General features: G+C 43.1%; 5 protein-coding genes across 8 annotated transcripts in view; 2 read left to right on the forward strand and 3 right to left on the reverse strand.

Annotated features, from left to right (window-relative positions):
• Window positions 1–1715, forward strand: part of cd5 (CD5 molecule) — an 11689-nt gene extending 9974 nt beyond the window's left edge. Inside the window, exons 5-6 of the mRNA XM_079279435.1 lie at window positions 865–930; window positions 1072–1715. Coding sequence (XP_079135561.1) covers window positions 865–930; window positions 1072–1142 — 137 coding nt within the window. The 3' untranslated portion in view covers window positions 1143–1715. The remainder of the gene's footprint in view (window positions 1–864; window positions 931–1071) is intronic.
• Window positions 1716–11914: 10199 nt separating this feature from the next.
• On the forward strand, window positions 11915–22589 carry tmem132a (transmembrane protein 132A; the record flags this gene model as incomplete). The annotated part of the gene is made up of 13 exons (XM_079278624.1): window positions 11915–11984; window positions 13881–14107; window positions 14227–14439; window positions 14551–14753; window positions 15841–15981; window positions 16101–16355; window positions 16483–16635; window positions 17146–17341; window positions 17472–17615; window positions 18820–19022; window positions 20242–20461; window positions 20547–20738; window positions 21690–22589. 13 exons carry the CDS (start codon window positions 11915–11917, stop codon window positions 22587–22589), a joined length of 3117 nt encoding a protein of 1038 aa, XP_079134750.1.
• Window positions 22590–31075: 8486 nt separating this feature from the next.
• On the reverse strand, window positions 31076–71502 carry LOC306784635 (ras and Rab interactor 2-like). Of its 4 annotated transcripts, none has more exons than XM_079278680.1 (14): window positions 71362–71502; window positions 66605–66700; window positions 55229–55324; window positions 47726–47820; window positions 47293–47491; window positions 47096–47210; window positions 45577–45649; window positions 45280–45371; window positions 39778–41199; window positions 36256–36338; window positions 35785–36010; window positions 35300–35431; window positions 32656–32819; window positions 31076–32323 (listed from the first exon to the last, which is right to left on the reverse strand). In XM_079278680.1, the coding sequence occupies exons 3-14, from the start codon at window positions 55286–55288 to the stop codon at window positions 31997–31999; spliced, it is 2988 nt and encodes a 995-aa protein (XP_079134806.1). In that variant the 5' UTR covers window positions 55289–55324; window positions 66605–66700; window positions 71362–71502; the 3' UTR covers window positions 31076–31996. The 4 variants fall into 4 exon arrangements, with proteins under 4 accessions (XP_079134806.1, XP_079134807.1, XP_079134809.1 ...); XM_079278682.1 differs by having other exon boundaries at window positions 32184–32323; window positions 32616–32819; XM_079278681.1 differs by lacking the exons at window positions 66605–66700; window positions 71362–71502 and adding an exon at window positions 60207–60328.
• An 18713-nt stretch (window positions 71503–90215) lies between these two features.
• slc24a3 (solute carrier family 24 member 3) lies at window positions 90216–126705 on the reverse strand. The gene is made up of 17 exons (XM_079278684.1): window positions 126286–126705; window positions 121733–121861; window positions 105539–105615; window positions 101609–101683; window positions 100677–100761; window positions 99316–99419; window positions 98057–98131; window positions 97364–97389; window positions 97188–97241; window positions 96951–97084; window positions 95138–95298; window positions 93421–93691; window positions 93153–93319; window positions 92084–92198; window positions 91814–91926; window positions 91495–91560; window positions 90216–90497 (listed from the first exon to the last, which is right to left on the reverse strand). Exons 1-17 carry the CDS (start codon window positions 126479–126481, stop codon window positions 90345–90347), a joined length of 2001 nt encoding a protein of 666 aa, XP_079134810.1. The 5' UTR covers window positions 126482–126705; the 3' UTR covers window positions 90216–90344.
• A 4863-nt stretch (window positions 126706–131568) lies between these two features.
• The window catches only part of dtd1 (D-aminoacyl-tRNA deacylase 1), a 16248-nt gene continuing 3637 nt past the window's right edge, over window positions 131569–144179 (reverse strand). The window contains exons 5-6 of the mRNA XM_079278686.1: window positions 135890–136045; window positions 131569–132303 (exon numbers count right to left, since the gene is read on the reverse strand). Coding sequence (XP_079134812.1) covers window positions 135890–136045 — 156 coding nt within the window. The 3' untranslated portion in view covers window positions 131569–132303. The remainder of the gene's footprint in view (window positions 132304–135889; window positions 136046–144179) is intronic.

Below are 144179 nucleotides of genomic sequence, written 5' to 3' on the forward strand. Positions count from 1 at the left end.
GCCTCGTGGATGGCAAGCATTTTCAGTGTTGTTCTCAACATTAGACCACGTGTTACCCATCTTTTCCTGTGTCCTTTCCCATCTGTTGAATTTGGTCAAAGTGATTCAAGGTAGCAGCGTTCTCCAGCCTCCGTCTCACATTGTCCCCTCGTTTTCAATCTATCACTAATAGATGAAGATTTTTTACTCAATTCAGCCATTGCTTCTTGAGTAAAAAGAAGAAGCCGTCAGAGTGGCAACAGGTTAAATTCAGCAAAATTATTAAATTAACAAAAGTAAAAAGACTTGGTTGAGCTCATTCAATCCGTGTTGCCATCTTGCCCAGCCAATCACGTGACTCTTCCATTTTCAAATGTTCTTACGATCAACATTGTATTGTGTGTGTTTATCTATTATTCCTCTGTGCCATAGAGACAACACATCAACAGGAACATATCACCCGGTTGCACTGGCTGACATGTTCCTTCATTACTATGAACACACACACCGTTCATTTTTACTCATCCAACATACACCGTCCTGCTGCCACAAATACTCACTAGAGCACCAAATGTGGATAAATCTGCTGATAAAAATAGTCCACAATGCACAAAGCACTATTTCCTCATGTTTGTTTAGTAAAAACTAGTGACCAGCTCTTAGGAAATGACGTGGAGTCTTTTTTTTTTGTGAAAGATTAACATCTTCAGTCAGAACCAATTGGGATTGGGGCTGAGATCCACAGACAGGAACTATTAAGAGAAGGAGTAACAGATTGTTGGTTTGGGTCTGCGCAAGATATTTGTTGACAATAAGAACAATATAGAACAACACCAAATGTATACTTTTAAAGTTAGTCTCTCATCTCTTTATGTCTCTGTTTAGTGTCTTATCATCGAGGAAAAACTGCAGTTAAAATCAATGACGAAGAGAAGAGACTGTCCTACCCTGGTAACACACACACACACACACACACACACGCACACACACACACACATTAGAATGTGAAACCAACAAAGTGAGCTCACTCTCCTCCAGTAGTAATTACATTGGTTTAAATCTGACTACTTTTCCTGTGTATTGTCAAATCAGCTCTGGAGCGACTCGCAGTCAGTGACAGCAGAGAGCCGTCATCCAACAGGAACAGTGATTATAACTTCTGACACGTATCCTCTTCTTGCATCATCATCATCATCATCATCATTTGTGGACTAAAAATACGTTTTTGCATTTGACTACCGGTATTTCTGGATTTGTTTGTAATTGGAATTGCTGAGTATTCAAGATCATGTAAAGTTGATCATTCACCTCTTGATATACCTGCATTGGCTGCCCCACATACTAAAACTTCAGTTCTAACAAGTTTTTACAACCATCCATGTATAGTATCGTATCTAAACTCAATTTAGCAGCCTTTTTTAATGAATGACACCTGAACAAGTTCAATCATCCCCACCGAAGTTATATTCAGATGAGAAAATTGAATGGAATCGTTTTGGGGTTATTAGAAGGTGTATTTTTTACTTTTAGCGCGGCTAGTTGTTTCCTCATTCTTCCAGTCTTTGTGCTGAGCTAATCTACACACAACCTGGACCGAGTTTCCAATTACATTAAATAAACTCTCTGAGTATATTGATTCAAGAAAACCTGATTCACTGACATTGTAACATAAGTTTTGTTTGTGATTTTTGACAATGATTGTGAACTTTTTCTTTTCAGTAAAATTATCAAAGTTGTGTTTCACCTGATTTGTTGTCTTAGAAGTAGGTGAATGGAAAATGTTGTAGACTTTGGGCTGAAACACAGAGAGGAGGAGGAGGAGAGAGTGAGAGACGAAGGTGGTTACTAAGTGCAGAAATGTGGTTTCCTCTGCCGTTGATACAGCTTCCTGTTTGTGTTATTTCTGTCGTTCCAAATCTCTTTTCTTCCTTCACTCGTTCTCTTTCTTGTTGTCTCCTCGTGTTTCTTTTAATGCCACCTCATTCTTTTCATTTGTTTCCTGTCTTCTCTTTTGTCTTCATCATTTTTGTGTCCTGTGTGATGAAGTCAGGGTTGAGGTTGTTTGTTCATTCATAATCATCCTCAAACATCTCAGCTATCATTGAGTGGATTTCAACAAAACTTGAAAATGGTCAATTTTTTTATGTAGAAGAAGTGAGATTCTCACTCATGCTGAACATAGTCTGGCTGGTTTGTTTGGCCACATTGTTCATTTTGTCTGTCTATCAGCTGTCAGACAGTACTAGTGGTCACTGCCTGCATGTCTGTTTAGAGTCAGTTGAAATGAGGATTGCAATTTGTGACATTAACTTTACATTAACTTACAATCAGGGACACTACCTGCTCAGCAGCAGACACGTTAAGAGACTAGCTGGTGAACACCCAGTATGGAGCATTTATTTTCCTCAGTACCAAACCAGGGTCCACATCTATCAAGTGTCTCAGAGTAGGAAATCACTCCAAGTTGACTAAAAAGTCTGATGACTTGAAAGTTTAGTTTTTTCTGACAATATTGCCGAAAGGAAGCCTATACAAGCAATAGACACCATGGGAGGAAGCCAATACATCTTACATAACGTTGCCTTTAAGGACACCTACTCACAAGTCACCACCCACCAATGAGAGATAAAAGATGTCAAGTGTCATTTGGGATACAATGCGCAGTTAAATCGGGTCTGCACTTGACGAAATGGTCACTAGCTGGTGCACGATTATGGTGACTAAGTCTAACATACTAGTTGTGTGCACACCAAAAGCAAATAAAAATCTACACCCTGGCTTTGACAACAATTAAAGGTATAGCTAAAGGCGAGTTTTTAAAACACACAATCAACAGCACACAAACAATACATATTCAGCACAACCTCAATTTTCAAGGATAATAAACTGGTATGGCTAATTTGCTAAATTTTGTGCATCTCTGTTGGAAAGAACTTCCATTTGCTGGTGAGGAAGTTCAACTGCAAAAAATAAAAGACTGCTTATAGCATATACAGATCACACAAATAACAGACACAGCTTGCACAGCTAAAGAGACTTCATTTGAGTGTAACAATAATGTATTACTCATGCATGATGAAATGAATAGTGAAGAGTCTTTGGCAATTGGACTCTGTGAGGAAGCCTGACCGGAGTGACTTGGAAAGTGATGGGAGGCAGGTACGAGAAACTTTGTTCAGGAAACAAGAGGTGTTTATTTACAAGAGTGTAACGTGTAACCAAACATACAAACAATATAAACAAACAAAAAAAACAACCACACAGTTAACTCAGCTTAACTGAATAAAACTCAACTCATCATAAAGGTAACGAACATAACATCACGTGCACACAGCTACACACTGATGTTCATCCCCCCGTAACAGCCAAAGGCATCTGCATAAATAGAGCCTTCCATCAGCAGGATCTAGTTTGTACAATGGCAACACTAATTACTTCCTCCACCAGGTAAGAAATAAAAGCTATACGTTACTGCAAACCTTCAGGTAGCAAACACTTTTAGATAGTTTACCATATGCTATACAATTTCAACCATGCATAACAGATCACAACTACCCTAAAGACATACCTTTACATGATCTACTCCCCCCCATACTTGGTATAACCCCATGACATCACTGCTGACGTCATCCAGTGTATCCTCCTGTAGACTCTGAAACATATGGTTGGTATGGTAAGTAACAAAGAGCGATAATGATTAACTAATAAAATGCAGAACTGAATCTAGAAACAATGACTAAACTTAACAATACCTGTTCATGTTCTATTTTAACCACCAATGTTGATATTATATGAACTATAATTAAATAAAATACAAAGCACAAGCATTCGGGATAGTAAGGGTCTTAAGTTACAGATCATCATAGAACTATGGCTAAACAAACAATGAACAAGCATGGTTAGATTTATCAAAATATGACAGTGAAATATGCGGACAAATGATGTGTTTTGTGAATCCACTGCAATGCACGATGGTCAGACTCTAGAACAAACTCTTTGCCAATCAGGTATTTCAAGTTGTCTAATGACCATTTAATAGCTAAAGCTTCCCTTTCCACTGTTGAGTACCCCATTTCCCTTGGGAAGAGTTTTCAGCTGTTGCACAGGCAACTGGTTTCAATCCTGTCCTTGCAATAACACTGCGCCGAGACCTACTCCAGAAGCATCTGTCTGGACAGTAAAGGGTAGAGTGAAATCTGGACACTGCAAAACAGTTTTTTAAGTCCTTGAAAGCATTCTCACATTCTTGAGTCCATTTAACCTTTATTGGGCTGGATCCTAGCCTCCTCTTGGTGTTAGGTAGTGATGAAGCTGCAATCGCCTCTACCTTTCCTGCATGAGGACGGATGCATCCACCTCCAATCACATAGCCAAGGTACTGGACCTCTGGCTTGCCAATGTGACACTTCTTGGCATTGATGAGCAGCACTGTGGATGCGTTGAAAGACATTAGCAAGATGTTGCACATGCTCCTCCCAGGTCCGGCTGAAGATAACGATGTCATCAACACTGCTGCGTAGTCTTTCGTAGTCCTCCGCTCCTCTCAAAACTCCATCAACCAATCTCTGAAATTAAGTCCTTCGAAGATTCAGTTAAGGGCACTTGCCAGTACCCTTTACACAGGTCAAGGGTCGTGTGGAAGTTGGCATTTCCCAAGCGCTCAATCAGTTTATCAACCCTTGGCATTGGATAGGGATCAAAGGCATTTAACTTTGAAAAGTGAACACATAATCTCAGTTTAGGGTCATCCTTCTTCAGAACCAACACCACAGGCCTACACCACTCACTGCTCACAGACGGCTCGATGATTCCTGTAGCCACCATCTCCTCCATGTCTTGCTTCAGTCCTGGAACAAGTCTGCCTGGAATGATGCAGGTGGTGTCCCTGATTGGCAGCTGTTCTGCTGAATGCAGATGGATTTGATGTTCAATGAGGTTTGTAGAACCTGGCTTTAGACTGAAGAGTTCTTTTTGCATGTGGGCCTGTAGTTCCCGGCGTTTTTCTGTCGTAAGATGACTGGAAACACTGGAGTCTCAGTCGAATAGGGAAAATATTGCTCCTGAAGTTCTTCCTCGTTAACAACTCTGCGTGCCCACACTGTTGAAGAATGCTCTGGTTGGTCTACCAATTCTTACAGAAGGTTTCCATTAAGCTGGTATAGGCTTAGACTACTGGGGGACTTCCTAGGATACACTGAGCTCCTCTCTCCTCTTCTTCATCTCCTTCTGTCTGAATTGATGTCCCATTAATGCTCATTACTAACTTTGCTTCTACCCCGGAATCTTTGTGGTTTGTCGCCTCACAGGTTTCCATGGATCGTAGATGTAAGAAGTTGTTCTTGTATGTGGTCTGAAAAAATATTTGGTATGGGTGCATCCCTAGTTTATATGCATCTGTTTTCTATTCCAAAAAGTTACCAGTATCATGTTCAATTAATCCCGATCATAACAAACAGAAAACCGGTTCAGAATTATGCAGGTTGCTGTGGATTTGGTAAAGAAGCCTAAATCCACCAATACACATTGTAATTGGATATTGTGGGAATTGACCGATCCAATATGGCAGAAACATGGACGCACGTCAAATCACTATCGCAGGATCTACATTTCTGGTGGAGTGACCAAATTGCAAATAAATGCACAGACAATATCTTTCCATAGGTGGCTAGAAAAACCACCAATTCACCCTAAACGCAACAATGACACCACTGCGCTCTGAAATTATTTCCAAAGACTTGCGCAGTGCCATGACGGCCTTTTGCTGCATTGAACAAAGCATGGGCACAGCTCAGCATGCTGCTCTCCAAGCGCTGCCATGTGACATTCAACGTAGGAAAACAAAACTGTCACATGAAGAACAGCAGTGGTTATCGTTTGTTAACTTATAGGCAGCTAGCTGACATGCATTCCCAAACACCCAAATGAGTACGGTGTGTGTGTGTGTGTGTGTGTGTGTGTGTGTGTGTGTGTGTGTGTGTGTGTGTGTGTGTGTGTGTGTGTCCATCTGTGTATGAGTGGGAGTATTTTACCTCGTCCTCTTCTGGTTAGGTCACGGTACGAGATGTTAATCTGGCCTCATTGCAAATGCCCCATCCAGAAACAATGACAGATGACAGCAGATTACAGCAACAGATTATCCAGCAGGGGATGAATGTGGGAGGACAGAAATGATGGGAGAGGGGGAGAAGAGAAGAGGGCGAAAGATAGAAGAGTATGTGACATATACACACAGATAAGTCAAGTTATTGTGGAAAGATTAAACGAAACACAATCAGAAAAGAGAGTTGTTTGGGCATGATACAGATCAATTGGAGGACATTTTAAAACAATGATATGTTATATTTCTGCAGTCTCTACCACTACCCAAAAAGTATTCAACAGTGGTCCCACATAGTGCTAATGCTGAAACATGTATGGGTAAATGCCAACCATCAAAAGGTGAGCAGTACTGGTCAAATTTAAATTTAAAGGTTATCTCCAGGCAGTGCTGAACAGCAAGTTAGAAAAGAAAAAGATAGAAAGCAAAAACATCAACAATGAAATGCATGAGAAGCCATGAGCCACCCAGCCCAGTGAATCCAAACATCCAAACAATTCAACACCAAGGTCAGAAATCACCAGTCCCGTACCAGCCTGCTCTCACTCAAAAGTAGTCAAATACAACAGCTTGCTCAGTAGCCTTAAGCTTCAAACTATGGTTTGTGTATCTATGTGGACGTAGTTATGGCAGGACTGACAAACACACTTTCACTCAAGGGGCCGGTGATTGTGTCCCATTTGATTATTTAAAGTTTAAAGTAACATTACGTAACTACATAACAAACAAACTCATTTTAACTCAAAGCATGATCTTTTCCTAAACTTAAACAAGTTGTTTTAATGCCTAAACCTATTAAAAGAAAAGCAAATGTAAATAATTTAATTCCCGATCTCCCCCCACCCAAACCTGCTGCTGCTGTGTGTGTGTGTGTGTGTGTGTGTGTGTGTGCGTGTGTGCGTGTTCGTGTGTGCGTGTTCGTGTGTGAACGATAGATTTGTGAACCGCAATGTACCTCAGCAATTTGGTACTGATGCATTTAAACAGTTTTGCCGGAGAACTAACGTTACCGGTACATGCGAGCAAGCTTATTAGCGTAGGGTAACAGCATTGCATTGATATAATAACAAATCAAAATATAGTTAAGGACAAGAAAGCTGATCAAATAAAGGTAAAGAAAAGACAGAACTGTTATAAAAGAAGTGGAAAAATAGGTGTACATGACTGACAGTGACCAACAATGTAATACAAATGAAAGGTCAAGAGTTCTGTAAATTGTAAACATTACAAATGGTGCAAGGAAATAAATACAGAAAGAATATTCATAGACTGGGTGATTATGTACAGTACGTACGTGTTAAGATCTCTCTATACTGTTCATACAGCGTGTAGGATCTATATTTACAGTGACAGATGTGCATGTTAAAAAAATTGTGGATTAAAAACTGAAATTATAATCTCTAGTGGCAGCAGTGGATATTTTGGTGTTAGAGGGTTATTGACAGTGAGAGTGACACCCTGCAGGAAGATCAGGTTCAGAGCAGTTCCGTTTTATTGGCCATTTTCCTTTTCCTTTTTATTCGTCGTATGTAGCTTAGCATAGGGTCAATGGTACAATAGAATTTGTTGAACAAGAAAACAGGCCAGCTCAGCAATAAAACAGCAAGTCATAAAGCTGATATATAGGAAAACATAAAGAAAGACGATAAAGTGACTATTCATAATGCTTTGATTGTTACAATAATCTTAACACATTTAAAATACATTTCAATTTAAACAGCGCCTTTCATGATCTCAAGGACACTGTAAAAAGTAAAGTAAAAAAAGGACTATAAACTTTTCTGTCTCGCAAAGGCTCTAACATTACGTTGTTAGATGGAAGATCGAGGCATCTCCTAAAACTAAAGAGTCTGCGTATTCCATAGATATTTCTTACAGGTCCATGGTAAATACTAATTGTACTAACATCTGTCCATCCTGGGAGAGGGATCCCTCCTCTGTTGCTCTCCCGAAGGTTTCTTCCTCTTTTCTCCCCGTTAAAGGTTTTTAGGATGTCGCAAAGCACTGAATGGTTTAGGGCCAAAATACACCAAAATATCATATGACAATAGTGGACGAATGGAAACAGTGTTATGTTGTTATTGTGTCACTTGGCACTTTTAACTTTCATGTAGATGCCATAAACATAACCTGAAATAATATGTCACTATGGCTGGGTCCTTCCCATTTAGGTCCCATTCCTCCAGTGCGGTTTTCAGTAACTTGTGCATTGTCCATGTCTGTAAAACACATAAAACTAGTCCCCACTCATCAGAGATGGGATGAGACATAATCATAACATACGACTGGGTGGGTCTAGACGTCCACACATTGCACGTCAAGGCTAGTCTCTCTGCAGGCGTGAGCGGTGTTTCTTCAACTCTTTGTCAATCCTTCAAACACGGATTTTCAACCATACTCTCCAGCCTCATATCTTTGCAACTGACCTGCACAACCGACTCTTTTATCTCCTTAGCAGCTGAGGTAGATCTGAGCTTGTTAGGGTACTATCTGCCTCCACAGGTTTCAGCGGAGGTTGCAGCGCCACTATTTTCACTTGCGTGGTGTCTTGTCAAGTGACTCCGCAATATTTTCCACCATGCCGGCTTCTACTTTGTTGTGAGATGCCATGTACTGGCCGGATCATGTCACAGGCCGGGAGGTCACTGGCCTTAGCTTAGTCCGCACTATAGCGACATTTACAGGAGGAGGTTGTGTGACACACACAGGGATTTGAGTATTTGTATTTCATATTTTTCTCTTTCCTCTGTGACGCTCCTCTCTTTATCGGATCCATTGTCCTCTAAGCCCCTTCTGCTGCTCCATTACCACTCTCACCGTGCAGACACACACACATATATACATATGGATATGTATATGTGTAGATGTATAAATGTGTATGTATGTATGTATGTATGTATGTATATGTATATGTATAATGGCAATTTCAATGAAAAGGAGAAACGTCCAGCTGGAATATTTATTTACGACATTTCAGCCTGCTTGACCTTCAAATATTTTATATTAAATATTTCGAAAATGTTCCTTGACCACTTCTTTATGAGGTCTTGACACGTTATGTAATGTCATGTAACTTTGGATCTTGCTCCAGACAACAGAAAAAAACACAAACAGAGGTCATTGCATTTGAACAAACTTCCAGTAATGTCCTTTTTGTCTTACCATAACATATGTGTAATCATTCTTCATATCACTGTGCACTGTGTTTTTCTAAATATGATGCTTCCAGACAATGAAGCTGCATCGTTAATTACGTTTCGAGGGAAACATATTTTCTTCTTGATTAGGTTTGTTTTTGAGGTATCACAAATAAATGTATTTTCAAACTTGGTGGAAGTCTATGTTAAGTTGAGGATAGATGCATGAGTGAGTCAAACTAATTTAACTTTCACCCAGGAGGCAGGGCTCATGTCCCGCATGAAACAAACAGTCCAAGTTGACTTATTTTAACGTCACGTTTAATGACCTATGTGACTAGTTATGCAATAAACAAACTTATTTTAAGAATCATGATCACCAACCGAAATCATGATCTTTTACGAAATATAACGAAGTAGTTTTATTGTATTTTGTATTTGTGTGTTTAAAACAGCTCCCATAATTCGAGATGATGTGTTTCCCTCAAAACGTAATTGAGAAGGCAGTTGGTTGGCAAGATAATGTTTTGCTAGAACATTATCTCTTAATTAAAACGATAGAAATATGGCCACCTTTCCTACAACGCTGCCATCACATACATACCATGTGACAAACAGTGACATAAAGCATTAATGTGGAGCCGTCACGCTCGTCACAGTCCTGCTGACAGTGATGGGATTTGTAGTGTTTGTCGAGTGTTTAGGTCGGACTGCTCTGGCAGGCACTTGGCTTTAACCACTAAGCTTAGAATTTTACATTATAATGTAAATGCACAGCCAATACAATGTATGAGTGTTAAAGAGACAGTTTGTCTGTAATTACAGCACACGCAACATACACATTTAATGATTCTGTGGGATTATAGTCGTCATGTGATGGTGAAAGCCACATTCTTCAGACGCACACACCTACACACATATACACGCACACACACACACACACAGTGAAGTGTTAGGAAAAGCATTTCATTTCGGGTGAGGAAGCAAGATAGCAAGCAAAAGCTAAAAGAAAAAAAAACGAGATACGTGAAGAAGGGGAGGGGGAAAGGACATAACTGAGAGGGAGAGGATTACTTACCGTTTTAAACAAATAAATCTGTATTGTGTGAATCTGGCACAGGGAGGGAGGGTGGGCAGAGAGAGAGAGAGAGAGAGAGAGAGAGGGGGGGAGAGAGAGAGGGGTTTATCATCAGCAGACCAGCAAAGATCAGCAGGAGAGACGAAAATGACATATAACTGTTTAGTTGAAGTAATTTCCTTTTTTGAATAGATAAGTAATATTTGTGGTGAATATTTTTTTAAATTCCTGTTAGTAGCAATGATGCGACTCTGAGCAAGGACAAAGGGAGCCACCTGCTGCACAAATGCCTCGAGGAAAAGATGTAATCTGGAGCTAAAATAGACAGATACAAGTGGGTAAAAAGAGTGTGTGTGTGTGTGTGTGTGTGTGTGTGTGTGTGTGTGTGTGTGTGTGTGTGTGTGTGTGTGTGTAAGGCAGAGAGACTTCACTTGTGTGTGTTATGTAGAACAGTATAGTATCATCTGACCTGTCAACAGTGATTGTTGTCTACTGGGAACATAACACACACACACATGTGATATATTTAGCTGTATGTTCTGCTGTTTGGTCTTTGATCTTGTGCAGAACATACAGTGTCTGAATTTAAGTTCCATCCAGCTGATGTGTATTAGAGTGTGTATGGATGTTCACAGGAGACGCAGACTTGTAAAATGTTGTTTGTCAATAAGTGGCCATGTGTCTATGATGTTACAAGTGGAGGCGCTGATTGGTTTCGTGAAAAATTCTCTTCCCTGTAGGTGTTATGTAACAGAGCTAAAATTAGCCTTTCCATGAGTCCAAAGCAAATTTTCACAATTTAACAAAATGAATTGTTTTGGTTATTAGCTCTGACATAGAGAACAACATACCCACCTGGGTATGTTGGGATGTCTGCTCTATGTAGGGACAATCAGTCAATAAACCAAATAGAGCTCTTGTTGTGCTCTAAGTTGGGACATATCTTTTTGCACTTCAAGTTCCCTTGTCTCAAAGTTAATGGGGTTTTCAATGTTTTTTTGGTTAGATGCCTGAAATGAGATCTGTTGTTAACCGCAGCTCAAAATGTTTCAACGTTTAGTTAAACGATATGAAATACGTCAATAGATACACCTCTTTTTTTAAGCTTTTAAGTGTCTTAAAAAGACGGTTGCTAACAAGTGGCTTGCCTTCAAAGCCTTGTTGTGTATACTCAAACTCATGTGACAGTGGTATAGCTAACTTTATTAGTGCGACTGTGGCTAAATGGAGAGCAGGGTCGTCCTTCAATCAGAGGATCGGTGGTTCGATCCCCGGCTCCAGCAAGTCACATGTCTATGTGTCCTTGAGACACTTAACCCCAAAATTGCTCCTGTAGCTAAATGTGTAAATAAACTTACTTTTGCCACAATGCTTATTCCATCCATCCATTTACTCGTTGCTTATCTGGGGCCGGGTTGTTGAGGCACCAGGCTTAGGAAGTTATTCCTGATGTTCCTATATCTGGCAACGCTTTCCAAATCTGCCTGGAAAACCCCAAGGATTTCCCTACATACAAGACATACAAGCCCTCCAGCATGTTCTGGGTCTAACCATGGGCCTCTTATCAGTCGAACATGCCCAGAAAACCTCTAAAAGGAGGCATCCAGGAGGTATCCTGATCAGATGCCCGAACCCCCTCAGCTGGCTCCTTTCGACTACCATAAGGAAGCTTACCCAAAGGGCATTACCATAGGTGAGGGTCGGAACGTAGATGGACTGGTGAATCAAGAGCTTTGTCTTCCCCTTCACCACAACGATCCCGTACAGCACCCGCATCAATGCTGACACAGAGTTACAATTCTGGGGGTCTCCAAACCGCACTCTCTTCTCCCCCGGCTCCGCCTTGAAATTCTGTCGATGACAATAACAAACCGATTCTGTGAAAAAGGACAACCCTGGTGGAGTTGACTTTGTGTCAGGTATAAGGACACAGCTCTTTGCCATGGCGGGAAACCCTACCCTGAGCTATTATCCCAAACAATTTAGCTCCCAGGGACAGTGAGGCACAGAAAACCCTCCACCAGGTTAGGGTAAAACAAATCCCATTGGCTTTTAAACAAGGAACCAGTGCAATGCTCACTTCCGAGGTTGGGGTTCATTTTACAAACACATCTTTGAGGACTTTAGGAAGCACACAAAGTCATGAAACGTTGCACCCTTGTACAAATGAGTCATCAATTCGAATTAGGTGTCGTAATTTGGCTTGAGCTTGGCATGGCTCCATTGTGCACCCTAATCACTTTTAGCATGTGAATGCATTTTTAACATCCTTTGTTTAATCAAAAACTCAGGAACCTTTGGGAATATACAGTGATTGAGTTTGTGTTTGTTTAGTGGGCTCCATACCGCCCCCTAATGTGTGGAAGGTATTAGTTGGGACATGGTTTTAATGTTAGGTCGGATCTGACCGTTGCATAGTCACATGGATGCATTTCATTAAAGTGTCCACCACAAAAAAGGATACTTGACTTTCCATTGCCATTGTTTTCGTGCTGAGCGTTATAAAATAATGGACTATAAGTGTCCCTATACAAGAAACCAATACATTACTGGGCTATTCCAGAACACCCAGACTTTATCCAACCATAACTGTTAGCTAGCTAACCATAACCATAGTGTTCATCATCCATCATTGTATGTTTAACGTGTTGACTCATCTTGAGCAAGTTAGCATGATTAACTAGAAGCTACAATTTAACATTAATGTAGCATTTACGTGCTGGTTCTGGAGCTTTTGACCATATCAAATGTTTTTTATCAGCAACTGAAATTTTCTCAACTGTTTGTCTCAACAGTAGATGTTCTAATGTTCATTATTCTGGGGACTTTAAGAACTTCCCTTCCATATTGGCTTAAAAGTTGAGCTTCACAACTGACCTGCAGATGAAGATCTGTGTTTCGGTTGGAAGCTACAGAAGAAGCTAGTACCGTAAATGGATACGTTCTAAAGTACAACTAGGGTTAAGGAAATACACTTGAATAATTAAAATGTCAAACATTTACTGCATGCTTATTAAATGTTTCTATTGGATGATAATATTTAATGCACAATAGTTTAATATTTTTGCATCAGGTCTGTAGTGATGGCAGATTTCAGCTTGGCCGGCGTGTGCTGGGGCAGAAGAGGAGTTAGCATTCTGCTGCTCTTTTGGATTTTAGGTGAGTCTTTTCTATGATAGTTTGATTTTTGTTTGTCTGTGGTACTCATAGAGAGAGTGTATCTGTTTATGGAAATATTTATTGTTCATTCCAGCTTTAGTGCCATTCGCTCCTTGATGTTTTTGTCCCGCTCTTTTCAGCCATCAATTCTGTCACATAACTTTTCTATTTCCACCTTTTTCTTAAGGATGCAGTCCAGATTTTACATGCTTTCTCTCTGTCACTCCCTCCAGCAACATTCTAACGAACCCAAACCTATTTGCATTCTCTACTCGTCCACCAATTTCCCTTGAACTTATTCCCCTGTCTCAATCACCTCACTCCCACATCGAGCCATGTGTTGTTTTGTTGTTGTTTTAAGACATCTGCTGTATATAATGATTACTGATGAATACTAATGAATACTATCATTTCCTTTTTATTCCCTCAGTCCCTCCATCCTTCATGCAGCCTCCTCTCCCTCTCTCCCTGCCGGTCCACATGTCGGTTGTCCCTCCAGCCTGGCAGTTCCTCCCTCTGTCTCAGGTGGAGCTGGGCCCTCTTTTCTCCAACTCAACCCCCTTCGCCTTCTCTCAAAGCCTGTTCATGTTGCGCTCGCCTGGCAAGGCCCCAAGACCAGGTCTCCAGGCTTCATTTGGCCCTTACTCAGTTACACAGGTATTTGACAAATGACCAGACAGAGATTTGTTGGGAAGTTGACTGATGATGTGAATGTTTACTAATTCTACTGAAACTGCTCAAGCTAACTAGTAACATACCTCTTTCTTTTTCCACAGCTGATATCAGAGCCTCTCCTCCCTCTCTCTACCCTTCTGTCCGCCTCTCTCCTCTCAGAGCATGTGGAGAAAGAGAGAGATAAGGGCAGGCAGAAGAGGTTCAGGGTGAGGACGCTGTTCCACAAGCGGGGTGACAACAGCACTCGAGGGACCTGCATCACCCTGCATGCCTTCAAGGAGACTAAGGAGCACAAAGCCTCCTGTATCACACAGGTGAGGACCAGATTATATCTCTACCTAGTGGTTTCGCTCTTTTCTTCTCATTTATTCATTACACCACTTCCCTTTCTTAACTCTCATCCATCTATCTGTCCTCTTTACCAGCCTCCTCTAGGGCTTTGCGTGGTAACTCTGACACTGCCTAATGATTGGTTTGAGGATCAACACACCAACCAATCACATCAGGATTTGGAGAAGTGGCACGGTAACCCCCACCACCGTCGCTGGATGCAGAAGCGAGACCGGCAACGGAAAGGACATCATCACGGCAACCTTGTCAACCACCAGCATACTTCTCCTTCACTGAGGTGATGTTTTAACCACATTATGCAAATTTTAAAGTTCATACTTTTGGGTTTCTACTTGGAGATGTTTATATTGGCTAGCCTATCTTAATCGTTTCTGAAACGTTTGGTGCAATGATTTCATTATAGCCTCTGTCAAAGAAGAGCAGGGACAAATCTGTTTGATTCTCTGATGTTCTAAAGTTTTTATCCCAATGAATGAAGGGTAACCAAATGTTAGAAGATTTTATGTTGGAGCCACAAATGTAGTATTTGATTTTTTGTAATTTCACAAAGGAGAAGGCATCTTTTATCCAGTGGGTATGAGAGAGGGACAAGGACTCTTCCAGAGCATCAGAATTGCATGCCTCACTAGCAATGTGAGAACAACAACAACAACATCTCTCCCTATCTGAACACACTTTCCAAATGGATCTTGGGGCGGTTCAAAAAGGTCGAAGGGGCGACGGAATAAGACCTCTGACAGTCAGCTAGATTTTTGTACATTCATGCTGTTGTTGAACATGCCCCTTCACCTCCCCTGTCACTGCTCAATCTTCACGTATTTATCAGTCATCATTTCATCAGAATCATCAACAGCCACCGCCTTGGTCTAAACTCCATGGGGGATTTATCTTGCTGCTGCTAAGGGCAGAAGCCCCTTGACTACAATTGTTCCTGAGTCTAAACTCCGAAGACTCTGTCAAGACTTTGTCACATATCTCATAAAATAAACAATATTTTTATCACTTATAGGGTGAGTAATCAGAACTGAAGAATAATGAACAGTTAAGTTAGTTAACTTGCTTACGGAAGTGGGTTTGATTACAAAAGTCGTAAAGAAAGCACGGGCAGGACATATTGTCTTGGAGGGTGGAAGTGAATGAACCCGGTTAAAGAGTAACCGCCCCTCAGGGATGAGGGTATGAAAAGGTTGGTGCATGAAGCCCATTCTGTTTAGGCATGAGGAAGAGGTCCATTTATAGCAGGACAATTGTGCATGGACAGAGGTCTCTGAAGCAGTTTCCATGGATCCTTGTTTTCCCTTTATGTTTTGTAGATGATGATGATCAGTTGCCTGTGTGACAAATAAATGTACGCTTTCATTCAGATACCCTCAAGGTGTTGATGAGGACACCCAGGGGCATGTTCCATGGGCCCTCAGATACCAACGGGTTCCCATCAGAAACCAAATACAGCTTTACTACTCCTCCTCTGACACCGTGGCTGACTTAAATCTGACACCACCAGGGTATGTGAATGAATAGGAACATGTAGAGAGATTTCTTTTTTTTGCTGCCCGAGAATTAATGTCTTTCTGCCATTTTCCAAAATCGATCCATCTTTTCTACCAATTGACTGTCAATCCAGATGTGTGGAGGACATAGCAGCTCAGTCCCAGAGGCAGCTCTTCCATATCAAAGCAGTGACACTGAAGGAGGAAGAGAGAGAGCAGAGCAGGACCAAAGAAGAAGAAACATGTTTGAACGGGCAGGAAGAGGAGGAGCTTAGCTTGGACCCCCATGTCATGATTCGCTATCACAGGGGCCCGGTCCTGATAGGACAGCCAATCAGAGTGTCTTTGAATGTGAGAGCTAACTTCAGCGGTGAGCTTGTCGTCATAAGGTAAACACACAATGACATCACTACAACACTACTTTCACGTTCTTAAAATGCTGTTTTGTATTACAGTCCGTATCACTAGCTACCAACCACTCTGATAGTTTTACATTCAAAACCTGTGTGTCTTCAGGCTGAAGGTGAAGAAGGGCTTGGTGTCCATGGTGGCTCAGAAAACTCTGACCTCTGATCTGTGGGCAGTGACCCTGGAGAGAAGCCAAGGCTCCAAACACGACGTGGTGTCTATCCTGTGCCACAAACACAGCACACACAAGCACACACACAAGTAGGTCAAGAGTTCAATCACAGTTGCCAGCAAACACACTAAATGCCCCCCTTATATAGTAACGTGCACACAGCCTCATGAAGCTAACTTGATCAACAAAGAAAGTTGATAACCACCATCAGGATACCCATTATCACTGATTGGGCATTTAGGTTTTGTTGAGCCAGCTAACGCAAAGAAAGCTTGGCTCTGTTGAACCTGCTTCTTAGTACACCCCTTTGTCCATTGCATAAATGTCTCTGGATCCCAAGGTTAAGTGAGTGGAGTTGAGGCTAGCTGCAAGCAGGCTGGAGTGAAGACTGGCTGCTAGCAGGCCAGAGGCTAGCTAAAGAGGAAGCAGGGTGGGAGCTAGCAGACTGGGAATCAGGGTTGTTGTCCGATGTGCCAATCTAAGAGCTGCCTCTTTGTACTCACAATCAAAGATTGTACTTTCACCATGTCAGGAAAGTTTGGACCATGACGGATCTATAGATACTAGAAGCTCAGTCTCTGATCTCTGTTGCCCTGCAGTCCCACTTTACTACAGCAGGTGGTGTGTCTATCAGTCCACGGGCTGAGGCAGAGCTTCGGTGTTGCCATGACGGTGTCTGCTAACTGGTGGGTGGAGTATTCTGGGCATATGAAACCCCTATCGCCACATGGAGCAGCAGTGAGCATCTTCTCATTTGCTGATCGACACATCTTTAGCATCGCTCCCATCACAGAGGTACTTCATCTATTCAGTCATTCATTTAATCCCAATCCAGGGATCATCATTTTTATAATCTTTCACATTTTTTAAAGATTCATACAATCTGATCTGTTGATACATATTTTTTCTAATCCTCTATCCTCAGAGTAACACAATCATCAACACAGCGATACTGACCAACCAGCCAGTGTCACTTCCTGTCATTGTGCTGGCCATAAACCATAATGGGAAGGTGTCAGATGTCACCTCTGCAGTCACGTGCCACTCTACCAATGAGAACATTGTCAAGGTGCAACACACTCAAATACAAACAAATCTGTCAAAAGATCAGTCTGATATTTTACAAAGTACAGGTTTGCTCGTTGTGTTACCCAGATTCAGAAGAATACCATCATCTTTGTCCAGGACACATTAAGCCAAAACATAAACTGTGTCCCAATCCAGCGGTTGCATCCTTCGGAGGACGCAGCATTTGCGGTCTACATCGACCGCGTCCTTTGAAGACCGCGAAGGCTTTGTGTAGTTAATCTCAACGTTTGTAACGTTATTGGACTTTGTGAAAGTGATATTTCAGGTTTACAACCAGGTTTACAATCCTGTTGGTCCGTTTATGGACATAATAGGAAGTATAAATTATTGGTAATATCGTCACAATCTCAGTAAGGTATTAGTCAGCCTCTGAAGTTTGAAAGTGAAGGCATTATAAGTTACTTTCCAAGGCTAAATAACTTTGGTTGGATGCAGGCAGACGAGCTGCCGTAGATAGAGCAGCTGCTCCCGGTAACGACAGCTTGTTAGTTACTAACGTCATGTAGCTTAACCAATCATTTTAACACAATCATGTGATGTTATAAAGTCTCTTTTTTTGTTTTAACATTTGTATTTGTGATATTCGAGTGAGTTGAAACCCAATACTCACATTTAAAAGTGAATACTGCCGCTTCTCCCACTGCTGGTTCACTCGTCGCCATGTTTATTAAAATAAAATCGGCACACAATGCATCTTGGGATATGTTGGGCCGCAAAGGATCCATCAGTTGTGTCCTCCGAATCTGGGAAAAGAAGGCTGCATTCGTCGGCTGCAATTGAAAGAGTCTTCGAAATGGGACAGCCTCGTCGCAGCTGCTGTGACGCAGCCGGTCTACAAATGCAGCCTCCAAAGGATGCAGCCGCTGGATTGGGACACAGCTATAGCTCACTCATCAGACGCTTTAAAAAAACGCTGTAGAGGCGAGGGGAACTACAGAGTTGGTGATAGTTCTCTCTGGGTTCGTTGCTACAAGCAACATCTTTCACATTACACATTTAACTAATTGATGATACAATTATATTGATTACTGGACTTTAAATAAGTAATATCGTTACATTTTAACATTCAATTAGAACACAACAAAAGGTATACTGAATGTACATACTGTACTATTGTCCTTTAATTGCCAGTTTAATGGGAGTCTTCTCCACTTGTCTTCTGTATGTGTCCTTCATAACCACAGGTGTCCAGTGATTGCTCAACCCTCTTTGTGGATGGCAGTGAATCAGGGTTGGGTAGCACCTGTGCAGTGGTGGAGTTTCTACTGGGTGCACTTCGTGGCTCTGTGTGTGTGGAGGTGTGGGCTCCTTCAGTGCCCCTGCGAGTGTCCTTGGCAGACCCTGTTCTCAACGCCATCGATGGCTGGAACCACTTCACAAAGACAGGGTAGGAGACAGCCCCATTGTGTCTTTACTGTGGTTTATTTAGCCTCTTATGCAACAGAGCAATCACTCATTTTTGCAACTCTTCTCCAAAGAGGGTTTAAAAGAAAGGCCATCACAAATAGATATAAAGGAACAGCCATGACACTGAGCCTTCTACACTACAGTGTTAACTGTGTATGAATTTGTGATGTCTCACCTTAATCTCTTTGTGGTCATGTGGTGAGTGTTCTGAATCAATTCTCCTGTTGTCACCGTTGTGATTTCTTAGAGACCAAGACTTCCAATACAGTTTAGTTGGTGGTTATGTAAATAGACACAATAATCTACATTAAAACATATGTTGGATGTCTTGGTACAAATAATGTCATTACAATGTTGAAGTGACAATAGTGAAACATGTTTCTTGTATTTGTTACACTTGTATTTACAGCAGATTTCAGGAAGAAGTGTGGCCTAACCACATTTCTTCATTGAATAACAGTTATTCAAACTAGCCAACTAAACTAGAACTAAAACACATTCACATTTGAAAGGCACATTCTTTTTTGACAATCATAACTGATTATTAACAAAGTTTAAATGTCCTGACCATTTTGGGTCAACATATTTAGGAGAAGAGAAGCCTAAACTATTTGTCAATCTACATCAAATCCACCTCTGAGGTGGGATTCAAATGATCCTGAAGTTTGGCATGAAATTGATCCAGATCTCTGGTTCAAATTTTGAAATACCCAAATGTAGAATTTTGTCCAGATTAAATTAAATTAAATTAAATTAAAATCTTCAGGATCAGGATTCCTTGGACCTGCTTTGAAATACCCAGTTTTCAAATCAGATCAGAGTTTAATCCAATCCAAGCAATATAATCTTGTGGTATCATTTTGAAATACTGACCCCTGTCGGATCAATTGCATAGTGTGAAAGCATTTACAGGAAAGTGTATCTTATCACCCATGTTTATCTGTGTGGGAAAGTCCACCCTTTTGTGCATGTGCAACAAAGTCAAGACCCACTTGTAGGAAAAATGCTCCATAGCGCTACTAGAGGTCAGAAACGTCACAGGAAACCTGACTCTGAGATCCAAGTTTAATATGTTTGACTTGTGATTTATTTTCTGATGGATTGTGACACAAGCATGATCCTATGCATCTGTGTATTATCTCACAGACACCCAGATAACTTAAGGCATTTAGCTCTTCATGTGTGTCCTGTCTCTTCAGGTGTGTACCAGTTTATCAACGCTCCTCCATTCAGGTTCTGACTCAGTTTACAGCTCAGGATTCTTATAGCAGAACCACACACCTCCTGGGCTCATCTGATTGGTTCGTGGATGTTACAGAGCTGGTCCGTAACTGGCTGAGAGTCGAGGACCCTCGAGTGGCTTCCCTTGGCGGCCAGAACAACCTGATTGGTTTACAACCAGGAAAGACATCACTCCATGTAGGTGATAGTTGTACATCAATTTCCTTTGAACATCTTCACTTACTGAGCATCATCATCTTTATCCACTGTCTCTTTCTCTCAGGTCATCTCTGAGCAGTGGGATGGCGTGCTGGGCAGATGTGACATCACTGTGACCTCTGACCCCGTTACTCCTGGGGACCTGTCTGTGCAAGTTGTCAGCAGTCTTGGCATGTCAGTCACAGCTAACCCAACCCACCCTTCCATTGTAACAGCAACAGTAACTGCCTACAACATCCTGTACAACCATCACCAGGTGACTGAAAGGCAATTTATGATAATTGATTTGGGCGACTGTGGCTCAGAGGTAGAGGGTCCTCTGTCAATCAGACCTTGGGAGCCCCTGTCATCAGTGTGTGAATGACATGTAGTGTATTGAGTGGTTGGAAGACTAAAAAAGACACCATACCATCCATTTACCTTGGGAAGGCACATTGAATTCTCAATCAAAGCAAGCGTTCAGATAATAGCATTGTGGTGTACACGAGCCATAGTGCTAAGAAAGTGGTGTTCAAATGACCTTCCATATAATGGCTCACATGGTCAATTTAAAACCCAGTCAAAAGGAAGTTAGCGCAGCTTTAGAGTCTGTACAATGATTCTTTTTTGATGATTGAGTCGTAGCTCCAATTTAATATACATGTAAAAAAAAAAATTAAATAAAAAAAATAATAAAACAGTAAAGACCTTATGTTTCAAAATAATCAGGCACTACATACCCACTCAGGCAGCTTAGTTATTTAACTTTTTCATATTGCGTGACAGTATGAGTTCAAGCATCATCATCTTCAGTCAAACATCTTACGTCCTCATACAATCAGACATGGAAAAGAATGGACAATAAGCCTGTCGGGTGGCATCACTGTCACATGATAAAAGACAGCTTTGCTCATCTTCGTTTTCTCAAATTACTTTTCAAATGTAATAGTCTAGCCCCACAGCCTCTTTCCAGGTATATCCAATGATGAGACAGTAACAGAGGAAGTGGGAACATGGTGAATGGTCACTGTAAAATACATCGTAGAACTAAATTTGGACAATTAGCTTTCTCCATGAAGGACTGTCAACTGAAACAATTTTCCAAATTTAAATCAGCTAACTTAGCTGGCCAACCTAGCCAACTTATTTAAAGTAACCATGTGAAACAGTTGAGAAGACTTGTCAGACCTAATTTTATTTCCATTCATATCCTGTTGTGTCTCTCCAGGAGGCTTCCATCAGTGTGTGGGTCCAGTTCAGTGACGACACCGCCTCCCTCCTCTCCTCCTTTAGCGACCTTCCCTTTTCCCTACGTCTCTCGTCATTGGCTGAGACGGTGGTTGTTGTGGTGCCCGGTTCCAGCCCACGCATCTCAGCCCAGGGGGATGGAGGCGGGCCTTTACTACCTGCAGAACTTCTGGTTTCAACCTGCGCTGACCAGCCAATCACCTCCAACTCTATCAGTGAAGGACACAGGGATTGGACGAACAATGGAGGAGGAGGCGGGACAAGGAGGCTGGCAAGAGGATCTGGTTGGATAAGAGTCAACCTAGACCTGGGCTTCCTGCAGCCAGCAGGGGACAAGGATGATGAGGGGGAGAAGTTTGAGTTTGACATTTCAGGCACGCTGGGTGAATCAGACAGCGATATCTATGCGTCGAACTTTGACGAAGACGAAAGTGAGAATGTAAACAGTGACTACTATGACAAAATCAGTGGGGAGAGACCTGAGAGGCACTGGAACCAGGTGGGGTACGGAGAGATGGTCAGTCGGAACAATCTGGAAAGAGCTGTGCTGATGCCCAGCCAGGAGGAGGGCACTGTGTACTTCTCCCCTAGCCAGGAGAAAGACGGAAAGCGGGAGCAGGAAGATGAAGGACAGGGAGCTAGAGAGCTGGATATGGGTGTGGTTCTGGCTCTGCTCTGTCTCGCTGCTGTCCTCTTCCTGGTAAACTGTCTGCCCTGTGCCCTGCAAGACAGGAGGACAATGATGGAGGAGGAGAGGGAAGGAGAACTAGAGGGAGGTACAAAGGAAGAGACAAAGAACAGAGAAGGTGGAGACACGCTAAAGCAGCAGCATGAGACGAACAATAAAGAGGATGTTAAAGAGGTAGAGATCATTTGCTGATATATGCACAGGCCGAGCTGAAGTTAAGGTCAAATCTGTACTCTACAGTAACATGAAGTGAATTATTGTAACAGCATGGTATCTTCAGACAGATACTTTATCATATTTCCTCTTTTTTCCCAGTCTGATGCTCACTCTCGTTTCCTCTTTTTTCACCTTGACTCCATGGGCCTATGTGCTCCCGATTTGTCTGCGCAATCCCTTTCGGTCTCCTCCGTCTCTGGCTCGATTTCTTCTCCCGGTCTCTCCCCAACGCACATCTCCGTTCCCCTCAGAGTCCTCTCTCTCCCTCTCCTCTTTTACGACTGATAGCTTCAGATGTCCCACCTGACAGTTTCCCCGATTTCAGCCAGTTTAGCATATTTAAATTAATGTTGCTGAATGCATGAAGTGCGCTGTTGAAGTGCCGTGTGCAGTGAGGTTCTGGCTAACAGTCTGAAGCTCTTATTTACGTCGCCACCTGAACACCAAGCATGCCAGTGCAAGTCAAAAGCCCCTTACATATTTTAAATCGAAATTGGAGGAGTCTCATTCATGTGTTGGGTCTATAAATGACGCACTACGGGCTTCATATCTGGTTACAGAATAGCGAGAAAGGGGCTACCGCACACAATCGCCGAAGACGTGAGCTTGCCAGCTGCCAGAGAGATGGTGGAATGTATGATTGGGGAGAAAGAAGCAAAAAAGTTGGACATGATCCCGGTGTCCAACAACACTGTGTCGCGCCGCATCGATGCTTTGTCCGAAGACATCCTGGCTACATTAGTCGCTCATTAATTGTAAATTAAATGTGATGCAATCTGCCTCTGAGCCTCTGCGTGTGTCCTCGCATCCTGATTGCTCTTTAAAAGCAAAAAAGTTGGACATTGTGTAACTGAAAGTTATTGAAACTTTGTTGCAGTGTTTCGGGGCGTTTTCACACCTTCAGTTCGTTTGCTTTGTTCCGATTCAGGGATTAATATGATACAATGTTGCAGTTGCTCCTTTGTTCGGTTTGTGTTCACACTGCAACATTTAACAGCGGACTAAATCTTGTAAACAAACGCCACGCGCGAGCAAACTGTGTTCTCATTGGTCCGATTTTTATGCTCTGTTGCTTTTGTTTTCATTAAGGGGGGGGGGGGTGCGCGAACCCGGTCAGGATGTAGAAGGGGGTCTTCTAGGGGGCCTAAAAAGTTTGGGAACCGCTGGTCTAGAACAACAGTCAAGATGCTGTTTTATACACCACAAGACTCAACGCACAGCCTCCTCACAGGTGCTGTCAATCAGCAATCAAGGTCATCAACCAATCACCTGGCATCTCTCAGAACTCTCATCATATATTTTATTGAGCCTGGACAGCAATTTTAAATGGGGAGTGGAATTTATGTATCGCTAAAAGCCAAGAAATATGGAGGTTTTTATCAATGAAACCAGCTACGGCTTTTGCCTGTTTTAGGATAAACTTACAATAATACTCTTAGATCTACATCTTCTACTTCATTGCAGTGTGTGTTTCCCCCATTTCAGCCTGCCCAGAAAGGCAATGTCTTTAAGAAAATATCACTCTCCTTGACCCCATTTTCAATGTTAACACCAGCCCTGAAGCCGAGACATATCACCTGAAACTCACAACCTTTACTTGCCTCTCAACAACAGTTCATAATCACCAGTTACATTGTGTGTGACTTAGATTGAATAACTATTAAAGAACTCCCATGAAATTGCCTTTCTTGAGTAAAGTGGTTACACAGTATGTACTAGTCCACCAGAGAGCAGCATGCACCAGTAAGCGCCATGTTGTATCACCTGCAGCCAGGAAATCACCATTTCTCATGACATTGGAATGGTAGCAGGTGCGCCATTGTTCGATTTGAAGGTGTAATAAAAATGTGTGTTTCTCAGTCATACAGTACAATTGTTGTCATGTTTTCAAATGGGTACGTGTGTTGTTGGTCAAAGTGTCTACGATCTATTGAACACAGAGCCAAACTGGCTACTATTGTAGATTTTAATGATGTGATGCGCGCTGTAATTTATCACACAGCATTTTGTCACATCATGTGCTTTACTTTGTTGCACACTGACTTGGGTTTATTTTATCTCACATGCATGTAGTAGTGCAGAGTTGTGGAAACCAGCATCTCCTCTTTTAGTGGATTTGTTGGTCAACTCCCAAAGCACCAACATAAAAGCTAATTTGTGTTGCATTCTTTTACTAAACACTGATCAGTTCAGTGGTTTAGTGAAGGTCTATGTATGTGTGTTCCAATAACCATACCTCCATTCTATTCATATGCCAGAAAAATATCTAGTATATCCTAATACATAGTATATCAAATGCAGTTTGCCACAAATACCAGGATGTACTGCGTCTGGTCGCATTTTGCAGCACGCAAACAACTGGCGATGTCTGAGATGCCATATTTAATTCTGAGGAGAAAACACTGACTGGAAAGATTGTTTTGTGTCTCCAATTCTGTGGTCCTGTGGGTCTAACTTCAAAAGAGTCAGATCCAAATATCTAATCCAGCTTCAAGTCTTTGACCCAACCACTGCTTCAGCAATAGATTCCAATTCCACGTATTGATCATCTCTCCATTGTTTGCAGTTTTGTCTTTGTCATTGCCTCAACACATGCTGTTATTATTGGCATCGGTGGGAATGACAGCCGGCTACGGCTCTCTGAGATCACTAAAGTAAATGTGGAATCTGTGTGTACATACGCAAAAGCCATGTCGGACTCCGTAGTTTTTTCTGGCCCGCTCCCGAATCTGACCAATGATGAAATGTTTAGCCGCATGTCATCGTTTCACCGTTGGCTGTCTTGGTGGTGCCCAGCAAACAATGTGGGCTTCGTAGATAACTGGGACACTTTCTGGGGAAAACCTGGTTTGCTTAGGAGGGACGGCATTCATCCTACTTTGGATGGAGCAGATCTCATCTCTGCAAATCTGACCCAGTTTCTGTATGGACCTGGTACATGACAACACAGAACCAGGAAGCAGAGTTGCAGTCTTACACACTCCTCTGAGCTTCCATTAGAGCAGTTACTCACGCAACACCACATAGAGACTGTGTCTGCCCCACGGCCACTTAAATTAATTAAATCAAAAATAAACGATCGAGGAGTTAAACAAAATAACTTAATCCAAGTTAAAACTACCGCAACAGTACAATAAAATAGGATAATTAAATGTGGACTCTTAAATATCAGATCTTTGTCATCTAAAGCTCTACTAGTAAATGAGCTAATATCAGACAATCATATTGATTTATTTTGTCTTACTGAAACCTGGCTGAGTAATGATGAACATGTCAGCCGAAATGAATCAACTCCTCCAAGTCATATCAATACTCACATTCCTCGAGGCGCCGGCCGAGGAGGTGGAGTATAGCCATCTTTGACTCTAGCTTATTATTAAACCCTAAACCTAAACTAGACTATAACTCATTTGAAAGCTTGGTTCTTAGTCTTTCACACCCAACCTGGAAAACAATACAGCCAGTTATATTTGTTGTAGTGTACCGGGCCCCAGGTCCGTATTCTGAGTTTTTATCGGAATCTTTTCAGTTTTTAGTAATTATTGTAGGTGACTTTAATATTCATGTGGATGTCGAGAACAACAGCCTCAGTACTGCATTTATCTCATTATTAGATTCGATTGGTTTCTGTCAGAATGTACAGAAACCCACTCACTGTTTTAACCACACTCTCGACCTGGTTCTGACTCATGGCATTAACATAGAAGATGTAATAGTCTATCCACAGAACCCTCTTCTATCGGACCATTATCTAATAACCTTTGAATTCTTACTAACGGAGTGTACACCGTTAAGCAAGAGTTACTACACTAGATGTCTATCTGATGGTGCCGTAGCTCAATTTAAAAAAGTGATTCCGTCTGTATTTAACTCAATACCATGCTTCAATATGACAGAGGACTCCTGTGCTAACTTTAGTCCTACCCAGATTGATCATCTTGTCGACAGTGCTACACGCTCACTGAGAAGGACACTAGACTATATTGCTCCTTTAAAAAAGAAGTTGGTAAAACAAAGGAGATTCGCTCCATGGTATAACCCTGAAACCCGCAAATTAAAGCAAACATCGCGAAAACTTGAAAGAACATGGCGTTCCACTAACTTGGAAGAATCTCGGTTACTCTGGCGAGACAGTCTTAAGACATATAAGAAGGCCCTCCGTAATGCCAGAGCAGCTTATTACTCATCGTTAATCGAGAAAAATAAGAACAACCCCAGGTTCCTCTTCAGCACTGTAGCCAGGCTGACAGAGAGTCACAGCTCTGTTGTGCCGAGTATCCCTATAGACCTCAGTAGCAATGACTTCATGAACTTCTTTAATGATAAGATTATAATTATTAGAGAGAACATTAATAATCTCCTGCCCTCGACCGATCTTTCCACAAATAGAGTAACCTTAGAAACAGCTGTAAACCCTGATATATGTTTAGATGGCTTTACTCCCATTGACCTTGACAAACTGACTTCAACAATTTTTACATCTAAACCTTCCACCTGTCTCTTAGACCCTAGACCGACTAGGCTGCTTAAAGAAGTGCTACCATTAATTAGCACAACTTTATTAGATATCATCAACCTGTCTTTCGTAACAGGTCATGTACCACAGTCCTTCAAAGTAGCTGTGATTAAACGTCTTCTTAAGAAGCCCACTCTGGATCCAGAGGTGTTGGCCAACTATAGACCGATCTCTAACCTTCCCTTCCGCTCTAAGATCCTTGAGAAAGCAGTTGCAAATCAGTTGTGTGACTGTCTGTGAAACAATAGTTTATTTGAGGATTTTCAGTCAGGATTTAGAAAGCATCATAGCACAGAGACAGCTCTGGTAAAAATAACTAATGACCTTCTAATCGCATCAGACAAAGGACTCGTCTCTGTTCTTGTCCTGTTAGACCTTAGTACTGCGTTCGACACTATAGACCACTACATCCTGTTGCAGAGACTGGAACATTATATTGGCATCAAAGGAACCGCACTGAACTGGTTTGGATCCTATTTATCGGATCGATCTCAGTTTGTTTATGTAAACGATGAAGCCTCGATGAAGACCAACGTCAGTTATGGAGTTCCACAAGGTTCTGTGCTTGGACCAATCTTGTTCACCTTATATATGCTTCCTTTAGGCAATATTATCAGAAAACACTCTATAACCTTTCATTGTTATGCAGATGATACTCAATTATATATATCGATCAAACCAGATGAAACCAACCAGCTCGCTAAACTGCAAGCGTGTCTTAAGGACATAAAAACCTGGATGACCTGCAACTTCCTGATGTTAAACTCAGACAAAACTGAAGTTATTCTACTAGGCCCAGAACACCTCCGAAATCAGTTATCTAATGATATAGTTTCTCTAGATGGCATTGCGCTGACATCCAGCAGCACCGTCAAGAATCTTGGAGTTACCTTTGATCAGGATTTGTCTTTCAACTCTCAGATAAAACTTATTTCTAGGACTGCCTTTTTTCACCTACGTAATATTTCAAAAATCAGGCACATCCTATCTCAAAGCGATGCAGAGAAATTAGTTCATGCATTTGTTACCTCTAGACTAGATTACTGCAATTCCTTATTTTCAGGCTGCTCTAATAAGTCTCTTAAATCTCTCCAGTTGATCCAGAATGCTGCAGCTCGTGTACTAACAAGAACTAAGAGGAGCGATCATATTACTCCTGTATTAGCTTCTCTGCACTGGCTCCCTGTAAAATCTGGAATAGAATTTAAAATCCTTTTACTTACCTACAAAGCCCGAATTGGTCAGGCTCCATCATATCTTAAAGAGCTTATAGTACCATACTGTCCTACTAGAGAGCTGCGATCCAGTGATTCAGGATTACTTGTGGTTCCTAGAGTCTTAAAAAGTACGATGGGAGCCAGAGCCTTCAGTTATCAAGCACCTCTTTTGTGGAACCAGCTTCCCGTTTCAGTCCGGGGGGCAGACACACTCACCACATACAAGAGTAGGCTTAAGACTTTCCTCTTTGATAGTGCTTATAGTTAGGGCTGGCTCTGGCTTGCCTTGGACCGGCCCATGGACAAACTGGTATCGGCAGAAACTACAGGGGGACTTCCTACACTGAGCACCTCTCTCCTCCTCTTCTTCACCTCCGTCTGTATGCATTGATGGCCCATTCATGCTCATTACCAACTTTACTTCTTCCCCGGAGTATTTGTGCTTTCTCGCCTCACAGGATGACCGCAGTTTTATCTGGACACTGGTTCTTCAACCAGCCATGGCCCTGCTGACACCTACTACGATCTTCATTATTAACATTATTAATCCTATTACCGATACCATTAATGCACAGTACTGATTTTGTCTCTTCCCCGGAATCCTTGTGCTTCCTTTCCTCACAGGTTTCCATGGAGCATGGTTTCATCTGGACCCTGGTCCTTCCTCCTACCATGGCCCTGCTGACTCCAACTGCTAATATCACTTTTATTACACAAGAGACCTTTGGATTTTTTGGAGATACAAGAAGTACCAGTTATCTGTTCATGGCACTTTATTCCGATGTACACCTGACACCGCTCTTTCTCCGCTAAAAGCTTGTAATGGAGAGGGTTTAACAGCTTACATCTTTACGTTGACAATTTCGGTGCGTGCGTTGTTTGGATGCAGCTGACTTGGTACCAGGCTTCGTACAATACAACCTCTTTCATCACTGTGAATCTGCTAACCTCCTGACCTGAACTAGACATTTAAATCTGTGTGCAAGAGTTTGTAAGAGTTTACCCGGTCATGCTGACCTCACAGCGTACACACAAAGAAGACATCCTGTCTCTTTGCGACACTGCATGAGCGATACTGCTACAGGCCTCAACGTGAACTTACATGATTTTATGAGCGTGAAGTATGAAATGTGACCATACATAGCTTTATAAATGTGAGATTGTGAAGATACATGACTTAATTCCAAACAATGAATATGATTGTACACGCATACATTTTTCTCCCATAGAGGCCTGATCCCGGTCTCTAAATCAGAGAGATCCACGTCTGATTATTACAGAAGAGAGACAAGTGACAACAAATTGTCCACATTTTTTTCTCCTTTAATTATCATTTAAGAACACGTGCCCATCAGCCCCTCAACAACAAACCCTTAGAAAAATGATCCTGTCAAAATAGATTTGGTTAAGCTTATCTCCATTCATACTGATCCTCTCTATATGACCTTCATCAGTAAACAAGACCATCAGAGAGAAGATTGTCTATTTCTATATAGTTATTCTGAATGCTTGTCATTCTCTCTGACAGGTGGGCGTCATCTCTAGCTGCTCTGCTGCATCCTGCCTCAACTCCACCCACAATCCATCGCTTTGCCTATTTTTAGACCACGTCCACACTACTCCATTTCCATTTGAAAAGCATGTTTTGCTACGTTTACACTGAGCGTCCACACTACGCCGGCGTTTTCGAGCACCAAAAACGGATACGTTTGAAAACGCTCCCGAGGACGGATACGTTTGAAAACTCCGGGGTTGCGTATTCGTGTGGACGGTCGAAAACGGATACATTTGGAAATGATGACGCCCACACCCGCGTTCGCTCCTTGATTGGTTCTTAGCAGTCATGATGTGTCCTTCCCTGATTCGTCACACCGCTGTCACGTGACCGTTACTCGGCAATCATAAACAACAACATTGATTACCGATCGACTACGAAGTTAATTTAACATGGAGAACTGATTACAGCCGTTGCTGACCTTGTTGTCTTTACTAGCAGCTGTTGTTCAGTTAAAGTCTGCATTATTACGGAGGAAGCAGCTGTTATTGGAGCAATTAGCGAGTGGCGTGACCAGCGGGGTTATCAGACTTACGGAGCGGACATCTGAAGTCACGGTTAGCGAATTTAGGGAGGGTGATGGACACAAAACGGAGGACTTTCCTGTCCTTATTAATGCTTATTTTGTTCTGTACATCTGTTGTGAAGTCCGCAGATGAAATGTAAAGGAACAAAAGCAGTAATTGCTCTCCAGTAGGACAGATAGTTAAGCCACCAGCAGAGCTACGAGTGAGAACAGACAACTAAACCGAGGAAACGAGTGAGACGTGTGTTGACCACATTTATGACTCATAATCTAGTAAACCGTGTGTGAGAGCGATAGAGCAAGACCCGCAGTGCTATAACTAACGTTAAGTCTGAAAAATAAAACTTCTAAAACTTTCCATGAAATGTGTTTGTTTGAGTTCATAGAGGAAGATTTTAGAGAACTGAGAGATATTATCCTGGCACAACCTTTTCTTTCACCTGTTCTTAAGCCACAAACACAGGTGAGAAAACAAATTAGCTCATAAAATGAAAAATGGATCACTCATATTTTTCTCTCACTTGCCTCTCAGGGCTTCCGTAGATTATTGACCAATCAGAAACAAGTCAGGTTTTGTTCTTCTGCATTTCTGTACAGAAGAACATTCAGTGTCTAGAAGAAAAATAAACACAATGACAAATGGTTCATTTGACTTTATACATCAAACCACAAAGGCACATATTCCCCGACATCACAACCTTCTGTTTGGACCTGTGCTGTCAAAATGGACACTTCTTCCAAAAATAATTTAGCAAGAAGTCCGCTTTGAGCTCTCCATAACAAATTATAGAAACAGTGTTGTTTTAAATGGACTTTCAAGCTATAAATCCAAGTCTATCGAGTCCTGTACAGAAATATTAAATCAGAATACAAATATTTAGTGATGGAAAATTTGAATATAAAAATATTTCTACACAGACATACAAGCTACAATTGACCAGCAATTGTAGAAAATATACATAAGAGCAATAAAAAAACTATTTTTACAATATAGTTCATTTGACTTATTAAATCAACGTTTTAGCATGACGTTTTTATCTGGGTCATTTTGATGAAAGCTGACTAATCCCTGGATGATAGCTGAAAGCTTTCAGTAGCAACACACTGTATGTAGTATGTTCAATTCCTTTTAAAGGGACCCGAGACAACAGCAATTAAGGCAAACGTTGGTTACATAACATGCAATATTAAACCTCTGCTTTAAGGATAGCAAACGTGTCCAAGGAACCTTTCACCTCCATTATAATACTTCACATACTCAAAATCCTGCAAACCAGCCTCTATACACGATCTGATACCACTTCACCTACTTCACATTCTTTTTGACCCAAACTGAGCCACAGTCTTGATCCTACCCCTTGGTGGTCCCTCAGAAGGTAAATTACCTTATTTGCCTTGCATCATATTTGACATTTTATCTCTGCATCAACATGCCAATATACAGCTCGGTTTCTGTTTCCATTCTGACGTCCTCAAAACTATCTACAAAATCTATAAGCGCCACCATAATACCACAAAGCATAAGTATTGTTTAGGATCAAGCGCAGCACGCTGCGATAATCTCCGGATCTAATCAACTTGAAGGCAGTTTCCATTGTGCATGATGGCAGGGACACAGAGGTTGAGGTTTGGGACCCTCCTGTAGACAAAGTGGAAGATCTGTGCCCGGGGCCGGCCGTGGAGCTCGGCTTTGATCCGTTGAGGGTGTGTGTCCGGAGCCAGCTGCTGGCTAGTGTCCTTGGTGGCCAGAAACAGTGCGAAGGTGTCAGGGTCCGGGATCTTGAACTTGTAAGCGCAGAGTGAGCACACCTCCTCTGTGGTTGTGTACGGGTGGACGATCAGGGTTTTGGCCGTGCAGCCTGTGTCCACTTCCTGCAGGGCGACACGGAGATAGTTCTACAGAGAGGAACAAAAAGCCCTGTGTTAACATTTGGCACAGATGGAAATCTCCACAATGAATGAAAAAAGACAGAAAAAAGACATGCAGTGATAGCTGTAGAAAAAAGAAATCCCATGCAGTTTTTTTATGTTCCACTAGAGGGTGCTCTCTAACAACAAATAAAACTGAACCGTGGCTCCAAGTCCTCATGCTGTGATATTAGTAGAAATTGTCGATTTATTCCCGTTCACTGACGAGGGCCGAAACGCATGCTGAGCGGTCTTTTGAATCGGTACAACTTGGACTCACTGCCTGGATGTTCAAGTCGGGTTCAGGTCAGGCGCGATACCTGAAAGTCGTCCACAGACGGTGCTGAACGTTGGGTGGTTCGCCGTCTGTGCCACTGGTGCAGAGTGTTCCTGGCCTCAGAGCTCAGCACCCGCGCTGCCTGCTCCTCCTGGAAGTTCTTGATGAGGGCCATGGCTCCGTACGCGCTGGTCAGGTAGTAGCCCCCTGGGGGGTGGTGGGGGGGGAGGGTTAGGGTTAGTAATGTTTTGAGGATGGATGGAGAAAAAGAAACCAAACTGAGCTAGTTATGTAGAAATGAAACCAGCGGACATTACATGGGCAAGGGATGAACACTTCCTCCAATGGAACAGAAATGAATCACAACATAATGGACGGAAGCTCTAGGACACACACCACATACATTTGAGCTTACTCTACGTGCCAGACAGGTTGACGTTGACAGGAAAATATTTCATTCTGGGTGGAGTCAGCCGCCTTTTTCCTCTGAACCTGTTCCAGCCCATTCAAATCAAACGCAGACTGGAATGTCCTGCCAATGTCAAAAGGACTTTCCTTCCTACATCTTAAGTTTCTCAACCTGATTCACAGAAGCTTCCTGGTGACTTCCACTCAGCTGAAGGCCCTGGTACAAGACCTGTGTTAGATGCCACCAATGTAAGAATCACAAAACTTCCAAAAACACTTCAAAATGACTTCATCTACCACAAGAAAAGCCTTCAACATCAGCATTTATTTAAGCAGCATGTGATAGTAGCACTGTCTTAGGAGTCACAGGATGTTGCTGGTGCTGATCATCATACTGCAGTAGTAACAGTCATGCCTTGTCTTGTCTTCACTGTACTGCAGTGATCAATTCGGGACATTCCAAAGAGCTGAGATGAGAAGAGCAATGTCCATCTCACGTCTGTGTGTCGAGTACAGAGCAGAAGCTAGCATGTCGTTAGCATAGCCCAGCAAAGACACAAGACAAGTTAACAAATATGCCTCCCGTGGATGGATTAGGGCAGGGATTCCCAAAGTGGGGTGCGCGCACCCCTGGGGGTGCGCGAGCTGCCTCTAGGGGGTGCGCGAGAGGAAAAGTGTAATGGCGGTCTGATGGTGTAATAATATTAAATATAAAAAAAAAATGTAATTTTAATTTAAAAACTGTCAGGTGGGACATCTGAAGCTATCAGTCGTAAAAGAGGAGAGGGACAGAGAGAGAGAGAGAGGAATCGGAGGCGAGGGGAACGGAGAGGTGCAGCACAGACAAATCGGGAGCACATCGGCCCATCGCGGAGTCAAGGTGAAAAAGAGGAAACGAGAGTGAGCATCAGACTGGGAAAAAAAAGAGGAAATATGATGAAAAGTATGTGTGTCTGGGCTTCACTTGGATTGGCAACGCAGATTGCCCAAAGCCACAGTGCGTGGTGTGCAGTGAGGTTCTGGCTAACAGTCTGAAGCTCTTATTTACGTCACCACCTGAACACCAAGCATGCCAGTGCAAGTCAAAAGCCCCTTACATTTGTTATATCGAAATTGGAGGAGTTACAAAACAGCCAAAAACAACTGGAGTCTCATTCATGTGTTGGGTCTATAAATGACGCACTACGGGCTTCATATCTGGTTACAGAAGAGCGAGAAAGGGGCTACCGCACACAATCGCCGAAGACGTGAGCTTGCCAGCTGCCAGAGAGATGGTGGAATGTATGATTGGGGAGAAAGAAGCAAAAAAGTTGGACATGATCCCGGTGTCCAACAACACTGTGTCGCGCCGCATCGATGCTTTGTCCGAAGACATCCTGGCTACATTAGTCGCTCATTAATTGTAAATTAAATGTGATAATCTGCCTCTGAGCCTGTGCGTGTGTCCTCGCATCCGTATTGCTCTTTAAAAGTGACGCCTTGTGTAACTGAAAGTTATTGAAACTTTGTTGCAGTGTTTCAGGGCGTTTTCACACCTTCAGTTCGTTTGCTTTGTTCCGATTCAGGGATTAATATGATACAATGTTGCAGTTGCTCCTTTGTTCGGTTTGTGTTCACACTGCAACATTTAACAGCGGACTAAATCTTGTAAACAAATGCCACGCGCGAGCAAACTGTTCTCTCATTGGTCCAATTCTTATGCGGCTATGAAGGCTTAAAAGGCTCTGTTGCTTCTTTTTTTTTTTTTTTATTAAGGGGGGGGGGGGGGGGGTGCGCGAACCCAGTCGGGATGTAGAAGGGGGTGCGCGGCCTAAAAAGTTTGGGAACCGCTGGATTAGGGAACGGGACTGCCGGGCACAGGGGCCCGAAGTGCCAGCCCCTGTTGAATCTTGTGTGTTTGTATAATTGTCAATTTGTGGTTTTGGAGGGAGCTACCTGGTGAAACTATTCCAGCACTCCACACTTCTTATGTCACACTCTCAAATAATAGAGATATAGCATGCATCTCACCCTACATTACTTTTAATATAAAAGTTTAGACAAAATACAACTTGTTATTTTGAGAGCTTCAGAGGTTTTAGTAGTTTGTTTGCTGTCTCCTCCTGCGTACAGTTTCTACTATAAGCTAAGCTAAATACACCCAGCCCTGTACTAAATTAAGGCTAGTACAATATGTGGCCTTGTACCCTCCTCTCACGGTGTATTGTGTGTTTTCTCTCAAGTGTTACACACCAAGAAGGTCATGGATGAGTGATATGGAGCAGACCAACAGGACCTACCTTCTCCTTGCAGCAAAGACGGGTCCAGCAGCTCCATCATGTACTGGATCTCTGTGTCCAGCTGAGGCATGTCACACTGAGCCACCACATAAGTCAGCATGGGCAGGAAGTCATCGGCACCGAACATCCTCCCTGGTAGGAAGCAGACGCAGAGCGGTGAGGCAGGTCCAAAGGTCATCGCTGTAAACACAATCTGAACCTAAGGCTGAAGAATCTGGTTCAGAAGAGGAGACTTCCTCTGTTTACTCTCACTGAGATTTCTTCCTTGTTTTTTTTTTTTGCTGTTCCGATGCTCGGTTCAAAGCACAGAGGATGTCGTATGCTGTACTGATTGTAAAGCCCTTTACAAGCCCTTATATAGCCCATCATTGTGATGCTGGGCTATACAAATAAATTAGATTGGATTGAGTTCAAAATGACTTGACTTGCAATATTGGTTTTATTCTCAGGCTTTCTGTCTCATGCAGGGTAGCACTTCTCCATACCTGAGTTATCCTGCATGATGGTGTAGATGAGTTTACACACACGCAGCAGCAATGACACCTTTTTCTCGGGAGAGTACATCTTCCTCATGTTTAGGAACTTGTGGCGGATCTTCTCGATAGCCTCGGGGTTGGGAGGCACGGCTCCGTCCACCCCTAACTCCTGCGGCCTCTTGGTCTTAGCCACGGCCAGGTTCTCCCTCAGCTGCTGCAAAGCTCCGCTGTTCACCTGTAGAGAGCCACCGACCAACCAATATGCTTACTTTACCCAGTCGACCAGTAAAGAACAGTTATTTTTAATGTCTCTTATCGCCTCTTTTGGGGATTTGATTTATTTTTTTTTAACATTGTGATCCTTCTCAAGCTGAGAACATATCCTTTTCTAATGAGCGTGGGAACTAGGGAATTTATGATATTGTGAAATGGGATGATAGAGTAACCCTGCCGGAGAACAAGAGTCCACCTATCTCTTACCTGGAAGTCATGTAAAGCCGTCTCGATCACACTCCTCAGAGGCTTTAGGACACACTTGTGCATGGCCTTCTCAAGCACCTGGTCTGTAGAAGATGGCACACACACACAGGCCACGTTATCGCAAACCAATAGATCAAGAAATCATTAAGGAGGAATGATGAAGAAACTTTTGCACCTGAAAGTGCATCATGGCCTCTTGAGTGAGACCAGCGAGGACACATCACACTAAACTGAAACTGCTCTGTCAGCTACTATAAAAGTTAGAAGCAGAGCACTGTTTGATCACCTGAACACTGAATCACATATAAATAAATACACACACATAAAAAGCACAATCAAGACGTTGTACAAAGTCAGCTGGCGGCCCAGCCCAGATCATCACAGTGGTATATTCAGCTCTGAGAACCTAAATCTCCTCAGCCTGATGATATACAACTATGTCTGTGCTAAGTACACTTCATCATGTTCCACTGTGGGACAGTTACAGAGCATCACAGTGAGGAGGCCGTGGGCTTGTTTAGGGAGAAGACTGTCTTTCTTTCATATCAATCTTGTTGTCAACAAATCCCATGAAAACACCAACAACCAACCACCTATTCCTATTTTGTGACTTCTCCGTCCTGTCCGTGTCCCTCAGCCTCCGGGACTTTCATTCCTGCTGGACATGTAAATCCATGAAAAGGGGTCGCATAATTTGATTTAAAAAAAAGGCCAAGTCCTCATTGAGCAAACATTACTGAACAGGAGCAAACCAAGCCAGTAGCATCTGTTTCTAGACAGGTATACATTCACAAAAAAAGACATTTCATAGAAATGTAGCAAATCAAATCTGAACGCTTTCAGTTCCTGGTTTGAAACGATCCTAAAAGGACCAGTGTGCAGGATTTAGTGATGATTGCTACGCCCCCGCCTACAGTGGCCTTCAGGGGCGTTCATACCACCAAGTCCAAGCTGCCACTTCAACTTAACAACGGGACAGTCTCTCTCCAGAGCCAGTGTCTGGTTTGTCCCTTCTTGCGCTGCTGTAGAAACATGGAGGTGTAACGTGGTGGACTCTGTGAAGAGGACCAGATGTAGATATAGATGGCTCATTCTAAGCTAACAAAAACACGAGGACTCTTAGTTTCAGACTGATTTATACACAAATTAAAACATAGTTAGGAATATTAACACATTTCTGCCAATAAATACCCCTAAATGCTACACACTGGAACTTTAAGCAACAAAAGTGATAAATAACTAACCTCAAAGTCTGACCTTCACCAGTCATATTTGTTTCGACCATGACGAATGGAACTCTATTCAAAAGTATAGCATTCATTCAGGACCTCCACAATGACTCCATCTGTACCTCCCACCTACACACATGGGCTTCAAATACTCTCCTGCCTACCTCAACTATGTACAGCATGTTGCATTTACACAACTGTGTCTTGTTGTTCACTTGCAGCACTGACACAGCTGTTCACGCACAAGCATCCCCAGCCTCCAGGCAGAGTTCATGCAATGAGCTCCACACAACTAACTGCACGCTTTGCAACAGCATCAACAGGCGAGCGTGGACAAACAAGAATCCTGATCTTGTGGAGAAATGTCTGACTTTACGGTGAGTCAGGGGGTGAATGTGCTGCACTTGCACTACAGCATGAAAGTCTCCACACTGTGTGTGTGTTGTGGGTCGCCTGAGGTAAGGGTTCTTTACTGCACAAGACTAATACATCTGACGTGAAGAACAACGGGAGGCCTGAGGTGTTTACAGAGGCCGGAGAGACCCCACTGATCCTCATGTGTCCACAAGGAGCAGCACAGAGGCTGCTAAGGACACACGGCATGTAGGCACACACACACACACACACACACACACACACACACACTTTATGACTGTAGACTTCCTGATTCCCCCAGAAAGGCTCACTTCCTTTGTATATTGAGCAATGTTTGTTATTGGGCTCATTCTCAACTACAGCCTGTTCAAAGTCTTCCTCAACTGCAATAAACTGTTGGGGACCCTGTGATAAACAGGGTGTACACACAGACACACAATAACAAATACCACCAACAAGCGCTATAAGAGAAAAGCACTAGAAGTAATGAACACAGAATTCTGCAGTTTTCTGTTTTACGTCCCACAAACAACAGCTTTCCTTTTCCTTCCCATCCTTCCTCCGTTTGTTCCTCCATGGCCATGAGTTAGGGTGTGTTCAGACAGGTATACAGCCTCACTCAAAAGGTCTGGACTTCCAGCTCCCCCTTTCACTACAAACACAACATATCTTTCCCCCAATGTCAGACTTTCAGCCGTAACCTTTCTGTAAACACTCAGAGCCCAGACGTCAGCTCGGCTCCATTTCTCCTTTCTCTTGAAGCTATTCTGTGGGATTGTAGCTTGTCGTCCAGGCTGCCTGCTAGCTGCTCGTAGCTCACGGTTTTGTTTTGGTTTTCCACCGAAAAATGAATAGCTGTAATTTTGACACACCTCTAACCATCTATCAATTAGGCCTCCGGTAGATTTCTCTCATGATCGTGCCTCTAAAATAGTTTGGAATTCCAGCTCAGCCCAAACAGTTATTGAAAAACTTGATTCCTATTTCCATAGTCTCTTTATAAACAAATTGTGACATTTAATGTGCGTATCTGTGGTCTATCGGCACAACCAGAACGGATCACTGCTCCGTCTCTGAACAAGGCTTTGCTGTTATTGTTTACAATGAACAAGGGACATGAGATGAGTGCAAAGACACACTTACATATTCATGCAAATACTCAAGTGCACAATAATCTGATTGGAATGAAACGTCCCTTTGATAGAGCTGCTCACGCCTGCAAACTTTATTTTTACAATCATCATGACCTCAATGGAACAAAGCAACAACTTTGATACTGTACAACAGTGCAACAGTACTGTTTTCTTTTTCATTTTCCATGCAACTAAAGAAGCCAATGATCACAAATGTTCAATAAATGTTGCTTGAATAAACAGTCAACATATCTGCCAGCTTCCAGTACTCAGTGCTGCGGAGACACATTTCAGTGAGGACCAACATTAGGTTTAATACCAAGCAGGCCTAATTAAAATACAAATGAAATGTATGCTTTTTAAAAAAAATAAGCCTCAACTGCACTGTAAGGTTATGGCAGCCAACAAGAGCCAAGAATTACTCGTTGGGGCACAGCACACACTGGCATTTCTGAAACTCAACACCGGTAATGAGGAAGGCTAATTTGGAAAACTTCTAATAGTGTGTCTCAAGGCAATGACACGCCTGGGCACTCACTGAATGTCAGGTTGCCCAGAAATACTTTTCTGAAGCAGCATTGAAGACATTTCACTTCTCAAATGATACTGGAAGGAAAACATGAAGATAAGTGAATGCTGTCAGAGATGGGATATCTAAAACATTACACACATGTGCCCACGCATGCAGACGCAGAAGCTTCACCAAGTCAAGACCCACGATCCCGCCACGCAAACAACAAATCTCAAATGGTTTTAAAGAGTTGCAGCCTTCTTGGCCAACTTACCGATCTGGTCCTCGGGTATAAGTGACTCTATAGGGGGGTCCAGTTCGGAGCTCTGGCCCAGGTAAGCCTTCATCTGTGTCATAAACTGCCTGAGAGTCTGCAGAAAATCCGTCCCTGAGGTGTGACAGCCTCGGTTCTCCTGAACAAAGCTGATGTAGTCCTGGACCAGGGAGCCAAAATATGAGCTTTTGTCCCTGGAGAGCTCAGCGATCCTTTTCACCGCCCGTCTCTCGGGGGTCATGAGGGAGCTGAGCATGCCGCTCACCTTCAGGAAGCGTCCCTTCAGGGCCCTGGGGAGGATGAAGGAGCCACCGCTCAGACTAACGCCAACCATTCGCCCCCGTGCTTTGAAGGATGGACGGTGGCGCATTTCTAGGTCCGTCTCCAGACCGACCCCATAGTCTTCCTCCTCGTCTTCTTCCCCGTCCTCATCGTCTTCACTGCTGTCCTCCACTGGGTCTTGATGAGTAAGGTGTCGGGATGGACTAGGGGCCAGGCCCAGGGAGAATCCGGGAGACTGTGAATATTCCAGTGAGTCAGAGGAGGAAGTGGACATGCTCATGTCACTGAGCCGCTGGCGTCCCCTCTCCTTAGGAGTGGACGGACTCCTAGCACTCTTCTCCAGTAGTACATCAGCAGGGACGGCAGGTGGAGGCTGGCAGGGTGGAAGGTTGGCTTGGGACAGAGCCTTGGCAATGGTCTCATCATCCAGGGCAATGTGGCAGCGGTGAGCTTCCAGATCAGGCTTCTTTGGCCTTGGAGGTGGTGGGTTTGAGGGCACAGGGACTGGTGAGCTGGCTGTTTTGGATGGGCTGCTATGCTTGGCACCCATTGATGGTCGAGCGGGAGCCTTGCGCTTGCTGAGCGACGGTTGCTGTCTTGTAGACACAGCAACGGCCTCTGGCATGCTCTTGGGTCTGGTGGTAGCTGCCGGAGGTCCAGGCGGTGGAGGAGCAGGGCGCCGGCGTGGCATCGAGCGGGGGGGAGGAGGGCGAGGGGGAGGTGGCCGCGATTTGCCGTTCAGTTTGATCTTGTCCACGTGCTGCTCGCTACCTCGGCTGCTGCTGAGCGGCTTCACGGGCGATTTCTCTGCATTCTCTAGGTTGTTATCGGACTTGACAGCACGTGAAGGTGGATCGTCCTCACGGCGGTGATGGTGGTTGCGACGAGTCTGGAGAAACAGGGGGTTGACAAAGCACAGAGGACCACTGGAATGTCTTCTGTCAAGATGAAAGGAAGGTGGTGGAGCGCCGGACCGCAGAGTCGGGGGTGCACTGTCGCAGTGAGCCCCGGTGTGTCTCAGCCGTGACCCCTCGACCTCCCTATTCCTGTTAGTTCGCTGGGGGCTGAGGGTACGGCTCAGAGGGCGACAGGGACGGGGGGAAGGGCGCCGCTGACTGCACAGGGCAGCGTCCCAGAAGCCTGTAATAGAGACACAGACATATTAACTATCTGAAAGCTAGACACATAGCCTACCTCTCCTCGGACAATTCAAGGCTCAGAGTGTTCAAATCAAAAGATCAGTTAAAGCAAAAGGTGAAAAAGCACAAAAACAGCATTCTCAACTACTTCTCATCAACAGCTCAGACTTTTCTTTAAAGTTTCCCTCAGTTTTTCTCTTTGCCGGTCTTTGGTCTTGCTGGTGGCAGAAGCGCGGTGAGTTCAGCCCGTGTCTCTTGGCTCGCATTCACAGGGTGCCGGTACACACCCAGAGACCGAGAGAGGGAGTCGCCCATGCTAATCATAGAGTGGGAGGGCACTGCACACACACGGCACGCAGCTCCAGTTCCTCCACTCCTTCTTCCTGCTCGGTTTTCCTCTCTCTTACGTCTATGCGCTACTGAGTAGTTGTAGGACAATGTTCCGTTGTTACCAGCAAACCTCATTTAAATGATATTCTGCCTTTTGTTTTTATATCGACAGAACAAATGGAAGACATGTGCACTCATTTTGGTGTTTCTGTGTGCTGTTCCACTGAATCCATCCATTGTGTTCAGCTATATGGCATGGCAGTCCTCACACTAACACTCTCAGCTTTAATAACAACTTGAAAATAAATACTATATTGTAGCATGAATGACAACACAATGATTTCACCAAACTGAAAAGAACAGACAACAAATCATGCCAATCCAAAATATCTATGCAGGGATTGCATCATAAACCCAGTGACGACAGTTTTCCGTGGGCTAAAAATGGAAACGATACTCTTGCATTCCTGTGGCCACAAATAAGCTGTTATTCATACCTGTTATAGTACCTCAGCGTCTGGAGACTGAAATCTGTGCGTGGTCTTCATACTGGCCCATGTGAACAATGACCACCTGACACTGTGGAGTCTGTCTGCAGGCAGCCCACCCCAAATAGCACATCTACAACTGACTGACTGCTGTTCCCTTTAATTTATGTTAACATGTATCTGTGATATTTGACTGAAAAAGAACATACTATAAATTCTCAGATCAAAGCTGGTGTTCAAACAATGGCCGACTTAGACAACATTAGACAACGTGTTAACATGAATTAAAGGCAAACAGCATGAACAACACATTAAAAAGGCAGCAGATCAGAAAACAGTAAGGCTCATTGCTCCAACATAAAAAGGCACAGACATGAGCCGACGTGGAATCGTGACTAAGAAAAGCTTCGATCTTTTAAACTCCCGTGCGGGGAAACCACCAATATTTTCAAAGCTCCTCAAAGTTCACCATTTTCTGCGCCAATCCACGTCTGTGTAGTTAGAAAATATTGGATGTGCACAAATGTGTCGGATTGCAAACAACCAGGTGGGAAAGTGGAAATGTTGCCTTTAAACCAAGAACATAGTTAGCAGAACGCTGGCAAAGCACAAAAGACATTTTCACAAATCCCTTACAAATGAACTTCAGTTACAAAATCCACTGCTTGTGTCTGGCGCTGATCTTTGTGAATTGGCTTGTTTTTGCAATGAGGCTCATTTGCACAGACCAAATGTATGCATATTACCTGATTTAAATACAGGCAGAAAGAACAGGATCACTGAGTCTTTCTTTCTATTGTTACAACTCACCCCTCTGCTCGGGGCCCTTGTGGCTCAAGAGTGGGTTTCACAGTGCTGTGGTGTGTGAAAGGCCCATTATACTGCATCATGCTGAGTCTACAGACATGCTAACGGCTCTGTGAGGCTGCACTTGGGCACAGCAGTGATGTGAGCTAATGCTAACATTGGAACGCTAACATGCTCACATCGGCCAAGCTATATTTCTGATGTTAAGCAGATGTAACGTTAACCACGTTCATCTTGGTTTATTGTCTAAGCATGCTACCATTAGCTAATTAGCTGATGTACAGCTGAGGCTGATGGGAATGTCATTCGTTTTGCATTTAGTCATCAACCCACGTACACTCTGTGATGACTGTGCCAGAAAAGTTACGATACATCCCAAGGAGACATGAACATGAAGAGATTCAATGTCAGTCCGGATCAAAATGGTGGACCGACTCAACATTGCCATCCCGTAAGTTACGCTGCTATTTTGGCTACAAACTAAGTAAAGTCCTACTCTCATGAGAAATACATTTTTTTATGATCAACAACAGGAGTTAATAAGTGCCTCAAACAACGCCGCTGAACATCTGTTGCAAAGTCACTGCAATATTCATTTGACTCGGTTTGTAACATGTGTTTGTGTTTCACATGTGCGTGCCCAGAGTCCACACATACAATATGACAGTCTGCTTTAAGGCTTTAAACAGAAGCGTTCCAGTGGAGGAGGGAGTTCCCCTTAATGACTGTATAAGTTAGCTATGGGAGGCTGGCTCTAACTCCTTCACATCAAACGGAAAAGCAGCAGAAAGCCATTGCAGTGCAGCCTTAGGACTGATTTATTCTGTGGAAAAGGTTTGTGAGGTCGCAGAGAGCTGCAAAGACACACTACTAAAAAATGTGACATATGTGGATTTCCGAACAACTACCTCACATGCTGTTCCGAGAACAACAACAACAACCTTATTCATTCTAGCTACAGAAGCTCCTCCTCAACATTCAACTCTTCCATATTTTTTTTATCAAGCCATGGGTTTGTGTGTCCAAGAAATGACATGGAATCCACCAGCTCTATGTATGGCTCAAAACGCACAGCCACCTCCATGCATAGGAGAGCAGCTTTTCACATTTGTCAGTGGGTCTATGTGATGTCAGCAATCACACTTAGTGTAGCTTTCCACTCGCCACTCCCTCCTCCCCCACATTAAGCTCTGAGCTATGTCGAAGGCTCTACTGTATGAAGCTGACTCACCGCAGATTCCCAGAGCTGAGACTGGAATAACTTTGAGAGATGAAGTGACTCAATCTGCTGTGAAACCGGGCCTGAATGCTCAGCAAAGGAAAACGCAAATACTGGCAGCTTTGTCTCTGTTTGCCTGCTTAGTCGACTGAATGTTAGCATGTTGTAGCAGGTGTGGCACTCGCACACAGGCACCATTAGGTTAAAGATAATGTACTGTATTAAAGTGCAACACTGCTGTTTTAAGCTTGTTTTTAGCCACTTTACTTAATGTTTAAGAAATAATAAAACATGTTGTCAAATAGGTTTATTCAATTTCTATCCAAGAGCTGGATGATACAATTTGTATCAGTAATTCTCCTGCGCTAACATTTTAGCATCAGAGCTTTTATTCCCTGTCATGGTTTTTTTGGGGGAGGAGTTTTTCCTGTGCTGATATGAGGGTCCTGGGACAGAGGATGTCGTATGTGTACAGATTTGTGATTTGGGGATCTATAAATAAATAAAGTGAATTGAATTAATTTGTACACAAACAGAAATGTAAAAATGACAATTGGTAACGAGTCAATGAACAGAAATAATTGTATCAATCTGCCCAGCATTTCTTTTCACAGTCTCCTAAAGTGTGGGTTGCCAGATAAGGTCCGTGTGTGGAGGTTTCAGTACAGGGCTCTGTACAGACACATTGGTAGAAAACCTGGCAGCTGTTGTTCGTCAACAAATAGTCAACATCACACCCCAAATAGTATTTTTTGTGCATTTATTTTCATGTATTAACGAACTGAAAAATGTGTTAATAGGAGCTTTAGAAGTGCTGGTAATGCACATTTAATAATTAGGGAGAACCAGGCTAGCTGCCTCCCCCTGCTTCAAGTCTTTATGCTAAGCTAGGCTAATCACCTCCCATCTCTGCCAGTATATTAAGACACACAACCCACATCAAGCTTCTCTTGTAACGATCTTCTCATTTAAATTCCTAAAATGTTGAACCAGTCCTTGAAGTTTGAAAAAATAAATAAATTAAAAACTCAACAGAATGTTCACTTTGATGGATTACCGTTCTCAGACAGATTTTAAGTCTCTGCATTTTTTTTGCCAATGTGAAATGAATGGCTGCCTGAACAGTGAGAAACCAATCTAAAAGTTGTAGACCTCTTAAAAAACTGAAACTGGTATTTATATTTAAAAACTTGCAAAGGTTGTTTACTTGACATAATAAAATAATCAATGAGGCTACCTGCTCCCAGCTGAGCCACCTCCTCCAGTTCTTTCTGAGTCTTAGCCGATGCAATGGCCTCTGGGAGTTGGAGTGTGAAAGGCAGGACATCCCTAAGTGAAAGATGAACAATAAATGTGACAGAGAATAAAGATTAGAAATACAATATCAGAAAGAATGAGAAAATGTTGATACACTTCAGTATGTTTTGTGATATTGTATCGATTGATTTTTAATCAATACTTTAAAATATATATTTGTATGTTGACACAGAAGAAAACACAGAGAAGCTGGGGATAGGATGGATGGAGTGTTTACCTGCTAATACAGTAGAAGGCCACCAGGCGAAACAGATCTGCAAAGCTGATCCCAGATTCCTCGAGAGAAAAGGCTGCGAACAAATGAAATGTTTCCAGACTGAATTACAATTGATAGACTATAGCTCAGTCAGTCGTAGTCGCAGGGTATTTGCATTTGGAGCCTTTATTCTGTCACTAGAGGGGATGATCAAGAAAGTGAGGTCCTTCACTCTGCTCCAGACTTAATATCTCAAATACTGGATGCATTGTTGAGAATCTTTGTACAGATGTTCAAGGACCTCAGAGGATAAACCCTAATTGCTTTGGTGTACTAAAAGAAAAGACAGGGATCACAAGAGGATTGACAGTTTTGCTTTTTACCGTCAATATGGAATGCATTGCCGTGCAATTTGGTAGAGATATTCAGGGTTTGTAAGGGATGAGGTGACTTTTTATGTAGCGTCACCAGGAGGTCAAAGTCTTCAATTATCCTCTAAGATACTGTATCTCCACATCTATACTGATTGGCACAACATTTAGTACAGATCCTGGTTCCAGGAGGAGCAGTGGAATTTGGTAGACATTAGTAGCAGGGTTCAAACCCCTCTTCAGCAAACACACTCACTGTTTCAACAAGGTACTCCTACATCGGCGCTTTACTGTACAGTACCAATAAGTGACAATACCTTTGCCTTGCTTTGGAGCTGGCTAATCTGAGACTTCTAAGTTTTCTGATATGAATTTGCATAATTTCATTTCTACATAGAGCAACTATAAAGACAGCATTTACCCTTCCCAATGTGATATTTAAGCATCGCTGTGCTTGTTAGTGAGCAGTGTGCCTTGAAAGGACTGGTGATTTGTATTGGTTAAAAGTTTAGTTCAAACAGTCTAACTTGGCTAACTTTAAAACAGCAGGCAGTGTGAGAGACCAACTGGAGAGCAGCTGACCCACATCTAAAGGACAAACCCGGCCAAAGGCCGTCCCTCCCTCCTTCCCTCCCTCCGTCCCATGTGTGCTGTGATTTCAGCAGGGAAAATCCACAGCTGGTGTGTCATCACACTTTGGCACCATCACTGCTCCATGAACTGAATTATTGGAAGTGATAAGCACAGTTACAACTGGAATGACGTTTTTCGCGTGATACGATCATAAGAGTTAACCACCAGAATGCAGCTGTTTTTCTCGAATGGCATCATACGTCAACATCTTGACTGTCTTCAAGTGCACGTGTTCCCAAAGTCACACATGCACACAGCTGCTTAGCTACAGCACGTTACCTGTTCAATGTCACTGTTGAGGAAGTGCAAACAAACGTGACCATGACCAAACAGTCACATTCGAGTAACAGCTAACTGCTAGCAGGAATCTACTTTGGACACACTCAGAGGAGCTGACCAGGGAAACGGAAAGACCACAACTGGAGCTCTGTGATCCATCAGGCCATTACAACTTCTGAGTCAACGTGGATTTACTTTTTTAACAAACTATTTTAAGATGATCTGAAAGCCCCCCCCCCCCCCCCCATGTTCCTTACTGTACTGGCTCTCTCTGACAGGGAAGTGGCTGACTGGAGTTCCTGACGGGTCCTCCTTCAGACGCACAGACAGAACCTTTCTCTGCAGTACGGCTGACTTCCTGACCAGGAAAACCTGAAAGTTATGAAATATACAATGTTAGACAATAATCAAAATGAGACGCATTAGCACTTGTATTTGGACGGTAACCCCTCACCCCAGGAGGTTGTCTGAGCAGAATACGACCGGCCTCCTCTTCACTGATGGCCAGCAGCAGCCACACCGGATGGGTTCGACTCAGCCTGTCCAACACGCTCATCCTCCTTCGCAGGGAGTCGTATCCAGAATCCCTCTCACCCCCCTCCCCCCCACAGTGGGGGGACTGGAGGTAAACGCCACTCGCCTCACTCTCCAGCCTGGCAGAGAAACACAGAGAGAGAGAGACAGACAGAGAGTGAAACTCTTTTGCCATCTGCTGGTGACAACAAGTACCAATGTGTAGAGGTATTTACAAACACTGGTGAAGGAAGTCACATTCGGCAGAACGCAGAACAAGATGAAGGTGAAACACGGTGTGGCTCATCAAGATTTTCAGACACAATAAAAAACAAGACTAGTCAGGTTGAAGATAAGAGGAAGTGCTGTCGTACCCTCGTAGATCCATAGGCTCTCTGTTGGCTGTTGGAGAGGTCTGGACCATCTCTCTCTTCAGCTCCCCAATCTCCAATGCAAATGTATCAATCAGCTGGAAGCAGACAGAATGGGAGGGGATATAAGAAGGAGAAGTGGAGCAGGAACAGCAGTAAAGGAAAGCGACAGCATTGCTCAAACATAACTTAGAGAGCAAGAGACGGAGGGACTGTGCTGGTCACGTCTGGAACAAAGGGCAGGGTAACCGTTTCCTGTGTACCTCATTTCCTTTAGGAAGGAAACATCAAGACAAAAGCATTGTCAAAGAAGTGACCCACATCAACATCCAGAGTGAGAGGTACTGTGTGCAAACACATGCAGAACTCTGGTAGGAAAGCTTGACGGATTGCTCCTCTCGTGTCACGCAGGACTATTTCAGGAGGTCATGTCATGTCATCTATGTTTAGCACTAATTAGTCAACAGAGTGAACTGTTCAAATAAAAATGGCATGTAGGATTGTGTCTTTGTACTGTGTTTAGTTTTTGCTAACGTTATAAAAACTGATGGCAGATGTGGAATGTGTTTCACGATCGCTGAAACAAAGCACACCTAAAGCTCTTGTGGTCTGCTGCCCAATGCCTACAGGAAGTGTAATGTAGCCATTCAGTGAGTTACACTGTGGGCTACAACTTCAGCCCTGTTTTTTCAGTCTACATTTGATTACATTTTGACATATTGACACCATTAACAGTATGCAGAACTAGCCATTAGAAGTTCCTGTTTGCAATGTATCTACAGATGTACAGACAACAATACTGGATTACTTTGTTCCAAAGATTCTCAGGCAAGCTGTGGAGTTATGAGGAGCGTCTTTTTTCTATGGTTTCTATGGTGATCCATGGATGAAAATCTGCAGTAGATGTATTAAGAGATAATGGTAACCTCAGGAAGTGAGTGAATAAGTGTTTGATGTCTGAGCTCAGGTTTTACGGAGTTATGAGAGAAGAATTGCGATATCTAACACAAATTGCTGTCATCTGGTAAAAGTACTTCATTGTCTCATAAGCTGTGTTGTGCTGCCCCCTTGTTGATGAAATGAACAAATCAGTGGGACAAACTAGCAAAACTCACTTCCTGTTTCCTCTGGAACACCTGCGTGCACCTGTCCTTTTCTCCTCATGCAGCATATGAGAATACGATGTGAGAATCCCCCTCCGAAAAGGACTTGTTAGAAATAGAGTGGAAAAACTGCTCCGCTGTATGAAGACTTCTAGCAACTAATTGCTTCTCATGTTGTTGTTGTTGTTTTCCAGCCTTGTCCACATTCCTGTATTCTACATTGCAGAAATTCCTCAAACACATCCGAGCAGATGTTCACATTTGGCTGCTTTACTCTGATGATCTGGGTCAAACAGTGCAATCAAGTTGGCTTCCTAACGGTGCATCTGGATGCAGAGCGCAGTATAATGAAGACCACAAATGTGAGGTGATGAAGAGAAAGCATGTCAGTGTGATATTATCAGGCTTCTTCAGACGTGGTAAGCTTTACCCATGTAGTGCAAACACAAAGCATCATACAGAATCACTAGTTTACATTTCAACCAGTAGGATGCCTCCTTGTCCAAACGGTCTTCCGCCAGCTGGGCTCCAGACCACAGCCACCACAGGCCCCTCTGACTCCCCCCTCCTACGACAAAGTGGAGCCAGCTCTGTGAAAGCATCACACTCTACACAGCATGAGTGGACGGTGTTACTGGAGCCCTTAACACTGTACACCTCAAACACAAACGGAGGATGCTCAATTAGAACCCTGGTGAAGACAGTGACAAGGGTCTATAGACAACTGACCAGCACTGTGGAGAGACAGACAGCAAGAACCCCCGTGCCCTCTCTTTCTCCTCTGGTGACACGGAAATCGCTCCCCCTCCACCATGATGGAGGATCTTCAAATCCCTTAAATGCACCACGAAGAGGAGCTTGGAACTAGGAAACACAGATGCACCCTCGAAGCATGCTGCACCTCTACATGTGGCAAAACATACTGAAATTGTTCCTCAATAAGGGGTTCTGCATACCAGCGGCTTTGACAGCTGTGCAGCACGTCAGCAGTAACTGGCGCTATGGAACCAAGGATCTCTCATGTGGCTCCTCCATCCTCACATCTCTTTCACAGGAGACATGTTTGCGTAATGAAAAGCAGCAGAAGTTTCAGTTTAAACTACTAGAACTGATGAACGCTGATGACAGAGATTTTGGGATTACAAAGTGCTAATCTGATTGTAAGATTTAGAACAAAAGATCGTGACGTTATTACAATAACTTCACTTCATAAATTGACTTTATAGAATCTGTTATATTTAATATTCACACACCAATTCTTATTGCACACAGAGTGTGAGGAGCCCAGCAGCGAGAGTTATTAATGTATTAATGTGGCTGTGGAGAGAATCCTTCTGTGAAGAGAGGGCATTTGATTTATATGAACGACATCATGGAGACTCCTGAGCTAGAAAATGGAAGGTGAACACACATGTTGCTGAGTGATTCAAGCATAGACACGCGCCAGAGCATTATTCATTCAGCTCCTTTAAACTTGTGAATGTGTGTGTGTGTGTGGGTGTGTGTGTGTGTCGAGGTAAGTGATTCTCTGCATGCACGGCTGTTAAAGCCATGGATGGAGTCAACGGGAAACTATGTTTGGTTTTGACACACACACACACACACACACACACACACACACACACACACACACACACGGTTTCAGAGTTAGTGAGGACGGAAAAAAACGGTGGAGGAAATTAAAAGCCAGACAACTTTCAGTGTTTGTTTCTTGGTTCCTTCTTGATCCTCCTGGTCTAACTGGGGTTTTTTTTAGCTTTGAAAGTGAGTTTCATTTCTTCATCTGCAGAAAACACTGAATTTGTCAAACAACCTGAATGAACTAAGAAGATGCAGCCAGGTGAAAGCTCTTCCACTGAGACACAGTGCTCATCACAAGCTTTACGTCTCATGCTTTCAGGGATTTAAATGAAGAGCACGACTTTTCCTCTTGACCATTACTGGGGCTTCCAACACACAAGACTGTAGCTGCTTTACATATGTACTGTGATTTATATGGACCACAGTATGGCAATTTATGTGTGCCTATGAAATCCAGATTAGTCATAAGTGATAGATGGATGGAAAATGAAAATGAGTCTGCTCATTAAAGGATTGTTTGAAAAGACTACTAGTGTAGAGTAGCTTTCAAACATTTCAGTTTTTCAGGATGAAACCAGATTTTGTGGGGCACTGTCTGGGTTGACAAACAAAACAATCACAGATCCAACGAGAGCCATAAGGATTGTTTACTTAGGTGATTATCATGAAACAAACAAGAAAGATCAATTTCTCTTCCATTGTAGATCAATACTCCCATAATCTGTACGATACAGAATAAAGGTGAAATGAAGAGGCAGCTGGCGACCTTGATGACGACTCAGCTGATGACGACAGAACAGCTGCTGTAGCAACACTGGTAAAAATATATGCAGATGTCAACCTCCGCATCTGAAAAGTGAAGTCAATGCTGAACTGTCTTAAACCTGCATTCTCTCTAATGTCCATCAGGGGGCGACTCCTCTGGTTGTATAGAAGTCTATGAGAAAATGACTCTACTTCTCTCTTGATGTATTAACTCAGTAAACATTGTAAACATGAGTTTATGGTCTCAATCTCTAGTTTCAAGTCTTCTTCAACACAGCATGAAGATCAGTGAGTAAATTATGGTCCATTTAGAGTCAAATAGGATAGACTACAAAGCAGGGTATCAAAAGGAACGTAAACAACAAACATGGCTATAGCTAGCATTCACTGTTGTCAAGTTAGCAGCTTGTTGAAGGGGCAGGTAATTTAGTAGACAGGTAGGCAGAGACAGGCAGGTAGGCTGACATGTAGTAGGTACATAGACAGAGAGACAGGTAGAGATAGGTAGGTTGGAAGACAGGTAGGGAGAGACAGGTAAAGTAGTTAGACAGGTAGGTATGTAGTCCATCCAATCATTACTTTCGGGCAGAAGGAAACAATTGGATGTGCTTCTTACCGTCCCTTATGCCAGTCACAGCTGATTTATTTCTATTCTATATTTGATCCATCAGGATGTAATTAGAATTTCAACAAATATAACAAACAAAAATCTAAAATACATTGACCACCCTGGCTTTAATCCACTTTGTTTTTCATATTCTGTAATCTATTAAGTGTATAAATTCAATGAGAAGTGTATAATAATTTGTGTAAAAAGGTGTAATGAGCTAAAGCTTTAGGCAACACCTTTTCCATCAGCATAAACTTGCTTTGGTTTGTCACTATTTCAAAAGTAATGACTTATTGTTTTATTATACTTTATGTGTATTTGAGTTGTGGAACTCGAAAACAAAACAAAATAAACAAAACTAAATTGTATATTTTGTCATTATTTTCAGTGTGCAGATTAACATCAGGCATTCCTTTTGTAAACAATGAGACCCAGCAGAACAAATACAAGCTGTTATTCTGACAAATACTGTTTACTTGACATGAGCCTTGATTCGAGGACTCATGTTATGTAAGTTAGGCAGTGGTGTATAGTAACGAAGTAGAAATACTTCATTACTGTACTTAAGTCATTTTTGTGGATATCTGTACTTTACTTTACTATTTATATTTCTGTTGACTTTTACTTTTACTTCACTACATTTTGCAAAGAAAACTGATACTTTTACTCCGATACATTTCCCCTGAAACCTTCGTTACTCGCTACAAAATCAAATCTATCTTTAAAAAAAAAAAAGAATCATAAGACCAGCGTCGGGGACTGTGGTGGAACAGAGACTGCAAGCAAGCAGGTTTGGTGAATCAGTGGTCCTAGCTTGCAAGTTAAATCATTGGTTAATCACGTTAATGCGCAAACAAGTGCTCTCAAAGCCGCGGTGTTTTGATTCCCAGTGATGCCCAGGATGCTACATGCTATAGCTAGCGAGCGACAACATGAGTAGCATTCCACACAGGACGGGTGGGATGAGGAGAGGTGGATGGGTCAAACAAACACTGGTGTTTCCTCCAGGAGGCCGCAGTTTGTGCCGTGTGTGAAACGAGAAGCCAATGTTGATTTATTTGTGACGTGACTTCCGTACTTAAGCAACGCCACTTCCGTAGATATTTTAACGCAAACCACGATCTTTTCCTAAACCTAACTAAGTAGTTTCATCGCCTAAACCTTAGTTGTTTCCTGTGAAGATGGAAGTTTATTTTGAAAAGACAGTATGCATGTAACAAGCGAAAACAGACTCATGTTGCTGGACTTTTGCAGGAAAAACGCACGAAAAATGAGGAGTAACTTTTCGTAAGATATCTATAAAACGGGGATGAATTTATATCATTGTACAAAGAGAGTGACATGAGAAGATCAATCTCATGTCTGTAAGTTAAATCAGCTATAATCACTCTTTTAAAGTGATTAGTGACTCGTCTAAAACATTTTAAAAAGGAATAACTTCAATAGAATCATTCTATACACTGTAGCTTCTTTACATTCTAATATAATGTAAAGAAGTTACATTCTAATACAATGTAACTTCTTTAAATTCTAATAATGTAACTTCTTTACATTCTAACAATGTAACTTCTTTACATTCTAATACAATGTAACTTCTTTACATTCTAGAATTGTCTTTTGAAGGTGAACAGGACATTTTTCAGTTTCAAGTAATGACTGCCCTCTACATCCTCTAGTCGGAATGAGCATACTTATAAACGCACTGTTACAACTCCTTCATAGTGTCATATTGCTTTTCGGAGAATTATGATGATAAGTTCATAGTAGATGCAAAAGTATACTTATGTACAATATATTATGTTGAACATTGTTGCTCATGGATGGATCACAGCCAACCCAATTATTGTCAACACAGCTCCATGTCCTTGGTCATGGTGCCACAGCACTTAAAAGAATAAACTTCATAATTCTCAAAATTCTGACCCTTTGCTTTTTTATTAACAGCATTTACTTTACTTTCAATACTTAAGTACATTTAATGTCAGAAAAATACTTTTGATACTTAAGTACAATAAATATCAGATACTTTAAGACTTTTACTCAAGTAGTATTCTAATCGGTGACTTTTACTTTTACTGGAGTCATTTTCCAGTAAGGTATCTTTACTTTTACTCAAGTATGGCTTTTGGGTACTTTATACACCACTGAAGTTAGGCAACAAAAATAAGGTCAAATTCGTCAACTCTGTTTAAAATACATCACCTGACTTCTTTTGCCTCAGTCCTGTATGTCCTGGCTCACGATGCCGAGAGTTACATACGGACTTGGTGCATTACTTTTCACACACTGTAAAGTACATCTACAGACTGTTTGCACTGTTTGTCCCTGGCAGGACATGAACGATAACCACAGCAGCAGAGAGGAGACACATTTAGCTTCGAGTGGTCGTAGAGCTAGAACAGCGCAATACAAGTTCAACTCCATTTGCCATTTTCACAATTTGAAGGTTAGTTGGCTCGCTCCAAGTATTTAGTTAGGCTCTCATTATCATAGCTTCATAAATGTTGCTTTGTTTGACTCACAAGTTTTTGAAACTGAAAAGAGGTAAAAGTATAAAGAAACACGGCCGGATCAGCAGAGATAAAGAAAAGACAGCTAAAGGAACAGCGATGGAGCACGGTGAAAACAAGAGGCAACACATGGAGACAATTACAGAGATCCTAATTGGGTCCTCTTCCTCTTTCTCACACTGTTATGTAATGTATCAACTTTTTCATGTAATACATTACGAGACACATATAGATATATAGATGTACCTCGGTGGCTAAAACTAAGCTAGCTGATGCTTTGGCTAACATCAGTTGAATGTAGCCTAGCTAACCTTAGCAGCATTCATAGAGCAAAACAAGCTTTCTGTTATCATGAGCATGATGGGCAACATGCAGGTAATGGACAGCAGTCTGTATCGCTATGCATCCTGCAAGAGGCAGTGGTCACGAAAGAAAAATAGTAAGAAAAGGAAGTTGAGTCTTACTCACTTCCAAAACAAAAGCATGTGCCAGCCAGGTCTTTACCACAAGAGGCAGTGGTGCTCATGGGAAATGCAGTCTTCATTCTGGGAAAACACCTGGGAAACCACTTTTGTCCAGGAAATACCATGTGGAAAAATTAAGTGGCCTTCATTTAGCTTCCGCCAGAGCTAGGTGTGTCTATTTCACCAGCCACTTCTACATGCTGTTCATGGAAATGATACATTTATTTGTGAAGGTAAAACATACGTCAGAAAGTTGAACTACAATGTGACCAGATGTAGCCTAGTTTTCTAGGTTTTGGTTTTGCCATATAATCCTTGTGATTAACATTCGTGAGTTTTTTTCTGTTCTAAACAAAGAAGTGTTGAGTCAGGATATCCGAAAAATCACATTTGATGCACAGGAAGTGATGTGTTTTACATTTCAAAGGGATTTTTTGCAAAGTCAGCTATATGAATCATCCATCAGTCCTCACCTTAAAGAAGCTCCCGCTCCTGTCTGTGAGGCCACTGGGGGGGTTAGAGCTGGAGGCCATGTTGTCTTCCTGTCTGGGACAGCGTCAGCTGGAACTCTGTGGGTCAAAAGTATGTTTCAGCTGTGGCGCAACCAGAGGACATTCCTGCTTTGGCCACAGCCAGTAATATAGAGGTGCTGGTCTCTCCCCACTCCTCTCTCTCTTGTAGCTGTCAACACATTTACCTCTTCTTCTCCTTTAATTTCCCTGCCTCCTCTCTCTTTGTTCCGTCTTTCCCTCGCCCCTTGATCTCAGACAACTGCCTCAATCCTATTTTATCTCATTCCAATCCTAATCCTTAGCCTCTGTCCTCTCATTACCTGTCTCTCCTGTTTCCTCCCTCTCTCAAATTTCACTAGACTTTGTTCCCATGTCCCATACACAATTCATTTTCCATCTTGCCCTCGGTTCCAGCAGAGCTGCCCTTCTTTCCCACCATAGTTTATCTCTTGGTCAATTTCTCTATTTGTGTCTATTTAAAGAAGCAAGAACTTCCTTCTTCTCCAACTTAAATTTAGCAAACGACGTGAATCTGCCAATTATTTTTAAGATAATTGACTCTGTGGTCACTTCCTCCCTCTGTCATTTTACTGATGCCTCACAAGAGATGTGTGAGCAGTTTTTGAACTTTTTTTACAAACAGAATCAAATAACTCATGAGCCGGCTGTGAAGTCCCACACCACGGTGCTTGAGCGACTATAAACAAGGCGTAACGCTAACTGGGCTCCATGCTGTCAGAACTGCAGGAAAGAACTCCCACACATGGGTCATGTTATTGCCCTGAGGCAAACCAGATGAAGCGTGTGTGTGTGTGTGTGTGTGTGTGTGTGTGTGTGTGTGTGTGTGTGTGTGTGTGTGTGTGTGTGTGTGTGTGTGTGTGTGTGTGTGTGTGAGAGAGTGTGTGTGTGTGTGTGTGTGTTCACAGGACAGGAAGGGATGGAAAGAGTGTGGTTGATTTAAATACACTGACTTGGCCATTTACTTTACTTACTTAAACCAGAAAGGCTATTCCTTAAAAACAGCTCCACCAGGAAGGAGTCTAAACACTCACAGCTTTTTTCCATGAAATGTTTATGGGCGTTCTGTCCGTCAAACACCAGCCTGACTAACAGCCTAACCTCTAATTATAGATTTAGGAGGCTCGCAATAGCAACATGCAAACCTTCAAAATCACACCGATCAAACTTCACATATATACGGTATATCGAGGTTAGCACTGGACTAAAAACCAGACACCAGCCCCGCCGAGCCACAACTTTCCAAAAGGTCAATGAGAAAAGCCTGTGCTGTTTTCTCTGAGCTACTCCCCTTTGAATTAGTACCAGGAACACTGGGCATGCCAAGGAAGGAGGGGTCAATGTCTCTGCATAACTTCTATTTTTTAGATGTAAAAAGGAAGAGGGGGAGGCGAGCAGATGAGCAGATAATAGTCCAATACCACCATTACAGCAGCACTTGTTGTTGTTGAGTCATTGAGGAGATATGAAAGACAAGCAAAGGGTAAACATACACCGGAAAGCCTGGCTCTAACCTAGACCGTACTACAAACCCCGGACCCTCAGGGGCCCCAAAGGCCTCATGCTCACTGTGTGACAACTAGATAGAGGTATTTAGAATTATTGTATATGCTGCACAATAAAGACGATTTTGAACCTGTTTCCCAAGTTGCAACACCTCTACAGGTTGGTAGCTGGTGACTGAATATCTCTGCAGTGGCCTTTTATGGGAAACATAACTCAAATCTCAATACGCAGACGTGATAAAGATCAATAAACCCACTTAGAAATTACAGAAAACAGATGTCTCTTATAGCTTCAGATCTTTCCTAATAATCACTAACAATCAGACTTTCTTCAGTATCCAGTGACCCAGTGAATGTTGTCTGTTTCTGTGATTCCAGAGTAAACGGGAAGTGCTGATGCAACAAATGCTCAACTGTAAACAAATAAAGGCTCAAAAACAGAGCTCAATGTGTAGCCAAACGCTAACTCACTGTCTTCATGGTAACATTATACGTTTTGCTTGCATACCCCAAAGCATGATGGGAATTGTAGATCCAATGGAGGTATGGAAGAAGCCGTATTTTTGGCAGCTCCATAGCGCACCAACACGGTCTGAATCAATGCATGAAGCGGATATTCAGTCCAGTTAGCAGTTAGCTCCTGTGAAAGCATTCAGTACTAACAGTTTACTCTCACACTGGCGGGAACTAGAGTGGCTGCTTTCATAAACCTGCCAGGTTCTCGGTTTCAGGGAGAAGTGGTTAGACCAGAGTTTACTTCAAAATATAAAAGCACAGAAATCACAGACACAAAACAATCTCTCCAGGCCGTTAAAAACAACAGCACCTGAAGGCAGCAGATGGCAACAGTAACTGTCCTTTTAAGGTCCCAGTGAACAAAAACAACCTCAGCTCCATAACCCTACCAAGTACTGACTGAAGTTAGGATTCATTAAAATACCTTGCAGCTGATTCATTTCCACAAAGCAGCATGCAGCTCGGCCTCCGTGTGCCAAAAAGCCTTGGTCTTTCAGTGAAGCTAATCTTTCTAACAGATTCCAAAGCGGCTTAGACGAGGAAATTGTCCCCTTTATTACATATGGATAAACTGAGCAGCAGAGGACGACATGTTGTGTTCAGGTTCAGACGGATCTCACAGATCATGTGGAGGTGTGTGAACATGTTTAAAACACTCTTAGAACTTGACAGTGGAATAATTCCTGTGAAATAAACAAGTGAGGGACAGCATGTACTTTCATTCATCTGACTTTTTGGGAGAGCAGGGAACGATATTTTATGTATGCGATTATTTTAAGCACAGATTTAGATTTTATTATTAATAACTTCATAACTATTGTTATTTGAAATCCAGGGGTCAGGACAAAGTCCCTCTGAAGCCACAGGAGGACTCATTTATTCAGTGACTCTTAACAGCTTGAGTTGCAGTATTTCACTCTTTTTCCACCAAAATAAACACGTATATGCAGGTTTTTTTTACACACGGTAAAAACCCACTAAAAGAAGGCGATGGTCGGTTTTTTCTCTGCCGTGTCACGTTCAACAACACTGTTGAAAACAGGGTTAGTAATCAGTGAAAGTGTTACGGTGCTTCTTTTTTGTATCTTACTTATTCAGTCCCTCTTTTCAACTCTCAAACCAGAGTTGGCGATTGTTGGACGAACGTAGACGTTTCGATGAGGTTCATTTTGTTTCTGTTGACTGAAACAAAATGACTGTTGTGTCTGACTGGAGTCTGGTGGCTTTGAGGATACAGCATATTGATTGTATGTTTTGTTTGTTGATAAATTATAATAATCGTCCAAAAATCTTGGACTTCAAAGTGCGTCACATAGCATGGCACTGGCAAAAAATGGGCTAAAATGATCGTGTGATGTTTCCGTCACTGCTGATCGAAGCCGGAGCCGATTAATAAAGCAGACTACTGCAGAGTCATCTGACCCAGGAATCAATGCTGAACCTTTGAAGGCAAAAGACACACGTTGGTGGGTGTTAGCGAGGTTTTTATCCAGTGGGAAAAGCTTATGTTCATCATTGGTTTTTTTCTAACTTTTGTCAAGGTTTAATTCCACTGTGCGAATTGGTGAAAATTAATATTCCATCAGCATGAGGATTTAAGATGCTTTGACTATTTTACTGATTATTAAAGAAAGGTATTATAATATTGTCTGGGAGGGTCTTGTTACGGTATATATACATGAAAATGAAACGGTTTAGCCCACCCCGATCATTTTTCCTGATCATTTGTCCCCTAACTGATATAAAACTGCAATATGGGGGGGGGGTGATGTAGAGCAGGGATCTTCAACGTTTTTCAGGCCAAGGACCCCCAAACTGATAGAGAGATGGAGCAGGGACCACCGACTCCATATATTGTATATAATTGTGTTTTATATTAAACTGGGCCTATACCATGTATAAACATACCTTGTTATTGTGCATTCAATACGAAGCTATTCAAATAATACACAGGTTCATATAGTCATGTTTTTATTTTAAACATGTGCAAGGTACAGTGAGTAGGGAGGCCGTGCCACTGCCATTTATAAACACCTTGTCAGCTGATACCAATGCCAATATCAACATTGTCTGTCAATTGCATGATAATCATGGATACAAGATATTCAAATTGACGTTTATATTTTAAACATAAATCTGGAAACGAAAATGAGTGATGGCCTATTAGTGCCACTGTCATGCATAAACATACCTATTATCTTGCATACAATACTGAACTATTAAAATAATGGACAGATTCATGTTTGGAAAAAACAATAATTGTCGAATCAACCAAAAGTTTTGCGGACCCCATGCAGTACCTCCGCGGACCCCCTAGGGGTCACGGACCCCCTGTTGAATACCTCTGATGTGGAGCCGTGCACATGTATGAAGCTTTACATTGTCAGGAAATGTTTGAGGCATTTCGACCCAATAGCACAGTCTTCTCCTGAACCTGTGATCAGATGCAGCATGTGCTTCTGCAGGAGAAATGAGAGCAAACAGCATGAAATAAAAAAAAGATAACAGCCACAGATAATAAAAAAGAAGGGGGACAGCATTCCATCTGCATCACTCAACACGCAGAAAACTCCCAAAGCTTCCTGCTCAGACTCCAGCGCCTCCTCTCTTCACCAGGAATCTGGTTTTCTGGAGGTGGGTCTGTGGCAAACATTCTCATTCTCATGTGTCAAAACAACAGCGCTGCTTGGAAAACAATGAAGAGTGAGCAGCATGTTAGGAAGCGTGGAACCTTCTGTTTCATGTCTCTGCAGAGTCACTGCGCATCATATGAACAGGGACATGCTTCTCTCTGATAGAAAACGAACGCTTCCTTTTCAACAGTGTGCACAGATCCACTTTCTCGCTGGTATGAACCCGAGTCCACCAGAGTCCCGCTGCACAAAGACAACTTTACTCACCTTTCTCCGTTACGCTCCGTTGCGCTCCGTTATGCTCCGTTGCGCTCCGTTGCGCCGCTTTGTCGCCGTTCGGTTTGGTTTCGTAGTGACACCGAGAACCCGCTCGGTTACATGGTTTAAAGTCGGACAGACAGACCGAGACATCGGGTAGGTGTTACGGACCGAGAGAGATCCAGATGTGCAGGGCGGGGTAATACGACGCCTCTGCCTGATTGGCTAAGGAGGTCGTGACGATTTTTCACCTTGACTTTACATTTTGTAAAGATGTCCATGAAAGCGTTTTGTATGTGTCTCATTGTTTTTCGTAAGCAGCTGATATTGAGAAGCTGTGACACACTACAGGTTTTACTGTAGAAATGTTACACAGTCTGATATTGAACATGAATAATGTTGTCATTAGATAGTGAGTACTTAAAATAGTGTTAATATTCATTTATACATGTACACAGCAAGAATCAACTTTTTGATAAATCAGTGCATTATTTAATGCAATACAGCTCGTAGTATAGTTTAATCAAACACAATTTGTGTGTGCAGAGTGGTTGCGGTTTGCACGGACATTTATTTTTATACGGATACGGCCCGTTGGGCTTTTTAATGATGTTGGTACATAATTGTCCAAATTATAGTAAAGACCGCATTCATTTTGCCTTTTCCTGCAATACCCGGCGTTCCAGTTGATCCCACTAGATGGCACTCCAGACTCCAGACACAATTGACCTTTGCTGGAGTCTGGTCTATTCTCTCTATTGGTTCTTACTGATTCGTCACGCCCATATCACGTGACCCTTACCTGGAAGATCACAAACAACAACAGCGTTGTTCATGCAAGTCAGCATTTCCGATGCAGGTGAACAACACTTATCAATACAATAAGCATTTTGTTACATATATGGTTTTATGGAACAGAAATATGGGTAAACATGGTCCATTTATACGATTTATTATAGTGGGAATTCAAATTAAAGACAAGACTTGTCATATATTGTCATATTATTTCCAAATGTTGCGCTCAACAAGACTAGTTTTGGGGAATATGATGCAGAATTTGACCAATTTGACTGACATAATACTGTTATGCAACGGGGTGGTATAGCGCATCAGCTGGTGCTAACTGCTGTTCAACAACACAAAGAAGAAGAAATGCTCCATTCATGAAACAGGACTTGTGTAGTGACAGTCCACCGACCCTTCTGCACTGTGTTGTATGTCACGAGCTGGCATTGCTAATTAAAGCGTTCTGGAGCTTTTCTATCTTTTTACAACAACCAAATGAACCGAACAGCTTAAAGTGGTCCTGTGGACAGAAACTCAAATCCTCCCTGTGGACTTTTCCAGCTCTTTAACGGTCACCTTTGGACTCTTCATTGCCTCTCTGATGAATGTCCTCCTTGTCTGGTCCTTGGGGTTTGGCCCTCTCTTTAAGGTTTGTTTTGTTGTCATATTATTTCCATTTTGTAATAACGGATACTGATGTTGAGCAGCTATGATTTTGACCAGTTAGTTTCAATTAAAATGTTGCACGGTGTTTCATTTAATTCCTGAACTCCAGAGTAGTAGAAGCTGGGTTCATTACACTCTCTGTACAGATGATGAACCATTTGATCCGAGCCTGTATTGGAGTCATTAGCTTGTGTCTCAATCCTGCCTAGAATGCCTGCTCAGAAGGATTACTGTATACAGATATTAATATACTGTAAAGGTTTTAGTTTTAATCAGTTTTTCAATCATATATTCAATAATTCATTCATAGTTCTTTTTCATAATATAGTTTTTCTAAATGAATAATCAGTTAATAATTCAATCAGTTGCGATGTTAAATAACTAATTTTCAATCATTTATAGGTCTTGTAAATAAAATGTATTCATCAATAACTTTTTTATTTCATTCACACACCTATATACATACATATATATACATATATATTCATAAATGTATATATAAATTGTAATAATGATATGAATTAATTAAGTTCCCACATTGTTTCCCCCTTATTCATTCACGTCACATCCTGTTCCCTTGCACCTACATGTATGTGTCATTAGTTCTGTACTAGTTAACAATCAGTAAAGATTTCAATTATTTATGATTTCATTATAATTAAATTGACATGAATTATGCTGCACGTTGGGGCAGTAATCTAAAGCTTTCCCTATTTTATTTATATCAACTTGTAATATTATATTTATCAATCCTTAACAGTACTAACAGCCTTTGAGTCAAATGAAAATCAAAAAGATATAAATTGATCACTTGCACAATATTTATTGTACATTAATTGTCGTACATTGTCATATTTTTGAATTATATCAGAAATACAAATGAGAAAACTGACAATACGGTCCTTAAAGATGCTACACTTTATGATTTAATTAATTTCAAATCAATATTTTGTTCCTTTGTCAACAACATACATGCACTCTTGCTTTGCTGTTGTCCGTCTATGTGAAGAGGACCGTGGCAACTTATTATATGACCAAGGAAGCAAGATGTTCACTGCCGCCCACAGAGCTGTCGTGTGCATGTGTTCACAAAGCTGTGCAGTTTGAAAATTAATATATTCCCTCATATGAAAGGACAACACATATCTTACCTGTGGGCTAAGGACCAAATATCTTTTCTCGCCAACTGTGACATCTGACCGTGTTCATTGTACACCTTGTAAAGTTGAGGTTTAATTTTTGAGTTGAGGACATCTCCTTGGGGTTTAGGGAGTGTTATTAAACATTGCGGTTCGGGTGAGTTTCACTGTTCAGTTTACAGCCGCCTGTGGAAAAGAAATTGATGAAATCAAAAGATGCATGCACACAGCATCCGGCTCATGATTGGGCACTAAATGTGAGATAGTGTTTGTCTACCATCTAGTGGTAAGATTAAGCCATGGCAGGACGCATGGTGGTATATCTGTGGTATCAGTACCTCATTTTAATGTGAAGTAGCCTTCTGTTTTTAAGAAAATTCAGAGTAGAGTAAACACTACAAAATGCTGTGATTGTGGAGGTAGGTCTTGTGAAAGAAAATGTTGTGTCATCTATTTTATTTTTACTTCTTCTTTGATGCGTTCAGAGCTTTTTTACATTTTTTTAAATTGTTCTTTTACCTTTACTGATACAATAAAACATGAATTTACTTATTGTCCAAGAAATTTACCAAAAACATACAGGATTTTTAAATTAGGCCTACTTTGAGTAAAAATACCAGGAAACATCCCACACAATCTGTCTAGTTTTCGAAAGAAAATATCTGATCTATAGCTCGCATAAAGCATCTTCTTTATTGTGCTCCTGTATGATTTACCTCAGTAATTTAGAAAGATAGTAGAAGACGTTACGTGCAAAATGCAGCCCGATATATGTGAAAGAAAGAGGCCAATGAAAACGGTTTCCCAGCATGCAACGGGAGTCCATTTCACTGTCAACCGAGCAAGATGTTAAATTCAAAGAGCCACCAAAACAAAACCAGCAATCGTACGATACCAATGTGTGTTTATTGCAAACTCTTTATCGCGTTTCATTTAAATTCAGTATTGTTTGCACCACAATCGAGGTTACTTTCCGATTACGGAGTGTATTTAAGCGATGTGTCGTCCATATTTTCTTCCGTGGGAGGAAGCTCATTGTAGAGGTCACATGCTGAGTGCTTGTCACTCCACCAATCACCTCGGGGAAGGTCTGAGACAAGAGCCAATAGTTACCCTCGCAGGGTATCACCTGATACGGGTGAGCGAGTGAACAGAAAATATAGGCCATGTGAGCAGCCGTAGCAGGAGAAGTTGCGTGACGCAGTTTCTCGTCATGCAGCGGATGTGGCGCTCACTAGCTTGGAACCGCTCGCGGCTGGCGCATGAGTGCGATGTATGAGGTGGGGCGCAGCTCCAGAACCCAATTCAGACTACTCTCCTCCCACATTGTTTTTGTGTTTAATTTTATAAAATATTTATATATGTATTATATGTAATATATGTATTTGCCACTACACATAATTATTGGTTACCAACTAGACTGGGATTACCTTTTTGAATATATTTTTACTTCATTGTGCACGTCTGTTCGGTTTTGTACCACTATATTCACTTTATTTTATATTTTACTTTATTTGATATTTTTCTGTAAATTTGAATATCTTTCTACTTTGCACTGTTGATTGTTGTTGATTGTTGTTTAATGTTATGCACCTCCCGTCATGTCAAATTCCTTGTATGTTCAACATACCATGGCAATAAACGGTTCTGATTTTGATTCTATTGGTGCTTTTTACTGGCTGAAAGTTGACCCACATAATGAACGGGGCCGGTTGGCTTGCCTGTCCTGCTAAAAAATTGTTCAACTATCTGCTGCATGGTGTCCTATTTCTTTCAACAGTCCTTCGACAGTTACACTGTAGCAGTTCTCTGGAAAAAAGTCCAAAATCATTTCTGTGTCTAAAATAATTTTGGGGCGGCAACTTTAACATGCTTAAAACAGATTACCGGTCGTCTTATATCACAAGGAGATGGAGATTTCCACCATTAGTGTCTGGTGCGACAGCCACAATCTCATTTTTAATGTTGATACAACCAAATAATTCGTATTTGACCCCATGCTATTTGAGATGAGAGCCCATGACCCTGGACATCTTATCTCAACAATGAAGTCAAATCAAATAAAACTGTCAATGAAAGCAAACTGTCTGAAAAAGGACTTGGTGGTGGTGTAGCGTGACCTGTTGACCTGGGGGGCATGGCCAGGGCAGACCCCTGAGCAAAAAGGGTTCATGTTTCTGTCTGACCTAGTTCCAGGGCCTTATCAGAGTGTGTAGTTACCTGTACTGTACAATCTGAAACAGAGAGCCACTGAATTAAAACCTCAAACATCTGGAGATGTCATGATGATAAGGAAGACAAGGGAAGGGTTGAACAGAATTCCTATTGCTAAACTAATTTGGGACCTTTCTAGCTATGTGGTCGGGGATCAGAGTTGACCACGGCACATCAAACTGAAAACTGATAACGTTCACTCTTGCATGCAGAGTTTCAGTCTTTTAAAAAAATATATTTCATACCCTGTACCATCTCTTACCTGAACTCTGCAAGGAAACGATACGTACTTAAACCCACACAGGACATAAATGTTGAATATGTTATGATTTATTGTGATTATAAAGTTGAACACATCATTTACCTAAAAAACTGTTTTAACCTGTGTATGGTATGTCTTTCACACATTTTGTATTTGTATTCGTCTGATGTGTCTGTGTGGTTTGTGTGATATGCTGTGTCTCTGTCTCTGCACAACCAGTTGACTTTTGGGGACAAGTCAAGTGATTTGATTGTTTTGTTTTTCTTTTTTCTTTAAATCCAGGTATGACCCACGAAGTACGGTATCATGATTTGTAACATAATAGCTGTCTTGCTTCATGAAGCTCACACAAAAAATAATCCACCTGTCCGAGTAAAAAAGCTGGATCTGTGTCAGGGCAGATAGTTGATGAACTGACCACGACCCACTTATTTTTGAGATTATCTGATGGATTTGTTACATGTGACCCAACATGACAATGTCAGCAAGATAAAAGAAACAAGGGTCAGGTCAGAAGCAGAAAACAGTGGCAGAACTAATCAGGTTATATGGTGTGTGTATATGGATACTAATTCAACTGTCACTGTACTTTCTGTATTTCAGTATAGATTTAAATCAGTTTTATAAAAGAAGCCTGATCTGTATTTTTGTTGACCATGTAAATTGTAGATATATTGACCTCTAGATAATTAAAAACATATTCCAGTATATCCAAACAATACTGATATAAACAAGCCTGCATCCAGCGTCTGAGGGCACGACCACTCACATTAGGAACAGATTGGAATAATGGGAGCATTAATGGCTTAAAAAAGGAGGGCAGTGGTCACGAAAGAAAAATAGTAAGAAAAGGAAGTTGAGTCTTACTCACTTCCAAAACAAAAGCATGTGCTAGCCAGGTCTTTACCACAAGAGGCAGTGGTGCTCATGGGAAATGCAGTCTTCATTCTGGGAAAACACCTGGGAAACCACTTTTGTCCAGGAAATACCATGTGGAAAAATTAAGTGGCCTTCATTTAGCTTCCGCCAGAGCTAGGTGTGTCTATTTCACCAGCCACTTCTACATGCTGTTCATGGAAATGATACATTTATTTGTGAAGGTAAAACATACGTCAGAAAGTTGAACTACAATGTGACCAGATGTAGCCTAGTTTTCTAGGTTTTGGTTTTGCCGTATAATCCTTGTGATTAACATTCGTGAGTTTTTTTCTGTTCTAAACAAAGAAGTGTTGAGTCAGGATATCCGAAAAATCACATTTGATGCACAGGAAGTGATGTGTTTTACATTTCAAAGGGATTTTTTGCAAAGTCAGCTACATGAATCATCCATCAGTCCTCACCTTAAAGAAGCTCCCGCTCCTGTCTGTGAGGCCACTGGGGGGGTTAGAGCTGGAGGCCATGTTGTCTTCCTGTCTGGGACAGCGTCAGCTGGAACTCTGTGGGTCAAAAGTATGTTTCAGCTGTGGCGCAACCAGAGGACATTCCTGCTTTGGCCACAGCCAGTAATATAGAGGTGCTGGTCTCTCCCCCCTCCTCTCTCTCTTGTAGCTGTCAACACATTTACCTCTTCTTCTCCTTTAATTTCCCTGCCTCCTCTCTCTTTGTTCCGTCTTTCCCTCGCCCCTTGATCTCAGGCAACTGCCTCAATCCTATTTTATCTCATTCCAATCCTAATCCTTAGCCTCTGTCCTCTCATTACCTGTCTCTCCTGTTTCCTCCCTCTCTCAAATTTCACTAGACTTTGTTCCCATGTCCCATACACAATTCATTTTCCATCTTGCCCTCGGTTCCAGCAGAGCTGCCCTTCTTTCCCACCATAGTTTATCTCTTGGTCAATTTCTCTATTTGTGTCTATTTAAAGAAGCAAGAACTTCCTTCTTCTCCAACTTAAATTTAGCAAACGACTTGAATCTGCCAATTATTTTTAAGATAATTGACTCGGTGGTCACTTCCTCCCTCTGTCATTTTACTGATGCCTCACAAGAGATGTGTGAGCAGTTTTTGAACTTTTTTTACAAACAGAATCAAATAACTCATGAGCCGGCTGTGAAGTCCCACACCACGGTGCTTGAGCGACTATAAACAAGGCGTAACGCTAACTGGGCTCCATGCTCAGAACTGCAGGAAAGAACTCCCACACCTGGGTCATGTTATTGCCCTGAGGCAAACCAGATGAAGCGTGTGTGTGTGTGTGTGTGTGTGTGAGTGTGTGTGTGTGTGTGTGTTCACAGGACAGGAAGGGATGGAAAGAGTGTGGTTGATTTAAATACACTGACTTGGCCATTTACTTTACTTACTTACTTAAACCAGAAAGGCTATTCCTTAAAAACAGCTCCACCAGGAAGGAGTCTAAACACTCACAGCTTTTTTCCATGAAATGTTTATGGGCGTTCTGTCCGTCAAACACCAGCCTGACTAACAGCCTAACCTCTAATTATAGATTTCGGAGGCTCGCAATAGCAACATGCAAACCTTCAAAATCACACCGATCAAACTTCACATATATACGGTATATCGAGGTTAGCACTGGACTAAAAACCAGACACCAGCCCCGCCGAGCCACAACTTTCCAAAAGGTCAATGAGAAAAGCCTGTGCTGTTTTCTCTGAGCTACTCCCCTTTGAATTAGTACCAGGAACACTGGGCATGCCAAGGAAGGAGGGGGCAATGTCTCTGCATAACTTCTATTTTTGAGATGTAAAAAGGAAGAGGGGGAGGCGAGCAGATGAGCAGATAATAGTCCAATACCACCATTACAGCAGCACTTGTTGTTGTTGAGTCATTGAGGAGATATGAAAGACAAGCAAAGGGTAAACATACACCGGAAAGCCTGGCTCTAACCTAGACCGTACTACAAACCCCGGACCCTCAGGGGCCCCAAAGGCCTCATGCTCACTGTGTGACAACTAGATAGAGGTATTTAGAATTATTGTATATGCTGCACAATAAAGATGATTTTGAACCTGTTTCCCAAGTTGCAACATCTCTACAGGTTGGTAGCTGGTGACTGAATATCTCTGCAGTGGCCTTTTATGGGAAACATAACTCAAATCTCAATACGCAGACGTGATAAAGATCAATAAACCCACTTAGAAATTACAGAAAACAGATGTCTCTTATAGCTTCAGATCTTTCCTAATAATCACTAACAATCAGACTTTCTTCAGTATCCAGTGACCCAGTGAATGTTCTCTGTTTCTGTGATTCCAGAGTAAACGGGAAGTGCTGATGCAACAAATGCTCAACTGTAAACAAATAAAGGCTCAAAAACAGAGCTCAATGTGTAGCCAAACGCTAACTCACTGTCTTCATGGTAACATGAAACGTTTTGCTTGCATACCCCAATGCATGATGGGAATTGTAGATCCAATGGAGGTATGGAAGAAGCCGTATTTTTGGCAGCTCCATAGCGCACCAACACGGTCTGAATCAATGCATGAAGCGGATATTCAGTCCAGTTAGCAGTTAGCTCCTGTGAAAGCATTCAGTACTAACAGCTTACTCTCACACTGGCGGGAACTAGAGTGGCTGCTTTCATAAACCTGCCAGGTTCTCGGTTTCAGGGAGAAGTGGTTAGACCAGAGTTTACTTCAAAATATAAAAGCACAGAAATCACAGACACAAAACAATCTCTCCAGGCCGTTAAAAACAACAGCACCTGAAGGCAGCAGATGGCAACAGTAACTGTCCTTTTAAGGTCCCAGTGAACAAAAACAACCTCAGCTCCATAACCCTACCAAGTACTGACTGAAGTTAGGATTCATTAAAATACCTTGCAGCTGATTCATTTCCACAAAGCAGCATGCAGCTCGGCCTCCGTGTGCCAAAAAGCCTTGGTCTTTCAGTGAAGCTAATCTTTCTAACAGATTCCAAAGCGGCTTAGACGAGGAAATTGTCCCCTTTATTACATATGGATAAACTGAGCAGCAGAGGACGACATGTTGTGTTCAGGCTCAGACGGATCTCACAGATCATGTGGAGGTGTGTGAACATGTTTAAAACACTCTTAGAACTTGACAGTGGAATAATTCCTGTGAAATAAACAAGTGAGGGACAGCATGTACTTTCATTCATCTGACTTTTTGGGAGAGCAGGGAACGAATTTTATGTATGCGATTATTTTAAGCACAGATTTAGATTTTATTATTAATAACTTCATAACTATTGTTATTTGAAATCCAGGGGTCAGGACAAAGTCCCTCTGAAGCCACAGGAGGACTCATTTATTCAGTGACTCTTAACAGCTTGAGTTGCAGTATTTCACTCTTTTTCCACCAAAATAAACACGTATATGCAGGTTTTTTTACACACGGTAAAAACCCACTGAAAGAAGGCGATGGCCGGTTTTTTCTCTGCCGTGTCACGTTCAACAACACTGTTGAAAACAGGGTTAGTAATCAGTGAAAGTGTTACGGTGCTTCTTTTTTGTATCTTACTTATTCAGTCCCTCTTTTCAACTCTCAAACCAGAGTTGGCGATTGTTGGACGAACGTAGTCGTTTCGATGAGGTTCATTTTGTTTCTGTTGACTGAAACAAAATGACTGTTGTGTCTGACTGGAGTCTGGTGGCTTTGAGGATACAGCATATTGATTGTATGTTTTGTTTGTTGATAAATTATAATAATCGTCCAAAAATCTTGGACTTCAAAGTGCGTCACATAGCATGGCACTGGCAAAAAAATGGGCTAAAATGATCGTGTGATGTTTCCGTCACTGCTGATCGAAGCCGGAGCCGATTAATAAAGCAGACTACTGCAGAGTCATCTGACCCAGGAATCAATGCTGAACCTTTGAAGGCAAAAGACACACGTTGGTGGGTGTTAGCGAGGTTTTTATCCAGTGGGAAAAGCTTATGTTCATCATTGGTTTTTTTCTAACTTTTGTCAAGGTTTAATTCCACTGTGCGAATTGGTGAAAATTAATATTCCATCAACTGCAATATGGGGGGGGGGGGGGGGGGGGGGTGATGTAGAGCAGGGATCTTCAACGTTTTTCAGGCCAAGGACCCCCAAACTGATAGAGAGATGGAGCAGGGACCACCGACTCCATATATTGTATATAATTGTGTTTTATATTAAACTGGGCCTATACCATGTATAAACATACCTTGTTATTGTGCAGTCAATACGAAGCTATTCAAATAATACACAGGTTCATATATTCATGTTTTTATTTTAAACATGTGCAAGGTACAGTGAGTAGGGAGGCCGTGCCACTGCCATTTATAAACACCTTGTCAGCTGATACCAATGCCAATATCAACATTGTCTGTCAATTGCATGATAATCATGCATACAAGATATTCAAATTGACGTTTATATTTTAAACATAAATCTGGAAACGAAAATGAGTGATGGCCTATTAGTGCCACTGTCATGCATAAACATACCTATTATCTTGCATACAATACTGAACTATTAAAATAATGGACAGATTCATGTTTGGAAAAAACAATAATTGTCGAATCAACCAAACGTTTTGCGGACCCCATGCAGTACCTCCGCGGACCCCCTAGGGTTCACGGACCCCCTGTTGAATACCTCTGATGTGGAGCCGTGCACATGTATGAAGCTTTATATTGTCAGGAAATGTTTGAGGCATTTCGGCCCAATAGCACAGTCTTCTCCTGAACCTGTGATCAGATGCAGCATGTGCTTCTGCAGGAGAAATGAGAGCAAACAGCATGAAATAAAAAAAGATAACAGCCACAGATAATAAAAAAGAAGGGGGACAGCATTCCATCTGCATCACTCAACACGCAGAAAACTCCCAAAGCTTCCTGCTCAGACTCCAGCGCCTCCTCTCTTCACCAGGAATCTGGTTTTCTGGAGGTGGGTCTGTGGCAAACATTCTCATTCTCATGTGTCAAAACAACAGCGCTGCTTGGAAAACAATGAAGAGTGAGCAGCATGTTAGGAAGCGTGGAACCTTCTGTTTCATGTCTCTGCAGAGTCACTGCGCATCATATGAACAGGGACATGCTTCTCTCTGATAGAAAACGAACGCTTCCTTTTCAACAGTGTGCACAGATCCACTTTCTCGCTGGTATGAACCCGAGTCCACCAGAGTCCCGCTGCACAAAGACAACTTTACTCACCTTTCTCCGTTGCGCTCCGTTACGCTCCGTTATGCTCCGTTGCGCCGCTTTGTCGCCGTTCGGTTTGGTTTCGTAGTGACACCGAGAACCCGCTCGGTTACATGGTTTAAAGTCGGACAGACAGACCGAGACATCGGGTAGGTGTTACGGACCGAGAGAGATCCAGATGTGGGGGGCGGGGTAATACGACGCCTCTGCCTGATTGGCTAAGGAGGTCGTGACGATTTTTCACCTTGACTTTACATTTTGTAAAGATGTCCATGAAAGCGTTTTGTATGTGTCTCATTGTTTTTCATAAGCAGCTGATATTGAGAAGCTATGACACACTACAGGTTTTACTGTAGAAATGTTACACAGTCTGATATTGAACATGAATAATGTTATCATTAGATAGTGAGTACTTAAAATAGTGTTAATATTCATTTATACATGTACACAGCAACAATCAACTTTTTGATAAATCAGTGCATTATTTAATGCAATACAGCTCGTAGTATAGTTTAATCAAACACAATTTGTGTGTGCAGAGTGGTTGCGGTTTGCACGGACATTTATTTTTCCACCATATTCTGTTCCTTGAGTGAAGGCAGAGCACAACCTGTAAAAGGAGACGCAGAGTAAAAGTGTTTACCATTTCTACCACTAGATAGCAGTATACGTATATTTAAAGCATAGATCTAGTTCTATATACGTAACCTGTGTCTTTGTTAATTGTCTAGGTCAGGGATTCCCAAAGTGTGGTGCAGGGGTGCGCGAGCTGCCTCAAGGGCAGGCATGGGCAATCTACGGCCCGCGGGTCGGATACGGCCCTTTGGGCTTTTTAATGATATTGGTACATAATTGTCCAAATTATAGTAAAGACCGCATTCATTTTGCCTTTTCCTGCAATACCCGGCGTTCCAGTTGATCCCACTAGATGGCACTCCAGACTCCAGACACAATTGACCTTTGCTGGAGTCTGGTCTATTCTCTCTATTGGTTCTTGTCACGTGCAACTTGAAGGTACTGAGTGTAGATACAAAACGCCGAGTTCAGGAGCCAAAAAGAGGTAGAATTTAATAAGATATCCCACAGAGGGAAAACACAGGAACAGACGTGTCAAGAAAACATGAGGCTCGAATGAAGGGCCAGGTACAGACACGCCTTAAATACACTTGAGGCAATTACACAGGTGAACCCACTTAAGGTGAGCCAAGTCCAATCAGTCCACAAAACCTAATTAAGGCGCACTCTGCCACCATCTGCTGGATGTCCTGGGGTCCTACGGCGCAGTCCTGACAGTACCCCCCACCCGACGGCCACCTCCAGGTGGGCCAGGCTGGAGAGGGTGTGCACGGTGAAAGGCACGGATGAGGGCAGGATCCAGGACGTGCCGTGAGGGCACCCATGAGCGTTCCTCTGGGCCGTAGCCCTCCCAGTCAATCAGGTACTGAAGGCCTCGCCCCCTCCGCCGGGAATCCAGCAGCCTCCGGACGGTGTAGACAGGGCCACCAGCGACGACCCGCGGGGGCGGCGGCAGTGGGGCAGGCCTGGACAAGGGCGAGGAGAAGAGAGGTTTCAGCAAAGAGACATGAAACACTGGTCTCACCCGGAGAGTCCTAGGAAGTCTGAGTTTGTAAGCCACCGGGTTGATCCTCCTCTCCACAGGAAACGGACCGATGAACCGGGGAGTGAATTTGGAGTCCGTGCGCAGAGGCAGGTTCTTGGTGGAGAGCCATACTCTCTGTCCAGGGCGGAACGTCGGGGCGCGCCGTCTCCTGCGATTGGCCTGGATCCGATGGGTTTCGGTGGCGCGTGTAAGCGCAGCACGGGCCTTCTTCCAGGCCTGGCGGCATCTGGCCACAGCAGCATCCGCAGAGGGGACCGCTGACTCGGACTGCTGAGAGGGAAAAAATGGCGGGACATATCCGTACTGAACCTCAAAAGGCGACATACCGGTGGAGGACCCACGCAGTTGGTTGTGGGCGATCTCAGCCCACACCAGCTTTCGACTCCAGGCACCCGGATTGGATGATACCATGCAGCGTAGGTATTTCTCCAGCTCCTGGTTCACGCGTTCCGTCTGTCCATTACTCTCCGGATGGTAGCCTGATGAAAGACTGACAGACGTTTCAAACAAGGACCAAAATGCACTCCAGTACTTGGACATGAATTGGGGCCCTCTATCAGAGACAATGTCACTAGGGATGCCATGGTGACGCACCACCTCTCGGACCACCAAATCAGCGGTTTCCTTCGCAGACGGCAGCTTAGGTAGTGGGACAAAGTGGCTTGCTTTGGAAAAACGGTCCACAATTACAAAAATCACTGTGTTACCGTCAGAAGGTGGTAGGCCCGTGATGAAGTCCATTGAGATGTGGGACCATGGCCGATAAGGAACCGGCAGGGGGTGGAGCAGGCCCGCCGGGGCTTGGTTTCCTGACTTCTGTGTAGCACAAACAGAACATGCGTGAACATACTCCTCAATGTCAGTTCTCATGCGTGGCCACCAAAAGCGGCGGCTGACTAGCTCCATCGTGCGGGCAGCCCCAGGATGGCCCGTCACTGGTGAGTCATGCCCCCATTGTAGAACTTCAGAGCGGGCGTTGAGCGGGACATACAGACGGCCCGGGGGTACTCCACTAGGACCTGGATCCTCCTCTTGCGCACGCAGGACGGCGTCCTCCAGGGCAAGCGTCACCTGTCCCACCACGCAGCTGGGGGGAATGATGCACTCAGGGACCGGGTCAGTAACGTTGGCGTCATACTGGCGCGATAAGGCATCAGCCTTGGCATTCTTGGTGCCGGGGCGAAACGTGATGATAAACCTGAATCTGGTGAAAAACAGGGCCCACCTGGCTTGTCGGGGGTTCAGGCGCTTGGCCTCACGGATGTACTGGAGGTTCTTATGATCCGTGATGACTGTGAATGGGTGGCGCGCTCCTTCCAGCCAGTGTCTCCATTCTTCAAGTGCCCTTAGGATGGCCAACAGCTCCCTGTCACCGGCGTCATAGTTCCTCTCAGCGTCACTAAGCTTGCGAGAGAAAAAGGCACATGGGTGCGTCTTGTTGTCCATACCTGATTTCTGGGACAGCACAGCTCCAACACCAGACCTGGACGCATCCACCTCCAACACAAACGGAAGGGCAGGGTCAGGGTGCCTCAGCAGTGGGGCTGACGTGAACTGAGCTTTGAGATGCTCGAACGCCGCTTGCGCCTCCGGGGTCCATCTGAGTTTGGTTGGGGCTCCCCGGCCCACTGCTGTGATAGGTGCTACTATGGAGCTGAAGCCTCGAATGAAACGGCGATAACAGTTAGCAAACCCCACAAAACGCTGTACCTGCTTGAGAGTGGCGGGAACCGGCCAGTCCAGTACAGCCTGCACCCTGGATTCGTCCATGATTACTCCATCGGGGGAGATGACATACCCCAAAAAGGAGGTGCGGGTAACGTGGAACTCACACTTCTCCAGTTTGACGAAGAGCTGGTTGTCCAGCAACCGCTGGAGGACCTGCCGGACGTGCTGGCGATGTTCTGTGAGGGACTTGGAAAAAATTAGCACATCATCGAGGTAAACGAACACACTGCGGTTGAGGAACTCCCTGAGCACTTCATTTACAAAGGCTTGGAACACAGCAGGAGCATTGGTCAGACCAAATGGCATTACCCGGTATTCATAATGTCCACTGGGGGTGCTAAAAGCAGTCTTCCACTCATCATTCTCTCTGATGCGGACCAGATGGTAAGCATTCCGCAGGTCTAGTTTAGTGAACACTGTAGCTCCTCCAAGAAGATCAAAAGCGGAAGACATGAGTGGCAACGGATATTTGTTCTTTACTGTGATGTTGTTCAGTGCTCGGTAATCTATGCATGGTCGTAGACCACCATCTTTCTTGGGTACAAAAAAGAATCCTGCTGACACTGGTGAAGTTGAAGGTTTAATAAGCCCGTTCTTAAGAGACTCGCTAATGTAGTCCTCCATGGCCTGAGTCTCGGGGCTGGAGAGAGGGTATAGTCGTCCCCGGGGGGGAATAGTGTTAGGCAACAGGTCAATGGCACAGTCAAAAGGTCTGTGAGGAGGAAGTGCTGTAGCTCTAGTCTTACTAAATACTTCAGCTAGGTCATGATACTCTGCAGGGACTGAAGAGAGCTCAGAGGATGAACAGGCAACAGCACACTTCATCACAGGTGTAACATGTTTGGCTGAGATACACTCTGGGCTCCATGATAAAAGTTCGCCAGTGGACCAGTTGAACTGGGGATTGTGTTTCTGAAGCCAGGGAAACCCTAGTACTACTCTATCATGTTGGGATTGGACTAAAGCCAAAGAAACAGTCTCTGTATGTGACCCAATCTGCAGTAGTAAGGGGTGTGTCATGAAGTCAATTTTACCGGAGCCTAGGGGTCGTCCGTCGAGCGCCTGGATCTTCACAGGATTGGGAAGGGCCTTGGTAGGTAGACCGAGGCGTGTGGCCAGAGCAGAGTCCATCAGGTTTTCCTCTGAGCCTGAATCGATCAGCACCGTGATAGGGATGTTCTCCGGGTTCTCTGGGGTCCAGGTGAGTCGAGCCCTCAGGCAGAGGCGCTTAACTGGGTTGGGGTACTGAGATTGGACAAAATTGCTCACTACGCTGTCCCCTCCTCCTAATGAGCATCCTCGTTTCCCTGCCGCTGGGGACATTGGTCCCGGTAATGTCCAGCTCCTCCACAGTAAAGGCAGCATCTCTCTCTGCGGCGTCGCTCTCGTTCTGCAGGTGTAATGCGGTACCTGCCTACCTCCATTGCCTCCGCTTGAGCGGGCTGAGCAGTGGGGCCCGACGCGCCCAGTGGTGAATGCGCTTGGGGAGGTGCCGAATTGGGAAGCCTGCGCTCACGCCTCCTTTCGCGTATGCGCTGATCGAGGCAGATAGAGGTGGTTATGAGCTCATCTACAGTGACCCCCCACTCCCGACTAGCCAAATCATCTTTGACCGCCTCAGACAGGCCATTGTAAAAAGTGGTCAAAAGTGCTTCATTGTTCCATTTGCACTCAGCTGCCAAGGTGCGGAATTCTATGGCATATTCAGACACAGGTCTAGCTCCTTGGCGGAGCGAGCTGATGCGGCGTGCTGCTTCTCTGCCACTCACTGGGTGGTTAAAAACCTGGCGTAGTGTCTTGGAGAACTCTACTGCATTAGCACAAAGTGGGGAATATGCCTCCCATAGGGCAGTAGCCCATACTAGAGCTCTACTGGTTAGCAGCGAAATCATAAAAGCGACCTTAGCTTTTTCTGAGGGGAACTGATCAGGCTGCATGACAAAACACAGGTCACACTGTGTCAAAAATCCCTGACAGGTCTCTGGAGTGCCGTCATACCGCTCTGGTTTCTGTAGGAACGTCTTGGCAGGCGGGGGGTTCGGCTGGTGCATTTGCTGGGTTATCCAGGCTTGGATCTGCTGGATCGAGGTTCCCTGGGATGCCACAGCGCCGAGCACCTGGGCTAGGCTGACGTCTCCTCCTTCGGCGCCTGTTACACTCATGTTGGTGGTTCGAGCCTACTGTCACGTGCAACTTGAAGGTACTGAGTGTAGATACAAAACGCCGAGTTCAGGAGCCAAAAAGAGGTAGAATTTAATAAGATATCCCACAGAGGGAAAACACAGGAACAGACGTGTCAAGAAAACATGAGGCTCGAACGAAGGGCCAGGTACAGACACGCCTTAAATACACTTGAGGCAATTACACAGGTGAACCCACTTAAGGTGAGCCAAGTCCAATCAGTCCACAAAACCTAATTAAGGCGCACTCTGCCACCATCTGCTGGATGTCCTGGGGTCCTACGGCGCAGTCCTGACAGTTCTTACTGATTCGTCACGCCCATATCACGTGACCCGTACCTGGAAGATCACAAACAACAACAGCCTTGTTTATGCAAGTCAGCATTTCCGATGTAGGTGAACAACACTTATCAATACAATAAGCATTTTGTTACATATATGGTTTTATGGAACAGAAATATGGGTAAACATGGTCCATTTATACTATTTATTATTGTGGGAATTCAAATTAAAGACAAGACTTGTCATATATTGTCATATTATTTCCAAATGTTGCCGCTCAACAAGACTAGTTTTGGGAAATATGATGCAGAATTTGACCAATTTGACTGACATAATACTGTTATGCAAAGGGTGTGGTATATCGCATCAGCTGGTGCTAACTGCTGTTCAACAACACAAAGAAGAAGAAATGCTCCATTCATGAAACAGGACTTGTGTAGTGACAGTCCACCGACCCTTCTGCACTGTGTTGTATGTCACGAGCTGGCATTGCTAATTAAAGCGTTCTGGAGCTTTTCTATCTTTTTACAACAACCAAATGAACCGAACAGCTTAAAGTGGTCCTGTGGACAGAAACTCAAATCCTCCCTGTGGACTTTTCCAGCTCTTTAACGGTCACCTTTGGACTCTTCATTGCCTCTCTGATGAATGTCCTCCTTGTCTGGTCCTTGGGGTTTGGCCCTCTCTTTAAGGTTTGTTTTGTTGTCATATTCTTTCCATTTTGTAATAACGGATACTGATGTTGAGCAGCTATGATTTTGACCAGTTAGTTTCAATTAAAATGTTGCACGGTGTTTCATTTAATTCCTGAACTCCAGAGTAGTAGAAGCTGGGTTCATTACACTCTCTGTACAGATGATGAACCATTTGATCCGAGCCTGTATTGGAGTCATTAGCTTGTGTCTCAATCCTGCCTAGAATGCCTGCTCAGAAGGATTACTGTATACAGATATTAATATACTGTAAAGGTTTTAGTTTTAATCAGTTTTTCAATCATATATTCAATAATTCATTCATAGTTCTTTTTCATAATATAGTTTTTCTAAATGAATAATCAGTTAATAATTCAATCAGTTGCGATGTTAAATAACTCATTTTCAATCATTTATAGGTCTTGTAAATAAAATGTATTCATCAATAACTTTTTTATTTCATTCAGACACCTATATACATAGATATATATATACATATATATTCATAAATGTATATATAAATTGTAATAATGATATGTATTAATTAAGTTCCCACATTGTTTCCCCCTTATTCATTCACGTCACATCCTGTTCCCTTGCACCTACATGTATGTGTCATCAGTTCTGTACTAGTTAACAATCAGTAAAGATTTCAATTATTTATGATTTCGTTATAATTAAATTGACATGAATTATGCTGCACGTTGGGGCAGTAATCTAAAGCTTTCCCTATTTTATTTATATCAACTTGTAATATTATATTTATCAATCCTTAACAGTACTAACAGCCTTTGAGTCAAATGAAAATCAAAAAGATATAAATTGATCACTTGCACAATATTTATTGTACATTAATTGTCGTACATTGTCATATTTTTGAATTATATCAGAAATACAAATGAGAAAACTGACAATACGGTCCTTAAAGATGCTACACTTTATGATTTAATTAATTTCAAATCAATATTTTGTTCCTTTGTCAACAACATACATGCACTCTTGCTTTGCTGTTGTCCCTCTATGTGAAGAGGACCGTGGCAACTTATTATATGACCAAGGAAGCAAGATGTTCACTGCCGCCCACAGAGCTGTCGTGTGCATGTGTTCACAAAGCTGTGCAGTTTGAAAATGAATATATTCCCTCATATGAAAGGACAACACATATCTTACCTGTGGGCTAAGGACCAAATATCTTTTCTCGCCAACTGTGACATCTGACCGTGTTCATTGTACACCTTGTAACGTTGAGGTTTCATTTTTGAGTTGGGGACATCTCCTTGGGGTTTAGGGAGTGTTATTAAACATTGCGGTTCGGGTGAGTTTCACTGTTCAGTTTACAGCCGCCTGTGGAAAAGAAATTGATGAAATCAAAAGATGCATGCACACAGCATCCGGCTCATGATTGGGCACTAAATGTGAGATAGTGTTTGTCTACCATCTAGTGGTAAGATTAAGCCATGGCAGGACGCATGGTGGTATATCTGTGGTATCAGTACCTCATTTTAATGTGAAGTAGCCTTCTGTTTTTAAGCAAATTCAGAGTAGAGTAAACACTACAAAATGCTGTGATTGTGGAGGTAGGTCTTGTGAAAGAAAATTTTGTGTCATCTATTTTATTTTTACTTCTTCTTTGTTGCGTTCAGAGCTTTTTTACATATTTTAAAATTGTTCTTTTACCTTTACTGATACAATAAAACATGAATTTACTTATTGTCCAAGAAATTTGCCAAAAACATACAGGATTTTTAAATTAGGCCTACTTTGAGAAAAAATACCAGGAAACATCCCACACAATCTGTCTAGTTTTCGAAAGAAAATATCTGATCTATAGCTCGCATAAAGCATCTTCTTTATTGTGCTCCTGTATGATTTACCGAAGTAATTTAGAAAGATAGTAGAAGACGTTACGTGCAAAAATGCAGCCCGATATATGTGAAAGAAAGACCCCAATGAAAACGGTTTCCCAGCATGCAACGGGAGTCCATTTCACTGTCAACCGAGCAAGATGTTAAATTCAAAGAGCCACCAAAACAAAACCAGCAATCGTACGATACCAATGTGTGTTTATTGCAAACGCTTTATCGCGTTTCATTTAAGTTCAGTATTGTTTGCACCACAATCGAGGATACGTTCCGATTACGGAGTGTATTTAAGCGATGTGTCGTCCATATTCTCTTCCGTGGGAGGAAGCTCATTGTAGAGGTCACATGCTGAGTGCTTGTCACTCCACCAATCACCTCGGGGAAGGTCTGAGACAAGAGCCAATAGTTACCCTTGCAGGGTATCACCTGATACGGGTGAGCGAGTGAACAGAAAATATAGGCCATGTGAGCAGCCGTAGCAGGAGAAGTTGCGTGACGCAGTTTCTCGTCATGCAGCGGATGTGGCGCTCACTAGCTTGGAACCGCTCGCGGCTGGCGCATGAGTGCGATGTATGAGGTGGGGCACAGCTCCAGAACCCAATTCAGACTACTCTCCTCCCACATTGTTTTTGTGTTTAATTTTATAAAATATTTATTTGACTACTTTTGCCAATATAAATATAACAGGTTACATAATTATTGGTTACCAACTAGACTGGGATTACCTTTTTGAATATATTTTTACTTCATTGTGCACGTCTGTTCGGTTTTGTACCACTATATTCACTTTATTTTATATTTTACTTTATTTTATATTTTTCTGTAAATTTGAAACTTTGAAGCTACTTTGTACTGTTGATTGTTGTTGATTGTTGTTTAATGTTATGCACCTCCCGTCATGTCAAATTCCTTGTATGTTCAACATACCATGGCAATAAACGGTTCTGATTTTGATTCTATTGGTGCCTTTTTACTGGCTGAAAGTTGACCCACATAATGAACTGGGCCGGTTGGCTTGCCTGTCCTGCTAAAAAATTGTTCAACTATCTGCTGCATGGTGTCCTATTTCTTTCAACAGTCCTTCGACAGTTACACTGTAGCAGTTCTCTGGAAAAAAGTCAAAAATCATTTCTGTGTCTAAAATAATTTTGGGGCGGCAACTTTAACATGCTTAAAACAGATTAGTCTTATATCACAAGGAGATGGAGATTTCCACCATTAGTGTCTGGTGCGACAGCCACAATCTCATTTTTAATGTTGATACAACCAAATAATTCGTATTTGACCCCATGCTATTTGAGATGAGAGCCCATGACCCTGGACATCTTATCTCAACAATGAAGTCAAATCAAATAAAACTGTCAATGAAAGCAAACTGTCTGAAAAAGGACTTGGTGGTGGTGTAGCGTGACCTGTTGACCTGGGGGGCATGGCCAGGGCAGACCCCTGAGCAAAAAGGGTTCATGTTTCTGTCTGACCTAGTTCCAGGGCCTTATCAGAGTGTGTAGTTACCTGTACTGTACAATCTGAAACAGAGAGCCACTGAATTAAAACCTCAAACATCTGGAGATGTCATGATGATAAGGAAGACAAGGGAAGGGTTGAACAGAATTCCTATTGCTAAACTAATTTGGGACCTTTCTAGCTATGTGGTCGGGGATCAGAGTTGACCACGGCAGATCAAACTGAAAACTGATAACGTTCACTCTTGCATGCAGAGTTTCAGTCTTTTAAAAAAATATATTTCATACCCTGTACCATCTCTTACCTGAACTCTGCAAGGAAACGATAAGTACTTAAACCCACACAGGACATAAATGTTGAATATGTTATGATTTATTGTGATTATAAAGTTGAACACATCATTTACCTAAAAAACAGTTTTAACCTGTGTATGGTATGTCTTTCACACATTTTTGTATTTGTATTCGTCTGATGTGTCTGTGTGGTTTGTGTGATATGCTGTGTCTCTGTCTCTGCACAACCAGTTGACTTTTGGGGACAAGTCAAGTGATTTGATTGTTTTGTTTTTCTTTTTTCTTTAAATCCAGGTATGACCCACGAAGTACGGTATCATGATTTGTAACATAATAGCTGTCTTGCTTCATGAAGCTCACACAAATAATAATCCACCTGTCCGAGTAAAAAAGCTGGATCTGTGTCAGGGCAGATAGTTGATGAACTGACCACGACCCACTTATTTTGAGATTATCTGATGGATTTGTTACATGTGACCCAACATGACAAAGTCAGCAAGATAAAAGAAACAAGGGTCAGGTCAGAAGCAGAAAATAGTGGCAAAACTAATCAGGTTATATGGTGTGTGTATATGGATACTAATTCAACTGTCACTGTACTTTCTGTATTTCAGTATAGATTTAAATCAGTTTTATAAAAGAAGCCTGATCTGTATTTTTGTTGACCATGTAAATTGTAGATATATTGACCTCTAGATAATTAAAAACATATTCCAGTATATCCAAACAATACTGATATAAACAAGCCTGCATCCAGCGTCTGAGGGCACGACCACTCACATTAGGAACAGATTGGAATAATGGGAGCATTAATGGCTTAAAAAAGGAGGGCATAACCTTTTTCCTCAGGTAGAGACAGAAACATGTGCGTGCTGACCCAGCATCAGTCAAATGTGTACATTTAATTTAATTTAGCTTTTGTGCCATTTCTTAAATCCCCTTTAATGGTTTGGATCACATCTTCTGTCCCAGAGGGTAAAACAATTAAAAATATATAATTTACAACTTTAAATTCTGTCTAAATGTGATTTTTCAAAATCAATTTCCTCATGTGTTTGATTTTTATTGTTATTCTTTTTTTGAATATGGAGATATTTACAGATGCATCTGTTGTTTCATTTTCACATTTTATAACTGATTCATATTTGTATTATTAATCTTTCAATTGATTCTTCATAGCACTACCGATAGGTATTGTACATTTACCAAACGTGCCAACACTCATTATACTTCAAGATGTCTCTTTTAAAAAGACTCACTTCCAACATTTTTGGTGCATGTGTGGAATCAACCACACCGATCAGGTTGGACCAGCCGCACACGTTTTTTGTACATCTTGTTGTTGTGTCTGGTTTTTACAGATAATGTCTAGCTGCAGCATCCTCAACCTACAGTGATATCGAGTAACACCCCCACCCTCACCCTCACCTGCATGCCAAATGGTTCATCCCATATTCTTCAATATGACCTGTGGAAATGAACACTGCCCATTCATGCACACACACACACACACACACACACACACACACACACACACACACACACACACACACACACACACACACACACACACACACACACACACACTCTCTCTCTACCCCTGTGTTTTGAGACGACTATTAACTCTAAACATTGTAGCTGACATGTGATTTCTGGAATGATGTTGCAGACTGAAGTTTACTGGAGCAGTCGGGGTGGTCTTTTCATATGTTCTCAAAGGAGAGGAACAGGGCATGAGTTGGGGAACTGAATGACACAGCGAGAGGAAGAATCCAGACACAGAGAGATCATCTCATTTTAAATCGATTTTTGGACTGAAACAACTGAAACAATTTACTGTGCAATCAAATCCTTTGCACTTAAATGCACACTGTTGTCATTGGACATTTCTGTAATTTCATGAACAACAATGGGGTCATGTGTCAAGGTTTTTTTTTTCTCTTCAACTTAGGATTTCATAACCTTGAACAAATCAATATTGTTGCAAGGATATCCTCCTGAGTGCATCTTTGGCGTTGTCTTTTAATTATAATCTTCAAAGTGACCGTCTCACCATCTGCACTATCAGCATGCCTTTGTTAGTGTTGAAATGCATGCTGCTGTGTGCACTGATGCATGGAGCGGTGTGCGCCTGTATGCTGACAAACCACACTTTATGGATTGAGAGGCGCGACTGTGGCCAGTGTGTGGCCATCAACACCACCATCTGCAACGGCTACTGTTACACACAGGTGACTACACACTCTCACACTGTTCATGGAAGCTCTTCATCTGAGCATTTTGTAGATATTTCAACAAAGTGTATGATTAGGTGATGTTGATGTGGCGATGCTCATGATAAGAATACTTGATGCCACATATTTGATTCAGCATTTTAAATCTTCTGAAACATGATTTTGCTGAGTTGTAAATTCGACCGTGGTGGAAGGGGTACACAGATATTTTACTAAAATAAAAATAGTAATACTACTGTGTAGAAATACTCTGTTAAAAGTCCTGCATTGTGGGACGGGGAGCCAGTGGAGGTTCTGGAGAACAGGAGTGTTGGGGTCTGGCGCCACCTCCTGGCTGACTGAGCTCCTCACGTGTTCCTTCCTCCTCACCAAACTCTGGCCTGGAGCCAGAGCGAAACATGTCCGTGTTTGGTATCCCAGCATGCCCAAAATCCTCATCTTTGCAAAGAAATCATCGATTTTCTTTCATTTCTTATGGTTTCTCCACAAAAGGAGCACACACACACACACACACTGTCCAAAGTCGCCATAACCGCTGCAAGTCGTATCTTGCAGCATTTCGACGGAAAAAGACACAATACAGACCCGACAACGTGCTAGCGGATGTTACCATGGAGCTACTGCCTTCAGAAAACGCTAGTACTTATAGTACAAACCTTATCTTCTTCTTCTATAAGCTGTCAACCAACGTTTGCGTAACTGAGCTATTTGCATACATATACATAGTTTTTGCAATTTGCAAAGGCTAAAAATAAAAGGAAAATAATATAATATCAAAATATAAAGGGAGAAACACCTTTAGTGTGTCAGAATATCATGTGGTTACCATGTGTCCATTTGGGTCTCCAAATGTCCTTTTAGAGCTCCGCCTGGATCTCTTCATGGAAGAAACACTGTAGAATGGTCATACTTTGTCCAATCTTCTTCAAATTTGAGGCAGTTGTTCACTGATAGTGTAGTTACAGCCCTATACTGTCCTTTACCTGTACAGATACAGCCACAGGCAGTTATTTATACTGAAAGATACTTTTTTATTTTATGCGGACAAAAATCTTAAATTTTTACTGACTCCAAAGGCCCACTGCTCTGTTTCTGTATCACCTACAGGTTTTCTGACACTTTTGATGCATATAGTCAGAGTGGGCCCCGGGACACTTTGTACTTGAAAAGTTGGGCCCCGAGGTCAAAAAGGTTAAGAACCCCTGCTCTAAAGAATGCTGTTGCAGTAGTCAATTCTGGAGGTGATGAAGGCGTGGATCAGAGTTTCAGCAGCAGATGAGGAGAGTGACGGGCGGAGACGGGCGATGTTTTTTAAGTGGAAAAAGGCAGTTCTGGTGATTTGTTCGACGTGGTGTTCAAAGGAGAGGTTGCTGTCAAACATGATTCCAAGGTTGCGGATGTGTGGGGAGGGAGACAGAGTGGAGTTGTCGATGGTGAGGCAGAAGTTGTGACTGGTTTTAGTGAGGGATTTGGGACCGATGATGATCATGTCAGATCTATCACAGTTCAGTTTGAGGAAGTTGATTTGCATCCATGATTTAATGTCAGTGAAGCAGCTGGTGAGAGTGGAGTGAGTAGCAGTGGTAATGGCTTTTCATATATTATAATGTATTATTTGAGATTATAGTTTGTATTTATTATCTAAATCTGCAAAGTAACTAGAAACTAAAGCTTTCAAATAAATGTAGTAGGGGAAAAAGTGCAATATTTCCCCCCAAAATGTAGTAAAGTAAATGTATAAAGTACCATAAAATGAAAATACTCAAGTAAAGCACAAGTAGGCCTGCCTCAGTATACCGCAGTAAGGTCTATACATTGAGAAAGTGATATGGGAAGAAGTTTGGCCAAATTCAACTCTATGTTTACAGGACACCAACTTCAGGGGACGTTTTGGGAGGAATTTCGTCATCCAGCGCAGTTGTGTGCCTCGCTCCCTGGTGTACCGAGCCGCATATGTGCCGGGCTGCCCACAGGACGTCAACCCAGACCTGTATTATCCTGCTGCCCGACGTTGCAGCTGCAGGCGCTGCGACACGCGCACACACCACTGCGTGCGCTCCAGCCATATCTCCAATAACCGATGCACCGTGACCCTTGGCGGTGCGAAGAGCCAGACCCAGCCCCCCGCGAGAACCTGACGCTAACACAGTCAAAGCACATGCATGGCAAATGATACAGCTGATGGACCAGCAGCGCTTGTTGATGTTATTGTTGTGCATCTGAGCTCCTCAGCTGCTCATGTTGTTGTTTTTTCTTTTTTATAGTATCTAATTAAAACACTGTGTTGAACATGCATTGTAACTTCATTGTGAAAATAGTGTTCCCTGATGTAACTCATATTTGAATGGCCCTTGCTCTTTAGTGTGAGTGTTGCTGGATTGTTTTGTCAGGCTTTGTTGTGACTATATGTGACGGTTCAGGGTGAGTTCGCTCTTGTCATTGTTGTTGTTAATTGTTACTTGTTAATTACATCGATTTTGACCATATGCATTGTCCGTTAATTACGAAGCATACCGTCCTGCGTGGGTTTAGGGTCCGGATAATTGAATCATTTTGGGCTGTTTTCTTTTACAAACAAGAATTATGGTCTGGAGAAATGGAGATTGTGTGGCGATTGCTTAGCCCTGTTTGAATCAGTCGGGAACAGCTGCCTCAACGCTGCGGGGAGAATTTGGCGTGAGTTTGTGCGTGTTGTTTTCCTTACTAAGCTAGTTTAGCATAGTCTCGCAGAACATACGCGCCTCAGCTGTGTTTTGTTTTGCTTCCGGGGTTAGACGCTGACCCGGAAACTAAACAGACAGACAGACCAGCGTCTCCACCGAAAACATTATATTTACCACAATTTAAGCTTCTGCATTTTCCAAATGCACCAGTATTATTGTTCTATTATTGTTCGGTGAATAAGCCTCGTACCGAACGGTTTAATACGAATACGTGATGTTACACACCTATAAACAAATAACCGTAGCTGTGGCGCCATCATGAGGTTATTAGGTGGTAAGACAGCAGTGAAGGCCCAGGTATAATATGCACGGCCCGCCTGATACATTATAATGTGTTATGATGAGAAAATTCCATGGAGGAGAGATATGAGATCTCAAAATGATGGCAAACTGCTGTATTTGGATGTATTGAACACTAGTAGTGATACAACAAGTGAAATATATAGTTAAATAGTATATAACATATATAAATATATATATATATATATCTAAACCAGCACAACAGCTGGTTCCAAAAATGAGAATTTGGCTTGACTGTCCATACTCAAATCTCTATGATGCTGGCCCCTGCTTCACTCAATCGAAGTAAAATTTGTTTGTGGAGACATGTAAGACATGTAAAACATGTTGTGCTATGACTGTGGCATATTTTTAGGCTTGTATCTGGATTATTTCAAGTACATATTTTCAATACAAGTGCTTTTTTTTCAGGCGAACCTCAAACCTTTCAATTTGAGCTGTGTTCCATCTTCATTCACGATTAACCAGTAAACATACACACAATATCTGAACAAGTGTCTCACAAGTTTTACCTGTATTTAACCATCACAATTATTAAACTAGACCTTGTAGTTGCAGCTCTACACTCTCTTTAGTATGGGGATGCAATTTTCGAGCAGATGCCTAAAAATAGGGCCCTATTTAAGGCAGCTACTCCTTCGGCTTATGTTGGACTGAGGACAGACTGGACACTACCGTGACTCACTGTCGCCTCCAGAGGTAGAAGTGGTATTACAAGACAGGAGGGGCCGGGGCTAGCTGGTTAGCATGCTCATTTCACTAGATGTCTCTTTGACATAAGGTCAACACCGCGACCTCCTCTCATTCCGGTCACGGTGTCAGTTATCTCCACCAACAACAAACTGCATCATATTGGTGGGTGTCCACTTCTGGCTGCATGCTCCAGGACCTGTGGGGGTTGCAGTGACGCACACTTTGTCTTAAGTCCTCACTCACCAATCTTAACCTGCAGTAGAGGGCGCTAGTGATCCCACAGCTGAGCATCGCAGACCCTGCCAGTGCAGGGAACAGTTTGCTCTTGTGTTGTTGGCTAACAGCTGACTGACCTCTCCACCACTCAGTGGTTTGTCAACTGATCTATGACATGTTAGCATTTACTCTTTACAAATGATGCCTCATTAGAATGTGATTGTCAGAATATGAGAGGCAAAATATACTTTAAAAAATTATAATTTGTACCTTTTTAGTGTGAAGAAATAAGAAGTGCATCGATTTCAGGTGTATTAAAAGGTAAATTTGCTGAGGATACTGTATGTGTCTCGCTTTGTTGCTATTTACAACTTTCTGTGAAAATAAGGAATAATCATCAGTCCTGTGATGAGCCCATGAAGACACGGGGCAGTGATTTGTGTATGTAAATCAGTTTATTGCAAGAAGACCACTGGGAACAAGGCCAACATCTTCATCCCTGTGCCCAGAAGTCCTCATCAACAAAAGAATGAGGATTTACAAACAATTCAAAAGACATGAGCATAAAATGACACTGATTAGCTGAACATTAACCGTTGTCGGCCTACATTCTAAATACAGTATAGATCTCAAATATGACTGCTGAGTTATTCCAACATCTGTGTTTCTAATAGCAGGAAGTTGATCTTAGAAATGCATTAAAACTACACACAAAATAATTGAATTATGACAAGAGGCATGCAAATGTATGTATCTCTACGTAGCCTACCTGGAAATATTCCCACACCCCCTTCTACTGAGTGTGTAAATGAGCCACACAGCTCAGCAGCGCTCTCTAGTGGCTGCAGGAGGAGCATCTACACCTACAGAGGAGGCTTTTAATTAAGCAGCGACTCTATTTTAATTAAGCAGCGACTCGATTTTAATTAAGCAGCAACTCTATTTTAATTAAGCAGCGACTCTATTTTAATTAAGCAGCGACTCTATTTTAATTAAGCAGCGACTCTATTTGAGAATTCTCAATAAGAATCCTTCAAGGTAAAAGTGAAAATACATAACTTCCACATTTAGTTTGAACACATGCTGAAACAGAGTGGCAATACTGTTGACAAAGGTGGTGTTATTTTTGGCTCAAAGACAAGCAGGAGGTGTTCAAGCCTCAAATAGACAGGATGGCACAAGCATTAAAGCTGTTTTTAAGAAATCACTCTTCACCAACCCCCCCCCCAACATCGTCCATGTTTAGTGACAGTTCAGTATTAGCCTCCCTATCCACCACTCTTCATCACTCGTTCAACGCACCGTGGTAAACATGGCATTTCTAGTGCGTCTCACCGAATCAGACCCCCCCCCCCCCCCACACACACACACACACACTGTGTTTATACTAATATACAAATGCTGCAACATCTTTCCAAACTATACAAAACTTATAAATTATAAAGTACTAATCTTAAATATAAACAACATCAAGTCAGTTCCCAGTACTTGGATTATATATGAAGGTAGAGTACATTGTACATTCCAGTAAATACACTGCTGGTTAGACATGATCTTTGAATAAATTAATTCATAAATAAATCATGATTATGTCTTCCCAGTAACAGTCGTGTCTTGGCTCCCCCTCGAGACTGTGACACACACACACACACACACACACACACACACACACACACACACACACACACACACACACACACACACACACACACACACACACACACACACACACACTTAAGTCCAAATCTAAGATTTTTACTCCTATTCTAAAAATACTTTTGGCTTTAAGAAGTAACAATTATTACACTCAAAACGGATTCTTTATTATGAACATGACATCTACTGTCTAGAGGGAACATTAAATTCAGTAGTTCTATGTTGAGAGTACCTGTAGACGCTTTATATAATATTTCTAAGGGATCTGGAGCTGACTGGATGTCAGCTCCAGATCCCTTTGCTGTGTGTCTTTTATTCAGTATTATTATACTTAAGAATGACGCCCACATGTGTTGGGATGTGCCAGTCTATGTGAACAGTGTGTTAAACATCTAGACTCTGCCGGTCAGTGCAAAGCTACAGTTGACTTGTTAGTACGGCATGCTGTGTAGCTGGTGCTGAGCATGGGAGACATCTGGACCAGATCACTACAGTAGAATATATAATTATGTCACCGGATCACTGGGCTCGGCAAGCCTGATGCAGTGGTGCATAAGAGAATCCCATGTATCAGCTAATATTATATATATATTTATATACATATATACACAGAGAATTTTTCATTCAAAATACCTAAATGGTGTGCTTATATCCAAACTTTTTACAAAGAGTAACAAAGAATCCAGCTAAAAATGTCTTCGTGCAGGATTTCCCTCTTTCCTCCAGTCAGTAGCAGCGTCTTCACCAGCAGCAGCATAGCTGTCAGAGTCGATACGGTGAAGTTCAGTCCAGACAACCTTTGGGTTCATGAGATGATTGGAAGCCATCTCTGCTGCTGGGACTCTCTATTCACGCCTCCCAACAAACTAACTACAATTGTGGTGTATTGCACCAAAGATAAATCATACAGAGCTCTATTTTTCTTTTTGAAAATTAAAAAAAAGGTAGGACTTGTTTTCAAGGCGCAGAGAAACTGGAAGCCAGGTGAGGTTTCCTCCATCAACCGGAGGAAGAAGAAGAAGAAGACGCAGAAGAGGGGCAGGATGGGAGGTCAGTGGATGTCTCGGCACATAGGGAGGTTGACGAAGATGAAGACGTTGAACTCGATGAGGATGGAGAAGCACAGAAAGATGGCGTACAGGACAAGGCAGGCCAAGCCCAGTCGCCAGTCCAGAGTCCATTTGTTCAGATGGACACCGAGAACCTGCAGACAGGAGGGACAGACAGGAGAGACAGAGAACAGATGCAAGGTCAACGGTTCGATCCTCGACTGGGACATGTCAGGTGTCGAAGGGCCTGACATTGGCAGCCCACTGCTCCCTATATACAGGGATGGGTCAAATGCAGGGACAAATTTACCCCTAAAAGGGATCAATATGGTATCATGAATTAAATTAAAACACATGACACGCTGTTTGTCTCCAGCATTTAATTGGCCCCACCTCCCCCTAAAGCATCCCCCTGCAGAGAGGGAGTGACCATCATGTGATGGGAATCCACATCCAGTTCCAAATGGTCCGATCCATTAGAATTGTGGACTGGACGATATATGATGTATAGGTCATTTCATATGTCCAAAACCATTTGTTTCACAGTGCAGCATGTTTCCTGCTACTGTTTTTTGTATTCTCCTGTGTGAACTCGATACTTGACAAATGAAAAGTACTGAGCTCATTTTATCTCGAACCAAGTGGAACATGAATAAAGGCCTACGCTATTTCCTGATCTAAACAGAAACCCTGTGTTGACACATGCCACGGTTGAGATTATTCCAGAAGTGTGTCACGCCTCTTTTATTTGTTTATCATTTCTCACAGTTGACAGATATCTCGACATCTCTAGAAGTCCTATCTCAACATGTCGAGTGACTTCATGTGTCGTGATCTCGACTCTGTGCGGAGAAGATTCCATTCTGACTCTGTGGGGGAGGCGAGTGTCTGATTTGACATAGAATTGCTTGGTTTCTCCCAATGAATCATGATATAATGCCCGTTTTGCTTTACATATCAACCTATTTATGACACTGTTAATAGACATTTGAAAATGACTCGTGCTTTCAATTAATGTCCTTGGTGTGCATTAATAAATAACGATGTATTCACAAATGAGCAGGACCACCGGAGCAGCATCTTGGCTGTAGCCTCTCAATAAGTAACAAAAACAGAAGGCTGCTGTTGCAAATGCGTAAAAGTGTTACTCACTGTGACGAATACTGAGGCCAGCAGGAGTCCAACCGAGAATATGAGTCCTTTGCTGTTGAGATGGATCTGAGGAGGTTCAAACACACATTCCATTACACCTAGGTCAAATGTCTTTTCTCGTGTGAAGTGCAATCAGCAGGCTAATTAACACACAATGTGTCCTCACAGTGTGAGCTGCTAAACTGTGCAGTGCCGCCATGAATATTGTGTGTTTGAGCACAACTCCCTCATTGCACTGAATATTACAGACTATTGTCCCCGTCCTTCATGCACACGGCTCTGCTGAGTGTGTCCTCTGGCTGAGCGCAGCGGCACTCACGTTGGAGCCGTAGTCGATGCAGAGTGTTTGCAGAGTCCAGGGCAGGCCCAGGCCCACCAGGATGTCAAACACATTACTGCCTATGGAGTTGGAGATGGCCATGTCTCCCAGACCTGAGGCGAGGAGAGCAACAGTCAAGGTCTGAAGTACAAGTATACGTCGAGCAGAACAATGCCTCTCCTCCTCCTAACAGCATCCGCTTTGTTTTGCTCCAAACAGGGATTGATTTCAACTTCCTGTGTGTGTGTGTGTGTGTGTGTGTGTGTGTACCTTGCCGTGCGACTATAACACTAGCCATGCAGTCTGGGACGCTGGTGCCTGCTGCTAGGAAGGTGATGCCCATGATGACGTCTGGAATGCCCAGAGTGAAGCCGATCACAGTCACCTGAAAGCAGACATTGACTCCTTATATGTGGCTCAGCAGTGAAATGACACCACACATGGACCTGTGTCCACAGAGCAGTGTCAGCACTCTACAGAGGTTCCTCACAGCATCATTCTGCGATAGGGAAAAACTCTCTGGCTTACTGGCACAGTAGAGGAACTAGAGTTAGTGAAGGAGTAACAATCCTCCTGCTCATGATTACTACATCTCCTCTGTCACCATGGCGACACTCTGAGTGTAGATCAGCTCTCTCTACGGTGCACTCTACTTCATAGAAAGAGCATCTTTTAGAGATGTTCATTAAAGGACGAAGAACACCAGTCTCACTGAGGGACTGTCTGAAAAACAACTCCCCATACTTCATATTTATAGCAGAAAAACCTTCTTCCATATCTTAAAGGTATTGACTTTGTACATGATGTTGCCATTACATTTAGAATGTTGTGCTTCTATTTATAGCTACAATTTTAAGAGGAATTATGAAAATGATTACCAACATAATAGAATGGTAATTCCAGTAACAAGATGAATGAACAGCTGTCACTACATTACTGACAGAGGCACTCTGAGGCTATATACTGACCAATAATATGCTGTTATTCTCTATCTCATCTATTGATCCTGTATGAGCAGCTAGTTGAAGCCCTCTGCATGCGGCCGAACACCTTTCAGATACGACACAAAAAGATGGCCGATCAATTTTAGCTGCGAGCATTCTGAGACACCGATCGAGTCTGTGGAGGTTTAATATTTATGTTTTAGGACAGGCTCTATGCCATCCTAACTTGGGAAATCTAGAAGTGTTCTGTAAAAGATACGTTCCTATCCTGAGATTAGATGGGATTGTTTCCTAAAGTTGGGAAACAGACCAATAATCCCACACGTCATCCTACAGTGAGATGAGAGTTCAGACTTATGTTTCTGTAATGAGGCCTCTGGACGGACTGGACTGACCATCCAGACCATGATGTAAGAGAGGCCAGCGATCCACATGGTGGCGGTGAAGAAGGAGACCATGAACCATCTCTCCCAGCGCCGCTTGGCACAGTTGGGCACAGTGAGGAACAGAAGCAGGGACAGCGGCCACATTGTAAGCCACTTCAGCTTGTTACAGGCCCCGGCTGGAGGGAACGGGGACAAAGACATGGTGATGGGCTCAGCTCTACACACAACCACTTATTGTCAGGGATCATTTCATTTCAAAATGTGCTCTGTGCTGTACCTGGGACTTTGAAAGGCACCAGGGGGCCGTGATCGTCATCCTCTCCCTCTCCATCCTCGTCGTTCTCGTTGTTCTCATTATCCTCATTTTCGTTCTCCGTCTCGTTCCCAGACTCCAGCCGCTGAAGTCTATACCTCCCGTTCAGACCCTGCTCAGCTCCACCCATCCCGTTCTCTAAGCCCCGCCTCCCCTGACCCTTGGCGGCGGAGTCAGGGTCGCCGTTAGTGATGCGGTTGACTCGAGTCTCAGTGGTGTTGACCAGTCTTTGTCTCTGGGAGTGATTATAGAATATCAGTACAGACAGCATTAGAGGGACAGTGCTATGAATCACTCTAGATAATAATGATAATAATAATAACTTTATTCATATGGAACCTTTAAAAACAGAGTTTACAAAGTGCTTTGACAGACAAAGCAGCAAAAGTGAGGCAATAAAACAACAGAAGGCCCAACAAAGCACGACAACTAAGGTAAGAGTTAAACCGGATAAAACAGTACAGTAGATGAAACGGAAAAAAACAGTCCACAACATAAAAATATACGAAGAAATTAATAAAATAAAATAATTGAATAAGATCAACAAATAAAAATAAAACAGTAAAGCAACGACATCACATCAGAGCCAGTCTGTAAACATGTTTTTAAGAAGTGATTTAAAAGCGATTACTGATTCTGAGAGCCTTATCTCCTCGTTCCAAAGCCGAGGGGTCCTGATGGCAAAGGCACGGTCACCTTTAGTTTTCAGTTTTCACCTTTAGTTGGAACAGACAGAAGGGCCCCACCCGAGGATCTAAGGCTGAAGGCTGGCTTAAAGGGGGTCAACATTTCCTCTATATACTGTATGTTGGGGTCAGACCCATACGTGCTTTAAAAGTGATCAGTGAAATCTTCAAATCAATTCTAAAGTGAACAAGGAGCCAGTGTAGATAGTATGTCTGCTGCTCTCCACTGTAATGCTTCTAGATTGCACTCAGCCTGTGCTACATGGTGAATACACGTTATTTCTATAGCACCTTAACATTTGGAGAAACTCGACATGAAATCATGACCCGGTTACTCAAGATAATCCACAGACCTTGTTGTTAGATGTAGGAACTATTTCCTTTCTATTGAACTACACTCTGCTAAATGTATCAAAGTGCAGAAGGACACTCGATGCTGCTAGCTCACCTAGCGCCACCGAGCTAGCTAATGCTACAGCTCAGCCGAGGACGCCATTACAGTACAACATGTGGCTCTGTCACGAGCACATTAGAGTACGGCAGACATCTCTACACTGCACTACACTGATTCAAAGCTCTGAACTGGTCCCTTTAAGCTAGGACCACAATACTTGCATTAAGACATGTTGCATTGCTGCAGTGTAGCATGAATGCTATTGTGTGAGTCCCAGTTAACTACTCAAGTTTGTTTTCATTCATTTATATCCTAGAAATCAGAAGAGAAATCCTCTTCTATTTGTCTGAAGCTGAAGTTGATATTCTTTTCTCTTCTTTCAGTCAGTTTGGTTTGGATTAACATCCAGACTGTAGTCTGCTGCACACAGATGTCTGAGAGGAAATCACAATTCGTTCCACTCCCACTCCTGTTGAACCCAGACAGGAATATTTAGACTCTGGGATTCTTTTAAAGTAACGTCAGTTGACCGATCAGCTTGTGTTGAGGGTAGCTTTGCTGCCCTTTAACTCTTCCCAGAGTGTGTGTGGTGGAGATGTACCTCGTTGATAAGCATGCGAGAGGCCATGGTGAGGCGGGTTCTGGGGGAGAAATGATTGGTGATCATGATCCTCATGCCGGCCTCGGAGAAGGACAGCTGGTGGGGGTACGCATACAGCAGCTCGTCCACCATCAGCACAGACGGCTTACAGTGGAAGGTAGCTGGAGAGAAATCACACGCACACACACACACACACACACACACACGATAAACTGACTGCAGAGCTGATTGTTTACTTCTTAATCCAGCATAATTAGACATCAGCCAAAAAATAAACGAGATAGCAATTTCTTTTTAAAGATATTGTCTGATTATTAAAAGAAGATTTTGCACCGTCTTCTCTAAACGTATTAGTGGGTGGGCCTGTGTACTGCTTTGATTGACAGCTGGGGCTGCTGAATCCAGCTCACAAGCTAATTAGCATCTGAAGTGACAGATCATGCAGGCAGGTTTTTCAGCTGGACCGGCCCAGTAGCTATCCCGCCTACAGAAGATGTCTCCTAACAGACTGGAGCACAGGAGCGTCTCATATAACCCTGACCCTCATGCAGAACCAGCCCGCAACTTCAGTTCATCCAGAGTTCCACGTTTGATGTGACATCAGCTTTTAATGAAATATAAAAGATCCAGCGTCACTGTGAGCTCCACCCTGTCTCCAATACCAGGACCTTATTACTGCGTATCAATACATAACACAACAACAGCGATACTGATATGGGCCATTCAGTAAATGTATATGTCTATTATATTTGTATTAGTAAAGCAATGTTTAAGTCAAGGATGTTGCCCTACACATACCATAATGATATCACAGTGAGGCATACAGCTTATTCATTAATCACTGGTATATAATCCGTACTCGGAATCCGCCGACACCCAAAGCCCATCGACATCAGGACGGAAAACTTCGGATAGATGCATCCCTAAGCAACAGTAGGCTCATGTGATCATTTCCCCCCAAAGCCATAGACCATCTGCCAACCGTGATCATATCCTACAAAAGTCCTGTCAGAGAGGCCAGCACGAAGACAGAAACGTAAGAGGTTATCTCTGCAAAGATCCGAAGAGCCAATAGTCCCGGTCCCTGCTGGTTTCTGTGGGACGCTGCCCATCCCGACTCATCCGGCCTCGTCTCTGGGGCAGTGCTCGGAAAAATCAAATGCAGAACAAGCTGACGGAGCAAGCTCCGCTGAAGCAAGTCGGAGGCTAGAAGGATGAGCACAGGCCTGAGCCAGCATCTTGTGCTGCTCTCCTCTGATGCTATACTTTAGCTTTGAGGCCAGAGACACAGAAAATACAAACACGAGAGCAATCAGTGCAAGTGCTGGGTGGCAAAAACAGTCCGTCCTTTGACAGTGGAGGACCTATTGGATTTTCCTGATCCTTCTAGTGGCCAAACAGACTGATGCAGACCGTAAATAAAAACATGGCGTAGCCAAAGGCATCTCTGGTAGGGAATCACGAGGAGGATTTACAGGCAGACACATCCATCTGCACGGTTAGCAGAACCACATGCAGGTGAATCCTCATGGCTCCGGTGTTACTGAGGGGCAGGTGGTCATTTTACTCAAGTGAATTTTGACTCATCTACACACTCTCAGAGCGAGACTCAGAGTTAGTTTAGGAGACACCGGCTCGGCAGCACGCTGAGGATCTATGCTGTCAATCATCCTTGGACAAGCAGACAGAACACAGTCCACTAAGTCATCCTTACTGTCGTATCCCGGAGCTGAACACAAATAGATGCCTTTATAGTTCTGTAAATGTCAGAGCGCGGAGAGGATCGGCTCAGAAGCAGAGCAGATGGGGCTACCTTTCGTGAGCAGGACTGCAGTAGCGTCACACGTGATGCTATCCTCCAGATCAGTGCTGCCTGTCAGCCCGTTGGACAGATTCACAGAGCTCCTGTTTCGACGGTCAAAGTAGCGATGCGCCCTGCCGTTGAACCTGGCAATGACAAACGATGAAGACGAGGCCACAACTTTTAACAAGCTAAAGGCAACTAATCAGTCAACTGAAGGCCTCAGCCGTTCCTGATGATGACACTCACTTCATGATGAGGATGTAGACTGCATACATGAGAATCAGGACAAGAGACTCCCACCTGCACACAGACACAAGGTCAGCAACATGTTTGGTCATTCACCATGTGTGTGTATATATATACACACACACACACACACACACACACACACAAACAGGGAGAGAGATAATATGATTACTCACCAGCACACCTTCTCATCGTAGATGAACTAAAGAGGCAAGAGGACACAAAAGGACATTAGGTGGAGGCAGTGAAGCATCTACTCCACCAGAGGACGTGACCGATACAGAGCTCAGACGGACGGGATTCATTGGGTTTTATTTTATTTTGCTCTGTGACATCCTGAAGTCATGGATCACACTGTGACTCACTGCCACAGATCACCATGGTGACATATGAAGGAACACAGAAGCCAATCAGATTTGACAAAAAGAAAGCTGCATTTTACTCGAGTAAAAGTACCAAAGTATTGTCAGCAGAATACACATGAAGTGTCAAATGTAAATGTTTTCGTTTTGCAAAGTGACCCATGTCATTATATGTGTGACATTGTCTTTGTGAGTTACACTGTGGGACACCATGTGGTGTTTCTGTAGTTTGCGCACTGAGCTCATTGAGTGGACGTGATTTGTCTCTTGTCTTGTGTGAACAGATGCATCCTGAAAAACCACACACAGCTTCATTCTCATGATTCTCCACACAGACTACGTTTATACAAGCAGACACACTCTGCACACAAGTCCACATTAACAGTTGATGAAAGGCATGCTGGGTATTCAAACCATAAACAGGCCTTTAATGCTTCATCGTAAGTATTTCTGCAGTCGGCACAATCTGAATCCTGTTCTGTTGCGTGTGAGTATCTAAGCTCTTACCACAATGAGGGCCGTGATAGAAAAGGTGTAAAAGGTAGAATCTCGGAGTAGAGCCCAGTGAGAGAGCTTCACTGCCTGCAAGGAAAAAAGAGATACGAATATATATATACAGTATATGCAGCTTTAATTCAAACACTTTACTAGCAACACTTATCCTCGCTGGAGTTCATGCAGCTCTGTGACACAGAAACGCCTCTGATATCATTACCATGCTGATGTAAACACAGGAATCACAAGTTACCATCCTACAAAGACACAATACAGGAGCCCACGGCGCAGTGACTCACGCTGTAACACTCTCCCACACAGAGCTCACACGTAAGTGGAGGGTCAGAGGTCACATCTTCAATGAGCCACTCCCAGCTGTGGAATGGTTTGCCGCTGCGAGGCGGAGCAACGTTTAGAGCATAACAGAGATTTGAAAATGTTTGCTTGTACTCTGTTTCCCTGAATCATCCTGCTTTGTAGAGGGAACCTGCTACGATCAGCCAGCTAATGGTAACAAACATAGGTGAGGCCCCGTTCCGCCTCTCATTATCTCCCTGTGATTACGTAATGCACCGTGCAACACTGTTTGAGGTCCAGTGCGTACACTCTACGGAGCAGAGAGCTTATCCTTGCACTCCGATCATTTCCATGTCCCCGGCATGTCCGATAGCATCAGAGAGAGGCTGCACTGCGTTACGTTATCTCTGTATCTCGCGCAACACACAGCGTTGAGGATGCAAAGCATGAAAAAAAGATGCAAACGACAGACGGATGGGATATTGTTCACGTGGCTGGTCAAGCCCGTCGAGCACATGGCGGAATACAAGAAGAGATCATCAAATGAAAAGTTTCCAATGAGTATTCAGCACGTTTTAATCCTAAGATTTGTTCTTTGAGAAAGTCACATGAAATATAAGACAAATCTGACTCACGCTCATGAAAACATGACACAAGCAAAAGGTTGAAAACAGCATGAAATATATGAATAAAATCTACATTATGGGGTTTACACATGAAGCAGATTTCCTCTGAAGATGTATTTTGGTGCAGTCGGGCTCATGGACTCATACATGTATAAATCAACACTGAGTGTGCGTGAGTGTGTCCGGCTTCCTTCTGCAGAAACATATACACGAGTACTTTCTCCCACTTTGTGTGTATGTGTCTGAATATTTAAAGGTGACATTAGACTGTTGGTTGCTCTGTGTGAAATGCCACCAGGTCAGTGTGAGGATCAGCTGCTGCAGTGTGCCGCTGCGGTGACATCATACCTGGCCGGCGAAGAAGCCACACACACCGATGATGCAGAGGATGTTGAAGACAGCTGAACCCACGATGGTCCCAACACCCACGTCACCTTTGGTTATGAACACCCCTGAGGAGAGAATGAGCCAGCATGCACACGCACACGCACACACACACACACACGCAGCATCAGGACTCCATAGAGAGCACACATGATGTGTTGTACACTACTTGACATTTCCAGTTGCAGTGCTGACAAACAGATGTCACGTGTAGGAATGCCATGTTGGTCATGGAGCTCTCTCTCCCTCTCCTCTTCTCTCCCTTGATGCAACATTGTTGCTTACACACACATCCAGAACTGTTTCATAAAATACAACAGTGTAAACAGTGTCAAATACAAGCTGGCAGTAAATTGGTTGAAATTCTGAATATTTGGTAGAGACTGAGGTTCTAAGATTACAAATGGTTTGCCACAATGTTTAATTTCAGGCCCATTGTTGTTTGTATATATTTGTGATGTGTGCATCAGTAGACAACAGCAAAGCACATTTTTATGCAGATGATACCATTCTTTATGCAAATGCTGCATCTGTGGAGCAAGATGTGTCACATCTTCAATGTGCATCTGACTGTGTGCAGAATTCCATCAAATTGGTTCTAAATGACTCACATACATGCTATTTACAAGGTCAAGGAAGTATTGAACGTGTCACAGATTACTAATATCTGGGCTAGATGAGGAGCTCTCAATCAAAACACATGTGCTTGAGCTCACAAAGAAGTCCTAGATTCGGGTGGTATAATGTATTTGCACTACACTGACACTACTCGACACCATCAACCACAGCTCTCTACGTTTTAGAGCTCACTGCTGTGAACTACAGCACAATGTGGAATGGACACTGCCTACCTATAGGGCATTGCCAGGCAAGTTAGCACTCTTCCTCACTTCTCTTTTAAAATTCAAATCCATTTGTCATCACACACACTCACAGGAATGTGAATCCCTCCTCAGATCAATAATGAGGTTGGTAAAATAGTTTTTTGTTTTTTCATATTAGAAGAGATATCGAAATTAGACGTATGTGTTGATCGCTTTAAGTGAATCTCAACATGTTATTTTTTGTATTGTTGTTATTGTTGTATATTCTTCTGGTCTGTATGAATGTGATTTCTGCTGTAAAAGAGATTTCCTGAACAAACAATGGATGGTGAAGGACATCAGAGCAACCTTTTTAAAGAGAGGCTCAGTGGTTAATGTGATTCTGGTGGGATTCAGTATCCCTAAAACCATGTAAAAGACATGCATGCTACCTCCCTGATGCAGCGCCAGTGTTGTTGCATGTGTTTCAGTTAGAACGGAGGAGGTCACTGTGGTGAATACCTATGATGGATGTGAAGAGCTCAGGAGCCGAGCTGCCAGCGGCCATGAAGGTAGCACCTGCTACGTCCTCGCTGAGTTGGAGACGCTGCAAGAGACAAATAAAACAACAACCTGGTATTTTAACATGAAACAACAGCTGCGATTAGAAATGCCTAACCTCTAACCTCTAACCTCTAACCCTGAGCCTTTGGCCGATCATACTGATCTACTGAAGCTTGCGTATGTCCCACTGTGTCAGCACACTGTGAACCTGGGATTTCATCATTCAATGTCAAAACCTGACGGTGAGTCAGTCGGGAAGAAGGAAACTGGATTTGTCCATTAAAACATATTTCTATTTTTTTTCAACTTGGGGAGCCAGCAACACCTTGTTTATGAAGACATAAACATGAATACATTTAGATACACAACATACATATCAACAGTTAAGTATTCAGTTACTTGAAGAATGCCTGGGAGAAAAGAAGAGAACGGTGATAAAAGTACATGTATGTTTTGTGACTGATGTCATGTGTCTGTATTTTCTCATGTTTGACACATAGCGGTATATTATCGTCATTACTCGCACTCACACGGCCCTGATGAAGTAGATTAGCTGAGTTCTGGACTGTCGATCTATTGAAGGGATAGTTGTGATGTTGTGAGCTTTGGAAATATATCGATATATAAATATACTTTACACTTAAACTGATATTGATTCTTTGTGGTGTCTAAAATACGTCCACAGCAGAACATGTTCCATCTGCTGTAGTGAAACACTGACCATGAAGAATCTCAACCCAGCACACTTCAACACATCACTACTTTCCCTTTATCAAATAGTAACTACAAACTTTTTAGTGGCTTATTCAGTCTTTAATATTTAATGTTATGAATACATATTTAAGATTTGAAATCAAGTGTATAGGACCTTTAAAACCTCACATTCATACCTCACACAACTTGTCCAGCGAGGGGACGAAGTAGTCATCACAGACGAGGGCCAGGGCACAGAACATGTAGATGGTCTGTAGAGAGAGAGAGATATTACAGGGATCTGTGAAGCATGACCATGTGGCCTGCTGTCATTTAAACATATGATATGATAAATCCACCCGTACAGAATATAAGTACATTGATATTTGTAATTGGGCAAGAACAAGTGATGCTGGTTACCACCTCCCATGTCTTATGTTGCTGTTTAGTCTCATCTGAATGAATGTCTGTGTACTCTGGATGAAAGCTCTAACTACTACATTAAAGTTCGATGTCAATTACCATGAAACATGAAGACAGGGATTCAAGTTATTAAAAGCTAAAGATACAAAGATCTGATCCCATGCAAATGCAATCAGACATATAAAGACATCATGAATAACATAACTGTGAGACCACACTATTTACATTTTTAAATAGCAAAGTTAGTTTTCGCATTTAAACATGCTGGCATTACAAAAGGATGATGATGGCTTTTTCTTGTTGCGCGACTGAAATAAACTGCAAAAAGCAACATGACTTGTTACCTGGAATGGGACCAAGTGAAAGAACATGTGACACAAAATGATATTATAAATCCATATCGCTTTCTTTTTCATTTTATACAACCAATGGAAGCGTTCAGGTGAAGATTTAGTTTTCCCTTTATACATATATCTGAATGTTGGAGCCTACCAGCAATGGGTTTGTTGGTGTTTAAAGGGACAGTAGTAATGTGTTGAAGTGTGGTTGTATGAGGGTCTTCTCCAAAGTGTTTTACTACACTAGATGGAGTTTGTAGGAACAGACAGGAGTACCAGCACAGGAGCAAATCGATGTACTACTGCGGACATATTTTAGACACCTAATAGAATGAATATGGACGCTATATTTAGAATATTGTCACCTTGCTGTCAGACAGCCCTTTGTGACAGGGAACTGAAGCCCTTATATCTACTTTGGTGTTTTAGGGAGTTGGTTCAGGTCACACACACTAACACAAACTAACTAACCGATGGAGGCAGCAGTAGGCCAGCAGCTCCTGTGTTCTGTGAGGTGAAATTACTGTTTTTGTCAAAGGAGTCTGGTGGCTGCAGTATGTTGGCATTTTGGCTAAAACAGGTTTTGATGCTGCCGCCGTGCTCAGCAGTACATTGCTTTGCTCCGGAGCTGGTACTCCTGTCTGTTTCTCCAAACTCCATCTACTGTAGTATAACACTACGAGAAGAAGCTCTCACAACCACACTTCTAAACATCACTACTGTCCCTTTAAGAAGTTGTCTTGTGTTGCTTTACAGCTCTCGTTTGCAGCATGAACATTGGATTTGTATTTTTATGCATTTCCTGAAACTTCCAAAAAAGAAGTAATAAACAGTTTGGAAGTATAAATGAAGAGTAGAAAGCTGTAAATACTCTACTGAAAGATTTTTAATGTCTTCTTTCCCTGGTGTATTATGCAGAGAAGCAGAGACAGACTGGAGATGGAAGACAGACAGCGATGATCAAGAGACAAAGGCAGCAGGTAGTGACGACAGACTGACGAGGGAATGTGTGAACAAAGGAAATGCATGAATATCTTCACACTTTGTAATGATGAAGTCTTTCAAAGGAATGACACAGAGTCATTGTTCCTTTTTCCTCTTGAGTCACATCTTACTTTGCACCAGGAGCTTTTCTGTTTCCTGAGAGTGAGCTGAGCTGCACAAGAATGAGCCACACACTTTGTGGTGTGTGTGTGTGTGAAGAAGAACAGTGCCTTTTGTACAAGGTCATCACTCACTGAGATAAAGATTAGTTAATTCATGGAAAGCAAAAGGTCGAAGGTCCCAGGTAACCCTGATAACTGGCTTTGATCTTGATTCAGATTGGAGGTGGATGTGGAGTGAAATACGTGTGCAACATATATGTAAATGAGTGTGCATGTTTAATGTTGCATGCAGACACCGAAGGCCTTAAATCTGGAGTTGTGGTTTTTGAGAGCAGAACTTTTCTTAGAAGTGATGATGCCAGCTGAGTTGGAGGGGCTCGGCAGTACAGCTGTCAAAGAAACAACAGCTGGAATATTAAAATTCAGCTGGAACCCAAATTGTTATTATTCACTTTTCTGTCTTCAAGCTAAATCAAATAGCAGTGTTGGGACTTCACTATGAGAGAGACACCTACATGTAAAAAATAAAAGGCTAAGCTGGTTTAAGTGCAACAAACTAATACAATACAATAAGTGCTGAGTGGAAGGCTCAGGGTAGTACTTCTTGAAGAGGTGAGTTTTCAGCCTGCGCCGAAAGATGGGCAGCGACTCTGCTGTCCAGAACACATAGTATAAGTATTATTATCAGACTAGACAGCATCAAGGCCGATCTTCAGATTGCATATTTTTACTGACTATAGGCTGATCGCGATTGTCAGAAAAACTTTTTTCCACACTGAGATGCTCCCTCACTGCTGATTTAAGGCCCTTTTTGGAAGATATAAGGCTGGAGTGTTGGTTCCCTCTGAAATGTTTGGTGAGTAGCACGACTCTCTCAAACACACAAAACAAACCAGCGCGCACACACGTGTTACGTGACTAGACCTGGAATCAGGACACCATAGATATTGTAGCTTCTTTAATTGTCACGGTTATGAAACTGAGACTGAATAATTCAAATAGGGATGTCGGGATTACATAATAGTTTGTACAATAAAAGATTGTGTATCAATACATTATTAACAAGCAAGGTCGAGGAGACTGCTCTCATTTAGCCTTTGCTCTGGCTCACTTCCTACAACGTTCCAAACCTTGTTGAGGTCGTATCTATACGTGGATATATTCATGTCACACATGTGGACGATGGCCCATTCTCATTTTAAAAATGTAGACGCTGTTCTCTCCACAAAGCCAAGTACAGCAACACCTGCTGTTAAATGACACAGAGTACATTACTTTAAAGGTTAGACATCCTAGGAAAATTGTTTGTGATGCTGTACTGTACTTTGGGGTTTTTGTTATTAAGCATTAAGCATCCCAGAAAAGGTTACTTTCATTTGCCCCTCTGCTGCTGGAAAAGGCTAACTCAGAGGGTGGCCGCGCTGTAAGCAGTGACATTGCCTATAATGTCAGAAATATCGTGGCAACCCGGTCCATTCTGTAGTTCCTAGTGCTCTGTTAATGCACAGCTATGTTCCCCTGAGACGCCGCGCTGCTGGATGAGCTTTCACTACGGTCTGCCCTCCAGAGACCGTCAGCACTGCACAACATGGGTCATCGTGTACTGGAACATTCTGCCTGTAAGAGGGGCGGCAGAGGGGCTTATTGACCAAATTAAAACCAAATTAAAGAACAAATCAACAATCAATCACAATGATCAATATGTTCAGAAGTTCACCTCCAGCTCTCCACCAGCACCCACTGAGCATAAAATGCTCCCAGTAGTCCATCTGTCCCTGAAGGCCTGTATATTGTTCAGCGTCTGATAGTAGGCGTGTTCCACCCTGAGTCAGGCTTTCAACAGTCCCTCCAGAACTTTCACCGGATCCCTACTACCGGCACTCCAAGCCCGATTCAGTAATTTCCCAAAACAGCAGGGCACTGTAATTTTGAGCAAATGTTACTCAAACAGCAGTAAATAAGTGCATTAGGTGAGGACTATTTTCAGCAGTGTGTTAATCCACATTTGATACTTTAGTATCAGCAGGATGGTGTATTTTTGTCTGGGTACAGACCTGGAATATGTCCACTCCAGTTTAAGTCCACTGATTCGTCAGCCATCGGGACATGAAACAGCGGTTTCACAATTAAAAAGTAATCGACGAATAAGTGCAGCAGGGGGACTAATGATTAGCCAATCAGAGCCAGGGGCGGGACTAATGCCATTGTCAAGCCGCCGTCAAGTCAATTGCGGAGCTGAATACTTAAGAGGTAAACTTACACACAGGACATGTAGGGCCACGGCTCCTTCTGTTCTCTCTTTGTTGGTGAACAGGTCGGTGGGGAACTCGTGCAGAGCTGGAAGAGACAGACACACATTGTAGGGTTAGAACAGGGTGTGTGTGTATACATATGTGTGTGTTTCTGCAGAGTGTGAACTTGCCCAAATGTGTGTGACAGTTTGACTGTGCCCCGATTGTGTGTGAGCAGGAAGAGGAGACCAGGGACATGGAAAAAGGGAGCACAGGAGGAGAAAGCGAGGACAAAGTGAGAGAGAGCACTGCAGAAATAGAGCGAGGGATATTCAGGGTAAGATGGAGAGGGTGGTGTGAGGTGCAAACCCCACTTCTCTGCATGGGAATCCAGAGAGTGAGACTCAGGGACACGTTGGCACGCAGAGAGAGTGTGAGGGAAAACGGAGAGAAAGATGTGAAATGACGGAGCTTGGTTTAAAATGTTATTCTCCCCCCCCTCCATGACTCCCTCCTCGACTGTGGACCAACTGACCAACGCTGTCTCTCCAGCCGTGCCCCCCGAGGATGGCCACAGCGTGACAGGAGACAAGGAAACACAAGGTCTGACTCATCTTACAGAGAGCAGGATGTCTTCTGCATCCCTCAGGCCCACTCAGGAGACAGGGAGGCGACCCAGAAGGGAATGAACAAACCAAGTTAGTAGTTTATCATTCCACCTACCTTTGGTCTTATTTCAGCCTAACCTCCCTCGCGAAATGAGAGCAGAAAGAATAGTTCACTCCCACTGTTCTCTCCCACTCTCCCCCGTTTTGTACTACGTCGACCTATTTGCATCTCCAGCACCTTCGCTGTGTTCGAGCGGCTGCAGTCCTCCTCTGCACTGTGTTCCACTGCTAGAACTTCTTCAGCCTGTAGCACGAGGCAGAGACGCCTGTAAAAAGACGCAGAGGGGCCGAAGCAGCGGAGCAGACGGCCATCTCACAGCCACAGCTGGATGTGTCGAATGTCTGCTGTATTTAACATAGAGACACAACAAGCAGCTCTCGTGACAGGAATCGGGGCTTAATGTGGACAAACACTCCTCAGTAATGAGCATCAAAGCTTGTGCGTGGCATTTTTCAGCTCTTTTCTTGTCTGAAGCAGAAATGAGAACAAAAATAAAACACTGGGTGGGCCCATTCCTCCTTCACAGACAGACTCAAAGTTGGACACACACACACACCTTTGTATTGGCTGCCAAGTAATAATGCAGGAAGTAGTCAGTGTCATAGTCACACAGTTCTCTGAGGTTCCTGTATGACCGGGTTACACATGTATGCAGCTTTTCACAGAGGTTCCTAGTTTAAACAAGCTGGACTGAGATTGTATTAACGCCAGTGGGGCCACACACTTGAACACATACATCAACACACTCTTACTCTCCTTTAATCCTTCCACCATGTAGGGACAGTTGACTGAGCACACTCTATTCCACACGGTTCACTCGTGGAAGCTGCTCGTCCATGGTCCCCTGCTGAATCCTGAGTGAGGTTTGAGCAGCTCACACACTGTGTACCCGACACTCTGGTGACAGAAAATGGCGGCGGGCACATCTATTGGATCTACTGGAGCCGATCCCAGCTGACATTGGTGACTTATACTCACACTCACATCGACAATTTAGAGTCAACCAACATAAGCTACATGTATTTGGACTGTGGGAAGAAGTCGGAGAACCCGGACACGGGGCCCCTCTTGTTGTGAGGCGACAGTACTAGCCACTGGTGAATTTGAGGAGTGACTCATCCTCTTCAAACAGATGTTCATACCAGACACCCAGGCATAGGGAGGGCGCTTTCAGGTTCTACAAGACAATCCTGACTTGTCCTCTCTGAGCTGCCAGGAGGTATATGTAAAGGTCCAAACTACTCCACACATACTGGAGCTGATAACCACTCACAAGTATCCAGATTCAGGCCTTCACAGAGCAGAGACAGTAATGCTGATTCTGTCTTTTTTGAATAAGAATTGCTGGGGCACCGGCAGGACGCCGGCGATGCAGCTGCTAATTCCTGCCACCGTGAGACACCGCGTGCACGACTTCACATGTTATTTCATGGGTGGAGTGCGTGGCGCTGAAAATGATGCATTGCAATATTTTGTAGCACCTCCTGTGTCCAGTATGTGGTCCTAGAGAACACACACACGCACACACGCACACACACACACACACACACACACACACACACACACACACACACACACACACACACACACACACACACACACACACACACTAATTTCACATCATGTCGCTGTACATCATGTGTAGATCACAACATGTACATCTTATGTGATGATCTCTGCCACATGAGGTTGACTTCCTGTGCTCAGGAGGTGGTGCTATGACTATGACTCAATATGGGCTTGTAAATTTGAGATGCTTCCGTTGAATCTCTTGGAGGAGTTTGAAAAGTTCCATACCTGTAAAGAGCCTAAAATGGCTATTGTGATATGACCGATGACATCATCATTCAAGGTATCAACTATTCCTTGACAATTAAGCGTTGCATTAATTGAGGGTTGTACCAACAAAATGTGACAGGAATCCAATAAACCCTCTGGGAGGAGTTTGAAAAATCTGCATAAAATACTTCCAACATCAAACATCATTTTGTGCTTTGACCCTGAAAACGTTACTGAATGGGAAACTATCATCAAGCACTGTAAAAACATGATTACAATTGTCATATATAAACAAGTAAAAAGATGAAATCCGACCTCTGCACTTAACCCATCCTCATCGTCAGCATCAGGACCAGTGGGCTGCTGTAAAGCTCAAGGGCACTTAGACATGTGGACAGTAGGAGCCAGAGATCGAACCGCTCTGTCCCCTGAGCCACAGACTAATGTAGGTATCAATCTGATACATAGAAGATCACAATGCCCTTTCAGGATTTCAAAGTCTGTCAAAGTTCATTTACAATTTGTCTGCAGAGCAGAGAAACAGTGCACGGCACGCTCAGTTGTGCGTACTCACATCCGTCCACTTTGATTGCTTTCATCGATATCAGAACTCCAGCCCGGGTGCCTGTAAAGTCTCTATCTGAACACAAAGTCCATGGCAACACTAGTGAGTGTCTCATTGAGGCGCAGTGTGTTTAAGTGGCAGAGAGGTGGGCAAAAACAATAGACCGCCAGCCTTAACCTGGAAGAGTGGCCGTCATCACCGGGATGCGGTTGATGCAGTGCATCATGCATGCTGTTTGGGGGTTGGGGGAAACAAAGCACACATGTGCCTTGATGTATGATGGGATCCATTTCAGTGTGATGGGGGCCAGTTAAGAGAGGAGGGCTGAGGGGGAAACTTCCAGAGTGAAACCTGAACCTGAACTGACAGCTCAGCAATAAGAAAGGAAGGAATAGGAAGAAAGAGAGAAAGCTAAGTGGTTGGTCTGGTAATTAGCACAGTTTTAAGTAAAGTTCACTGGGATGAACCCATACCAGCTGCTGATGGTGCTCTGGCCCCAACTACCCCTGCTGGCTGTAGTACTGTACACACACACATAAGGCTAGAGAGTTTTCCTCTCTCCCTCCTCTTCATCACTGCACAATCAGTAACAGCCAATGTATCAATCAGCAATCAGGCTTCAGCTTGATGGGGGACACATTCTGCCTCAGTCTGCTTCATTCTCCTGTTGGTAGCTGACCACCCGCCCTGCTCGCCCACCTTACCTGCTCCTTCCCATGCCCGTCTAATTTACCAGGCAGATTTGGAAGCCACTGAGGGCTCTGAATGGAGATGGAGCAGGACTTCTGTTCGGCTTGTTTTTGTCCTGCTGGAGCTCTGAGCCACACCTTTGCTTTTCCTTGAGGCTTCACCACGACAACCGCTGTGAAAATCTCTTTTGCATCCTGTTCATCCTCCTCAAACTGGTTTAATATTTGTCTGTATAATGTCTGTCAGCAGCACGGTGTGCTAGATTAGGTGGAATATCTTTCATCTCACTGCTACACTTCATTCTTCTCACTAACAAAAGAGTTGAGTCATGTTACCTTCACCTTTATCACAGATGTCATCGTCAACAGATACAATAAGTGAGCTGGAACTGACAACGGCATCATGCTCAGCCTCGGATGCTGTGTTCCAAGATGGCGTCCCAATGGTCCCAGTGTTGGTTACTCACTGGGACCATACACTGAAGGCGTCTGCATTTGTCTCGTTTGTAACGATGTGATGGAATGAACGTTTGCGTGCTTGTTTTCTCTGATAAGGGATACGGCGTGTCTGGTGTCATCTCTTCCACTGTGTCATTGTAGAAGACACCCAATGTGGTCGCTGAAACTGAAAAACCCTTTTTCTTCTCTTCCCGCCTTGTTAGCATCCTCGACATTTTAGTGATGTTGACCCACGGGAGCACAGAACACTTTTCTGTGTGTAAACGTAGCAAAGCAGAAGAGATGGTCACACAAGTCGGGTCAGGAGCATGACACCAAAGTAATGACCCCCTCTGATCTGAACACGTACTGTATGTATGCTGACCATCGCTATGACTGGGGAGGCAGAGCCACCTTCACTGCAGAGAGACCATGAATGCTCCCGGGTTCAAACCAAAGAAACTTCTGTTTTGTCACGCAGGTGGTAAAAGACAGCAAGCTAACAGTCAGAGTTGGTGATGAATCTTCTGTCGGCTGGCTAGTCGTGAGGTTACAGATCCCCATGTCGTCTTATAGCGTAACACACACCCTGAACGAGTGTGTGGGTGTACTTATAGAGAGGGAAATGCACATCATGCATACAGTGGGTGTTCTAGCTGTTGGCCTGGAGCTCTCCCTTACTCATCTACTGTACTATTCCCAGTGGATACACCCTCTCGTCGTCTTTACCTCACGTGCCCTCACTCCCTCCATCTTTCACATTTATTTACAACCATCACAGAGATGCGGGGTGAGAAGGTGGAGTAATGCTGGAGAGTCTTCGGGGATTTCCTGCTGTCTCTGCTTTTTAAATATATAATGTAGAGGCAGGAAGCCCCCTTCACCAGTCTGCCCAGTCCTTCTGCCTTGCTCATCTCTGGCCATGAGAAGCAAGAAGGCTGAAACCGCTGACTGCTGCATATTTTAGTTTTACATGCAAAATAATCACAAGTAATATCCGGTTGCTCACTTCATATCCCGGCAAATGAGAGCAAAGCACAACGCAGGCCCACTCACTCGGTGTGATGTAGCTCTCTTCAGACCGCACTGACATGGGTGATGATGGATTCATTCAGGGGCAAATGTGTAGAAAAGGGACACAAAACAACTACAAAGAGACGAAAGACTACAAAGAGACACAAAACAAAGAGACACAAAAAGACTAATAAGAGACACAAAACGACCACAAAGACCCACAAAATGACTGAAAAGAGACACTAAATGACTATAAAGAGACCAAAGGTTGTGTGAGTGGTATCTTTTGCCCCAAAGCTACTATGAGGGATATATATATCTACATATATATGTAGATATATATATATACACATATATGTATATATCAGCATCAGTTACTATTACTTTAAGACTGTTCCTCATAGAAACACCTATAGCCTGGCGGCGGGGGCGACGCTGTCCATAGTCCTGAAATGGACAACACACACACACACGGTCAAATCACTTCACATGACGAGAACCGCTTCAAGTGAACTTTTAAAAACGTGTCCGTTGCTTGCAGGAGCTGAATAGATTTTGCCTGTTGCTGTAAGCATCCAATTAAGAAATAAAGTTGCAGCAGCACGACACCTGGTTGTGTCTAATTAAGAGAAGAAGGGGAAGAGAAAAGAGACAACGATTCAGGTAATGTATTTCACAACAAACAGGAAGAGTTCTGTTTATTTCCTAACTCTGCTCGCATGAAACCTCAAGGTTAGGCTAATTCTTCAGTATAGTAATGTATTATAATATAGCCTATAATAATATATGTACATATAATAATATATTCAGTATAATATATCGTAAAATAGCCTTTAATATTGTATGTAACATATATAAGAAAGTACATTATAATAATATAATTTCATCATATTATTTACAACACGATATTGAAAAGATAAAGTGGCCTTTGTAAAAGTTCAAAGTGCCACTCAAACTGGGGGGTCTATGACCAACGCTGGCTGAGCTGTTACAGTAGGCCTAATAAAGTTATTCAACAGTGGTCTTCCCTCAGCTGCAGAGCAGTTTTTGGAGGTCCAGGCCAAGTCTTTGTGGATGTGGAGGAGGAGAAGATAAATGAGGCGTCGCTCGGACATTGTTGAGTGAATGTTTTCGACTGACCGAGGCGGTTACGTTTTATGTGGGCACCGTCAAATACAGCCGGAGAAGATGGTGACTCGTCCCTGTGCTGCCAGCATGCCCGCAATTGTGGCCACCTTCGTTATCCGACTCATGGGTCTATCAGCGGAGCCGGGGGAGCATGCTAATGCTGTGAGGAGCACCTGGTCATTGCTCATGTCTGATCCTACATGGGTATTAGGACAGGCATACATTCCTATGAAGACTTGTGGACATCATAGTCGGATGAAACCCATCGTACAGACAAAGCCAGCTGTTCATGGCTGGCACAATCGCGAGTTCCCTCCACAGTGATCGCATCGTGTTTTGCCTTGCTTTTCATATTTGTTAGGAGAGTGGTGAGAGACTCCCGACACAGATACTCTTGTATTTGTTCATTGATTGTCTCGTGTGATGCCTATTTCAGAGTGTGTCTTTTCTCAGCTAGTTGGACTAGCTTTTTTAAGTTGCTCTCCTTGTCCGTATGCCTCCGCACCGCGAGCCTGTCGAGTTAGAAAGTTGCTCCATCATTCCATCCCTTCATTTCTCCTGCTGGTGTTTGACTGAAGTAAGCACTCTTTTTTAGGACACACGCTTTGTGAAAGTGACTTTTCAATGTCTGTGAAGGAGGCTTTACAGTCATTAATTCTGGACTTTACAAAGCCATAATCTCCACATTTGGAGAAAGTTGCAAGCTGCGTACTTCCCAGGTTTGCTGACTATGAGCTATGCAGATTTCCAAGTCTTTCTGTCCCGGCTTCAACCCGCCACACAGTCAGGGACAGCACCAGCTTGTTTCTTTTCATAGTCTGCCCTAGGGGACTCAGAGCTGCGTTGGTTCTCGGGTTGAAGGACTAAGATGACTGCTGATGATGTCACCTCTCCTCGGGGTGAGCCCGGGAGTGTTAGGTAACACAAGGCAAGGCCTCGTAAGCTCTGAAGAATGGGGGGGGGGGGGGGGGGGGGGGGGGACTTAGTGTGTGTGTGTTGTTGAAACAAGAGCAAAACACACACACAGTGAGAGAATGCAAGCGTGTGTGTTTGCATGAATGCAAAATTCTTCCCTACTCCCTTTTCACTGATGACATAATACTTTCAGGCCGTTGTCATGGAAACAGACAGGCACCGCTGGCTGGATATGGCATTGGGGGGTAAGATGATGATGCATTTGGAGATTTGGATGGCAGTCCCTCATTTGGAGTGCACTGTGTGTGTGTGTGTGTGTGTGTGTGTGTGTGTGTGTGTGTGTGTGTGTGTGTGTGTGTGTGTGTGTGTGTGTGTGTGTGTGTGTGTGTGTGTGTGTGTGTGTGTGTGTGTGTGATAAACAGACAGCAGTACAAACACACCATGATCTGACACTATTGGGTCTGCAGGTGAGTCCCCACAAAGACAGTTTGTCTCTATCAATGAAAGACGGATTAGACTTCCTGGTTCAGATCACACTGGTGAACATCCCCATCGCCTTAAAGGACAGTTCCACTGCATTTCACCAGTCTTATTTTCACCCTTCTGACATTATTTCCATTGGTCAGGATAACTTTGTCCTCACTAAGTTTACTGCTACAATGTGTTCTGACGGGGGGGGGGGCACATTATAAAGAAGTTGAACCGCTTTATTTGGAGACAATAGCTCAGTTCTGAATAATAATGGCCATGTCGGTAATAATTCCTTTTTGCTGAAGAAAGCTGTGTGTGCACAAAACGTTGTGCTCGAATTAACTGATTGGCATGAGCTGTTTAAGTCACAGTTACTGACTCCTTCATGAACTGTGTGGCTACAGTTGACCAGTAGCATCCCATCATTAATGCAGCTCAGCCAGAGGAGCCTTGATTGGACTTCAGGCCCTAAAGGCTACGGACGTTTAACAGGAATGCAGAATGGACAGTTAATGGACAGCAACTAATAGGAGATGGAGTGCTCTCCTAGTCAGTGAAGAGATGATAAAACTCATCAATATACTGTTACACAATATGTCAACACTAAGTCAAGGCAAAGCTCGTTTTCAGCCAAGGAGGCCAAGTGTCCTCATTAAAATCAACAGCATACAGTAAAAAGCACGTCATTTCATGTAGGGGTGTCCCAGACTAAGAATGTACAGTACATACTCAAATCTGATTGGTCAAGGCTTGCTTTTCGTGGTTGTAAATAAAACCGTTGTTCCTTATTCCATCCCCCCCTATCTGCCATTATTTGGATAAACTGATCACACATTGGGAATCTAAATGGTTACTTTCTCTGCTGAAAAGATATTAAAACTTAATAACCCGAGCAGTCCGGGGGCATCATGCAACAAACACCATATAAGGATATGTTAAACATGTCATCCTGCACACCAAGCAACTGAATGAGCATGCAGCAAAAACACGCTAACGGTGCATGCAAGCATATCAGTGCTAGCGATTTTGCTACTTCATGCTACCCACACAAACGATATGTCATTATAAAAGCGGAGAATCCACAGATCCCAACGGTGTAGGCCTCACCATTCTACGACCAATACTCAAACATGAACTTCACTTTACACAGCCTCAACTGTGACTCATGTCTTCCCTTTGCTGTTCAGTGATCAGACGTTGTGTTCGAGGGCATATCAGGTTAAGAGGTTAAAAACATTCCTACTTCATGTTTTGAATGGAAATGTGAATGGACTGTGTGTATATGTATACGGTGCTTCTCTAGTCTACCGAGCACTCAAAGGCTTTACAGCACATGCCGACATTCACACATTCATATACACGTCGTGTACGGTGGCAACCTGCTCATCAGAGCGGCTCAGTGTCTTGCTCAAGGACACATCAACACTCTGTCTTCATTTGGTAGTCTTGGCCATCATTTTTATTAATTATAATAAAATCATGAAAAGAGGTTGGACTGAGCCAGAATCAGTCCTAAAGAATAATCACTGTATGTCAGACGGTCACAGAAATGCACTGAATCCCTCAATAAGTTGATGGAATTCAACAAGGGGACAGTTCTAAACAGTGAAACTGTATTCGCAGGTCTGTGGCTGAACAACAGGTGAATATGCCAATAATGAAGTCCTGCTAACACGCTCTGGTGTGAGGCACAATGGCTCTGCAACACATCTCCCTCTGCTCTCTCTCATTGTACTAACAGCAACTGGAAACTTTCCAGCCCATCATGAATGCATCTTACACTTCTGGGTAATTATGCGCAGTGGGAAATGTTTTTTTTCCGTGTGTGTGTGTGTGTGTCGTCACTGTGTGTTTCCCTCAATTAAAAACACAGAAAATATCTCCTGAATGATGTTGGGCTGTAATTACACGGTGGGGGTTGAAGTTAGAGTCCCAGTGAAACGGAAGTTAGAGCGTCGTTATCTCCTGGTACGGTGCACTTAGAGGCGGTTAGAAAGAATAATCCAATCAAATGAGGCTTTGGAGCGACTAGTAAGGCACAGCGGCCATATAAAACTGTGGATGGTGGCAGCTAACAGAGCAATATGAAGAGACAGGGCGAGATGTGTGTTTGGATATCAGTGGACAAAAATGCTGTTTCCATTTCCAAAACAATGTGGCTGAGGTCTAATTCATTCCAGAGAAACATTGCTGACTTTCAGCCGGCTCTGCGTCTCTGCAGCGCGGGCAGTGCAGCAGATAAATGTCCACCGGACGACACAAAACAACCAGCTAAGTTTTGCCGGCGGTCCTCTGTAGCTCCATATTGTGCTGAACTATAAACCCGCCCACTTTGTTTGCTGTCCAATCAAATATGAAGGATTTGATTTAAATCCCTCTTGTAACTGTTTAATGCTCAAAAACTCTGTTTCGTTGTGAAAGATGTCACAGTACAGAAGCTACAGACGCTCTAACGTCTGTTCCACTGGGACTTTGGGGATTTGTCTACAAACAAAAGGCTTTCGTGAATCCCGTGAAAACTTAATGGCGCTGGGACAACGAAGAGCAAAGACTGAGGACAACAACAACAACAGCCAGGAGGAGGACGGCGCTCAGCAAAACAAACAAACAAAAAGGCGATTAAAGTTGCATCTCCCACCCTCGGGGATCTGTACGAGCTCACCCTGTCTACATCTCGTGCATATTCCGAGCGCACGTGGAGGGCTGGGGGCCTGTTCTGCACATGCTCAGTGGGCGATGGTGATGCGGGCTGACACATCGCATGTCGTGAGCGTAGTTACCGTGCTGAGTAATGTGACATTTAAGGACTCCCGCTTTTTGCCTTCCCGGCGCAGCACGTGCACACAATGCACAATACAAACGCACACACAGATGTGCTCGCACGTGCACGCATACACACATATCTCGAGTGCATCCTTCAGCGGAAGAGGAGGGAATCGTTTGTGCATGGTTAGAGTGTGACACACCACTCACTACTTCTGCTACACTGATCCTCTGCTTGTCTTCTTGGTGGGACAGTGAGGGGATGTGACGAGGTGCTCCGCTAACACTGTCTCACCGCTACGACTGAAATCACTTCATCTCACATGAACTGGATATGGACACTCCCATGAGAATAGAACCGGTATGAAGAGAGCGGTAACAGGAAAACAGTGGCAGCACAAAGACGGAGTCAGATCAGCTGTTACGAGGGTCTTTAATTAACCAAACTCAGAGTTACACAATCAGGAGCTCTATGACAAAACTAGAAAATCTAAACTGTCTCACGGATTGTGAGTCAAAACTGGACGGAAGCAGTTCTAAGTCAAATTTCTCTGTTTTTGTACTTTTGCCTCCAACAAAAGCAGTGAGATCAGACAGGTTTGAAACAAGTTATCTGAACCTCTGTGTTTGGAGGAAAAGCCCAAACAAAGCTAGTTCATTGTTACACAGCAACTACAATAAGTACCCGACGTCATGCTTGAACCAGAAAGCCAGTCACGGTAAACTCTTGATGGATGTGGACAATGAACAGTTTGGGTAATAATATTATTTTTCCACGTCCACATAAATCAGGCTGATGTAAATGCATCAGGGATTATCAGGGAAATAGTTTGCCTGTGTTTTAGGCTGGATTACTGCACTGTAGCTCCTGCACTCAGCCAAGGTAATACTAGACAGCTCCCCGCTGGGATTGTGTGACTATGGGTACTATGTGCATTAAGATAGATTAAGTGCATGCTCATTCAACCATTACAGTATAATTAAGATGGCCAATCTAAGTATAGATCTATGAATCTCTGTCTCTACTGATACTGAACTCCTGGCTGAAGACTGTGAATACGAGTTTATATGAGTGTGAATAGTATACAGCCCTTTGACTGCTCAGAAGACAAGAGAGATATAGAACATAGAATTGAATGTGTAACTTGAACAGTCCCCACTGACTCAGTAAGAAAGAAAAGTGTCGAGTGACATCTCCTTAGTAACAGATGGTGACGTCAGGAAGCCTTTGCTCTCTGGTCGGCCATGTTTCTCTACTAGTCACATCCAGTGTCACATCCACCAGCACATCAGCAAAGTCCGTCGGTGGGACCAAACTCACGTGGGGCTCAGTTTGGGCCCCAAACTGGCCTTCATTACGACACCGATGACTCACTTTGAAACAGTGTACATCACCATGGCAACACAGGCTGCAGGTTAAGTTCCGTCGATTGAATCCATGTATGAGGCTGAAGTGCTCGTGGTTCATCTGTGCTGCACTGAGATCAGTGAGGAGCATGTATGAAGGACAGAGATGCATGTTTAGAGCAAACAGTGCCTCCAAGAAGCAGCAGGCCCCTTACACAGCATTATGATGATCAGTTATGAATGAAAATGAGTAATGAATAAGATTGTATCCACATTCCCATTTCCTCAGCATGAGGCCAGCTTAGTGGACAGAGAATCTGTTCTGTTCGTCACAGTGCTGTGTGTTCATATTTCTGTTATTTTAATTGCTATTTTTGACAGATGACAAATCTTAGTCATCACTCCCCCCCCCCCCCCTCCCCCAAAGACTTCATATTTTTACTGTCTGCAAAGGTTAGCATATTTTAACATAACGCACTGTAAATCATTGCACAATGTTATGGTATTGTGTGTAATAGAGTCGAATTGTGTGCCACTGCTGCAACAACACAAATGGACTTTCTTACTTCTCAATAAACAGCAGACCTGAGCTCAAGTGTTACTGTGTTGCAGTAAACACAAAGGAAATAGTTTGCAAAGTGTTTCGTGCATTCTGATTCCTTCATATATTGTATAATGATGTGGGGCCACGCAAACTCTATAATAATCAAAGCCTTCGTGGCCTAAAAAGATTTCATATTCTATGTACATCTGACAGGATACGGATATATATATATACCTTGGTTGCATCTCTCTCCCCCTCGTATCTAGTCAGCGCTCTATTAGTCTTATAAAGGTCTGAAATGCCTGCTGCAATACTTTGGTTCTACCTTTATGTCCTCCCAGGCTCTCTGGACAGCAGCAGTAAAAGGAGGACAACTGTGGCCCTCAGGAAACAGCTTCAACATGCTCACAGTCACACCAGGATGAATCTTTAAAAGGTGCGTCGTGCCACTTCTGCAGCCGGAAACAACCTGGCCTCCTAACTACAGGAGGGAAGACATGGGACAACAAATGAGCAAGGGAATAAAGGGAGACAAACAGAAGTCCTGTTGGATAAATGTTGTGGAGCGGACTAAGAGGGAGTGAGGAGGAAGCAGCAGGAGCTGATGTAGAGAGGACTCACGCTCTCACTGAGCTAGTTGCTGTGATGGATCATCTCATTCCCCAGAGAACGGACAACAACATGACTTTACAATCTGCACGTTGGGCAGTTATGAAGGAACTTTGCCTCCATCTGAAACCGTTGTGCAGTTGCTGTCATTGTGTTGGGAGGCAGCAGCAGCCCACTCAGAGCTAATATTGTAATATGGCAGAATTGATTTCTTAGAGGAAATCATTCTGGGAGCTCCCTGGGTTAATTTGCATTTGATTAGTGGAGGTATTAGGGAGTGATTGTGTTTCTGATTCCATTGATTCATCAGCTGTATTATGGCGATGCTTACTTACTTGGGACATGTGGAGGAGCCAGGAGGCTGACCATGAGAACATAATCTCACTCCTACTGGCTGCAGAAACCAGGGCCAGCACCCTCGCATAAATCAATACTATTCTTATCAAGGATCTCCTCCTAATGGTTCAACTTGCAGCCACACACACACACACACATTTCTCACAGGGAAGCCCTGATTAAGTCAGAGCAGCCTCCTTTCCTAAAATGGAGTGTTGCGTCGGCGCCGAGCTGAGAGGATCTTTAATAACGGAGGAGGATAGCCTCAGGGGAAACACCCCCGGAGAGAGGGCTCATGTGATCGGGGTACCCAGACCGCTATCCGTCGAACACGCAGCCAATGCTACTGTAGACACAGCTGCTCAGGGGTTACATTAACCACCTGTGTCTGCAGATGTGGTCCAGAGAAGGGCTGACAGAAGACGAATGCATCAGCACTGTGGTGGTGCGAGGATGATCGAGTGCGTGGGTGTGTGTGTGTGTGCGTGTGTCTGCGCATTTACTGCAGATGAAAACTAACATATGACTAATCTTCAAAAGCTAATTTCCCACCATAAAGGTGGAGCGTCAAAGTGCGACGTGACCTCAGGCATTGCATCTGGACAATCAATGGAATGAACAACTCCTGCTTTCCATGAGAAAGGGAAGGTCAAGAACAGAGGGCTCCGTTTCTCACCGCCTCTCCAACTACACGTGCTCACACTGACACACACACACACACACACACACACAGTATGTGAACTCACCACCCTTCTCCAGCCAAGGAACTCTCTTTGACATTTTCAGCTATTTGCAGACCTCAAGGTGGCAGAGGCCGAGAAATACTGACAGAAAGTTACCAGGATGTAAATATTAGCAACCGCTGCATGTGCTTCCCCTCTTTTCTCCTTGACAGAGAACTGAAAGAGTGATGATGGGGGGGCTAAACAAGAGTCAGAAGTCCGTAGACATGGCGGGCCCTCACAATTAAAACCAGGGAGGGAAACATAATGGCGTGTTTCATGTGTGACTGGTGGTTGCCATTAAAACATGGTTAAAAGAGACCTCCACAGAGACTCATGATGGATCCAACCAGAAACCAGTGATATCGTCGTCAGTATTCAACGCAAGATTCTTCATTGTCAGAATCTGGAGCCTACAATATCCACAATGCACCTCGACCACCGACACTTTGGCCAGAGATTGTGGTGCGTTCTGCTCGTAGCGGCGCCTCAGGCAGAGATGAGCAGCAGCTACAGAGGTCTGGTAACATCACTTCTTTCTAACTCTACACCTCCAGATGTTTCTACTTCTCTAACTTCAGACCCAACAGATGCTGGCTCAATCGACATCACTTGAGGACATTTAACAGACATACATGCAGTAGTAGTGTCACAAAACCTGGAAACAGACTTTGATGTTTAAAATCTGTTCTTCTTTAAAGTTCAGGAAAAATCATGGCTATGGTGAAATAAAATGAGGGTGTTTGTGACGGGACACAAACTGCATCCAGGGATATGTTGGATGAGTTACAGCTCTTACTTTCTGCCTCGCTACATGAAGGGCAAACTACTTCCTGCACTGGCACTGGATGATGGTAATTCCTCAGGATACTGGGCTTCTTTAGACAGCTGGTTGGACAAAACAAGTCACTTCAACCTGGGGCTCTAGAAGGATGACGGAGATATAGAAGTTTCCCTCACATTTTACAGACTCCGTTTTTTTGACATTGAAAAACACATCAGCTGCGACATAACCTACACAACGCACCTGCTTTCACTTTACAGCCCATGCGTACTGCTTCAATGTCCTTCTTTTCACACGTCCACCAGCGTCGTAATACACAGATTCTTCCCTTTCAACAGTAGAATAAAGAATGACTCAATAACTCCACACAAGGCTACATTTTTGTTTCTCATAGAAAATCACCAGAGTGAGAAAATAGTCTCCTTTAGCAAAAAAAACTTGCAGTCCTCCAGAGGGTGGCTGGGGCGGAAGCCACCAGGGTATGTGCTGTAAATTTAGCCTGACACGAGGAAAGGGCAGAATCTGTGTAATAAGCAGGATAAGAGAATAAATTGAACTTTGACCTACGCTCCCTGTATAGAAGACAGCAGCGACCTTAGGAGGGTGAGAAAGGAGATTGACGACAGCCATTTTCCTTAATGAGCTCACAAGAGAACCGCCCCCTCCCTGTGTCGTCTCCCGCTCAAAGCAGAAAAGACAAACGTCAGTGTGATCTGCAGTGAAGCCATGTCTACACCCTACCATGTACACAACAATTCTAACAGGAGTGAATGTCAAATGTCCTTCCATCTCCTACTTTCATCTAAAAATAGCCACAGATATGGGTGATGGTGAGATTCAGGACTATTGCAATGAGAAATAGACTAGACTACATGACAAGATATGCATATATATATAACTTTAAAGCGTTAACTTTCATTATTTCATTTAATAAAATCGCAGACAAGTGCCCTATGTCGATCCTTTAATCTGGACTGAGTGATTTCAACATTACAAACAAGAAGCCTTCAGCATCCTCGCATGCTATCCTTGAGTGCCTCAAAGAGAAGTCGCTGGTTGATGATAAGATAAAAGGTCACCATGGAAACAGGGATTTTTTTCTGAGTAGTGGCCACAATGAGCAAAAAGAGGAAGGGAATGGGAGGGATGAAAACAGAGTTGGTGCGAGACGGAGAGGGACAGCTCGGTGGAGGAAGTGAGAATGCAATCTGCAGGATCCTAAAAAACAAAATGTGACGGAGACTGAATGAGAAAACCGCTGAGGCAGCCTATTGTAGCCTGTGCTCATGGGAAATCATCTGACTCCACAATCTGGGTTACCCCATAGCAGGGGGAGAAAATAGGGGGACAAGAAAGGGGAGAAAGACCGAACATGTGGGGTGAGTTGTACTGGAGGAAAGGAGGGAGGGGGAGAACATTTGTCCTCTTTCTTTCATCTCGTCTGTCTTACCTGGAGGAGTACAGTTCTTAGATTCTTCCTTCTCCATGTCCTCTAGGCTGCTGTTGTCCATTTCCTGCAGTAGCCTCCTCCTCCCTCCCCATCTCTCCTGGTCGCTGCTCTGGCTGAAGACATGAAAACCTGGGGGATGTTTGTCACAGTGAAAAGTCAAAACAGATTCAAGGACGTTTCAGTGCAGCTACAACATCTAGATGACGATTATATACATATTTTACATACTTTAGACTTGACTTGGACTCTAGCTCAAAGACTTTAGACTTGACTTGGACTCCAGCTCAAAGACTTGAGACTTGACTTGGACTCCAGCTCAAAGACTTTAGACTTGACTTGGACTCTAGCTCAAAGACTTGAGACTTGACTTGGACTCTAGCTCAAAGACTTTAGACTTGACTTGGACTCTAGCTCAAAGACTTGAGACTTGACTTGGACTCCAGCTCAAAGACTTTAGACTTGACTTGGACTCTAGCTCAAAGACTTGAGACTTGACTTGGACTCTAGCTCAAAGACTTTAGACTTGACTTAGACTCCAGCTCAAAGACTTGAGACTTGACTTGGACTCTAGCTCAAAGACTTTAGACTTGACTTGGACTCCAGCTCAAAGACTTTAGACTTGACTTGGACTCTAGCTCAAAGACTTTAGACTTGACTTGGACTCTAGCTCAAAGACTTGAGACTTGACTTGGACTCTAGCTCAAAGACTTTAGACTTGACTTAGACTCCAGCTCAAAGACTTTAGACTTGACTTGGACTCTAGCTCAAAGACTTGAGACTTGACTTGGACTCTAGCTCAAAGACTTTAGACTTGACTTAGACTCCAGCTCAAAGACTTGAGACTTGACTTGGACTCTTGCTCAAATACTTTAGACTTGACTTGGACTCTGTTAAATAACTTGTGACTTGACCTGGACTCTTTTTAAAAGCTTCGAGACTTGACTTGGACTCTAGCGCAAAGACTTGAGGTTGAGTTGGACTCGAGTTCAAAGATATGAGACTTGACCTGGACTCCAGCTCAAAGACTTTAGACTTGACCTGGACTCTAGCTCAAAGACTCAAGACTTGACCTGGACTCTAGCTCAAAGAATTTAGACTTGGCCTGGACACGAGCTCAAAGACTTGAGACTTGACCTCTTGTTAAAAGACTTGACTTGGACACTAGCATAAAGACTTGTGTGTATCTCCGGAAATGAAATTGCAAATGGAGTTTGAGGTAAATATGTTTCCGCTAGCTCGCCCCTCCTGCTTCATTTCATGACTGAAACGTATTGGGTTGGTTTGTACACCAGAGTCACAGCAGCAGTCACAATGTGAAAGACATACAGAGCTGCAACAAATAATTAATGAAGTCTGTAAAATCTCAGCAAATAATAAAAAATCCCCATTTCTGCTTTGATTTTCAGTCGACTGTCATGACTAAGAAAACCAGCACCTGAGAAGCTGAAAATTAGGGATGTTTGGCATTTTTGGTTGAAAAATGACAAAAAGGATTAATTGATTATAAAAATAGTAGCAAATTGGTTTAGTGTTGATCGAGTAATGAATTAATCTAAAGAGTTCTCTCACGTCAGGATGTGTCACCGCTCTGCACACACAGTGTACAGCAGCCTGAAAGAAGAGTTGAATCTGAGCAAGCAGTCAGTGTCCACGTCCTGTGTATACCACACACAACGTGTTCAGAGAAGATACAGATCATTACAAGTACAGTATATTTTAGGGCTGTGGTGATTCTGTTCATTATCAATGAATCGGCTGACTATTTTCTGTTCAGGTGAGAAAATGTAAAAGAAAAAAACCCATCAGCAATCCTCAGAGAATCCACACATATACAATGATATCATCTTCCCATTTGATTGGACAGAATGACACCAGAGAAGGTTTGGCATTTTTGCTTGAAAAGGGAGAGAAACCATTATTAAATTATCATGTACATTTTCGATCAACTGATTCAACTTGTTTCAGTTCTATTGTACTCCAGCACATTTACCATATTACTTTTCCTGTCATGAACAGGGCCTTGTCTTTTCTATGTGACAGTTACATGTCGGTGTTTCTGGGATGATGCATGTACAAAAGTGTGTGTCAAGCAATTTGTTTCATTTTTTATGTGCAGGGTTGTCTTCTCTGTCACATTAATGTTTGATTATTTATGTAATAGTGGGATAGGGAACGGCTGGAGGAGTGCACCACAGATGTTCCAGTTTGGTACCCCCCCCCCCCCCCCTTCCCGATTCATACATTGAAGGAGAATTTCATGATTTTCCAAAACAAAATCCTCTTGGGGGGTGGAGCAGCAGTGCACAAAGTGGGGCTCCCACTGTGGCTACATCTGCACATTCTTCAAGAAAGCAGCAACACCAATGAATTAATTTCATACTTCAGAGAGCCCAGCAGGAGCACTCTGCCCTTTCCACCCTGCCAACCACAAGTCTGGCCTAAGCGAGGGATTCAGGTAAAATTATAAAGCCCAGTTATTCAATAGTCCTCAGGGCATGGCTGAACTTCTCACCTGGCCTCACCTTCACTACATCTCACACGGCAGCTAGCGCAGCAGCTAGAGCAGCAGCTACAGCAGCACCTAGAGCAGCACCTAGAGCAGATACTACAGCAGCAGTGAGGTTTGCGTGCCAGCGCTTTGCTCTTCCCTCCCTCTTTCTTTCTTTCGCTATCTTGCACACTGAGAGGAGGAGAGGAGTGTGGGGACGATTAATGCACCACTGTGAGGAGGCGTTGAGTGCTCCGCTTCCAGCTCCACAACATCAAGCTCAATTTAGCAGAACTTCATTAAGCGCATCATAAATAATCAACTTTAATTGATATTCCGGCAAGCTGATTAAGAGTTAACTGGAACACAATAGGGACAAGGGAAATGCATTGTGTCACAGAGTCATCCCTTGTTCAACTCTGATGTTGAGCACATGCAGGGAGCAGCACTGTTGCATTTCCATGTAACCAGGATACGCAGCGGGGAGGAAAGAAGAAAAAAATAAGAATGAGTCCCACTGATGATGCACAAATCATGAGTGTATGAATATTCATGCAGGCCTTCTGTCCATAGAAAGTGATTAATACATCTCAATTTAGCTGACGCTGACTCAGTAATCAAGGGGAGTTTTGGGGGCACAGTCGAAGACGGATAAAAAGAGTAAGGGAGGATCATGCAGACATTAAGTCAAGTGGTACAGATGTTTGCTGTTAGGAAGTACAGCAGTAGTTACTCTTTATCTGTGTTTCATCCGATTGCATTTGGATTTGTTTGGTAATACTAATCATGTCAGAAGAGCTTAGAAATGAAGTTGAGAGAGAGACACATGCAGTAACCTGGAGAGGTGTATACCCTGGCTTACACCCTGGTTTATACACTGATATATACACTGATATATACACTGATATATACACTGGCATATACACTGATATATACACTGGTATATACACTGATATATACACTGGTATATACACTGATATATACACTGGTATATACACTGATATATACACTGGTATATACACTGGCATATACCCTGATATATACACTGGTATATACACTGATATATACACTGGCATATACCCTGATATATACACTGGTATATACACTGATATATACACTGGCATATACCCTGGCATTGACCCTGCAGTATACCCTGGGGCTAACTGGCCTGATTTCAGAGTGTGGACATACAGGAGTCTCTGCATCCCTCAGCCCAGAACAGTTCTCTATGAATATATGAACTTCAGTGATAGTCTGCGGTGTACCTGCATGACAGTACAGACACCTTGATGCTGTGTCACCCATGGGAGCGTTTCAAACTGGGCCAATGGTTGTGACATGTTTTAACACAATATAAACTTCTTATGTCACAGCCTAGTTAAATATACACTACTGGTGCGTTGTACAACGGGCAGTGTGAAATGTGTTTGTTGGCTGGTCTTTTGCATGTACTGTAGGTACTGTGCGTGCGGGTATGCGGACTGGCGACAGTCTGTGTATGTAATGTATGTATGGAATATGTTATTTGTATTGTTTTAACAGCAGACACTGTATGCATATTTCCAAGACAAATTCCCTTTGGGACAATAAAGTCCATCTTATCTTATCTTAAATGCTATGGAACACACACTGTTTTGGGTTATGCTAATATGCTAATGCTTGGGAACATAACTAAAGGAAGATTTGAGAAGAACTTTAGTCCCCATAAGAACAGGCGTTTACACCTTATTTTAAAATGAAACCACACGCATACAGTTCAGTTAGACGGTGAGTTAATGTAGCACGCTGTAAGCAAGCTTCCGGAAATTAAGAGTGATAAACGGCATGCAGTGAAAACAGGGAGGATGGTTTTCATCATGTACGTTAGCTGCCGAACGTTTAAGTCTCTACACGAGCACAGTAAGAAGCTGTGTAATTGTTAAGACAATAAAGACAGTTAGCGTTAGCCTTACTGGAGAACTGTTAAAAATACGTAGCCTACAGAAATGAAAGAAACAAGCACACTGCTGGAGGTATTCAGCTGCCCTTCTATTCACAGGAGCTGCACACACGGCTAAATCCTCACCTGAATTTTCCGCAAAGTAGGAAAACCCCTTCACGACCAGAAGCAAGCCGCAGAACAAGCATATCTGGATTAAAACCAACTCCTTTCGTTTCTTCCGTCTCGCTTTAACCTTCCTCAGGTTCGGCATCACTTTCTTCGGCCGATTCCGGAGTCGGACACCCGGCAGAGACCTCCCCTCGACCGCTGCCTCATCCATGCGGATCGCCGAGGTAAACAAAAAACGAGCAGCCTCCTTTTCCCCCCTCGGGGAAACTGCTGTATCTCCCGGGAACGGAGGGCGAACAGAGCAGCGGAGTGCTTTCAGAGGAGCAGGGGAACGTGGGCAGAAAAAGTTGGAAATTGGTGTCGCCGGGATGCTGCGAGCTTCTGCTGTCTGGAAGAGCCGGGTTTCGCTTCTTAAGTCATGTTGGAATGCAGCTTTGGAAGTAGTAAGGCGGGCGACTGCTGCACGAGCCCTGCGTGGACGCTTCCCTCTGCGGAGTGTCGGGGGAGAGAGACACGGCGAGGGAGCGCGAGACGGTGCGCGTGGCCATGCACGCACACGCGCTAACTTAAGTGAAACCCAGGTCAAAAAATATATATATATATTCACCTTCACTGGAAAATAAATAATAATTTTAGTATATATATATGTGTGTGTATTTGAATAGTTACTACCCATATTACTTGGTAGTCATTTTTAGCATCCTTTATTTATTTATTCATCAATGTTCAGGTGGACATACTAAAAGCTGCAGGACTAGATGCTCTGCCCATGTAGGGCAATCTGTAACCACATCAGTGAGGTTGATATGGTGAACATGTTCCACATCCAGCAGAGACAAATAAACAGAAATGTGTTAGGCCATTAGACCAATGAAGTTAAGACCAACAGCAACATTTCATCTCGATGTTTCGCTAAATGCTCCACTGAGCTCACCGTGTCTGTCTGCTGCTTGGTCCAGGCTACACATGTATACAGTGCACTTGGACCCTTCTTCCAGTTTGAAAACAACGATGACTTATAAGTGTGCACACACAGTTCAGCAATGGAAGTACGGCTGAGTGAAACAGCTTGTCGAGCTACATCAGAGCATTAACCAGCAAAGATGGTGACTGTACCTGAACACACAGCCTTTCCAGAATTCTAGAACACATTAGCTAGTGTGCAGGTATCAACATGTGTCTGGTGGAAAACATCAAACACCAGGACAGAGACTCAGAGGTTGGACTTTATTCACTTTTAAAATGGACAGTGGTAGTCAACATGTGTAATAGCTTGCAGCCATAGAAGCCACCGGTGTTTCTGTTTAACTAGTGACCGTGTTAACTGGTGACTCTCAGCAGAATGTGTGACTACAGCTGTTGAAAACACCAACAGAACATGTAGGTGTCCTCGTAAAAGACTATGTTTATTATCTACCAACCATATAAGTTACTGCAGGCAACCACGGACGCATTCGGCTGAGAGTCACCAGTTAACACGCTCACTGCTTGAACTGAAACACCTTGTCGCCCTGAAAAAGTTGTGATCCTGACTGAATTCTGTAGAACTTGAGTCGGTTCTGACAAAGCGAACATGTAACAACCAGACATTTAGATGCTGGTAACAAGATTCTAACTCGTCCGGCTGGCTGAGACACAACAACACTTCTGTTGACAACACACAAATGTTTTTGATCTGTAAAAAGGGTCTATACAGCAGTGATACAGCAGTTATGATCGATGCCCAATGGGAAAAGGCATTGATTGGCCAGATTATGAGGATTTCTGCCACAGAAGGAAGGAAACCTTTCTCTTCCAAATAAGACTTCCATGAATGAATGAGTGAAGCAATGTCAGTTTATTTTAAATGCAGGTACAATTTACTGCATATAGTTATTTATACATGTTTGGCAGTTTTTCATTGAGCCTATAAACAACATTCACAACTCGTCCAATCAGGTAAATTCAGGTCCAAACCCAAACTTCTGGCCTCGTCTGAGACCGTCTAATTGATGATGGAGATGACGTAAAGGTTTGTTCATGTAGCTGTATCGGCTGTCTTATAACAACACCAGCAATAATAATGCTATCATTCTAAAATATGTAAGTATTCCAGCCAAAAGTCAGTAACCACTGCTTCTGTTTCTCTTCAGCTAATCTGTCCTGAGAGAGTCTTCCTCTTATTTTAGCCCAAATGTCTGTAGTATCTATACAATGCTAGTTAGGTCATATGGATTGATTTCTCTTGTGGCTCCTTGTACATGTTGGGATTTCACGGTGCGTCTGCCATGTGTGATAGTGAAAGAGAACTTTAGGACGGTGGATCAAACTTTATACAGGCCAAATGGGTTTGTTGATTGTCGGGCCTGAGGTTTCATATAAATAGCACTGGAAACTTTCCAGCAAGAATGGAAAAAGTGGTCAGGGCTCTAGGCAACATGGTTTCTTTGTGTTTTAACCCTTCGGAGCATGGAGCTTAGACCGATAGAATAAAAGACAAGAAAGAGGAAGGGAAAGCAAGAAAGAGTTACCCAACATGTTTTAAGAGAAATAATCCACATGTATGTGTCCAAATACAGTTAGTTTCCAATTAAGATAAACACACTATGAGCATCCCTCATGGCAACCCCTCCCCGTGATTGGTGATCTTAAAGCTGCCATGAAACCTGGCCTGTCCGAGTTGCAAAGGGAGCTCAGACTGGGCATGGAGTTACCAAGCGAGATGAATTCCCAACCTCTCAGAGGCACACAAAGTAGGAGGAAGGAGGGAAGAGGAAGGGGGGGGGGGGCAACAAATTAAATCCAGTTAAATTGTTTTTCCATAGCCAGTGGGCTTGGCAAAGGACTCTCACACACGCACAAGATGTAAGATAAGTTGGAGAGAAGACAAACCAGAAACAGTGTGGCTTCAGATGGAAGAGAATGCCTGGAATTTAACCCACTTTCTCATGTCTGACTGCCCCGCCCCGCGGCTCAGGGCGTCCACCCAGCACACAAACACAGGTGACTGCAGAGACAAACCTTGAACATCTGCTCTGCTCACTCTCCTGTTCTCGCCCCTTTACAGCCGCTACCTCAGATGTGGTGCAGTACATCGATAATCCGAGGCCCTCACAGTCTACTTCCTCCTCTGTGCTGTGAAGCCTGTCTGGCATTGGGATCACAATGCACTCATTGCAGAGCACAAGCTGCAGTTCCAGCCAACTTTGAAGCAGCACTAAGGCTAGCAGAGAGCAGACATATTTGGGTCATGTCCACCATACAGCAGCTCCTCTCTGCCACAACATGGAGAGACCTCAGCTCAGCACCACTGGAGGGACATAGAAAAAGGGGTGCAGGGATACGGCATGGTCGACCAGGAATAGCTCACTGAACTAAAATAAAAATAAAAAAGTTGGGACAGAATAGACGGGCCAGGTGGTGGTGCTGAAAGGACAAACAAGGACAAGCATCTCTGCTCTTGCATCACACAAAGAGTGGAATAAAGCAGAGCACAGCATGGATCACTAATGATGTCTTTGTAAAGTGGAAATAAAATGTGCATTCAGATCCTCCCAGTGACGGCAGGACAGTGTAATAACCAAAAACATGAATAAATAGTCTCTGTATTTTTGCTGCCAGTGTTCAGTGATGCTGAAGCACCGCTGGCCCTTCATCACAGAGTACACGTCATTGAAACAAACTGACTCGTCGTCACTGAGCCCAAGTTACTCCACCCGAGACGATAAATGGACTGCAGTCAAAACCATCATTTTCTCAGAGGGTCTGGTGGGGCGACAAGGAACAGTTTAAAGGAGACAAATCACGCTAATTTTCAGGTTCATACTGGTATTTTTCTTCTGGAACGTCTTTACCATTTTTTTCTCAAACTGTCTGAATATTCATGAATCCCCCGTCTTAAAACGCTCTGTTTTAGCATCTGTCTCTTTAAGCCCCCTCTCATGAAAAGCCCAGTCTGCTTTGATTGGCTTGCATTTACAAAATGGTGCACCTTTGCAAAGGTAGATCTCAAGGGCTGCGGTCGACAAGTCCCAAAATGACCTCCTATCGTCTATTCCTAACCACTCTTCCTTGAACCTCTATGGAGAACATCATGGGGTCAAAGAAAGATGAGAAGGAGAGTTCATGAGGAGTTAGGAAAAGACAACGTGGTGTTTTAGAGCATCTCCTCCACCTTCACTAAACCACGTCATTATGATACGACGGTGGAGGTCACTGACGTAGGTCTGCCATGGAGAAACTACAACGAAGGACTACAAAAAGCACAACTAAAATATGACCCCATGAAATCTATTATTGCAATGTGTGCAGGCTTCATGAAGAGCTTCTTCAGTGAGAGGCTGCTTCACTCGTGGTGTGAAGGAGAAACCAGAGCTCCTTCCTGCTGCTGTCACACAACAACCAACACGCTTCAGTAGAAACAATTCACTCATTCAACATCAATGAAAGTGTTCAATATCAATATATCCTCTGTGCAGTGATGTAGATTTAATAATCTATCATAGGCCGAGCTTGTTTTTGTTTTTTCAGGATGCTTCTTGTTATTGAGAATTTGTTCATTAACAGTTTGCTATAGTTACTGTACATTTTATATTCTATTTTTATGAACTTATTTGTTACATGTTTGAAGTAAATAAATACGTAGAAATAAACAAAGGATTGTTACCGTCTGTTCATATTCATCAACATGAATCCCATTACTTTATGATAAGTATAATTATTAAAGTTGTGTAAGATAAACATATTGTTTGTTTTCATGGACGGCCGAATGGTGCGTCACTTTAAATGTTGCCGCCGCAAGGAATTGTGGGGTGGAACTAACTACTTTCCTTTGGTAAAGGAAGATCCAGTGTATCCTATGCTAATACAGGAAGCTAATGAAGGAAGCATTGAAGCACCTTTCCTTAGCATTTAGAGAATTCTAACAGCTGTTAGACACTTAGACACTTCAGATCATTTCACTCAGTGAGGAACCTTCCGAAGCAAAAAATACCATTCAACCACAGCCAAGCTGTGGCCGGTATATTCTAATGAGCCTGCATGTGCCACAGGAAGGGGAGCTGAATCCGATTGGCTTGTTGAATCACATGATTTCCGATGCAGGCAGCCCACCACAAACTGACTGGGTCATCTTCTTTACTAGCTTGTGGGTTGGTAGGCTCTCCAGATACACAAACAGAATCAAAAAACACAGGACATGATGTTTGTCTGTCCTTTGTGCCATGGTGGTGAGCACTTCCAGGAAATTAACCTTGTTTTGAGTAGTTGACGATCTACAAGTGGTTGGGGGGGGGGGGGGGGGTTCCGGCTTGTGTGGGGTGTATCGTGGTTTGGTTTAGGTTGTAGAATTTTGGGACAGTTGGGCCCAGAACACATCATCAGTAATGTTCCCTTGTGCACAAGCACTGGAAAAGTGAGGCTTTCATCATATATAAGAGACATTCAGATCAGTCTTTTATTTTGAGGTCCAACTGAAATCACAGCTAGTTTCTGCACTTTAAAGATCATTCTTAACATATCGCCAATATTCTAGAAAGCATGAGCTAGAGAGCTGATGTGGGTGGTCGGTCAGAGTCCGAGGCCTTGTGTTTGGTTGCGATGCTGTCTAGCTATAAAACATACATTTCTTTTACAGAGCACCTGTGTTCTGGAGCAGTTGGGCCTCAAAACATAGCCTTTTCATACAGGTACAATAACCTTTAATGACAGACGTTACACACAAAGCAAGGTGTCACTGACGTTTTGATATACTGATATCACTGTCCTCGTGTTCACTGTAAGCCAAGGACTTGGATCTGAGTTATGCTTCAAGGACAGTCCCATGAGAGAGAGCGAGACAGGCAGGGGGAATCTGAAAAAGAAAGACGGAGAGAGGCAGAGCAGGATAGAGGTAGACACCTGGAAAGACACTGAGCCACACAGTCGAGTGCTGTGATGTCTGATGCTCTGCTCCAGGCCAGAGGAAGGACGACGGTCCACCATCAGGTGTCAGTCACTGAGGATTGAGGCCTTCCTGAGGGAACTGGGCTCACGGCTACGTCCCCGGTTTGAGATCTGCACCAGAGAGAGAGAGAGAACAGAATCATTGTTGGTCTCTGGCTCTTCTCATTTGTGCCATCATTCATCAATAATAAGTATTACGGTTGCTAACATGAGCCAGAATAAGCTTATGGTCATAGCAGACCAAGCGAGGCGGTCGCAGCTAAACTCTTGAGCATATTTGAATGAAAAAGGACACTTTTTATTGCTTCTGTATGATATTGTTAAACACACAAAAAATAAGAGGGCTAAACATTAAAATGAATTTCATGTGTAAGACATGAGTGTAACAGTCTGCCTTTCAGGCTGTGTTAACAGTAACACGTTATCAACATATCTTCACCTTTTAATGTAATGACGAACAGGTTAGCAAACAGTTACAGTAGCACACGTATTCCGCATCCAGCAGACAGGGGGCAGCATTCTGTCAGTCCAGTATTCACTCTCTATTTATTCTGTTTCTGTGAGCAAACTTGTGGGCCAGAAAACCAAAAGCTATTGGCTGAAAGATGCTCAAACAGTTCTCATAGCTGAGGGGAAGTGCAACGTCTGGTGATAATTCTCTACGAGTGACAACTTTCACATTACTTTTTTATTGTTTATCATCAAAGTTTTACAGATGAAAAATGTGACTGTAAGGGTTAATAAATTAAAAAAGGCATAACATTGTGAAAGCAGACATTTGAAAATTGAAAAAAGGAAGTTACATCCACTCTCTGAATATATAGATGTGACAGTTTTGTAATTGACAATGGCCAACAGCTGACACATGCATGCAAGATGTTCATATCAACATCAGAACATTGTAGGCAGCAAGGAAGTAAGACCAGAGCAGGTAACGGAGGACTCTCACAGATGAGTCACTGGGAGGAAAGCCAACGCTGTTGCAAACCAGTTCTCTCTTTAAAATGTGCAGCGACAGAGTGAAGCAAGCAAGCCCCTTGTCTGACATCTCTCTGACATCCAAACGTCCCTCTTCCACCATAGCGCACACATTTCCAGAAGTGCTGTGTGCGAGATATCAAAAAAATAAAGAACTCTCTGGACAACTCAGACTTCATTCTTTTAGCTTCTTTCTCATTTCCCCCTCTTTCTCCCGTCTCCCTCGATCTGTCTCTCCGTCAGACTAAAAGGCCTTATGCAACGAGGCGTTGAAGCCTCCATGTCTTACTCAACATGCACTTGGGGATTACAGTGCATGGGCCCCCTTGCAGAAGAAGATGGGACTACGGGCTTAAGCTTTGTTTGTACTCCGCAGACGGAGCGCGACCTGGAGCATGAACGGAGGCGTTTATACCCCCTGCGCTGTTCGTTGCATTATTATTCACACCAGAGGGCGTACAAACAAAATGAACTGTGAAGAATCAAAAAGACAATGAGTGTAATCCAGAGATATACACGTAGACTGTAGCTGGAACAGGCATAAACTACTTTATTGCCTTTCAACAAACCCTTAAAGAAACAAGTCAAGTGTTAAATATATTATGGAGAAACAAATGTTGAATATCCTGTAAACTATTTGATTTGAAATATTTACTCAGATGTAGATTTTTAAGACCTCCTGTTTCTAAAGCATTCCCCAGACATGTATACAGTGCTTTTATCATTCAACTATTCGTGACAGTCATGTGATCGTAGGCGGCGCCAAATTACAAATAAATTCAGAGGTGCACGACCATGCGGCAGCGACCACTTCGTGCCCCACGCGTCGGCAGGGATAACTCCATTTTGTGGCGCGCCCGCCTGGAACCGGCTCCACCACGGCGAGTACAAAGTACGCTTTACAAGGTCCCACATGGGACAGGACGTGTGTGTTTATGGAGGCCTTATAGAACGGATAAAACTGTACATCAAAATGAATGCAACACACTTCAATGGTGCACTTTAAGATGTTCCCACTGGTGTCTGACAGCGGGTGTGAACAGCGGAACAGGAAGTAGGACCGTCACTGTCACAGTTGGGTTGCAGTGCCAGACTGCTTATCGGCCAGAGAGGTGCCACAGCAGCAGGGACATGGAGAGAGATGACTCCGTGCTCTTTATCCTCCTCCTCCTCCTCTGTTTTCGCACTAGTAAACAAATACTGAAGGCAAATAGGAGCAACCCAAAGCCCTCCTCATCCCCACTATATGAGCCAGAGAATGAGACACAAACAGATCTGTTTGCTGAGTTTCACTGCAACGTCAACAATATTAAAGAGAGTAGGCAGGAAAAAGGAGAGGTGAAAAACAGAGATGCTGAGGTGAATGTCAACGACACTGCTTTTCTCTTCTCACTGCACATTTAAAACCGCCGTATTGTCCTTGACAGAATATACTCTTGAAATGAATGGGAGTAGGGTTGAGAAGATCTGGGAATATTCAGGAAAACAGGAATATTTGTGAATAAATTGACTGCTCCGGCAACTAAGACAGGCCTACCACTCCAATGAATTTGTGTGCCCCAGTGATCCTAGGACCCGTGTGGTAATAGCTCCCGGTAGGGTCTCCTAAGACAAAGTGGTCTCAGGGGATGGACAGAGCGATCCACTGACCCTATATGAATAAGCCGGAAAAACATTGTTGTACCTCTCCCTGGGTGGCATCCTGGAAAGGGCATCAACAGGGGACTCGATAATTCTGCAGTGTTTGTGTGGCGTCACTTCCGTCTCTTCCTGTTTCCTTCACTTACACTCCCCTGGGTCCTAAGTCCCCTCCATGTACAGCTTCTTATTGCCCTCTATGTACGTACAAATAAGAAATACCACACATATTACACTGTACTCAGCGTTGCATATGTGTCTGACCAAAATACCAAAAAAAGGAATGATTCATTTAAATTATCAGAATCAGTATTATACTGCTGCTGTGTAAAGGGAATACTGCTGTTAAAAAGCACCTTATTTGTTTAAAGTGTTTGCAAAACAAATGTTATTGCACTTTTGTTCATATAGCAGTACTTTTCAAATAAAACTTTTGAATTCATTATTGAATCTTGCGTCTAACAATGCGATTAATCGAGATTAAAAATTGTAATCGTTGCCCAGCACTAACTTTTTTGTGTATTGTGAAGTTATCAGTGTTAAAAAGGCGAGAAAGTTTACGGAAATGTGCCGATCCTTTGCAACTCAAACATGTGAGCGAACCATTTTTGTTTACAGTGTGAAAGACAACTGTGTAATTTCTCGTGATAAGGCACAGCTGTAACTTGTCTTGTGTGTCAGTCGAACTGGTCCATTAAAACATCTGCCATTGAACTGAGCTAAAACAGACTACTTATAATGAATCAATATAACTCTACATCTATAAATGAAAGGTGTCAATCATACTGTAATCAAACATTTAGGGTCATAATAACGCGTGTTATTTTCCTCTTTTGCTTTAAAAGGTGAGTGAGAGCAGATTTGACAATGTCAATGCAGATTTATCTGGGTTTGAACATTGTTGAAACGTTTGAGATAATGAAAGTGCATACAACTCATGGGAGAGAATAGGCACATTATACCTTTAAGGGATGATCCTGTATAATAACATGGTAAATGATTTCAGACCTCAAATAACTCTAACACCTGCAGACACCTGGTGTATGTTTCTACATGTATTATATGTGTACACCCTGCTTACCTAGGTCTCCCTTTCTGATGACACATCACCGTCGGCCCCACTGCTGGCATTGGGGTCCTGTCGGGAACGCACGGCGCCTTTTTCCCTGCTCGACTCTGAGGGGCCCTTGGAGCGCGTCTTCTCTTTCCTCTGGTGCTGCTTCTCCTGCTTTGACAGCTGAGGAAACAAGAAACAGGAAAGCTTGATTGGTAAAAAACTAAATTATAATTACTGTCATCTTGCAGTTCAATTCATGAGCCCTTAACATGTACAATCACACATGCCCTAAAATTGTCCCTAAGAACATTTAGGTGTCTCTGAAGAGGAAAAGGAGTTACATTCAATCGCCTCAAATACTTTCCCCCAGAGAACATGCCTGAACTTTGAAGTTGTGTGTGTTCTATGTGTTCCACATCATTGCAAAATAATGAGCCTACAAACAAACAATAATTCTGAGCAGTGCGCTTGTATAGATTTTTCTAGATCATAGCCCAAAATATTTTCTGCCAAGTAACTTCACTGTAGCTTCCCTGCATGCAACACGCATCACCATTTGCGTTTACCACTAATTATTCATATACATTACATTATTATACCACACTTATAGACACACGGCATGCAGACACACGCCATGCAGACACACGCCATGCAGACACGCCATGCAGACACACGCCATGCAGACACACGCCATGCAGACACACGCCATGCAGACACACGCCATGCAGACACAGTATATCGATCACACATCTGTATCGATCAATTAGGCTCGATCAAGATGAAGTGGTGAAGTCGGACAGTTTATAGCAGCTTTCAAAAAACATACAGTGTTGGAGCTATTTATTTGATATTGTATTTTGTTATTTCATTTATAAGTAGTATTGTTTAATTATTGTAGCTGTTTCATATGTTAAGATTATTTTTCTCTTTAATAGTAATTTGTTTGTTTCTATTATTTTTTGGGTAATTACTGTGGGCACCTGTTGCTATTTAAACGAGTAGAAAGATAGGACCAGCATGCACCAGGGTGGGCGTATAGTTTTTACCAGCTACACAGCAGCACTGCACTGCACAGGACAGGAGAGACAGCACGACAGGAGTTTGTTTGCTTGTTTTATTTGCTTTATTTAATAAATACACCAAAATGGAAGCCTGCTTGGACATTTTACTCTCTTCTGGCTGCGTACGGATACCGACCATGGTGCATCAGTGGCGTTTGATTATTATTTGTTTAAGTTTGATTTAGCCGACAAATGGCCACTACATAAAGTAAAAACTACGCCCTTGGACTAAAGTAAAAGCTTAGCTCTTGGACTCAAAGGACCGATCCCACCACAGCCACAACTGGTTGGATCGTTTTTGGATTTCGTATGGATGATCAAAGAGGATTGTTTCATTCATCACTCTTGGATTCAATATCAGCGGGACGACCGCTTTGGACCAGATCAACACAGCGCTGAAACATCTCAGAAGAAACGGGTACGTGATACGACTGCCGTATAGGAAGACGGTGAAACGAGTGGAGTTTAAAAGTCTGTATTCACAGTGATGTACGTGCTTCTGGATGTTTAAGCCTGACTGCGTTGAATCGCTACAAATGGACATTGCGCAACACCCGCGCACCACTATTGGCGGCTTTCATTCATTAAACAGCCCGACTTCAGTGTGTGTGTGTGTGTGGCGAATTGGAGGAGCGGCCTGTAAGCACCTTTGCTGTTTTTTGCTGCACTTTACCTGCATTCACGTCCGACGGATTTGATTGATGTGTGACAAGCAGTTTGGAAGAAGTGTTCAAAATGTCTGACGTTCAGGCGAAGGATGTTGAAAGGCCGTCAGCAAGAAGAGACATTAAAATGACTTCTAAAGGCTTGGAGTTCTACACGGAAATGTACCAGCAAAAGAGGACCGCAAAATGCAAACAAGCCAAAAAGTGTTTGAGAAACATAAGTGATTTAATGACTTCCAATAAAAATGTAAATTCAGTGAATGCTGAGCTTTTTACATTCATCAAGTGTTACCAAGATGCAAATGACATGCATACATCTTTTGTGAGCTTACCTTTACCTCAAGATGAAGTTACAAGGCAAAATCTGTACTTCAAAGAAAAAATGACAATGTTCTATGACTTCACTGAACAGGTAAAAGGCTGGCTGTCTGAAATGGGTTACCCATATGTGCAGCCATATAAAGATTCTCTCGACCACCAAAGTGTTGCAGATGAAATAAACCCTGAAGATAGTGCTTCTAATGTGTTAAGTGTAAAGATGAACTCTGTAAAGACACATTCCCAGCTATCACGGATTTCATCAACATCATCTGCACGCATTAGAGCTGAGGCTGACAAGGCAGCTCTGATGGAGCGCGTTGCTGCTCTAAAAAGGAAACATCTGATAGAAGCTCAGGAGGAAAAGTTTAAGAAAGAAAAGGAACAATTGGAACTTGAAACGGAATTGGCAGCTACAAGTGCAAAGCTTCATGTCTTGGAAATAAATTCATCCCAGCGTGGCTCAAAATGTTCAGACGGAATGAACTCTTATGTTGAAAGGAACAAGTTCAAAGAAGCAAGACTATTAAATCCCCATGCCTACACCTTTGTTCCTGTTGAAAAGGATGTTATTTCTGTGTCTGATCCCATAATGCAACCACAGGTTGTTAGGCCTAAACAAAGGTCAAACACACAAATTGATGAGATGCTCGTAAAGACTGATGCTCCAGGTCAAACGACACAAACTGTGAATGAAAGTCAAGCAGGACTTGTGCAACCTCAACCCCATCAGAATGACACTGTAAATGTGATGCAAAGACAAAATGACATCGCTGCTCTGCTGGTCCAGCAAAATCTGTGCTCTGTCCTGCCTGTAAGAAACATTCCTGTGTTTGATGGAGACCCTCTTCAGTACAGGTCTTTTATCAGAGCTTTTGAAAATGGAGTGGAGGAGAAGACAACTAATTGGAGTGACTGTTTGCACTTTCTCGAACAATACACCAGGGGGCAGCCAAGAGACTTGGTGTGCAGTTGTCAACATCTACCTTCAGATCAGGGATACCACAGAGCCAAAAGTCTTCTCGCAGAGCACTTTGGAAACGAATACAAAATTGCATCTACGTATATGGAAAAGCTTCTCAGCTGGACGCCTGTTAAAAGTGAAGATCTTAAAGCATTGCAATCATTTTCCCTGTTTCTTCGAGGATGCTCAAATCTAACAGAGCAAATGATGCATATGAAGGAACTGGACCTACCATCTAATATGAGGAGCATCATCTTGAAACTTCCTTATAAGTTAAGGGAACGGTGGAGAAATGTTGCTTGTGATCTGCAAGAGCGACGTGGCCAGAGAGCACTGTTTGAGGATCTTGTTGCTTTCATTGAAAAACAAGTCAGAATTGCCTCAGATCCACTTTTTGGCAACATTCAGGACTCACAACCTACCAACTTGAAGGTCTCCAACGTTAGTTACTTGACGCAAAGGAAAAAGGGAAGCAGCTTTGCCACCAACGTTACTGCAGTGAAAGAAGGAGTCATCACTCAGTACACAGGAAACAAGAACAAGTCTTCCTCTCTTCACAACTGTCTGTTTTGTAAACAAAGTTGTCACTCATTGGATAAATGCTCACAGTTTAAAGTGAAAGGACATCGTGATAAAATTAACTTTATCAAAGAACAGGGTATTTGTTTTGGTTGCCTGAAAGTAGGCCACACAAGCAAAGACTGCAGGAGTCGCTTGGATTGCAATGTGTGTCACCAAAAGCACCCAGGAGTCCTTCACATAGAGTGGCAAGACAAAAGAACAACCTTTCAACAAGCCCAACAGTCTGTGAGCCCTCCAAGTGTTGAAGGGTAAAAGGACTAGTATTCTGCTGAGAATACTCAGCAGAATAACCAGATTGCATAACATGAGACTTATAGCTAACAATGTAGCGTCTACTATTTAAATGACACAGAATATTAGGATTCCCTACAAAACAGAAGAAGTCAAGTTGATATATAAATATAAATATATATATAAACCTAACTAAGTAGTTCCCTTTAAAGACGGAAGTTTATATTGAAAAACAATGTACCCGTGTTGCTGGCTTTCCTAGGCAAGCGCTCGTAAAATGAGGAGTAACCTTTCTTAAGATATCAAAAGAAACGTGTGAAGTTAAGTTGTAGAAATACAGCCGCTTTGGCTGAACTGGAACTGAGACCTTATCCGTCTGGGGTTCCTGGTGGCTCACATCATGCACGTGCTGCATCGTGACTTGCAGATCATGACCTTTGCAGCATGTTCAGTATTCAGCCAAAGGTGCACGAGAATTAGTGAAATGACTAAAACAAAGACGGAGAAACACATCAGCGACACAGACCAGCACTCCACATCTAACTTGTCTTTGTGGAAGTACAACCACTTCTACTCTCTCTTCACCAAGAGCTGCTCTGGGTCGTCATATGCTCACTTCAACAAGTCCATTGTTGTGGACACCACAACAGTACGCTAGCCTCCATCTGAAAAGGGGTCTGTAAACACAGGTGCTAAAACTTTAATGGCGGCTGGGAAATATTTATGAACTAAATGTCATCTTGAAAATCCAAAGCATTGCACAAGACATTACATTATTCAAAGAGGACCCAAAGAAATCAGTGTTATTCCCATTTGAACCCATTAACACACTGTGCTATCAAACCAGGCCGACTGACTTTGTTGATACCGCTGTGAACAAACGTACACGTTCCTCTTCAAGCATTCAACATTTCAATCTCTAATGTTAAAGGATTCCTTCACCCCAAAATGATCATCTGTATATCAGATACTCGCCTCGTGTTACCTTGAATTCTAGAAGAAAACTTTGTTTCCCGATCCTCTGATTCATCAAGACCAATCGCCGTTCTTTCGTATTCTTCATTCCCAAAGTAAATGGGGGCCACGCAACGACATGCAAACGTCCGTTTACAAAATCTCACACAACTCATGCAGAATAATCAAAATTTATGCAGAAGAGTTTGAAATGGTACGGTTGTACTGAAGATGTTTGTGCTACGTCAGCTGATGGATCAGCTGCTTCCCTTCTATGCATCCTATTGACTAATTCTCATACAGGACCCCTATTTAAGCTGCTTCAGCCTGCTACCCTTGCTGCTTCCTCTGCAGGCCGCTTACAACCCGCCTCCACCCCTCCTGCTGTGTCTGACTTAACCAATGTCACTTCTGTTGTCACTGATGCCGCCTCCGTTCTGTACCCTTGGGGGTCTTTGCAGCTGCTGTCCCTTAGGCTTTTTACATAAGCACATGGAAGGGCAGGCTTAATTATCATTTCCTTTAAAGCTACAAACCCCAAAACTCTGAATCCCAACTAGATAGAAAACTGACCTTACATGATCAAACATTCCATCCTTTCTGTGTGTGTTGGGTTTCAGCCCAGAGCCCCAAAACAAAATGCACAAACAGTCAGGTGATCAACCTTCAGCAAAGGACCCCTCTGCTATGGACCCCAGTGGTTCAGCGTCCCAAAGGCAACATCTAGGGCTGGGCGATATGGCCTAAAAAAAAAATCTCCGATTTTTTTACAAAAAATCCGATTCACGATTTAAATCGATTTTTTCCCCCAAAATTTTTTGCAGATGACAGAAGCTGTTGAAAACTATTTTTTATTTTATTTTGTGATGATTTTCCCAAGTAGGTTGATAAAAATAAAGTGCAAACAAAACCTGAACATTGTAGAAAGGTGCCTGTAGTATACAAAAAGTATTTGGTCACTCTTTTGTTTCCCTGAATCATTTAAATATAAAATTTAATTAAACATAACATTAAATGGCATTAAATAGTAGCCTTCCATTGTAAACAACTGTGCAAATGTAACTTTTTACAGTAAGCTTTTCTAACTGAATACACTGATACAAACACAGCATGAAATAAAATGTATGTGACCCTTTAACATTCACATTTTCAAAAGTGCAACATCTGATCTAACATCAACATAACATATTTTGCACAGTAAATAAGTGCATGTAAACAAAATCAAGTGCATTCACAACATAACCAACAGTATTAAACAGTAGTGCATGTTTTTTCTAAATATTTTTGCCAGGAAGACAAGCCTGTCTACTACCTCTGGCTTCAGGCATGCACGGTGGCATGTAACAATGCCCTCCCACACACTGAAAAGCCTCTCAGAGGGGGCACTTGTAGCTGGCACAGAGAGGTATTTCTTTGCTAAAGTACTTAGCCTTGGAAAGTTAAGTTGGTGACGCTTCTACCAGTCAAGTGGATCGGTGTCTGGGTCAACCTGCTGGACCACAGGTCAGTTGTTGCGGAGTAGAATGACATCCCCTCCAGCTCCGCAGAAATCCTTTGGCGTGTACTATTGTACAGCCGAGGCAAGGCAACGTCAGAAAAATGTTTACGGCTTGGTAGCACGTACCTGGGGTCCAAAGCTTTGAGAAGGTGAATAAACCCCGGCTTTTCCACGGTGTATATGGGCACCATATCTTTTGCGATATACATCGCGACTGCATCCGTGATGGCTTTCCACCGGGCACTCTTCTTCTCATGCGGAGTACAGTTGGTGAATGTCTCCAAAATGCTGGGTTGTTGTTGTGAGGTGGCGGCGGCGGCGGCGGCGGCGCTTGTGCTCCCGCGGTCCTGCTCCCTCCTCAGGGCAACAACACTTCTCCCACTCGGCGGCATGCCTCTGTTTGAGGTGCTGCATTAAATTTGTTGTGCTGCTTGATTTTGTAGCAATAGCTTTTAGACAGACCTTACATCGTGGTGCTGTTTGTTCTGTGTCAGATGACACGAACCCGAACCATTTCCAGACTACCGAAGACACATTCTTCCCTCTCTTATGAACGAGAGCTTCACTGCTGGCCGCCATTGTTTTCGTTTGTAAACAATGCGCGCGCACTCTACTACGGGAGCCCAACGGGGGGGAGGGGTGGGGGCGATTTTCTCGATTTTCAATAAAACACATCGCCTTAAAGCACACATTCGAATTAATCGATTAAATCGATTTATCGCCCAGCCCTAGCAACATCCAAACGGCACGATTTCCATTTCTCTGGATAACACCATTGTTTGCTGGCCGCTTGACCCTGCAGAGGACTAAATCCCTGATTCATGCAAAGAATGGAACAGTGTCTGTTGGCCATTGCTTCATTTCCCCCCCGTGCCAAGTTTAGTCTGTTGGCTGGCCTTTTAGCCCTCATGTTCAGCCTCAGCTTTGGCTCGCCGGCCTCCACAGCAAGAATTCCCAAACAGACAAGATTTAAATTCCGAGGACTGCTTAATATCCCTCCCTTTTGGCTAGCGGGTCAAGGCCACCGAGGGGAGGGCGGCCAAAGCCGGCCTGAAGCCAAAGCATGAGGACGCTGGCCGGGTTCGACAGAAGTGACCAGAATCCATTCAGGAAGACGGCTATATGAACGTCTTCTGGAATAAGAGGCTGAGAGGTGTATACAGTGGTGCTTCATGAAAGAGATGTAGAGGTGAAACTAACCATTATAAGATAATCCTTTAGTAGTCCGACAGCGGGGACATTTACAAGTTATTGTAGTTGGGTTTTAATTATTTAAGAATAATAATAACTCAATTTATCACAAAGAAATGCATTTTCATTATTATCAATACAGTCCATCCCAAACTGAGTTACAGGAGGAGCAATGTGGAGTGAATCCAAAGTGTTATCATCAAACACTATTAATTCCTACTATGTATTGCATTGATAGCTGGAACACTGCCATCAAATAGTCCCTGCTGTGAAAAAGATCAATTCCTGACTATGTTGGTAATAATAAGGAGTGCTCTCATGCTAGGAGAGCTATCAAGATTTAGCTTAGCATCATTTACTCAGAGAGCAAAAGGACAGGGAAGGAAATCGAACATATGAAGAAGCTCTGGCCCTGGAGTTCACGGTCAGTGGAGGAGGAGAGCCTTGTGTCGGAGATTGGAGAAACCAGCAAGAGGACTTTAGATTTGACAGAATCGAACCGAAAACCCAACTCTTCTCCACTGAAAGTAGCTCGCAGCTCTGTATTGTAGAAATGGTGAGAATTCTTCATTGGTTCGTCATTGGAGCAGCTTTTAAATGTTGGATGTACATTTCTTCTCAGAAACTATAACATATCAGTCTTGATCTAAAAGTCAGTTGAGCTCAGATTTAATTTCATATTTACAGCTACATAATAATCAAACAGTGGTAGAGGTCAGTGTTCGTGGAAATAAACCACAATTTCCTCAATTCTGTCTTTGCACAATCCATGTTTCTTAACAAAATCATGATCATAAAAAAAAAACTGCTCTACATGTAACATGAGAAGCAAGAGTGAATAGCCCCACCT

Source organism: Melanostigma gelatinosum (genome assembly GCF_949748355.1).
Source record: "Melanostigma gelatinosum genome assembly, chromosome: 11".
Classification (NCBI taxonomy): Eukaryota; Metazoa; Chordata; class Actinopteri; order Perciformes; family Zoarcidae; genus Melanostigma; species Melanostigma gelatinosum.

Excerpts from the sequence above, each read along its gene's own strand:
- slc24a3 (XM_079278684.1), bottom strand. The coding sequence starts at position 126,481 with ATGGATGAGGCAGCGGTCGAGGGGAGGTCTCTGCCGGGTGTCCGACTC. Across the intron at positions 121,862-126,285 it reads CTACTTTGCGGAAAATTCAG|GTTTTCATGTCTTCAGCCAG; the intron begins GTGAGGATTTAG and ends AACATCCCCCAG. Across the intron at positions 105,616-121,732 it reads TAAGAACTGTACTCCTCCAG|CTCTGCACGAGTTCCCCACC; the intron begins GTAAGACAGACG and ends TGTCTCTTCCAG.
- LOC306784635 (XM_079278680.1), bottom strand. The coding sequence starts at position 55,288 with ATGGCCTCCAGCTCTAACCCCCCCAGTGGCCTCACAGACAGGAGCGGG. Across the intron at positions 45,650-47,095 it reads TGTCAGAGAGAGCCAGTACA|CCTTTTCTCTCGAGGAATCT; the intron begins GTAAGGAACATG and ends ATTTGTTCGCAG. Across the intron at positions 36,011-36,255 it reads CGGCTTTACATGACTTCCAG|GTGAACAGCGGAGCTTTGCA; the intron begins GTAAGAGATAGG and ends GGCTCTCTACAG.